The following is a 142,150-nucleotide window of genomic DNA, read 5'->3' as shown; positions in this document are numbered from 1 at the left end:
TGCATGAGACAACGTACGAAAGACACGCCACAACACTCACAGTTTAATGCCCGACACAGCGCGTACCAAATGCACGCCAAAATACCATTTAAAACTAATGCATATTCACTATGTAAAGGAAAAATCTATTACAGAAGTAGTAAATGGAAATGGTACTTTTCTAATGAAGCTATAATAAAGGGCTTGAGAACGTCGCTATACCAGAACCAGACAACCGTCCTGTGCTGGTTATGAACTCAAACATTACTCGCAGCCAATCAGCGTCTGATTCGTTTTTTCCTCATAATAAAGAAAATACTTTACTAGAACTTAATATTTACAGTGTCCAGTAGATATGATTGACAACAACAACAACAAATAAATCGTGATTATGACATGGGGTGATTCACCACTGGAGAGCAGTACACTACCCCATTACACGCGAAACATTAGATGTGAGGTATCAGAATGAAGTTAAAGTTATGTGCAAGTACAACAATTGAGCTCTCCTCCACTGGCTGCGCTGCACTACGCCACAAAAAGGAAGATGAAGAAAAAACACACACATGAAAGAAGCATCAATGGTCATTGAGATACAGAGTATGACTCTACAGCGTCTGGAGCAAACCGGTAGACAAGAGGAAGTCCAAGAACATCAGAAGACATCGACGGTGTTGCACATGGCTCTGATATGGGCCAAGAATTGCAGCCAGATTGAACGACTGTCGGCTAGCAGTACTCAACTGAGCACAGGGTTGTTGCCTCTCCGTTTCGTATAGAGCTCACATTCTCTTAGGACGTGCTCAATGTTCGCTACGACGCCACATTTGAAGCATAGGCTGCTGTCACAGTATCCGACCCGGTACTTGAATTGGGGAGTGAAGGCTACATTGAGACGAAGCCTGTGCAGGAGGGACGTAAAATATAGCGTGGTAAATGGTCTTGAACTGAGAAAGACAAAGTCAGATCCACCGAATACACGAGAGACCTGTACAGTGATGTCCCGGCTCCACTGCTGACGAGCTAGGGGCTGGATGAGCTCAATCAGAAGTGATCTCCTGTCTCCTCTTGACAACACTATTGGTACAACCGTCCGAGACTGTTGGGCAGCAGTTGCCGCTCTGTCGGCCTCTTCGTTTCCGGATATGCTTGAGCAGTTCGTGATAGCGGCGATTTTTACGAAATGAGCACACGTTTCTCGCAATAGTCTTTCTCACACAAGTGCGCGCACAAAAAAACAAAAAAAGAAAAAAGAAGCTTACATTCTTGTCGGATGTGCAGCAATTGAAAAATATAAAATCCTTAAGCTTGCTAAGTTCTTCCAACAAACTTTGGGGATCCAACAGGGAAACGGCCCACGGAGATTCCCTTTTATATTCCCTTATAGACTACTGTAAACGTATTTTTATTCGCGATGTATTAATTTTCGCGAATCGCATCTGGGAAGTTATTCGCGAATATTGGATTTCTTTCGCGGGATAAACCGTCAAGCTGCGTTCGCGAGTACAATTTTTCGCGATTTTTTAGCGGTCGCGAAATTCGCGAAAATTAATACATCGCGAATAAAAATGCGTTTACAGTATATGGTTGCACGATACTCTTCACCTCGTCCGCAAGATCATCATTTGTGGAGCCTTCTGCATCTCGCCAGTCCAAATCCTTTACGTCTAAAGTCATGAGACGATGTCTAAAATGATGTACTCGCCGCTTTCACAGACAATGTGCGTGTGCCTCACGTGTTGAGCTTCCTTTTAGGTGACACATCTCGTGAGCAATAGAGTTTTATCATTTCGCAGTCTTTGACTTTCGACTTCGATCAATTTCAAACGAGATATGATTATGAACGACTTTCCCCATGGCAACCACCCCCAAAGCCTGACTTTAGTTTAATAATGATGTATAGTGAACGTGATATTTTGAATGACAGTAGTTTCCAGCGGGAGCACAAGAGCCCTTAAAGACACTTAATTTTCCCCCAGAAGTTGATTGAAAGGCCGACATCCCTCACGCAACGGTTACTGAAGAAGTTATGAGATCACGCCTTTAGCGCAAATACTTATTGGGTAACCTTAGCCGTCAATTATATTCTCCGGAACCAAATCACAATCTTTTCAGATTTATCCCGGCTACTTACAGCCTCTACATCAGCATATAATGAGACTAGAAAGCTGGCATACATAGTTGCATGGTACGGAGCAATTACTTTCTCAGAAAAAACAAAAGAGAGCAATCTTGTAGGATGCAAGCGAGCTGGTGACAATCTGGAGATGACATTCCTTGTGGTTGAGGGAAGACAATGACGAACAGGAAGCAACGGAACAAGTTATCCTGTTGCTCCTTGAAACACGGCCGCGAGGACGCCAGCAACTTGGTGACAGGGTACAAGTTGCTTATGCGCCGTCTAAGATAGCCTGAACACAATAGAAAAACGCCTCGACTCGAAGAGCCTTTTTGATCTTTCGTGTCGTGTTGTTTTTCTGTTGTGCCCATAGCTCAGGCTTCCACCACCTTGCCTGCCTATGTGCTATCCTATCCTGGACACGCCGTCTTCCGCGAGCGACACGTGTGCAGTGTGCGGAGATTTGCGGTTCAAGAACCCTTAGGTGGGCAAAATTAATCCACATATACCGACCACTGTGGTCATATAGTTGCCTCGCGACATAAAACAATAAAGCGACGAATAATTATTGTCATTATTTGCGCAGATACAATGTAACGTCTAACATTCGTGGCCTCGCAGGAAGTCGGATGGCGGTCTCATCATGGGCGTTCCCAGGATCTTTTCCAAGAGGAGGAAAAGTGCTTCCAGGAGGGGGGGGGGGGGACAAGCGCGCAACCCCCCCCCCTCCCTACGTTGCGGACTGTGCGGGTGTTTAGAGGTTCCTATTATGACATCTAAGAATAATCATGACGACCTATGACTAAAGAGCGCACTTTTCACAAGCGACCTTGGAGCTCGGGGGGGGGTGCACGCCCCCCCCCCCTTGCCCTCCTCTTGGTACGCCCATGGGTCTCATACAACTGGATCTAACAACAGCAACAACTTTGTTTAAATGATCGTGAATGGGTATATATACATGTACATGGGTAGTAAGCATATACATTGATGACAGGCCAATACCAGTTTGACTGACTACATGCACAGTCTCTGTTCGAAATATCGGCGGCTTCTGTCCTGAGGCAACTCCCTTCCTACATCTCTACCGGTTCGCTGGATTTCTACCCATCTACATGCACTGATGTATGGCATCGTAATTGTTGCGGCGAAACACCTCATCCCATGCATCATCGTTCGTGTAGTTGTTGTTGTTGACAAGTAGAAACTTGTCAAATCGACTGGAATTGTAATGCAATATACCTCCCAATTATTATTGTAATGCAGCATAAAATGATTTCTGTCCTCGTTTAATATGCGGGAATGTTTCAGAAAAAAATGTCGAAAGACGTCTGCGAAGCTTTTCTTTTTCTTAGAATTCCTCGTTCCCAAGAAACCTCTGAATTTCATCGTTACTCCCTGTGTATGTGTTGTCCTACGGCAGTGCATTATGTGCAAATCATAAATGAGCAGATCATTCTGTTTTTCGAGGAGGTTATGTGCCGATATCGTAACCCAAGCAGTTTTGAATATCACACGAATCACAATGCTCGCTCGTACAGTGCTGGACAAAGGTGTACAGAACACGCCGGGACGCATTCCTTCTACAGAGTGACACGCTAGCAGCGAATGGGACTGTACGGCCTAGGTAACCCAGTTACCTGTTTGTAAGTCTGTACGGTACCATTCGCTGCTAGCGTGTCACTCTGTAGAAGGAATGCGTCCCGGCGTGTTCCGTACACTATTGTCCAGCACTGTACATCGTGTCCCAACTATCAAAGGTCCATGATAAGATAACGACTACGCAGATAGTACCACATCCTTTATCGATATTAGTGAGTTTTAGTAATCGTACGCAAAGGCGACAGCGTACGATATACTGAACTCACTACGCTTTGTGCACCTCACCTCACCTCATCACCTCATCATGAGGACACATCTCATCCTGCCCCATTGTGCCTTGGGGTAGTGTAGTGGGCCGCACCTTACGTGGCGAGTTTTCCCATCCATTATCATTAATTTATTTGTTGTTGCTGGTTGTGCACGAGCGCGTTAAAACGCTGTGGTTGGTACAATTCGTTACTATCGATAACATTGCAGATACATCTGTCAGTGACACAATAACATATTTGAATGACGTAGTTAGTTGGTTTTCCCTAAGCTTTCCTCGGAAACTGTAAAGGGAAATGTCGGTACAGTTCCCAGTGAAGACGGCCCATGCAGGACACAAGATCCTCCGAATTATGTGCCGCCACACCGACAGGCAGATCGCTGGGTAATAACACCCCACCAACAAACCAACGATTTGCAAGCAGTGACTCAATCAGCTTCAGAGCTCCTCTTATCATGTCTTACAATATGTGTGGAACTACATACCGCTGAGAACTTGGCAACTTTGTAGCAGTAGTAATGTCTGGTGGTAATGATTGAGACTACCAAAAGCTATTGCTTGTCAACTAACTGGTCCTTGGCACTAGAGCCCTGCGCGGATGAGGTTTTTGGCATCCGCATCCGACCCGCATCCGCGCACACGTTATCCGCATCCGATCCGCTGAGCAAAACGCACCATCCGCATCCGATCCGCAAAAATCCGCACGTTTCGAAAGACGCGTAAAGACCGCCGGAAGCATGTTGGTATAATTTCGGATGCCTCCATGCTGTCACGGAAGGACTCAGTCATGACGACAAGCAAAGGTAAACCTTTCAACAAACGCGATATGGAGAGACTTCTGGAACGCGTGGAACGCTACCTCGTCGGCGCTCGCGCGGTTCGAGACGCCTGAATGCCACCTCTCCCGTCTTGGCGCCGTGCATGGTCAAAGGTGAACCAGAGCATGCGCTCGCTGTCGGCTGTCGGCGCGCAATGCAAATAAATTGCGGGTGGAAAAATGACAGCACGCGGTATATCCGCATCCGATCCGCATCCGACCTCGAGCCATCCGCATCCGATCCGCACACCGCAGAAAGTGCTAAATTTTCAACCGAATCCGCAAATATATTGCGGATATCCGCTTCCATCCGCGGATGGCGCAGGGCTCTACTTGGCACCATTGCATCGCCATTGCCGTATCTTGTCGTATCAACGACAATAGGGAGTTCTAGTATATCGTGCGCTAGTACCTCTGCGTACGTTATACTAAAACTCACTATAACGAGGAGAAGAACATGTGGGCCACAAACAAGACAGCATCCGGGATGTATACATATATTTATCTCTCGCAGCGGAAGGAATGCAGGATCCGTGCAGCTTCATTTGTACTGTGGGTCATGCAAATATAAATGGCATGCGACCCTACTTGCATGCCGTCAACGCTTCGGATGTCAGGTCACCGCAGAGAAGCGTCGGCGCTGGCAAGGGACGTCTCCCCGTCTTGAGGCTTCGGTTCATTTGTAAGTCAGTTTCTCTACTTCGTATAAAAGAGTTCAACCCCCCACCGTAAAATGGCTGTTTCAGCAACGCAAGGCTTGTATTGCTTATATTGTCCTCTGTCTAGATATGTGCAGAAAGTAGTGTACGCGAGCTAAGCGCTTCACTGTAGTTAGTCGTGCTTTGTACCTTTCGTTTCTCTGCTACTTGTTGACGTACTCGTACGTGACAGACACCACGGTGGCGGGTTCGAACCTCACCGATGACATCAGCAACTTGGTGGCGTGGTACAAACAACGTTAGCCTATACTGGGACATGATCACAATGAAACACAGAAGGAAGGACAATTAAGAGTCGCGACGCTCAGTTACGTATTCCGATTAAAGCGCCATCCTCCTCGGATTTTTAAAAATTCCGTGTTGGCTTCGAGAATCAACTGTGGCTACGAGCGGTATACAGGCGTGGACAGATGGAGAGAGGGGGGGGGGTTAATATGCGTCGTGGGACGACTTCAGTAGGAACTGTGCCAACATCCGTCTGGAAAGTCTGCAGGACCAAAGGAAAGCCTCGGACAGCACAGCCGGTAGTATAGGAACCCACCACCTCCCAGTTTACAGCGCGATCTTGAACTACTACCAACGTGCAAACGCTTTTATGTAGTAGGTCATGCCATGCACTATGCCGCTGGTGCCCGCCTTGAATGTGTTCGTCTGTGACACTCTGAGTGTGAATGGGAAATATGCGAACAACAACAACAACAAATAAATCATGACTATGGCCTGGGGTGATTCACCGGAAATATGCGAGAAAGTGGATGAATGCGTGTATTTTTGTATCTCAGCGAAGCTTGGTGTGTTTACGAGAGGAGGTTGCTAGGCACTGTGTAAAGGCAAGGCTTATAAAGCTTGTGCAACACGTAGTTGACTTCCCGCAATGGGCACTCTCTACATGGCACAAAATGGTGGGGATGTCGTCGGATGCGGCTAAGTGTAAAATGTAATTATGTGTAATTGTAATAAAATCGCGGTCTCTGGCACAAGTTTTTAGGACCTCATTTCTAGCGATAACAAGCAGTGAAGCCTCGTTAACGAAGTCAACGGGACCGGAAGAAAAAAGATATAAACGGAAGTCCCACAAAAACAGTGACAGTGAGGCCTCGGAAGCGTGCGGGATCGTTAACAAAATCATTCAAGGAAGTAGCCAAAATTTGTTTTACACATTGGTAGCCTTTTCATAAAGGCGCGAAGAGAGAGAGAGAGAGACAGTAGACGTTCCGTCGGTCCACCTTTCGCTGTAAACGATTATGTCGGCTGGCAGTACCATTCGAATAATTCATTCGAAACGCATGTTTTCGGCAGGGATTCCGTAAAACTTCGAATAAAGCGGTTGCTTTATAACGAAAAATTGAAAATTGAAAAGTGCCAGTAGTTGAATGAGCCAGTCAGCGGCGGGAGTCGAACCACGCACCTTTGTTGTGTTCGTCTGTTGCGTGTTTCAGCCTCATAACTGTTACTTCCCACCACGTTATAACGAAGGTTCACTATATGTGAATTTTTATATGCGCAATAGAAAAAGTGTGATGACGACGGTCTTGCCGCCCAGCGGTAGCCCGCAGGCGGATTCCGCACATGTGTACCGCATGTGGGTAGCGTCGACTGCTTGTGCTGTCGCAAAGCGTACCGGCCGACTTCAAGTTCGTGTTCTGCGCTACAGGCAGCAGTAACGAATTGCACATGTGTGGTGCACACAACGTTTGAAACGACATTGCGGGAAGTCGTGGGACGTCTATACTAATTGCCTATAGGTGAAGGAAGGTACGGAATAACCGTTGGGCCTAAAGTCACTGGAACTAACCGTACTGAGAGTACCGCAATCGTTTTCCCTGTCCCGCCGCGCCTGTGGACTAAGTATGGCGGCCGGAGCATGGGTTTGCGTCCGGCGATGGCACGTGTGCACGTAAGCTTTCCGTGTTCCAGGGAGTCTAATCAGAGAACGTAGATTATCTGGATCTTGGAAAACAATCGCCGGGCGCACTCAAGCAAACTCATGCTGCGGTCGCCATACTTGGTCCAAGGACGCGGCAACAAAGAGGAAACGATACATACATTTTTGGGCCATGTTTGCAGCGTCAGTGTGTGGCACGTCAGTGAACGAAGTTCGGCAAAGCTTTTGCCTGGGAGCTTTCAGACCTCTAGTAACGCATGTGTAGGCCTAGCATATATCTCACCGAAAATGAGGGTATAGATTCGACGCCCCATGATGATGCATCTTCTTCAACTGCCGTTCCCTAATGGTACACGTTGCTTAGACACGCCATCCTCGGCGAGTGACGTGACATGTCACATGATGTGTTCGGCGCATTTTAAGAACCTCAGGTGAGCAAAAGTAATCCATGAACCGACCAACGTGGTGTTGCTCATGACCATATAGTGTCTTACAACGTAAAGCAAATGATTATCATTACGTTTACCAGCTCCTTCATGTTTCATGTTTAGAGGGCTCGTTCGAAGTGAGTCGATCTTGAGAACTCCGAAGCAAAACCTTGACCCGAACAGCCGCATGCACTTATCAATTACGTCCTAACCAGCGAGAGTCTATGGAGTTTATCAAATGAGAACGAAGCTTTCAATACTTCCCCAGTCTTGGCCTGCTTTTATCGCAAATGGATTTAAGGAGAACAAGTGACTCAGTTGTCTTTAGGAACATCATGGGATGACTTGCTCTGTCGCCGCTTTCGAAAGGTCCTCGGGCTTTGGAGTTCAGACGAGCGTGTAGTTATCTTGTAAGTGACAGTCGTCCTTCTTTCTGTGTGAAATATAGCCTGTTGTAAAGCTTAGAAGTAATTTAATTGTTCTTGTAAGTGTTTCCTGTACGTTGACATACCACAGAGTCTTATTCTTGTAATTTTTTACCGTTTCAGTATTTGGTTTGTATATTCTCTTCTAGTGCCTATATCGTAGAAAATCCTGGTTCTCCTGGTTCTCGTATTCTTGTAAGGTGAGAACATTTTCTTCGCTCTATTTGATCACCTTTTATTTAGTTTTAAACCGGAATGTATTCTCACAAAAGCGTGAACTCGAATTTGTTCTGGGGTCGCGTAGCCTTCCCTCTCCCTCTTACCTCACATACTTACCCTGGCGTCTTACTTAGAAAAACTTTCATGTACCGCGCTGAGCTTGACCAAGGCCCTCATGGTTCTCGAGGCAAATGGCTGTGGAGTCTAGAGCTATGGACGGGCTTCCTTTTTCTTTTCTTCCGAATATTCGCAAGTTTATTCTTATGTAAACTTTTCATATGTAGTATACTATACGCTAATAGCGCGCACAGCCTGGTACCACAAAGTACAGCCACAACAAGCACGAGCTGCTGCAGTTACCTAGTGTGTCTGACGTGCTCTTGAAGGAGCACACTTGAAAGCGATGAGGCACCACGACCATAATTGCGAGCAAGCCCAGTGTCAGTGCGGGACAGTGCGGTGCATACGTTCAATGTTGACGTAATAACATGTGTATCATGTATAGTGACGGGCAGACGGTATACAGTAATTGCACAACGATGACAAAGCGAAACGAGGCGTTAGACACCTAACACGATTTTTCTTCCCTAATACTTCTGCCCTGACCTATGCCATAGAAGAAGGGACAAAAACATGAAGAAAGTACAAAAAACTGCAAATGCACGGCAAGCCATCACAGAAACATCACTAGTGACAAGTGAGACAGTTCGGTTTCAATACAAGTGAGAAGAGAGTGCAAGCAGTCACATTCGACAGCTTGACAAGATAACAGATTCCAATCTGCATTAACAGTGGGGAGAAAAAGAATTATTCAAATAATTAGTGCGATAGTAGTACTGTTAATTAATTAACTGCGAGTGCTTGTTACGTGCACATCCCCGTTGGAACATGCTATAAGGCAGTGGTTCCCAAACTGTGGGTCGCGACCCCCAGAGGGGCTGCGACACGTGCCGAGGAGGGTCGTGAAGCGACCCACAAATTTAAAAAAAAAAAAATGTCAGGCCGTGCCCGCTATTCTGCGTTACCAGGAAGCCCCTGGCAGCAGACACGGAGCTAGGTTTCTCTTAAATGCTCTTGCAAGTGGGGTACGCGACTCTTTCGATGCGTCACACAGCCTCGCTTTCACGCCTGCACGATGGCCAAAATATATGTCGCGAGGTCCACTCACTCCCACTAAAGGCCGCAGCGTCTGCGTCTATCGCGGCATCGCGACATACACGGACGTCCCGCCTTCACGGTGCTCCGCGCAGTGGCGTCTTCTCGAACTAGAGCGGACGCCAAACACGTAAGAAAACCGTTTGGCGTGCGTTGTCGGTGAGCGAAGCATGCAGTAGCTAGCAGATCACGGCGCCGTATTTGCTCAGGATTGGGCGTTCGTTCGTGGTTGTCGTTTCAGAGTTTTGCGTGCATCCAGCTGTTTAATAATGGAACGATTTCTGACCGCTGTCAAATGAAACTCATCTTTGGAGTCAGAAAGCACAAGCGCAGTGTCAGGGACAGCGCTCCTGCCGTTGTGCAAGGGCGCGTTAAGTAGCGGCTCCAAAGTGCCGGGAGCGGGCTCCGTTTTACTAATATTTGTTATATATATATATAACTGTTTGTTGAATATTTGTTAAAAACAAAACGTATGGCTCTTCTTTGAACTTATTGTATTAGATGAATCTTTCTGAATCACAGTATCAGGGAACCAGACTATGGAACCATAATCCAGCATAGAGCGTACGAGGGATTTGTAAACAACTAGCTCGATGTAATAGCGGCTGTCATCCAATTTGGATGGTATTTTTGTCGCATACCTATAGTTCTTATTATAGTCTTAATAAGTGCCAAAATATGTTGTACATGTTCTGTAAACAGCAAAGTCTTGATCGCTTTTGTGCACACTTTCGTAGAAATGTTAACCGCCCTTTAAAGGGGCACTCAAATTAAAAAAACTGCCCCTCGCAGAATGAAAGATGCCGTTACCTTGGCACTGACACAAGGGGAACGAGATTCATCCGTCGCGTCGTTCGTAATTTATGCGCGAACGATAAACCGTTAGTTTATGCCATCCCTCTTCTCCCCTTCTTGGTAAACCAGACAACGCGGAGCGGCGTATCCCACTGGTCACCCTCAAACGGTTTGCCCAATCATCGCTAGAGATCGTTTGAGGTGACCAATGGGACGCCGCTCCATATTGTCACGCTTCTTCAGAAGGAGAGATGAAGGAAGGTTCAAAGCCCGTTTTTGTTTGTGCATAAATCACGACAGACGTAAAGGATGAATCCCGTTCCCTTTCATTTGGTGTTAAGGTAACAGTATCTTTCATCGTGCGAGAAGCATTTGGTGTCCGTTCAACGGTTGCCGTCCTGTTGCCTTCGTAGCAAGGACCGCTGACTCGATATGAAAAACAAGCGCAATAAGAATATTACGTTCACGCTTTTCAGGTAGGGCCATGTGGGAACGACACAGATTTGTCGACGTAACAGCAGTGTTTCTGTGTTGCATTCTACTCAACCCCCTTTTGTCCAGTAAGTGGAAAACTTTATTTCTTGTAGCTTACAGACAACGCCACCTATATAGATACACGATACCCGCTTAAATTGTACTACATCTGCGGGAAGTCTGGCCAGTATCAAATGGATGATGATGTTGATGATTGTTGTTTTAATGGCGCACACGGGGATAAAGTCGGAGTGTCGTCTGCCTCAGCAAATCACCGAAGACGATTTCAAACATAAGCTTTCTATGGCTGCCCATGCGGCTCGCCTCCATAGCTATACGGCCGCTGAAAGCACGATCGTTATTGGTTACGTTATCGTTAAGACTATAAGCGATCAGGCTCTGTTTATCTAGGTGATGTTGTTGCAACCTTCCCAATGCCAACGTCACAACGTCGTGTCAATTGCCTTGCAGATGCGTTAATGCACGTTTGCTATTACGCGGGTCCGCAGCCAGAACTGAAAATAGACGACCTGGAACCCGACCTGTGCACACACATCATCTTAGGCTTTGGCAGGGTCAAGAATGATGTCTTAGATTTAGAAGCTCTCGGTGGCCTGGAAGCCGTTAGAGACTTTGCGCGGCTTCGAGATCGAAACCAAGGAGTTCGGCTCATGCTGTCCGTGGGTGGAGACTCGGGTTTTAGGCGAATGGTGACAACACCGTCTTCTATTGCGAGGTAAGAGGACATTATGTTGGCTTGTGAAAGAAGAAACAGAGAAAAGTTCTTCGATCAAAAATGGTTCGCTAATCGACCTCTACCCGAGAAACGTCATCATGACGTTGGTAGACAGACTGAAACCGAAACAAATCGGAAGGGGAAAGCTGGGTTCTACGAATGAACACTTGTTCGCTGTCTCTTATTAAAAGAAAAGTAGGACCGAAGGTCGCGTCCCTTTCAGAGACCATCGTAATCCCCTCAAAACCGTGGCTTTCGGGCACCACCTTGTTCGCCCCTATAGCTTCGAGCGTAGTTCAACTCTACCAAATTGGTGGCGCTGTCGAACACTATGACGTCATTTGTTTACAAACAGGGAGATGTCTATTTTGTCGCGAGTAGGAAGAGGGGTCTGTAGGAGGCGTCGCTGGGTTAACAGCGAACACTGGTTGATCACCGATGCCCCGATGGGAGGGCCGATCAGGTGACTCTGACACTAGCCCGACGTTGCCGGAGCATTAGCAGACGAACTTTCAGTGACCACTGACCAATAAGAGCTCACGGACCACGGCTGCTCCTCACGCTGGCCCGATAGGTCTGGCGAATGGCTGCTTCCTCCGTGCGCTTTTGTAAATGTGGTTGCGCAGCTCAGTACAGTGCACAGAGAAAATATTGTGCATGTGGCTCCTGATAGACTATTTGGTTTGACTGATTTGATTCCCTTGGGTAAAAGAACGTTGCTTTATAAGGCAGAAACGTCTGGCCATCAGGACGACTGACTTTACTTGAATGATGATGGTTGGGGCGATGACACAGCCCAATCGTCGTCATTCACGGAGGATGTGTTTCTTATCCAGATTTGATCTCATGATAGATTCGCGAAATCCGTCGTGACGACAGTGCGGTCCTTAGACATGGATGGCATAGACCTGGACTGGGAGTTCCCTGGTTATGCACAGTCGAGGAAGCTGACTCTTTTGCTCACGGTATGGGACGCATTTTCAGTTTATTCAGAACGCTGGGTGTGTAGTTTACGGTAACTGGGGTGGGGCTCTTGTACTTCCATTCGTCTCCTATCTCCAATATTTCAGAGCTTGAATGCAGCATTCAAAAACGAATCTCTAGAAACTGGACGGGATAAGCTGATATTATCGGTGGCCGTTCCAGCTCCAGTGACGTTGATAGCGGGCATTTATGACGTCGTCTCCATGGCAGAGTACGTACAAAACAGTGTATAGAATATATACCTGCTTTTATTGACATTGATTTCATTAGAATGGTACTTATATTGTTGTGAAATGCGATTGCAAAAGATTCTTTCGAATTGAACCCTGGGAAAAGGTACCAAGATCGGGGTATGGGGTTTCTGTTGCACAGCTTGGGACAAAAATTTACGGAACACGGCATTGGCGTATTTCTTCATCGTAGTGGCCCCCTGCTAGCTATCAGGAAAAGGTCGAATAAGAAACAGGTACCTGGCTATTCTATCTATCTCAGTACGTGTGTCCGCTCCTGCTTGCGTCTAGGGGTGTCGCTCTAATGGGAATGCGGCACCCCGGTGTTCCGTAAACTTTTGTTCCAAGCTGTACAACTCAAGAATAAAGTTTCATTTAAGTCATTTCCCTGAAAATTGTTCCGGTGTGGATATGGCTTTGAGACCACAAAATAATTATAAGAAATATAAGTAATTCTGCGCGCGATGCACGAACTACCATTCGGCAAATTTAACGGAACGAAAGCTAGCACTTCAGCTTACAGCTTTGTACATCTACGGAACAGTAACTAATTTTGACCCCAAATAACGACAGAGTATTGAGTTTCCGTCAGTGATTGGCCATTTGTGACGCTCTGTTCGAGTCTTCGCGTAAAACAACCGGTTTCCTGTAGCACATGATGCAGGCTTCTCCTCATAACATCGAGAATTTAGGAGAAGCCTAACGTTCCACGAAATTCCCCTCCTCGCAGGCACGCAGACTTTGTGAACCTGATGACCTACGACATGAACTTGTACAAATGGTACACTCCGTACACGGGCCACAATAGTCCCCTGTTCGGCAGACAATCTGATGCCCACTATTTCAAAACCTTAAATATGGTATGTATTCCATTCCTCCCGCGCCTTGCTTGACAATTTTTATTTTAAAAACTTAATGAAAATAAATAAATAAATATTGAACAATCCAGTTCATGGAGCAGTTTTAAACGATAATAAATAGGCAAAGAAATACCTAATATTGTCAATGCGAATACTTTGACTGCGTGTATTGGACACGATTATTTGTTTTTATCTACCTGAGAATAGTGTGTTTTGGAAAAAGGGGTGCCCAATTGCTTTGGCACCCGCAATGGAGTTGGGGAACCTCCTTATTTGTTGGGGACTCCTTATTTGTTTGGTGTCTTCAGATTCCGAAGCAGGGCATTCCATCCGTTTTGACACGTTAGTGTAGTCCGCACACGAAAGTATCTGTCCTGAGGTGCACAACACAGTTATACAGGCTGCTTTTTTTATGCGTTACATATTTTTTGTAAGCGTTGATATCACGACCTACGTTCATATTTTTCCTTCTTTTCTGCTATCTATCTATCTATCTATCTATCTATCTATCTATCTATCTATCTATCTATCTATCTATCTATCTATCTATCTATCTATCTACCTATCTACCTATCTATCTATCTATCTATCTATCTGTTTATCTGTCTGTCTGTCTGTCTGTCTGCTGCTGCTTTTGCAGTTGGGTTGTACTGTCAGGCGGACATCCTCTCTAGGAGAGTATGTAACTACTAATGGCTAATTACCTAAAAAATCATTCATTAAGGCTTTCGGGCAAAAGTGAGATATCACAATGGGACACAGTCCTCGTTGAAAGTATAGTTCTATAAAAAAATCCGGAAATGATTACGGGCGTTAAAATATCCGCCGTGAAATATTTCTTCGCAAATGAGCCGAAACCAAAACCGCGCGCCTCAGGAGCGCGCATGACCCTCGCCGTCGTAGGCTTATCATGGCCGCAAAGCGGTAGATCTGCTACAATCATCTCCATCGCTCCAAAGAACGTTGCCCTCTCACGTGGAATAAGCGCAAAAAAAGAAAAAGAGAGAGAGAAAGAGAGGAAAGAAAAAATTGACCAGTTCCCGTTGCCTAGTGGTTACGATTACGGCAACCCACACCGAGCCTCGTAGGTGACCGGGGTTCGGATCCGCGCGCCTGCTGTGCTGTCTGGGTGTTTTCCTCAGACGCTTTAAGGCAAATGTCGGCATAGTTTCCTGCGAAGTCGGCTCAGGGCGCATGCCCCCCCGCCCCGCAACAGTCGTGACGTTGCCCGCCTAAGCATGGCCGACTACAGCAGTTCCATCATCACCACCCCCGTACAGCAAAATTCGACGATCGATATTTCAACGCACGTGCTGGCTTCATAGAAATGCTTTCAACGAGTATCGTCTCTCAGTCTGCTATCCCACTTTTGCACGAAATCCCCTAATTAAAAAGTTAGTTAATGAATTTTAGATAATTTGTCATACAGTAGTTACATACTCTCTTCGAGGGAATGTCCGCCTGGCCGTATAACCCGCCTGTAAAGATCTCGTCTCTTTTAAATAAAATCAGTAAAGAATAAAACTAAACGACATGTATACCTCTCGGATACCTCTCATTGTATTTGTTATCATATCATCATTATTATTACAATCACGTGCAAGGAGCAGCGCGAGCCTGTCCATAAATTTTCCGTTTTTGGTAGCGGCGCGTCGTAATCAAGACTATGTAGTAATCTCCCCAGAAATCGATCTTTGGGGTCAGGGGCGGTATATGTTTATGGGTGTACGTATATTCGTAGCCGAGCTGTGTTGGGCCATCTCAGAAATTTCAGAATGGGGGTTTAGGGGTATCCCTGTCGAGACAAATGTGATGGTAAAACTCGCGGGAGATATTTGATTGGCACGCGCCCTAAAGTCCCTCGCCCTCCCCTCCCCCCATTGGAACGGGTGACATTGACGTCACCCCATGACGACATGCGGAGCGCTAATCAGGTGGCTCGTGTTGTGAAGCCAACGGACACGGCCGAGGCGCCGCGCCATGTCCGTAGCAGACGAATAATTTTCAGTGACCAATGAGAACTCACTTGACGTCACGGCAGCCTGATCGGACCGCGCCTCCAATGTTTCGCCGGTTCGCGCAATTCCGAACTTTCAGGGCGCTTTATGTACATTAATATGCGCAGTGATAAAAACTCTGTTTAGCTAAACTACGTACAATGGCTTTCTATGATAGACTACTTGACATATAAACAACAACAAATATAATGATGATGATGAATCCTAAATATCATTCTCAAGAGGAGAACATGAATCCAGTCTCGCATTGGCATATGTCCGCGCTAACTTCTCTTTATACCCACCATTCCGCAGAAATTTGCAGCAGAATATTGGACGTCAGCAGGAATGCCAAAGTCCAAGCTGATGGTGGGGATTCCGACATACGGACTCATCTGGAAGCTGAGTAACCCCAATCAGACCAACGTAGGAGCATTTTCTACAGGAAGAGGGGAGCATGGTGGCGGTTACATCACATACGAGCAGGTACGGCTTCCGTACCATACCACCATACCACCTTGCCCTTGTGTAACTATGCGTATATCTCATCACAGATGTGTATGTTCCTCGACGACGGAGCACAACGTGTTTTCGACGACGAGAGTAAAGTACCGTACGCGTTCAAGAACTACACGTGGATCAGCTACGATGACGAAGAAAGTGTGGCTTTGAAGGCAAGTTGCGATCTTGTTAGCAGTCCGGCCCGTTTATAGCGATTTTCGTTATAACCTCGGTATTCTTAGCTTGTAACATCTCCACTACTATGGAAGGACAACGGAAGCAAAATTTGCCAATTGCAACAAAATGTCCCAACAAGGTGTAAACTTTAGGTAGAATTATGGTGCCACCAGTATTTTGTGAGTACGACGTACGGGTGGGCATATTTTTGACGATTACGAGCCCGCTGGGCCGCCCGCCTGACACGATCGCCCACGGAGCGTGCCCGCTGTCGCGTGACATCAGATGTTCCTCGAGCTTAGCCATGGGCGGCTGCCAGGTGAAAGGGGGTAAACACGGCGAATACCGAACAACGCCTCAAAATGTTCGATTCGGAGATCTCGTGCAAGTCTGAAGACGACATCTTATCTCCGATGAGAGATGTGTTCATACCCATTTTCCTCTTCTTTTTTTATCCGCAGTGGGAATCAGACATACGGCGAAACGTCAAATGAGGGTGAAGATTTGTGCCTTCCGTTTCCGTGAAAATACAGAAGGGACCGCGCTCCTTCTTTGAGCCGGATGTACTTCGTTGACAAGGCAAGGCTAATGAGCACCTCCGGATTTGTTTTGAAGCATTCGTCAACAAAATGTGCCGCAGACTACTTGCCTGCTTCACTTGTCTCCAAGTAGGCGTAGACGGTTTTGCGGCGAGAATAAGTTTCCCGTCTTCCGGAAACAATTTAAATATGACACGTAGCACACCTGTCACTGTAAGTCATTGAAAACGACAGACATCTGCGGGATTTTAACTTCGCATCACTCGATTACCAGTCGAGCGCCAATGACCCATTCCACCACGCGGAAACAATGACAGACTAGTGCAGTGGTTTATCCAGAATCCCAAGCACGCAGGGGTGTTGGAGAAAATGGGGGGGGGGATCATTATTATAGTTACGTCATTACAGCATTACCGACATGAAGCTGAAATGGCAAGGGCACCCTCTGTAGGGGGTACACAGGTGAAAATGTTATAGGGATGTCACTGAACACTTCGGGGTGTTAGGGGGGTGTAGGGGGTCTGGATAAATCACTGAGAGCGTGTTGGTTGTGAAACATATTGTGGCCAAATGCAAGGTGAGACAGCGAACAATGTGAGGTCACCTTCCTTCGGAAGGATTTGCGAACCAGCCTTGGTAAAGTTGTCTTTGTCATAAACGTCAGTTGATGTTTGACGCTGTGCCCGTGCCGTCCGTCCATGTGTCGTTCGTCCAAGAAACAGATTCTACCCTCGCGTTGCCGAAAGGAAGTCGGCAACACGCTGCAGCGCAGTCAGGAAACACTTCACTAGCATGTACAATTTCGTATCGCGAAAATCAAGCTCCGATCGCAGAACAACCGCGAAACTGCGCGAAACGAACGTCACGAACCCAAACAGGGTGAACAAATACGCGTCACTTCCGTAGTCTGCTATGGCGGCGCAGCGACGCTCACCAAGGGCTCAGAGCGCTCCGCGGCCGAATTTTATGTCGCGATTATGGCGGCATTTGAACGAATATACGTAAATCTCAGTCGAGTTCCACATTTTTTTGGTACACACCGCAATATGAGGTAAACAGCTTTGCAGCTTATTTTCGCTCCCGTCGTCCTAACGAATCATGTGGTCTTTGTCTTCCCTGTTCAGGCGGACTGGATAGCCTCAAATGACTTCGGTGGCATCATGACCTTCAGTTTGAACGCAGATGACTGGCGAGGAGTTTGCGGCAGCGGCGCTTTCCCACTCCATCGGACTATCTTGAAGAGGACACAATCTGCTGAAGTCAGTCGCCGGAAGTCAGTCTGCCGTTCAATGGCAGGGGCTTCTCTGAATGCTGTAAGACACTGGACCAAAAGACATACATAATATAAGCTGTGTATGGGGGGAGACAAGGCTCTTCCACTTGTATGATGCGCAGTATTGACCTGCATGAAAGAAAGCAATGACCAGTCCCAGTCTTTTATGCAAGTTTCTGAAGACGATGCCCCGAAGAGCGTGACATTCCACACAAAATGGACAGCAGAGGAGCCTTGCAGACAGCGCATTGTAACTCCGCTGCGTTATCTACTGCAAATGGTACACACGGGCAGCGATTACTAAAGGAAAGAAATGTTCGCTGCAAGAAAACCTCCTGCATGATACTTTTCAAAAGGCACATTTGTCTAAGACCTGCAATTTCATTTTTGTCTGGATGGAGTCATTTTAACATTCCAAACACACTACAAAAATAGTCGACTGGACAGAATCTACCAAAGTAACTGTTGTACTGTATTCACTGATCTCAATGCCACTGTCCAGCAAACCATAGAAATCGTAAGATTTTCGTAAGATAGAAATCGTAAGATTTCTATGCTGCAGTCAGCTTAGACAGGTTATCTTGAAGCGATTTACTTTTGTTTATCAAGAACACATTTTTCATATTTAAAGACAGACCAATAAAAGCTTAGCAGTGTGAGCAACAGTGTCAGCAATCCTTTGAGAGACAGCATGCAATAATCTGTGGCCTGAGCAACAAGAATGATCGCCAAGCAATGCCACAGTGGTCCATTCGATTAATTTTGCAAACCTTGTAGTCCTTCAACGTGCTGTCAAATCTGAGGATACTGTACTCTGCACGTAACACCCATCACAAAGGACGACTTGTCTAAGCAACTTTTACAGTGCCAAGTCACTCCTGTCCTCGGCTGGGATTTGGACCCACACTGGGGTAAAAAATCATTTGCAGGACAGCATGCACCTGTACCGGTTTCAAAATTCAAGTAGCAGTCCTTTGTCAAAGAACCCCATACAACAGCAGACCACAGTTGAGAGCAAGAAGAAAATCTCTGAAATCTCACAGTAAATTTTCCACAAGCTTATTTCCCTTTTCAAAAATCTCCACACATTTACGATTAACAGACACCAGCTTTGAAGCAGCATTATTTATTTTATCACCATGTACCTTCTGTCAAGTTCAATCTGAGTGACGCATCACCAAGAATACTGTATAACAAAGTCTTTGACAATCCTATAGACTTTGCAATGTCTCGCACTGGCGTTGTGGGGCACTGTTCCAGGGCATCGATCACCATTCGAATCCTGCGTATGTCCTTGTAGCCGGCAAACACCCTGTACAGGTCATTCTGGCTCAGCCGACGGTATGCTTGGACTAGTTGAAACCGATTCCGGGGTGAAAATCTCCATCCTGAAATATGACGCAGTAATCAGCAGGGGTAACAATTTTACGCTCTCGTAGTGCAGACATGAGATTCAACCAGAAGTGCTGCACAATTCATATAAAACTCATACAAAAAGCACTACTCATATCTAGCTGACTAGGACAAGCTGAACACAGAAACTTTATGCACTGTTACAGAAACACGTGGAATATTCAAGTCTCTAGTCGTACTGGGAAATTGGCAGTGATCTTCAAGAAATGACATCCACCTCTTTGTTCTTTCACAGGAATGTAGCGATAATCCTGAAACAAACAAAAAGATGTCATGACACTTGCCCCCATGGTTTTCCATGGTTTCCCATGGGGTTGTGACACTTTGTCCCAAGATATGACGGACAAATGTGAAAGACAACACGCTATGACACCTCGTGCAGGCGAATGGGTAAAGTTTGGAAAAACTGAGACAAAATGTCTACCCACTCACAAGGCAGCAACATGGGGGTGTCAAAGACCTGGCATCAAACTCCGCGCGAGTCCACGAAGAAATCGTGTGTCACACCTTGAGCTGTTACTCTATGGCCAACAGGGTCAGGAAGTAACTTTGGAGCCGCACAGACAGCTGACCTACTTGCACAACATATTATTTGCATCTATGCCGACCTATGTTCCAAGTCTTACATCCGATGGGGTAATACTCTTAAAAAAATTGTCACTGCGAATACAGAAACTCATCCAGCTCTGCCACTGCAGGCATCCCCCCCACTAGTGGAACAGCAGTTGAGACATGCTCACTAAACACATGGGCATGGAAAAATACTTTGGGAGGGGATCTATGGGAACTTTACATGGAGGAAGCTTTCACCAATGCTTCCTTTCCCAAATGCACAAGTTTGCTGAAGAATGCTGAAGTACCAAAACTTCCAGGCTATGTCACTGGCCATAGCTATCACCCCTTTGACTTCTCAGCTTGACATGTATGCCTGTTCAAGGGTTTCTGACTTGCTGAGTATGGCATGTAGAAAAAGAGTTCCTCAATAAGTGATGAATGTAATGAAATGCATATGTCAAAGTGTCACAACCCCTTTAAGCTAGACATAAATTTACATACCTCCACCATTAGCCACAACTATCCACTACTCGAGTCTCTTCCTCCTAATAGTGCAAATAAGGTATAAGTGACAGGTACAGACAAGAATTAAGAACAGCCACCACACACACTCAGTACATTTAATGGTCAACAATGCAAAATTCTGTGTTCTAACCATAACTCATCACATGAAGGCAAATAATCTGAATGCACCACGTCACTAACGCATACTGATATTTCCTAGGGTAACCAGAAAAGAAGAAAAAAAAACACCACATGCAATTTAGGCCACCCCTTGCTGGACAGTAATCGGTATATATTAGATTTCAACAACATGGTTCTGGGTTGGATTGTTAAGTTTATCCCAGTAATGAAAAACAGCAACGTGGCACCTATTTGTGATCTCTATGAGACAGCACAGGCCTGATGCAAACTTACACACGTTTGCTGTATCAGAATTACGTGCATTCCACGTGCCATTGGATATATGCACTCCTGTGGATTCCGTCAACTGGATTCCTCAAAACGTCAGGCATCTGTGCAGAAATATAGAACATATCGGCAAACTCAAAAGCATCAACAATCTTTCTTGTTCACTACAAATCGTCAGAATTCAAATTTTCTGTCGATTTATTTTTGTTTTTCAGAACGAAATCTTCGGGTCAGAACATCGTAATTCAGTTCATAGACCTGGCAGTAATGCAGGTAACACTATAAAAAAGTGAAAAGATAGGGAATTTGGTAATGCACTGGCAAGCCGGTATATACTTGGATGAGGTCGTGCATGCATATTGCATCATGTATTTGAGCCTCGTCCTGTGAATTTCTTTGTGCATCCTCTCATTCCCTCAAGCTCAAGGTATGATACCGTCGTCTAATATTGCACCCTGATTGGGCCTATATACTGACTCCCCGTTTACCCAATATGGGACCATGTGTGTGAGGCCAATATTGACATGCCTGGGCAATAATGGGCCTACACTGGGGCTCGGAATAAACGTAAAGAGGTGCAGATATACCTCTGGCAGAGTTGGTCAAAATGAGGGCAGAGGAGCGAAGTGTTCAGTTGTTTCATCCGGCCACAATGGAAGGCAAACAGGGGACAAAAGGCGCCCGGCTCAAAGTAGAAATTTAACGATAGCGCCAGGCATCCAGCTCACGTCAACCAGACTTCAGTCTGCCCGGAGCTGCAAAGGTTAGGGTTCCACGAAAAAGTAAGATGTTCTTAGGGGGGGTCGTGGAAGGGCAGCTCGAGACAGGCTCGCGAGAAGTCTATACCTGGCAACAGAAGTATGCGAAACAGCCCATCTTGCTTCTCACGTAGTTGGCATAGCCTTCTCCTCCTCGCGGAGCCCTGCATCCCACGTGACGTCTCCGCTATACTAACACAGTACGCTATTCCTCGAGGAGATCCGTACCGGTGATACACTAGCGTTGCGCATGCACCAAGAGACCAATGCCGTAGTGGGTTCCGTATCGGTACCATGGTTTGTGGGGCCCCGCAAGAGGATGAAGCGGAAGACTAAGCAAGCTAGTGGCTGTGGGCTATGCGCCACAACAGCGTCATCCATTTAAAGCAGAAGTTGGCAGTGCAGACCACAGTATAGCAGCTTTATGTTGCACAGGGTGATTGCGAGTAACCCTTTCGTGGATGCAACGAAATGGATTGCAATAACAGAACTCCTCAGTAGTGTAACATTGAAAGGCTTCAGGGATCACGGTTTGGGATTTGCCATGCGAGTGCGCTACGATGTGAATTGACCTAGGCACTCTAAATTAACCGTAGTCTCCTTCCATAGTAAACTAAAACGTCAACAGCGTCGGTCTCGTGTATAGTTTCCAATTGTCGTATCATGCACAGTACCGGGAAGTTGCAAATGGCTTACTGAAACTCGCTAACGACAACTTCGGTTTTGTTTTACCCGTATGAGACACTCAGTGGCAGCACGACCGTGCTAGCACCACGTATACAGAATCTACCCAGTCCAATCCAGTTACTGTAACAGTAAGCTGTTGTTCATTTATAACGGGCTCGTACGAGGCACTCAAAGGGTATTTAATGCGAGTTATGGGAGCCCCAGACAGAAGAGTAACTGGGTGGAGTCCTAGCACTGTACTAAATGCCTGTAAGAGTAGCTCATTACTGAAAGGGTACTCTCTTGACCAGGGCCAGCAAGAGAATTACGGGCACAGGGATTATTCCGGACGAGTCCTGCCCCGGCTCCCCTCCTCACATCTCCTGGTGCTAGCAACCATCGGGCCCCTGGGCTCTATCCCCGGCTGCCCCTGCCCCCCTCTTGATCATGACAGGCCACAAGTTCTACATGACCCCAGCATTAATATTCATACTTTTAAGCCCAACACAGCAGTACGTCGCGTATCCACTAAACCAGTGATGGGCGGTACTTGAGTACTCTGTACTTAAGGAGTACTTTAATCCTGCCAAATACTTTGTACTTTACTTGAAGTACATTTTGCTGTACTTTCGAACTTCAAGTATCCTTCTGTGAGCACTCCTAGCTCACTACACGACAGTTGCACCACATCCAGCAGCCAGCCAGCGCAGTGTTCATTGTGGTGCTCACATCCCTGCACAATCTTGTCGGAGCTGATCACTTGGCACGTCTCGGCATGCTTTTCCATGTTGTTTGCTCATGCATGTAGTGTCTCTGTGCATTTGAACTTATTCATGTGCATATTAGGCTCCGTAGGCTAAACGGCGTGGCATGAAAACAGCATGTTGTATTTGACGGTACTTGAGTACTTCAGCTACATTTGTCACTAGTTTATCATCTACTTAAAGCATTTAGTACCAGCATAACTTCTTACTGTATTTGAAGTACACATTCTTGCAGGTACTTAATACTTCCTGGTACTTTGCCCATCACTGCAGTAAACCTGACGCGTTCATCTACGAAAAATGACTCTGGTACCCGGGATATCTACCGTCCTGACAGAAGAGAAACGAAGCAAGGAATATCCGGCACGTCCGCACATTTAAAGCTGGACCCTCGTTCCAAAGAGGCCCACCAGGGGTGCCCCTACACTCCATCTAAGGAGAAGTACATTGGGCAGTGCATTGAGGGCCATTGGTGTATTTATTATACGGTCATTTGAAACTCTCACTGGGATCTTGCAATCTTTGGGACTGCATTTATACAGCTCTCCTACTGTTTCTCTTTCTAGTCATGTATTCTGGAGTAGCCTGTCCAGACAAGGGGGCCCAGATGTCCCGACTCCCTCTCACAATTTGTCATAAATAGAGTTTCAATTGACCTTGGTAGTGCAGCAGCACGCAGTCCAAAGCAGGACCAATTACTCATTTAAATCGGGACAAAAAAAGAAAAGATCAGAGACTAAAATTAGAATGAGTGCAATCACAGAACCCCTCTCATGGAAGACGACCCTGGAATCAAAGCGCTTGCACAGCATGCACCTGTACTGCTTTAGAAGTGCAAGTAGCAGTCCTCTGACAAAGAACCCCATACAACAGCAGACCACTGTTCAGAGCAAGATCTTTGAAACCTTAGTGAATTTCTCACAAGCTTATTTTCCTTTTCAAACATACCCACACAGTTACAGTTAACAAACACCACCTTTGAAGTCACTTTTCATTTTGTCACCATGTACCTTCTGTCAAGTTCAGTCTCAGAGATGCATCACCAAGAATACTGTATAACAAAGTCTTTGACAATCCTATAGACTTTGCAATGTCTCGCACTGGCGTTGTGGGGCACTGTTCCAGGGCATCGATCACCATTTGAATCCTGCGTATGTCCTTGTAGCCGGCAAAAACCCTGTACAGGTCATTCTGGCTCAGCCGACGGAATGCTTGGATTAGTTGAAACCGATTCCTGCGCGAAAACCTCCCGGCACATCCTGAAATATGACAGCAATTAGCAGGGGTAGCAATTTTACGCTCATGTAACGCAGAGATGAAATTCGACCAGAAGCGCAGCACAATTCATATAAAACTCTTACAAAAAGCACTAATCATAACTAGCTGACTAGGACAAGCTGAACATGGAACCTTTATGCACTGTTACAGAAAACAACGTGGAATATCCAAGTTTGTAGTCGTACTGGGAAATCGGCAGTGATCTTCGAGAAATGACAGCCTTTTCTTTGTTCTTTCACAGGAATGCAGCGATACTCCTGAAAAAAAAAAAAAAAAACGAAAAGGAGTCATGACATTTTCCCACGGTTTTCCACGGGGTTGTGACACTTTGTTCAAAAGCATGCTGGACAAATGTGAAAGAACACGTTATGCGACAAAACGTCTGCCCACTCACAAGGCAGCAACACGAACTCTGCGTGGGTCCACGAAGAAACTGGGCACCGCACCTTGAGCTGTTACACACCTGAGGTCGCCCTATGGCCAACAGGGGTCAGGGAGAAACTGTGGAGCCACACAGACAGCTGACCTACTTGCACGACATATTTGCATCTATGACTACCTGTATTCCAAGTCTTACAGCAGAGGGGGTAATACTGTTAAACAGTCTCACACTCTCACTGCAAATACAGAAACTCATCCAACACTAACCAGGGAAGGGTAACGGTAATGGTAACGGAAACAGAAACTGTATATTACAGAAATTGGAGATGTAGCGATAACGGAAACGCAAACCACTGTCCTCCATTACCGGAAACAGAAACAAAAATTATCACCGGTATTGAATTCACGTAATGGCTATTACTGTTGTGCGATGACATTTCAGTGACTTTTCATTTCATTTTTGTATTTTAATGACTCCATTCGCTGTAATATTCTAAATACTACACGAGAGCATGGAAACAAAGTGCAGTATTGGATATCGAGGGTGCATCACTTGCTTGTCTACTCGTAACATTACCTACCTACACAATATCGAGACATGAGACTTACACAACATAGACTCCATGCACTCTACTCCACCATAGCACGAGGATTACAGCATATGATTTATATTTTTTTTTACTTTCTTCATTTCACCGTGGCTATGGCAGTATTGTGTACTACTGAGAGCGTCCGCCTATGAATGCCACATTGGATGAAGGTTACGGCAATCTTGGGTTGCTGGATTCAGAGTGACTGAAGACATGTTCCTACACTTCTTTAAAAATCTTGCTAGCTGTGCGCATCCCAACGACGTAAAATTACTCGTGTAGTGTATACGAGTGACACTGAAGCAACACTTGGGCAAAACAGGGTGCTGACAGAGCCGAACAGGCTGTCCTCCTGCAGCTCTGTAACAGCTGTTCCATTACCGGAAACAGTAACGGAAACGAAATTAAAAGCTGGTATCAGGAACAGATAACGGAAACAAAAATATAGCAGTAATGAAAATGGAAACGGTAACGAAAATAAGTCAGTTATCCTTCCCTGACTCTAACACCACCACCACCACCAGTGAAACACACTCACAAAAACACATGGGCATGAAAAAATACTTTGGGATGGGTTCTATGGGAACATTATGTGGAGCAGGATTTCACCCATTTTCGCTTTCCCAAATGCACCATTTTTTTTTCTTTTAAGTGTGGAGGGGACTGAAGTACCCAAAACCCCCCTGGCCGTAGCTCTCGCCCCATTGACTTTGACTTGCTGAGTATCGCATGTAGAAAAAACAATTTAAAAATCCTCAGTAAGTAATTAATGTAATGAGCTACATATGTCAGAGTGTCACAACCCCATTAAGCTAGACGTAAATTTACATACCTCCACCATTAGCCGCAACTATCCACTACTCGAGTCTCTTCATCCTAATAGTGCAAATAAGGTATAAGTGACAGGTACAGACAAGAATTAAGAACAGCCACCACACACACTCAGTACATTTAATGCTCAACAATGCAAAATTCTGTGTTCTAACCATAACTCATCACATGAAGGCAAATAATTTGAAATGGACAGAAGTCTGAACACACCACATCACTGCAACACATTCTGGACCTTCCTTGGGTAACCTGAAAAAATACCACATGTAATTCAGGCCACCCCTAAGCGTGCCGAGCTGTGCTATGGTCAGTAATCAGCATATCAGTTCAACAACATGGTTCTGGGTTGGATTGTTACGTTCATCCCAGTATTGAAAAACAGCAACGTGACACCTATTTGTGATCTCCATGAGACAGCACAGGCCTGATGCAAACTTACACACGCTTTTGCTGCCTCAGAATTTCGTGCATCCCACATGTCATTGGAGATATGCACTCCTGCGGGTTCAGTCATCTGGCCTCGAAACGTCAGGCATCTGTGCAGAAATACAGAATATATCAGCAAACTCAAAAACGTCAATGACGACTTTTTTTTTCTCACTACGAATAGTCAGAATTTAAATTTGTCAGCAACAGTTTCAGTGTTGGATCTGAGTCATCACAAAGGCGAAAAGTAAAATAATGTGTTGCCGAACTAACACGAGATAATCGCTCAACCGTTATCCGGAAGACTGCACGTGGGACCATCTTCGTTGGTAGCAGTTCTTGCGAAGCCATGCACCTGGGCAAGAGAAAGAACACATTGCTGCGGATTCTAACACACCGTACACGCCTTGCCAGGCAGAACGCTACTCAGAATTATAATGTTGTCAACAGCAAGTTCAGTGTTGGATCTAATTCATCACAGCTATGGAGCAAAATTACCACGCTTTGTAAATGGCGGTCATTAAATATTGTTCACCCGAGTTCGAAACGGTACCGGTGAGTAGTTACCCACGGTTTTTTAAGCTAACATACCAGATCTCACGAGCAAACAATGCTGACCGTAATACATAAAATATTGCTGTACATATACGCTGCTACGTAATAAATAACCCTTCTGATGAAAGACGTATGTGACTGTAGAGCGAATTGCAAAGATTCTGAAGGATTATGCGTACCTGATATAGTGTATAATCTATAATCTACCAGCATTGGTCAACGGCCGCAAGATTGGCAAGATCGCTGCAGTTGAGACTGCAACGAGTAACCAAAATCACTGAAGGTAGGCTGGGGGCGCCACAAGACTGTTGCAAATATAAAATGCATGCGTGTCACTATTTCTTATTTCTGTCAGCGGAAATGCGAATTACAATATGGCATCAACGCTCCTGCACAGAGCCAAAAACTGAGAGACAGCAGGGAGTCAGAAAAATTTATTTTCCTGTTTTAGAGCACATGTAGGTTATTGACCCACAACAACACAACAACGGCAGAAGGGCAAGGGCACTGGCGGCCATAGCTGGGCGTCCTCACTCATGAGGACCCTCATGAAGACGCCTCACCCTCACCTCACGACGATGAGGTGAGGGTGAGTGAGGCCAGACCACGCTGAATGTTCCTCACGAGGAGAGTCGTGAGGCATTGCCCTCATGAGGCCCACCGTGAGGGCCCTCATGACTCATGAGGCCAGTCGTCGTGAGGCCATCAATACGTGAGGGTACAACGTATTCCGTGAGGAACCTCACGGATGAGGCTTTGAGGCCTCTCATGAGGAACCTCACGGATGAGGCCGTGAGGCCTTTCGTGAGGGACCTCACGAATGAGGCCATGAGGCCTTTCGTGAGGGGCCTCACGGATGAGGTGATGGGTTCGGTCTCCTCTTTGCAGATGCTAAACACTAACGTTAAACCTCACTGTGACAGTAACAACTGCTACCAAATTTATCCAAGCACAGCGCGAAACCCTATAAACAGTTTAATGCCGCGCAGTATCATTAGTACCAACTACCGACACAGTAGTTCAACGCCGACGTGTCATGTGAACATGACGGAAAGTTCTTTTGAGGCTCATGTGCCTCCTAGTGACTTGAAGACACGTTAGGCCATGAGGGTATTCACGAGGCGAGAGCTCGTGAGGATGAGGGGTCGTGAGGCCATGAGGGTCCTCATGAGAAGAAGGTACGTGAGGCCATGAGGGCCCTCATGAGATGAGGGCACGTGAGGATGAGGACTCGTGAGGCCATGTGGGTCATCATTAGGCGAAAGTACGTGAGGCGCCGTGAGGACATGAGGGCCCTCATGAGGTGAGGACACGTGAGGATGAGGACCCTCATGAGGTGATGAAGGCATGTGAGGATGAGGATGGTGAGGCCTCTCGGGATCCCGATGCCCTGAGGTGAGGTTTGTGAGGGCAAAATTTAAAATGGAATGTGAGGGTGAGGGCGACTGAGGTTTAGTTACTGGTGAGGAAACTTTGGTGAGGGTGAGTGAGGCCAATAAAGTCTGTGCTTCGTGAGGTGAGGATGAGTGAGGCCGCGGGAAAATGCCCACCTATGCGGCGGGAGCTGGTTTTTCACACGAAGACGTCATATGCGCGCGTAATGACACCTTTACCATTGCCTGCTCTATGCCCAAACCTTGGATGCCATGCATTTCTGTATGCTTTCTTACTGGCTGCAAAAAATAGCACCAACAGGTTGTTTGGGTGTTTTCGCTGGGTTTTCCTTATAGACGCTTTACGTCAAATGTCGGCAGAGTTCCCTGTGAAGTCGGCCCATGACGCACGATCTGCGATAGTCGTGACGTTACACGCCTGAGTGTGGCAGACTTACAGCAAGCAGTCCCAGCACCAGCACCTAGCTATTTCTACAGTCCTACCGCCACTATTCTGTAGGTACATGAAACTCGAACAGTAAATCAATTTATTGGTCCGTTCTTCTACAAAGTGTCAACAGTGGCATGTCCTCATTCAGTATGAATGTATAAAGTATAAGGCATCCATATAGGAACATTGGCATCGGTACTGATAACACCCACCCAAAGATATACCAAAAGGTACATAAATTGTATGCATATACCTACTGCCCATACTTAAGTATACATGAGCATACAAATGAACCTTCTCTTTGAAAGTAAAAAGAATATCTCAATTCCATTTACGTGTCACTACCATTACTCCGAAAGTCAAAGGACACAAAACCTGCCTTACTCATCTGGGAACAAAACCTCATCGAGAACAAAGTCATGGTCATGAGTTGGAATATTTGGATACAACTGTTCCTTGAAACTGAGGCCAACCATGTAAGGTCTGCCATGTGAGCTGTTTGCACATTGCTCGAGATACATGTCGTAATACCCTTTTCCATGCCCCAAACGAACTCCCCTCTTTGTGAAGGCCACACCAGGCACAATAATCAAGTCCAGACCACCTGTAAAAGTTTGGAGAGTTACTCCCAAGTTTTGAATTGCAATTTTAGCTGTGCATGACTATTATTTATTTTTTGCATAAACATACCACTTGCAAGTGCCTCGTCTCTGTGCTCCGCCATGCTGAGCTGTTTTATTCCCCATTTGGTCACGGGCAGCGAATGGTATTCAGCCAGTGAAGCCAGCTTCACCATATCCATGTGGCGAGAGTTTTCACTTGGAGAGAGTTGGTTAAAAATATGTGTTTTGACGACATGTGCAACACATGCAAGCACAATTTCAGGGTCTTCAACAAACGATATTTCTTCAGTGGCACAGTTCACTCACTTATGCCTGGGAATAAAGCACTCCTTTCCATCGTTGAGCGCCTGTTCGATGATGGGCTCTGTGTTCACCTCTAAATCAGTGCTGACATATACCGAAATCCTCGCGCTTGTCCGATATAGCTTGCCGCGTAGAAGCTGAAACAACACAGAAGAGACTTTCTAGAACACAATCGGCATTATCGTGTACATATACGAAACGTAAAGTCACATTTTTGTTCAAATATAGCATCAGTACACACAGCGTAAGCTTGCAGAGCTTGAAGGTCGAGAGCTGTAAACAACTGTTACCTTCGTGCAAACATGTTTCGATTGTAGAGCTTTTTCCTCTTGCGTTAACTGCTGTAACTTTTTCCTAACTTCGCTTCTCAAGGCACTCTTTGCTGCTGTTACAGCCGTTGCTAAAGCCGCCGACATTTCTAAAAGTATAAGCCCACTTAACTATCGATGGTGCAAACCATACGCCTCGAAAATGACCTTATCTGTGGTGCTCATGCTGCGGCAAAAAAGGCGTCATGGTTACTTGGCAACGCCCATTGTGATTAGCAGCGAATGCTGTATTGCCAGTTTCCGCCGTACGAAACAATATTGTGAGCATTCTGCATGTACTCTTCTGTCAAAATACTGGCTGTACATAAAATAAAATATAATTGTGGTGGTTAAAAATACTCTTTTTCAACTTTTAATAAACTCGTTTTAACCTTTATCTCACATAGATATGTACGATGCGATGACAGCGTTGAGGCTGTGGGCCACTGTGGGCTGTGATCGTCGCTCGCTATCCTGCGATATTGTTTGGTTGCCTTGGCTGTTGATGCCCGTCGTGTGGTTGCGTTTTGGGTGACCAACGCTCGCTTTTCTGAGTATAATTTAACTGAGCGCTTTTTAAGACAGGTTGGTGTGAATCTCGAGTGAGCTGTTTACCCTTTTGGCAACATCTAGAATTGCAAGCCGCGTTTCTCTGTCGCAAAGCGTTCGTTACTGCAGCAAGAATGGCTGTTGTTTGTCAGTCGCGTTTTGCTGTTCTGAAAGTTGAGGGTGAAGAGCCCGAAGAACAGCAGAAGCAAGTCAAAACTTCCAAACCAGCAGCCAAAGCTACTGTTAAAGGTGCAGAGAGTAAAGCAAAACCCAAGAAGAAGAAAAGGCCTACTGATAAAGACGCCGCTGTAAGAATGTTTACGATCTTCACACCTCGCTCCAAAGAAACCTGAGCTATTTTAATGGTTTGATTCTCTCTTGCAGATCCGTTTTGCCTCCCTGTCGTAGTCTTTCCATGTCACGCAGCTTTTTACCCTCTAAAACTTAACCGAGCACGTCACGGGTGATCTTTCCGTGATAAGTTTTTCGGTGCAGCTCGCATGGTTTGAACAGGCACTATCGTCACAATTTTCACAGTTTGAATTTGAAATCTATCCGATTTCAATATTTTAGCAGCCCAGCATAGTTTCGTTTTGCTCCCCCCCCCCCAAAAAAAAAAGAAAAAAAATATATATATGAAACCGTGCTGTGTTGACAACAATAGAATGATGCTATCACACAAGTGGTAATATGTGATTACTCATGAATGCTACTTCATGTAGCAACAGTCCTCAGGTGATGCTGCACACAGCTGACTGAGGCCGAATAAGGCAGAAAACAGCTGTCCAGTGCTTGTATGGCGACAGGAGTTTTAAACTCGTACATTATATGCAGCCAACGAGTTTTGGCTTCTTCTTGTATTTTCTTTTTCTTGCTTATGTACAGGGTGTGTGCTGCAAAACGTGACCCACATTTTTACATGTAACTCGTCGTCTACTTACCCGAGGGACTTCCGGTAGCGTACGATGGCGTATTTATGCGTGCGAAAGCTACAAAAATATCCTGGAAGCCGTACTCGGCATAAAAAAATAAACAGAGCGCGAAAACATGGGCTTCCATGCATTAGAATAGGGCGGTCATCACAGTGCATGGTAGTGCATTTCGGTTTCAGGAGAGTTATGTGCAGGCACCGCTAGGGGTACTGCTGATGAGCATCCATGTGGGACATCGTTTCGATTTATGCACCGATAGCTCCCCTAGCGGTGCTTGAACACAACTCTCCAACGTCCACCATGTTGCCCTATTCTGATGAACAGTTTTGCCGACGTTTTCGTTGCTCTGTATTCATTTTTTAAGCTGAGTATGGCTTCCACAATTTTTCTGCAGATTTCGCACGCATAAATGCGCCATCGTGCGCCACTGGAAGTTCGTTAGTTAGATAGACAACAAGCTATGTGCCTAAATGCGGGTCATGTTTTTCTACACACACCCTGTACTTGTATCTAAATGTATAACAGTTTTTCAAGGGAACCATTTTATTGTTTTGGGCTACCCACTTTGCTCGGAACAATGGTTCTGCGTTTTTTCGGGTTAGACCAGATTTTTCTGATATCATCACCCCAAACAACCCCATTTTGACTGGAAATTCCTGAGGTTCTCAAACTTCGGGCGCCGTGGAACAGGTCCGGGAGAAGACCTGCGCGTCCTCGACCTTTCATAATCCTGCAGTGCCGATCCTTAAGGCAAGGTTTTATGGAGCTGGGACATGGGTTGGGGTTTTCCTGGTCATTCAGCGTCCCAGTTCAAGTGCATCTTGTCTGCTGACTAATGCGAGAGCCATAGCGGGACACGGAAAACAATAACATGTAGATAGATACACAGCATCTGAGCTTTTGTACACTGGTGAAGTTTGCGTGTTGTAACCACAGAATAATGATGATTCTGGTTTCACAACTGATTATCACAATGGTGGCTTGAGTCAGGCGACTTGGGTTTTACGTGAAGATCCCCGATGACTAGGGTTCCCGGTTTTCGGTGATTATAATTTTTGCGACCTTCCGAAACACGGCAAAAGTGAACGCAACACCAAATAACAGTAATGCAAGATTGAATTGGCTTGTAACATCACGAGATAACAATATAACTTCTCGATATCGCCTATCTTCACCCTACCTCGTAATACCTCGGAAGTTATAATCGCTGGAAACCCTAACAATGACATATGAAATGGGGAAGGAAAAACTCCTGGTTTCCCCATGAATTATATGAAAATATCGCCTGATTTTCATCATCCGAATTGCAAAAATCATAAAACCTGAAAACAGATCTCTATTCATACTGTTCCATCGATATTTATGCCCAATAAAATTTACCATTTTGCAGGAGAGTATCCCTTATCACATCCTTTGTGTTCCATATGTTTAAAGCTTGGAGCGATACAATTACACCAGTGTGGGTTAATTTTTGCCAAAAAATTTAGTTGTGTAGCAGTTAAGAGAGAAATTTTTGTTCAACTAGGTGAAGCCGAAGCCAAAAGCTGAAGTTCCTAGCGAAGGATCAGAAAACTGGGAGTCTTGGAAGAAAAGGGATGATCAGGTTGGTGTCATGATGCTGAAATTGCTTTGTACATAGCATAAAATCTTGGGCTTGATCCGGTTTTGTCTTTCGATTTTCAGTTTGTCACTTACACTTATGAACAGGACCTTCAGGAAGCACTACGACTCAGTCGTTTGGAATATGAAGAGAACGGACAAGTAAGCGATACTTGATGCAACTCTGTGTCGGTTTAATTATTGTCACGAAACATACCATTTTGCTGTTATGAAAGCCCTTGGTCATTCCACATCAGCATATCCTGTTGAGTTTCTTTACAGTATTTTATTTTTGCTAAAAACATTTTGGGCACGAGTCAATGAGAAGCTCGCTGTACTTGGAAGTCACCACAATACATTTAGGGTCGATTCGCACGATGCAACTTCAGTTGAGCGCAACCAGGTTGCACCGTGTGAACGGAGAAGCTATGGTTGCGCAACTCAAGTTGCAGGAGTTGCACAGTCGATCACTGCACGAGCGATTTCTCCCGCAACTCTAGGTGCAACCTGTCAGTAACATAGGTGCTCCTTCAAAGCGCGTCCAATCAGAACGACTGGCTGCCATGCGCCATTTCCATGACGAAACTTCCATGTGTCAGTTGTTGCAGCGGCAATGCACGGGACGATGAAATTGTGACTGATCAGTGGAAATTATGGAAGTCACAACGGCTGGAAGTTGCAGTGCGATTGGACGAAAAGGGCGACAATGATGTTTCTTCGTGCCATCTGGCGAGCTCGGTGACCACTACGACATTCCGAGTTGCTTACTGTGCAAAAGGGACCTATTTGGTGCAACTTCGGTTGCGCGCAACTGTTGCCGGAACTGAGTTACAGCAAGAAGTTCTAACATGTGGATCAACCCTTATCGAAGTCTGTCTCCTAGACGTCCCTTTGCGAAGTGCATGTGTCTCTTGTAGATTTTAGAGGTTCTACCTTTGAAAGTATGAAAGTGTGTGCAGAAAGGTAACTTTGCAAAAGCATAAGTTGCTAATACCTCTGTCACACTGGCATTCCAATGATAATTGAACATCTTGAACACCATCAATATGCCGCCGTTGCCACACGACCCGATACGATGCTCCTTGAGAGGCCGATGCGTTACGTGGTGGATGACGTTACATGCTTCCGATTGTTCGTCTTCATGAGTTTTAGTAGACGAAGGGCATCTACAGTGACAGAAAATGAAATGCAAAAGATAATTTTGGGAAAGAAGTGGGTCTGGCATTGTCCTCATAGTCTAGTGTGTCCCACAAACTCAAGGAAATGTTACCTTTTTCTACAGTACACCAGCTCACTTGCACCGTTCTAATTTGTTCACGATTTTGGGATTTTAATAGTGTTTAAATTGCTCATTATGTGTAAGTACTAATCTAATGGACATCTTTGTATGACCATGCGTGGTGCAGAGAGTACAAAAGTAAAATTGCAAATGCCGTCACATCTAATGGCGAATTCGGGTGGTCATTTCGGAGCAACGTTTTTCGCCAGATCTCGAGCAGTCATGTTCGCTTGGTCAAAGTGAAGCAAATCCCGCATGTTCGCGTGGCGCTTTCCGAGCGCTCGGAATTTGCTAGCTAGCACCTTTTTTGCCCGGCCTCAAAACGATCGAGCAGCAGATTGCTCAACTGTATCCGGTGTCGTCACATCCGCACTGCAACGGTGGCGAGTGCCCTCATTGGCCCGCATGTTGAAATCACGTGGTTTAGCAGACGACAGAACTCGAAGACTTGCGACCGCAACGCCCCTAGCGTGATCCAAGTACATAAAACCGCTAGATTCCTAGCAATCATGTTCGGGTGGCAACGGTCACGTGATCCAGCTTGGTCGCCGACCTAGCAATTTCCGAGCGCTCGGCCGTTTTGCTACGAAATGACCACCTGAATTCGCTATAATAACCACGATAACTGTTGTCCTGAAGTTTCATGACTTTTCATTAAATTTGTTGCAGTTTTCTTTGCGCTTTTGTTCAGCACTTAGCTGGGTCATCCCAGGCCAAATCACCCAAAGGTCGTGCTTGACCCCCCCTCAGTTTTGCTTCCAAAAATTATCATGGACTCTTTATTGCAAATAAAGATATTTTCCCGAGTTTTACTGGACAATGTTGAACCGTTGTCGATTTAGGCGGGCTCAAAGTTTGTCAGAATCGCGAAAACCATGCTACGAAAAAAGTTACCTACTGAGCAGGGTTTTGAGTCTAGGTGGACTTTAGTGACATAGAATGAAAGAGCGTGGCCCTAACATTCTGCCAATATCAAGTTCTTCCCTCGTGTTTCATTTTCGGCCAGCGAAACAGGGCTGTTTTTTGGCGCTATTTCTTACAACTGTCGCCTTGCTAAGGGCACTTTTCGCACAAGCTGGAAGAGACAAATAAAGTCAGCGTGTTCTGTACCTTCCATACTTCAAAATCACATGTTTTGAAGGCCGACCACACAATACTTTTTGTCCCATTTAATCCCAAATGCCATACTTTTGGTAAAGTTGGCCGTTTTCAACGCCATTTTTGAAAATGAAGCGGTCGGCGGAACAATCCAAATAGATGGAGATGACAGATCAATATCTATACTAAAACATATAAAAAAAATTGAGAAGCTACTTTTTGATAAGGGCGAGAAAATATTGTTTATGTCCCACATGGTTACGCGAGGGCCACACGAGATGGCTCCCTGTGAGGCGCGCGAAGAGATCGCGTCCCTAGGTTTCACAGGCCGCGTCCTGCGGCGGGATATGAGCATGTCCTCTTTTTTTGCCAGCCCTTTTGTTAATAAACTCTGTAGTTTTTATTGTTATCAGTGCATTGGTAAGTATTGTTAGTAGATGTTTCTCATAGTCTTTCATTCGCGGCGTTTTAAAGTGGTAGTCATGAAAAACGACAGTGATGCTTTCACACTCACAAGGAACATTATGAGCAAACCATACTATCCCTTCAAATGCACGTTTCTTATGATTAATAGCAACGCAGATCACGTTGTGAGCGGATGGCTTTTGCTGCATTGTAGTGTCCAAAAACGCGCTCGTACATCCACGTAACCTTTAACACATGAGCTTGAAATCGACGTAGGAGAGCTCATCCGCGGCTCAGCTGATTAGTTTATGATTGTCTTTCTCACATGTGATGCATGCCGGGTAACCAAAAAGGTTGTTATTGCTCCAAGTTTCTTGCTGAAGTCGTTGTGTTGAACAATGGCCAAAGTACGAACGTTAGCAAATGCGTGTGTGCAAAATGAAGGACTGCGGTATGAAAGTGCGTGGCACGCACGGAAACTCCAGTCGGAGCAGCGTTCAAGACCTGTCTTTTCGCAGTACAGAGGAAATTGTAGTAGCCACTTCTAATGAGATACCCTACCAATGGTCGCCTTTGCTTTTTAACGTTGGAAAAGAAAATATGAAAGAATAATGAAACCGTTGTGTATTCATTTATGTGGGTATCTTTTTGCTCTTACTTCAAACTGTTACAATCGCGTTACAATTACTTACAGTTACTGTTACAATTACTGTTAAAATATGTAGACTGTCTGAATTGCAAATAAACTGTTTTTATCATTCCAGCCTGCTTGGGTGATCATCAGCAGCCAGCTGTTCAGTGTGGATAGATTAGCAAGCACCACATGAACGTCTCGGGATAGTACGCGGTAGTAGCTTAGATGTGACTTAGCTGAATATAATGTCTGTTCTGGTCCTCCATAACGGATAGGAAAATTTCACCACACGGAAAAACGTTATCCGAACCAAGCCTCGCGACCCACCCATGCGCCGTTCAGTGTAACTATGTGTAGAGCGGATGGAATATAAAAATTATTTTCTCGCCCTTAGCAAAAAGTACCTTCTCAATTTTTTTATATGCTTTAGTATAGATATTGATCTGTCATCTCCATCTATTTGGATTGTTCTCGGCTGACCGCTTCATGTTCAAAAATGGCGTTGAAAACGACCGACTTTACCAAAAGTACGGCATTAGGGATTAAATGGGGCAAAAAGTATTGTGTGGTCGGCCTTCAAAACATGTGATTTTGAAGTATGGAAGGTACAGATCACGCTGAATTTATTTGTCCCTTCCAGCTTGTGTGAAAAGTGCCCTTAGCAAGGAGCAAAGTTGTAAGAAATAGCGCCAAAAAGCAGCCCTGTTTTGCTGGCCGAAAATGAAACACGAGGGAAGAACTTGATATTGGCAGAATGGTAGGGCCACGCTATTTCATTCTATGTCACTAAAGTCCACATAGACTCAAAACCCTGCTCAGTAGGTAACTTTTTTCGTAGCATGGTTTTCGCGATTCTGACGAACTTTGAGCCCGCCTAAATCGACAACGGATCAACATTGTGAATGGCTGCAGCCTGGAGCTCACAAGCATTTAAGCGTTGCGCCGAAAAGTCTAGAAACAGCACGTGCGTTTGCCAGAGAGCAGGCGATGTGTCTAGAAGCTTCTTGCCTCTTCTTCAGCACGCGCCGGGATGAGATGTACCGTTTCGTGCCTGCCCTGGTTGTTTCTCGAAGATGATTCGTGGCAATATTGTCATATCCAAAGGATGTTAAAGGGACTGTCGCATCCGTCCCGGTCGATTCCAAAACTGTAATGCTATTTGACTCCTCATTCATCACAGACAATGACACCGAAAATCTGATGAGAAAAATTTGAGTAGTTTTTGTGAATGTAATGCATGGCAAGAGCAGACGACGGATATTGACAGTATCCCGGAATTCTCTCTCTGGAAATCGGAGCAAACGTCACTCGAACAAAGCTAATCAGGGAGTGTGCTTTGGTGCAGACCAGTCCAATCGGGGAGTAGGTCAAGGGCATTTGGCGACTGACAGGTGGGTGGGACGGCATCTGCAGGTCGCGGAGAGTCTGATTGGCTCGTGGGATGCCACTTCTTGGTTAGCGTCAGACGTGTTCGTACAGCCAGGAGCGTAACACTGTGCAAGACATGCTCCTACTCACACTGGTATGGGAAGGTCAGCATATTTACCGAGGTCTTTTCACTTGGTACGTTGCGGCACAAACGAAGCAGACGAGCTTGGAGACAGTCACCTGTGCTGCGCTCCCATTCGTGTGCCTGGCTTGCGTCATCGTGATGTTACTATCACTGGGGCTGCCTTAGCTGCAGAGCCAGTGCGAATCTTTAAAATTCGTTTGTTCAGTGTGTAAATTGTTTTCATAAAAAAAAGTTGGCCAAGTAGACTGTGAAGTGGTACCGAAGATTACCGTATTGGTCTCACACACACGTTTCTGGATGCGACGGTAACTTTGAGTGTCATGTGCTGAGGTGTCAGTGCACAGTAAGAGACTCTCAGGATTAACCCATGGACCGACTGCCAGAGTGTTGCCCAGATCTAGGCCTCCACGTATTACACCAGTCCTGACACCTTCACCCATTTGGGGCTTGTGCCGAGCTTATGGCAATGGCACTTGTGACATGGCCCAGAATGATGGTGATGTTGTTGTATGGCGCAAAGTATAGAATGTTGTAAAATGTCGAAGGGTAATAAAATAGCGGTTTACAGCACGCATTTTGAAGAATCCAATTGTAGCAATAACTTGAATATGTGTGAGTTTCCATATGCACACTAATAGGAAAAGTGTGATGGCGACGGTTAGCATCGGCTGCTCGTGCAGAACATACTGGCCGATGGCTAGCACGGATATTACTTCATGTTTGTATTCTATATCGAAGCTCAGTAGATATGCATTTACCTGAAGACACAGCGGTACAAGTGGTTCGCACAACACTTGAAATAGCATTGAGGGGCAGCTTTAGCATGCAGCTGCCAAAGTTGAGGGAGCTACATTATAAATGTTCCTTGAAGTGGATTGCGGTCTGCTTAAGACTTCTTTGTATCATGTAGACAGCACAAATGTAGCAGGTAAGTGAACTAAGTTTGGCGCAGCTTTTCCTTGGGGGCTTTCAGGCGCGCTGTAATACACGGAGGCCTAGCTCAGGGTTGTGATCATAGTTGTTCCCACGAGTTATCAGCTACAGGCATTGTTCCAATAACCCAACTTTTGTTCAAGCAGTTATACACACCACAGCAAAAGGATGCACCTCCAGTGAAACTGGTTGCTGGGGCGAGCTCAGAGAGTAAGCCAAAAAAGAAGAAAAAGAACAAGGAAAAGAAGACTGCAACCATGACATTGGAAGAGTTCAACCACCGTGATGATGCTGGCACAGAAGAAACTACAGACGTCACCGAGGAAGGTACCCATGCTTTATGAAGTTTCTGGCGTGTGCAAATCACAATTGGAACAGTCGCTAACGTAGCAATTGGCCAATAGATGCCGAAGTTCCTGTCACAAGGAGCATGCAGGAGACAAGAAAAGTTCCCGTGGAGAGGGAGGACTTCTTTGATCGAGTACTCAAAGATGCCGAAAGTATTATAATGAAAGAGCAGAAAGCTGATGAACAGAGAAAGAAACAGGTATGTAGGGAAAAAGAACAAGGCGTTAACCCTTGGATGTATTGTCACGTTCTGCATTGCCAGTTTAACATATCGTGTCTTTTTCAGCCACCCTCAGTGCAGTGTGGAGCTGCTTTCAGTTGTCCCGTTTATGCAGTTAAAATAGCTTTAGTGATTGCCACACAATTTTCTCGTAAGGTACAGTAGTATTGGGTGCCCTGTTGTCCAAGTTATTGCAAAGGCAATGTTGAAGGTAAAATCACCTTCCCAACTATACGTTTCAAGTTGCCATGTAACGCACGTCACCAAAACGCCACCACATTACTCTGAGCAATAGGGACGAGTATTGCCCCTGGCGATGAAGCTCCCCACTCATCATCATTCAAATGAAGTTATTGTCACTAAACCAGATATCTGGGCAGTGGCCTGGAACTTGGAAAGGAGCTCTGAAAAGAGTTGTGGTTTATGATGGACTAATGCATGTGCAGTTCACATCAGACAATGTAGCTCATGCAGTTGGAGAGGGAGTTACAGTGAGCCAGCAAGTTTGGTTTCCTGTTATGCTACCAAGCTTTGGCAGTTGAAAACGCACCAGCAGTGAATTTGAATCCACTCTTCATTTTGCCCAGTCAGACAGGTTACCTTTTTATTAACACATCAAGCCAAGCTGAGAAGCAAATGGTTTCCTTTCACCCTCAACACATTATCTAGGAGTACTACAGTGTTTCCAGTCATACTCATATTTAAGGCCCCTGTTTTTTTGTGAAATATCGTGGAATCTAGAATTCATTACAGAATCCTTCATCTACGATGAAAGATGGAAGTCACTGGAAAGGTTAGCCAGCTGTAGTACTCAAACCCACATCTTCTGGATTACCGGTAATCCAAAAGATGTGGGTTCGAGTACTACAGCTGGCTAACCTTTCCAGTGACTTCCATCTTTCATCGTTAATTTCTTAGGCATCTTGAGGATTTGTATGTATTTGCCCTTTCTATATGTTCCAGCCTCAGAACATCAATTCCCATCATTGCTATCAAATCCTTCATTTGGCACGGAATCCCTTATTTCTAGGTGTGTGCGGATATTCAAGTTTTTTAATCAAATATCACTCACTCAAAGTATTTCATTCAAGAATTGGATACCCAATATTCGGATTTCCGAATATCTGACTATTCGCAGAATATGAACGACACCTCCCGAAAGTGGGCTTCACCTGACGCTTCCCTGCATGAGGTGAAGCTTGCGTTACAAAATTGCCCATGTTGCAGGACCAACACAGACAGATTGTAGTCTAACTTAAGATAACGTTAGCCCAAGTTTATTGTGCATACTCTGCCTGTGGACGGGCCGGCATCCCTCCCGTGTGCAGTTTAGCGGTGGCAGTGGGGGATTTTGATTTGATGTTTGGGAGTTTGGCTAGACCCCCAGAAACAAAAAAGGGTGTCCTAAAGATGTAACTTCCACAGTGCATGTAATGTAAGCTCCTTCCTATAAAGCTCCCGTAAACTCTGTAGATGCCGAAAGATTTTTCAGCAGGTATAAAATGATTGCGGGCAAAAAAATGACAGACTGCATTCTTTGTTGGAGGAGAACGCAAGATATCGTGTATGTAATGCTGAGCCACAACAGTGCTTCGAATCTGTAATTTTATAAAATATTTTTTTGTTCCCACATTATCCAAGAAAATAGAGTGTTTCCCCCTTTCAAGTAGCCGTTGACTGCTTGCTGTGGAAAATCGAGGAAATTTACAAGTAGGTGCCGGAGAATTTTGAATTTGCCACAGCAGAAAACCAGGGGCCTTACTCATATTCACGCAGTCAAATACTCTGGTGGCAGATGGCATAATTTTCAAGTAATACCAGACGCCAACCGGTTTTACGGACTTCTAGGAGCCACAGGATCAGTCTAAATTTTTAGCCTGTGACAAACATCCACTTTGTTTCCTTAGTCCAAAGTCCTTATTCAGCACACTCAAAGTGGCTTGAGAAAACTGTCTATGCATGCCTGCTTCACGAACATGGGACATGTATCACAGCAAGTTCCTGCCAGTGTAGCGCTCTCACCGTACACATTCACTAGTGTGTTGACAGCTGCAGCGTTCACAGCGGTTGATGGCAGGGCATCAACATCGTCGTTCTTGTCATCATTGCTCAAGCTTTGTGCTGGCAAACAGTTGATGAGCAATTTCATCATCAGTTATCTATAAACTAAGCAAGCTTAGGGCAAAATGCTTATGAAAAGCTGAGCTCTTCCCAAATATGTATTGGAAGTGGAAATACATTGGTTCTGTAAAGCATTTCATGAAGCTGCTAGTTTTGTCAGAGAAATAGGAAAGTCTGTATTTTTGGAGTCTGAAATATCGGTCGGCGACTAGTAGAAGCGAATGCCTGGAATCATAGAGGGACGAACAATGCTATGTGCGCCGACATGCAAGGGCTCCTCGTGCTTGCATGCCTGTTCTGCATGTTTCACAAGTCTGTCTAAGCTGTTCAACTGCAATAGGTCTCGTGGTTTGAGACAAGGCTAGAGAATTGCATCGTCTATTGTTAAGATCTGTTTGACCTTTTGTAAGCCTGATGGGACACTTTATTGTCAGAGCCTAGAGGTTTCATGGTTAAACGCAATAAAACCTGTTTTTATTTTACCCATCATTTTACACCATCGTCACTTAGAGTAAAACCCCCAAAAAAAAACTTGCGAAAGTGCGAGCTCATTCACCAATACTGGAGACATGACCAATTACGCATTCAGTACATCCACTTGGCACCTCGCATTCATCAGAAATGTGAGAAGCATTTTCCATAATTTATTTATTTTTCACCCAAAAATCAATTTTTGCCCCCCAATTTTCAAAAAACATGAAACCTGAAAATTAATGGATGTATTTATTGTACAAACGATTTTATCATGGGCAAGTCTGTTGCAAGGGAGATTGACTGCACCTTGATACTTAAGAAATTTTCGGGCCGCACTAGGAATACTATATACCACATTGTGTTTTCCTTTCGACAGCCCTTTTGCCTCGAACAAGTGCGACAGATCCAGTATCAAGAAGAACTAGAAAAAAAAGATTTAGAAATTGCACGGCTCAGTTCGGAAGTTGAGCGGCTCACGGTACGGTTGAAAATGCTGTAACACCCTGTCGTGTATCATGTTCTCATAACCTTTCCGATTCCAGAAGGAACTCAAAGTTGTGAAGGTCCGAAACAAGCAGCTGTGTGTCATCTTGGGCCACGGTGAAAGTGCGTACAACGTTCAGAGTATCAAAACGGTCTTTGTAAAAGAAATATTTCGTGTGACTTTTGTTATGTAAAATTGCAGTGAAAGACAAGGCAGAGATCCTCAAGAACTACGAGGAGTTGTCTCAAGTGAAAGACGAACTCACCCAAGAGGTACATACATTTCTCGCTCGTGCGGCGTTCAGTATTTAACATTTAGCCATGGTATTCCTTCTAGGTTATGGAGTTGCATGCTGCCTTAGAGCAAGAACGTTCCAAGGTACATTCCTTACAAACGGAGCTCAAGAAGGTAGACTTTTTTACTGTTCACATACCTCTTAGTTTTAGAGATAAACAAGAAATGGGAAGCATGTAGTAGCGACATCAGTGTGGCTACGTCACATCCTCTGAGCACTTTTATTGGCTGCCGAGAATCGTTTGCTGCAGCTCGGAAGCAAGCTGAGCAGTCGACTACTTTGTGTCAAACGTGGTACATGGGGGCGCAAAATACAACTGCAAAAAAATAAAATATAAAGAAGGTGTGCGCCTCACTATTAGGCGGATGAGATGACATCACAAAGTGGCAGCCAAGGGCAGGAGCTTCTCGGTCACTCGAGATTGAAAGCTCTCTCGTGCACCATGATTGCACCTCTTGCAGGCCTTGTACCCTGAATTTAGAAATTCCCTCGCTTTATGAACACTTGCCTTTCCTCATTCTAAACCACGATTTATGAATCCCTCGACTTTTACGGGGACCTTAACCCACTAGTAAATCGAGAGTTGACTGTAACCCTGATTTCTACTGTACTCCTGACACATTCCTTTTCAAGTGTTTCAATGCTCCTTTAAAGGGACTGTCGCATCTGTCCTCGTTTATCACTGACAATAGCACCAAAAATGTGAGGCGAATTAGTGGAGTTGTTTCTGTGCAATTTGATGTAGCGCGTGAGAAGAGCAGACGACGGATGTTGAGAGTACTCCGGAATTCCCTCTCCGTGAACGTCACTTGGACATGGCCAATCAGGGAGCGGCAGAGAGACCTTGACTGCCTTGGCGTCCAACCGCTGGGCGGGTGATGGTGCCTCCAGGTCGCGTAGAGGTCAGAGATGGGCTCGTGGAATGCTGTTTTTGGTTAGCATCCTATGTGTTTGTACAACAAGGAGCGTAACACCATGTTCCACAGAACGTGGTCACGTCAGCACTCACACTGGTAAGCGAGAGTCTGCGCATTTACCGAGGTCTTTTCACTTAGTATATACATAGGGCCTGACTTTTTCGGGTTTTATTTTTGGCTAAATTCGGGGGGTAAATATCGGACGATATTTTTCATTGGAAAATTCGGGTGTATTCGGGTTAAATCCCGTTACGGCATATTCTGTCGTCAGGAATTCGGGTGTATTCGGGTGATTTTTTATTGTTTAATAAAAATTTGTCTTAATGTGGAACTAATGTTTAGCAATGTTATCAAACTTTATTTTAATGCACGCTTATGAGTGTGCCACGCGACCCGGATGTTTTCGGGTAGATTCGGGTTAAACCGGAATTTTACAGATTTCGTTCGGGGGGTAAATATCGGGCGGATACGGGTTTAACCCTAAAAAGTCAGGCCCTATATATACTGCGGTGCGAACGTGAAGCATGTGACCTCAGAGACAATCACATGCGCCATGCTCCCATTTGTGTGCCGGGCTTACGTCATTCTGGCTTAGCTGCAGAGGGAATGCGAATCTTTCGAAAGTCGTTTATTTAATAAGTAAGCTGTTTTCAGAAGAGAAACTTGGCCAAGTAGACTGTGAAAGCATACCGAACATTACCGTATCAGTCTCATACACATCTTTCCGGATGCGACAGTCCCATTAAGGTACCGTTTCTGGTAGGCAAGAAAGTTGGTTTCCATTGCTCTGCTTATACATCTCCATGGTACAGGCCGAATGTGGTTTGGTAAACACAGTTGCATCGTACATGCTAATGTTTACAGCTCTTAATTTCTGTTTCAAATATACGAAGATTCACATTAGGTGTCTTCATCACTGTGGAAAACAATGTTGGTAATTCATCTTTTTCAGTTTTCCTGCCGTTCTGGTCTGATACAGGAAACTTGATATTTTCCACTTGTATATTACAGCCAGGAAAAAAAGAAAATCGGTGATGGTGGCCACCTCGTATTTGCAGAGCGACTTCGGCTAGTCTTCCAAGAAGCCTGGTGGCGGTATCGAACTGGACAGGTTCCAGAGGCTTTTTTCCTTTTGTACATAGCAAGGATGGGATAAAAATACATTTCCCTGCACTCAGTATGCTTGATTATTGGATGGCTCATATAAATATCACAGATACAATATGAAATGGTACAAATAACTTAATACAGAAACCACATACAGGAGCTATAGACATTTCACTTCTACATTTTCTAAAACAACGGAGAGCTGACTGTCGAGGGTGCCGTCGTCATCATTAGAAATGACAGTGTCCCACTCCTGAACATCATCCAAGCCACATTCTGTTTCTTTATCATCAATTCCTAAAAAAACGGAAACAGGGTTTAAGAGCGTGACGCAAAGAATTTGCAACACATAGTGTTTCTGAAATATTCCCTTTGCACCCACCGGGTGTAAATATCCAGCCCCTTTTGGCCCTGACTTCATCCAGCGCCTTTACTCTAATTGTCCGAGTTGCACTGGGGTAGTTCTGCTTGAAGTATTGCAAGTCTGTTGTACGTCGTGCATCACTGATGATCCATACGGGACGCTCAAAGGCTGAGCTCTGTTCTATGGCAAGTTTGCAGAAATATCCGGGATCCCTTTGACGTCTTTCTTCTCCCCAAGCAACCATAGCAGCTCGGAAGTTCTCCTTGTAAGCTGAAGCATCTAAAAGCCGCTCAAATTCGAGGTCATGTTCCTGAAAGGAATATTATTTTTGTATGCATTAAACTTTGTGTTGACTGACAATTAAAATGAGTGGATCATCTGTCTATGTAAACTGTGTCTGACCTTTGCATAAGCTGCTTTGAGTGGAGCTGATAACCGGATAACAGCACATGTGTCAATGCCGATTCTGAGAAAACGAAAGGATGTGGCTTATATCATGTTATATTTTATCTGGATATTTACAGATGAATGATCATCAGAACATCAATTCCCATCAAGAATATTTACCGTTTTCTCAAAATTTCAGTGATGTAGTCTTTCCCTGATTTTCGTTTCCCGCTGAGAACAAGAACCACTTGTGGATTTAGCATAACTAGGACAAAAATGACAAGTGTTCATGCATGAGAGGCATTGCAAAGTAATCAAACTAATCAAATAGCAGAAGACTTTCACAGGAAGGGTGCCATCTGGCTGTGGGAAGGCTAACTACAATGATTTGTCCAAAATATCGTACTGTGCGATGAACTGTCGTTTTGTGAACGAAATACTATTCACTGAAAGGGCAAGACAGCACGGATACGAACCGTGGTATGTACCATGTACCGAGTTGTACCACATTGCATAATGTCGATTGCTGCACAGTTGTGCTTAGGTGGCAGCACCGGTCATTTCGTTGTCATTTTTTGGGGGGTTGCTTTGTCGGTTTATCAGTTCCAAGCACGTAGTGGTTTTTATCACACAAGCCATTAGTATCAAAGTAACCATTCCTTTGCGTATTAGGAGGACTTCTGTAAGTTCCAGGAAATCAACAGGGTCGTCGCTGAATACATATGAGCCTTTCTGAAAACAACTTGAACACCGAGGAAGTCAAGCATGATCTCGGTATAAGTCATCGACAGCTCGAAGATAAAACATCGAGAAAGGTCTTCAGTAGACGGAGGTATCAAGGCAATCATACAGTGTGCCCAGATGGCTACGAAGCGTCAAGAGCGGCCTTTGAAAAGGAAGCAGTATGCAGGTTCTACCTTCACAGCGGGGCCTGTAGGTACGGCAGCGGGTGCCGTTATTCACATGCCACAACGAATGCTGAAGCTTCCTACGTAGACCCCAAAGAATCAGAAACACGAAAGCAAAGAGTCTTACCTGATCCGAAACATAAATCGGAGATATGTCAGTTTTTCGCCAGGTTTGGACACTGTCGGTATGGTCGGTCGTGTCGGTATATTCACAGTTACAGGAAAGCTGAACTCCCTGCGAAAACTAGGGTGAAAGATGCACGAAATTTGTGCGTTTCTCAAGAGGCTCCGGAGTGTAGTGATCCTAGGGACCAAACAAATGATACCTCAGAGGGCAAAACTAAGGCAATGGGGAATGCGAAGCCTGATGCTGATGCAACGCCCACAGGAGCACCGTTACCAAAAATCTCAGCAGAAGAAAGTCTGGAAGCTTTAAGGTAAACACCGCGCTTTGATTGCGTTGCTTTTGAAGTGCTAGATGTGACCTCCGTAGCTGTTTTTCCTTGTGTTCCTTCGCTACGAGGAAGTAGTGAAATGGTCATTTCCTTGTTCTTTTCATTTCAGGGACAGGGAGATACAGCAGTTTGTTAAGCGCTACAGAAACTGCAAAAACGTTGAGAGCAACGATGGAAGGCAAAGATACAATTTTATCTTTCGCCCCACAGATCCTGACTGGGTGTGTAGCTCATTGGTGTCGTTCCAGTGAACCAAATTCAAAACCAGTTCATATCTGGTGGTGGAACACAACCACGAACACGGATGAAGGAGAGATATGCAACAGCCTGCTAGGCAGTTATTTTTTGCTGAGTCAGAACCTACCTGAACCTCATTGCTCAACACAATGTACGACTGAATTCGAATTGAAAACAGAACACTAAGTTACCAATTTAGAAGCAATTGGAAGACTGTGACGTTAGGGACGAAAGGATTAAGACATGTTCACCACAACTTTTCAGGAATAAGAGTTATTTTTCAGGGAGGGCTAATCTAGAGCTGCTACACTATGGACTTTGTTGCTTATACCCGTATTGCATTGTTCGTGAAACATGACAGGCAGAGTAAAGATACCTTGTTGTAGGGAACCAGACTTTCAAACAAACCACATAGCACAGAACATCAGAGAAATGTCAAATGTTTGTAGAATTTGTGGTATTTGGACTTCAAACAAATGTTGTGTACTACTATCTGGTTCAGAGCTGAAGAAGAGGCAGTTTCATAGATGCAGCCTGATCAAAAAGAAAAGAAAGAAATGATTGAAAGAAAGATGATGGATACAATCCCTGCTCTTTCTTGGAATGATTGAGCAAATTTCAGGGGAGGGGGGGGTTTAGATCACTTTCATAAAAATGCTACTTTGTGTTAACCACATATTTTATTCTTTTGCATATTCCAGAGGTTTGACATCAGAGAGCTCACTCTTAGCGTGACATTTCCAAGCAGCTATCCAAAAGATGTAAGATACTTACAATGAGATAAACATTTTGAAAAACCATCTTGAACACAAAGAACAACTGTCCTAACACACAGTTGAATTTTCTAGTATTTCACTTTGAACGTTTACGACGATGAAGCTGTCTTGCCATCTCTGCTCGTCAGGTGAGACATTCTCGTCTTTTGCTTGCGGTTTATTTTAGACCTTTCTGCTATACCGTATTACAGGGATTTGAACAAAGCAATTGCCAAGTGGCTACAGGACAAACACGTTGCAAATCGGGAAGCAAACCCAAACCAGCTAGTGATGCGACCCTTTTTACGTTGGCTCGATCGGAGCCTCGAGGACCTGTTTATCGAAAGCCTCAGAAAGGTAAGATACGTATAGTATTTTGCAACTTTTTTATTGCCACAGAAGGAACAATGAAGACAAGATTATTTATCTATGAGTGTCTCCGTTTGTCTTTATTCAGGTCAAAAGGATTCAGCTTGCTGAAGAAGCAGGAATCCAGTTTGTGCCACACGAACACCTCTCATCGAATAATCAAGCCCCACCAAGTTCAGCCGTACCAGAGATCTCGCCAAACGAAGACGATACTGCACAGGATCTCGGAAATGAAAATCGCCATGCCATTGATAGTGCCAGCCATGATTCGGTAGAAGGTAAACCAGATTATCGGCAAAGTACCTCTCTTGAAGCCCAGAGTGCCGATGCAGCAAACGGTATGTCTACAAAAGACAAACACGAATCAACAGAAATAGGAGAAGTAGATAGCTCAGTTAAGGACAAGAATGATCCGAAAAATTCTCAACAGAGTTGCAGCAGCAAAGAAGACTCAGAATGTGTCAACAGTATACTGCCAAGCATAGCCACAGAAAGTAAGAACCAAAGTAGCGCAGTCGGAAAGATCGCCCAAGAGAAGCAAGTCGAGAAGATCGCCAAGTCTCCTGCAGCAAATGGCACGTCCCAAGCTATTGTAACAAACCCAAAGCGAGGAACGGAGATCAAGCTCCGCAGGCTCGAGATGGGAGAGAATGTTGGGACATTGGAATGTCAACAGATATCAATACGTATCCAGTGCACGCGCTGTAAATACGGTACGGAAGTCACAACGCCAGCGCGACGTCGCAACGTCGTCACTTGCGGGAGGTGCAACAAAAATGTCAGTGCGGTGTTCCGGTCAAACATGATGCACCAGTTTAACTCTGTGATTGGATATATGGACCTGACGGACTGCTCTGTCTTGGACCTGGTGCTTCCACAGTGTGTGTTTGAGGCTGCGTGTCTCGGATGTGACAAGGAAATGAAAATTGATGTAAGTTGGCAGATTCGCAGGAAATTGTCAACGACTGACTAAAATTGTGCTCTCTTTTTGCGCAGGGTATTCATATCGCGCAGCAAAAAGTAACGTGGTGTCAATCGTGCAACAGCAAACTGACGTTGCTTTTGGAATCTGTGAAGTTCCAGAATCTACTGCCTGCCAAATCTACAGGTACTGGCATCTATCCTAAAATGACGAAGGAGGAATTTTGCCCGAGGCGATGCCCAAAAGTAAAAAAATATGTGAAACAAAAGCTGTATTACCAAGAAGTAGGTTGTTGGCTATCTGGATTCAGGGCCTCTGGGCACAGCTTCTGCGCTTTTCAGCTAAAGCATCGCTTCATGTTCTCTTTGTTAGCACTTTTTGACATTCTTTAATTGAATTGTTGTACAGATGCAAATGGCACATTCATAATCAAGGCACCGAAGGCAGCCAAGAAGGTCAAAGACCCAGCAATACAGGAAGGCAGACCATTACCCGACGATGGCACCTGCAAGCACTACAAAAAAAGCTATCGCTGGCTGAGGTGATGACTTCTTCCAGATATGTGCTCTTTTGCAGCCTGTTTCTTATGTGATCCAATTGCCAATGAAATCATGTGCCTCTTTCTGAACAGGTTTCCGTGCTGCGGCAAAGCGTACCCCTGTGATGTGTGTCACGAAGAACACGAAGGTGATCATGAAATGAAATATGCGACGAGAATGATCTGCGGGCATTGTGCCAAAGAACAGGTGAGACCCTGTTGCGTGACTTGCGTGCATACTACAATATGCAATTGTGTGTGACATCTGGTCAGAATTGATTAGTAGGAAAAGCATCTTTCAAGCAGCATAATGATAATAATAATAATAATAATAATTTTAGTTTTGATGAGGTGCCCATGAACAACCCGAGGGTCAAATAATGATAAACAAGTAGATGCTGGATGAACAGCACAGTTGATGATTTTCGTCTGACTTCACTGAAGTTAAGATTTTCACTCAACATGGATGCTGGCAGAGAAAGACTTGCTCATTGGGAATGTCAAATTTCTTGGGATTAGTATCTGTTGCACAGTTTGGCAAATTCACTCGTGATGGCCATCATTCACCATCCAATCATGGAGAATGATATGATGTTGAGTGATGGGCCGCGATGTGATGCTGAAGTTGAAGCTAAATGTTGAGGCTAAATGATGGGTTTTGAATTTGAAGTCTATGTTGATGTGTTGTGATTAGGGTTACCTCCTTTTGTCATGAAAAATATCAGATGAGACCAAAAGGGAGAGAAGGAGAAGAGGACTGTGCGAAGAAAATTGAGAGAGAGAGAGAGATAGTAGAATAGGAGAGGGTGAAAGAAGCATGTCAAGAGAGAGAGTGCTCATCCAGCAGTGTCTACAAAAATATACTCTTCATTGTTTGGACTGTTAATGTAATAATGTACGTAGAAGAAGAAGACCTGGAACAAGGGAAAGCACCACCACAAATCACTTATTTTTAAGACCATATTTTGCATACCTCGGCGGGGAAAGCCATCTGTGGCAAGATATGTACTGGCAAAAAATGCCTTTCAACCAGCAGACAGCATTAACAACAAATTGTGCCTATAAAATACTAGCGGAGTGCCAACCCGTGTTCTGATGTAGACACCGAATGATGAGTGACGATGCTGATGGGTATGTATGTTGATGTGATATGGTGGACCCTGAATTAGTGATGGAAAACTATCTATAGTACTATCAATAGTCTGCTATCGGAAACCTATCGAGGAGCAGATACAAATAGAAAAAGGAAATGCCTCACTCCTACAAGGTTTACAATACAACTCGGAGCAACTTTCCCTCCGACACTGACCTTTAGCTTCTCATGCCGCTCCAACCAACCTCGAGGTCATATGATACTCTCTGCACTAGATTGACTGGCATAGCAGTCTCATGAGAGTGTATGATTTTATTATGCGCATCTTCCTTCACTGCTTGCAGTGAAACCAATCCTACATTACATCTAAACGGAAAGAACTTATGTCGCACGTGATTCTGTTTCCGTTGTCACTGTGCCAGTGTGAAAATGAAGACAGGAATAAAAGTGAGAACCAAATCTAACTATCGAGAGTAAAGAAAAACAAAGGAACAGTACACTATCGATAGAGCCTGAAGTTTTAGGGTTTAAACCGATTCTTCCCAGAATTTGCACCCCGAATTGAAGGTTGCCTCTTTATGGTAAAATCCCGATTTTTAGCGGGCAAATTGCCCTCACTGAGACGTCTGTAGGAAGGCACAATAACTTTGTTTGGCAGCAAATTCAGTTACATCACCATTTGTACCGAACCAGTTCCAGTTAGTTTAAGTAACTGAGCCCGATTAGTCACAGAACTTAGCGTACTGGATGTTTTTCGACCCGAATTTGCGCGAATTTAGAGCACACGTTTATTTACCCGATTTTTACTCCCAAAATTTTGAAAAAAATATTTCCCGAAAACTTCACGCTCTGACTATCAATAGTCAATTCATCTATAGTTTTGCATCACTAGTGTGAATACGGCTCACCATGATGAAAAGTGTTCACCTATAACGCTGTTTCAAAACACTTGTGCATTTACACTCACATATACTTGAAACAAACCTTTTCCCTGCTGATGCCCCTTTGCATTGTGCAGCCATTTTCGACAGACAAGCCATGTATCGGCTGCAGTGGTTACATGACAAAAAAGGTGACTGCGCACTGGGAAGGCGGAAGAGGATGCAGAGACAGGATCAAGATGAGCCGGTAAGAATTGATGCGTTCAGTCTGTCATAAACGATTGAACTTATCTGGAAAGTTTACCCTCGATATTTTTCTTCCAGGGATGACAACAAAAAGTACAGCGGAGTGGGCAAAACAATCTCAAAGAAAGCTCAAGCCACAAAACCAACAGGGAAAAAGTGATCGATACACAGGACATCTTCCTGCGATCATGTTTTTATACTCTGTTGCATAATTTTAAATATCTATTGTCATATTTGTATTAAAAATGGCAGCCCACAACATATTGCAGTTTTTGATAGATGAGTAAGCTGTCTTTGGATATGAAATGCAGTAGAACCCTCCCATGAAGTGGAAAAGGAACTCAAAAGCCCAGTTGGGCCAACATTTCCATATTTTTCTTTTTTACCAATCAACCAAAAAAAGAACTCTAGGGTGAATGTACCCTAATGGAGGGCTGGAACTGGAGACACGGAAGAACAAAAGAAATTTTATCTCTCAGAGAAAATTTCTTTTGTTCACGATGAAAGATGAAAGTCACTGAAAAGGTTAGCCAGCTGTAGGAGTTGAACCCACATCTTCTGGATTGTCGGTCCAGGGCTCTACCAATTGAGCTAAGCTAACACACCTCTGTGACTTCCACGGTGTGTCTTTTGTTCTTCTGTGTCTCCTTGTCAAGCCCTCAGTAAGCACCAGCTCGTCTGCACTCTTTCGCTTCTGTCATGCTCTATAGGATTGAGTGGAAGGTCAGGGAGTTTGTGTAGTGGAGTTGTAGGTAACATATCCCTCGAATACGGGAACAGACAAGCAAGACACATCTCAAATGAGATATTTTTGTCTGGTATATTTCTTTTATATGATTTTTTGTAAGGGGGATGGTCATATGGACCATCAGAGATGGACAGTACTACTACTTCTCCCAATGTCTTTCTCTATCCTCCTCCCCCACACCCCCTCCCTTTTCCAAAGAACTGAAACTAGCCGCCTGATCAGAGCAGGCTGACCTCACTTCTCTTCCCTTGTACGTCCCCCCCCAGTACTACTTTTTTTATAGTTGAGCTACAACTACTAACTACCTCTTGCGATTGTAGTTTAACTACTAGTGCAACTACATCGTAGCACCAATAGTTAAAACCACTGTGTAACTACTCTGACATAGTTTCACTACATTTTAAACTACCTTGGCGTTTTGTGCACATCGTTATACAGGGTGTCCAGCGGTGCACCGACGATTTAAACAGGAGGATGCACTATATGTGAACTACTGGATAGTATTCAGAGCCCTGAATTTTAGTCGCTCGTTTTCTTTCTTCTCTCGTTTAATTTCGCAGGCATTTTTATTACCTCGTATGATTACGTTGCAGAGAGAGAACGCATTATGAGAACGTGTCGTGTCGTCCCTCCTCTGTCCCTGTCTGGGGTTCTGTTTTTTCACAATGTACCAGCTGACCTGCCCCCTTGCCCTTTTGCCATTACGTTGCAAGCTTTTTTTATTGACCCGAGATGTACATTAGAAATTTGTAAAGCGTGCCACGAAGCAGCAATCGCAACACATTCCAGCGACATGTGGCTGATGCAGACCTTTCCTCCAGTTACAAAAGAAAGTGTACATGCTGTGAATGCGCACCACTGAAGCACTCTCACACAACGCTCACGCACATAGCAACTGAAATTTGCGTTACCAGGGGTAATGCTGTTTTTCTTTTTTATTATTATATACCGGCATGTGACACACAAAGCAGAAAATTTTACTTTAACTGCAGCAAAATGGAGTTCAACTACTAGTTATAATCACATTCCCGGAGATTTTTAACCACTAATCAGTAGTTTAACTGCATGTAGTTATATTATACTTCCCATCACTGTGGACCATGATCTGCTGGATCTGGTTATGTAAATGTGAAAATTTTGTTTCCACAAGTCCATGGCTATTGAGGGAATTAAATGAATTGTCTAGAGATGATGGCCTTCGAAACATATAGGAAGCAGTGTTTCCTAATCATTTCAGCATATTCATTTCAAAGGCAAAGGGGAGGAATTACTGGACCTAAACGAAGGCTACTGTTGCGTAGAACCAGAGTCAAAATTTGAAAGGGGGGGGGGGGGCGGGGGTGATGCAGGGAGACTGCAGGGTCAGCCTGCTCTGAAGTGGCGGCTCGGTGCACCCCTACAGGGGAGGAAGGGAGGGAAGAGATGGTGGTGGCACTGGCGAGGGAGGAGTGTGCTAACCCTCTTGCTCTGGGATTTGACCACAGAAAACAAGCGAGCATCCCTCAGTAGTCTGCATTGGGCTCACTAAAGCACTAAGTTTTGTGCGTCATGGTCAGGGTGGTGTGCGCGCCGCCCTGGCTGCAAACGACTTCAATTTAGAAGTCAACACGCTCAACATTCTACGGCTGCTGCTGTGTAAATCTGCAAATTTTTCGAAAACTACGACTTGTTCTTGCGATGCTATCACTAGTGCGTATCAACAGACAGTACTCGTGAACAAAACTTGGGCGGAGTTTCGGAATCGACAAGCCTGCGGGAGACCGAAACCGAAAGGAACTAGCGGTGACGTCACTTTCTCTCGCCCGCTCTCGCCATGTGTTTTTACCCTTTCCTAGTCAGCATGATGGCTGACGCGGACGTAAACAACGTGGAAGATGAGAGTAGCGAGACAGAAAATAATATTTTATACGAGCTTCTCACATATGCTGAATGGCAACAGGAACCAGAGATACTGGTGAGCTAACAGATGTGAACATCCTTCATCGCCGGGAGGGTGACACACTGTGTAACACTTTGACACTTCGCGCACACGTATCGCTTCGGTGTTCGAACAGGGGCCAAGCTTTGATGTGTGTTTTGTGAGCGCTGGGTCTTTTGCCCTTTTGATAAAAATGCTGCAATGTGTGTTTCACAAGTCAGGGAACTTCCTCACCCCTGTCAAAATACCTCGAGGTCTGAAGTATGTTACACAAATGCCTAATTCTCCTACGGTTACAGACTAAGCCAACGCCAGAGAAATTCGACGATGGAAGAACAACGGGTAATACATTTCGAGGCGTTCTCGGGGCCAAGCCGTGCCCCTTGTATTTCATGCACTAATTATTACTTTTGTATACAATATATAGCCGGACTCTGGAGCTGGCTGGGTTCGTTGGCAGCATCTACCTCTAGTGTATCAACGACCCTGCAGAAACTTCGACTTCACAACATGGAGTGGCACATTGCTGTTGGCAGGTAAGGTAACTTATAACCAAAACTGCGAGCCACCTGGTACATTCCTTGCATGACAAAGTCACACCACGTTTAATGTTTTTTGCAGCGAAGGAAGAGTTGTTGCCATCCTACAGGACCAAATTGTTGAAATTCGGTGCGCACTTTTGTAGTTTACTACGTTGTTCAAGCTCAGTGAAAGAAGTATTGCGACTTCTGTTTCTTTTTTCTAGATCTTCTAAAGACGAGTATGCGAGTGTAATCGGCCGTGGCTCAGGTTGGTGCGGGATCTGTTGGTACCCATTTCTTGGTGAGGGGTGTCGGAAGTGCCTTGCACAGGGGGGATTGTTAAAGTTCAAAGAATTTGTACATCAAGTACATTCCGTATACTGAAAAACCAGCCAACCAAACGTAGTAAAGTGACACGTTCTATACCACACAATGCAGAAGTACTTGAAATATGCTGCTATGAAAAACAGCTTCGTCTGTTACTTCGGCAATGTCCTGTCGTTCTCCATATATCATTCACATGGTGTAACTGAGATATAGCCATATTTAGGTTTGGAATGTGTTTTATGTCAGGGGTAGTGGGTAAATATATTTGGGACAAGTAACAAATTATTCACAATTAAAAAACATTGTGGGGAGTGATCAAAATTAATGCTGATGAACATGCAAATCCTCCAAAAATATGCCTCATCACAGCATATCAGGCACCCTGTCTGATCTCTGTACATAAACGGGGGCGAGGTCCCCAAAACATGAGCTGGAGTGGGGTGGTCCCGCCCCCCTGCCCCCATCTTCCAATGGCCCTCCCTGGTTGGTACCTGTTGAACTAGAGGCTACACTGTTGTAACTTTGATGCAACCTAATTAGCTCCTCTTTTCTTGCAGTATCGCGAGACCCTTTCCCGCAGTGGAGAAAAGTGGCATGGTCTCCTGACTGCAGTTTCCTTGCTGTCACATCTAGCAATGGGCGCATAGAGTTTTTTGACACGGTTGGAAGTTCTCTTTTCGTCATACCAGAGGTACAAGTTGGGTTGTGTAGGTAACTCCATGTGGAGTTTGTGTGTAACAACAGCCATCCTTTCTCCTTTTGGATCCCAGAAAGCCCTAAGTTTGGACGCACTTATACCAGAATTTGGCTATGCCATTGCTGGGATGATCTTCACGGAAGCCAGGGTGCACAAGACACAATGGTACTATGATCATGCTTTATGTTGTTTTTGTTTAATTTTGTTCCCATAGCAGTATGTTATGGGTGCCTATGCTAACTGTGAACAGAATTTCATAAAATAAGGAAGTGCCTGTTGTTCTTTATTGTTTTTTTTTTCCTTGTGTACAATAAATGTGATATATTCTGGGTCAGGTGGGACACCTTATAGCCATGCTAGTAACCTTCAGGAGCATTGACCTGATTAATTTTGACCAATGCATTTTTTGAATTATGAAAGATAGAAGTTTGGCAGAGTGACAACGTCTGTTCTTTTTGGTGCACTGATGCTGCTGCAGTTTTTACAAATAGATTATATAGTGCCCTCTCCCAAGGCATGGCAGGCTAGGTGGCCATTCTTGTACCTATGCTAGAAGAGCACTTTGTACCCTGCTGGTGTATGCAATGGAGAACAAGAGCTGCTGCTTTTTCTTATGCTGAACTTCTGTGTAGCATAATAGAGTCCATTGATCAAAATGAATGGAAGACAATGCTCTAGGAGGTTGCTAGTGTGAATATAATGTGGCCCACTTCATGTGGAATATGTTTCAATTTATTATACATGAAAGAAGAAGACATTTCCTTGTTTTATAAAATCTTGTCTATAGTTAGTGCAGGCACACTGTACATGTATAACCAGGAAAAGCTGTGTCATTCAATTTGACTAACTTTGCAGGTCGTACGAGTTCATTGTCGTTAACTACAGAGGAAAACTTTCAAGTTATTTATTGAGGTTAGTTTTCTTACGTTACAATTTGACTTCAAAAACGAGTACTAGTCTAAGCTCCATCCTTCTTCGTTGTTGAAACCAGACTTGTACACGTTACCGAAAAAAAAAGGAACTACAGTTGAACCTCTATATAACGAATTTGTAAATGCTGACTCTTTGTTTCGTTAAATCGAGATATTCGTTAAATGGAACACGCCAAGTTAAACAAAGATGGCCGCCGCACTACCAGCGCCGCGCGTTCCGCAAAACGTCATTTGTCATGAAACAGGTACTAAGGTAAGAAGGGCACAAAATATCGAGCTTTATTCATTACATAATGCTAGGTAACGCGTAATTTGTGCACAATGTCGCTCTGAGAGTTCATAACCTTCGTAACTCCGGATGAACCTCGACTGCTTTATCCTACGCGCTCGCGTATCGAAGTTTCTTGGTTGGTTCACTTGCACTCATGACGTCCGGAAAGAACAACAGTACACCGCCGAAAAGAACGAGAAATGGGTACATGTCACGTAGATGTCTGCGCCGGTTGAACCTTGAACGGCAGCGGCATCATGCCCATTTTACCACTGTCAGCATTAGCGGTGCGAACAAAAACAAGTTATGAAAAGGCACAAAACCGCAACATACTGTTGTCGTCGTCAACACAAGCAGATTAGACTTCGCGAGATGTCAGCAAAAAATGTCAGCAATGCGTGTTTTCTTGTCCGAAAACTGGTGCGAACAGACTCTCGCGCCGGTTTTGAAACAGCGTCGGCGCACCGATTACCGGCAGAGGCGACGTACATGTCGGCACGTTCGTGCCTCCAGCATGTGACGACCGAAGTAACCAACGAAAACTCGTGTAAGGACAATGGAGAGGGAAAGTTTCTCCTCCTTTTCTTCGTGGTGAAGGGGAAAGACACGCGCAGAAGAGCCCAGGGACTTCGTTAAATAGAGGTGACCAAACGAACGTATTTCGTTAAATCGAGCTCAAAAATACATTGGTGTCTACGAGGACGCGCTCGTGCAATGGAAATTTTTCGTTAAACAGAGGATTTCGTTAAATCGACGTTCGTTATTGAGAGGTTCAACTGTAGATACTGTTACTCGTTATCACGAAAAAAAGGAACCAAATACATTACCCGTTACCAAAGCAGCAACAGGAACGCGTTCCTATTAGTCGACAGTAACGAGTTACCCTTACGTCACCATGCTGTTACAGAGCCAGAACCATGTCAAAATCAAAATTGACACGTGCTTTATTTGGTCCGACAATTTACGTGGAATTCACTTCGAAGAATACTTGGTACTCGAAATTGTCATCGGCTTTTTTTGGTGCGTTTCCTCGAGAGAGCCTCTATGGCAAGACTGAAAAATTGCTGTGGAAAGGCATGGCTGCATCAGATACAGCCACCTTTGTTTGATGCATGTATTGGAAATAGGATGCGCTTGATTAGTAACGAGGCTGATTTTCCTCTTTTTTTCCTGTAAATTCAAGGTCAACAGCCGCTTTTATGCCCCTACTTTTGCACCACTGTTAGAGGTTACACAACATCAGCATGATTGTGCATTTATGTGAACTGATAAACGCTATACACCAACGTCTATAAGCTCTTGTAGCTGGCTCTTTGCATGGCTAACCTTTCCTTTCTCTTTTGTAATAATCATATCCTCCCATTGTAAACCATCAAAGTAAAGCTGTCCACATCAAGTATACACAAAATCACTCGAATACTATCTAGGTTCCTGTGCTCCACAACGCTGTGAATGCTCATGTTGTTTTCAAACATTCAAAATTTCACTCTATGTGTAAAATGTTCTTTAGAATAACTCTCTACTCTGTTTTCTCTGTAGCCCCTCAGACGGATTCCGCGAGAACCATACCTTCAGTCTGAGTAATGTCTACCCAAGAGGTGTGGCTTGCATAGAGTATCACCCAGCTCATCAGATTCTTTACGTGGGCAGCTGCCCACTTGTGCCAACTGTTGGGGAGGACATGGAAGATTTCCGCACATCAACGGAAGTAGGGGTCACCGCCTGGCGATTTTTATCTGACTATCCACACTACAAGCTCGTCACCACGCTTGCTGAAGATGTGCAGGTACTAACAATGTTAGTGACAAATGGGGCACATTTTGGTCGTTTCCTGTGGTTCAATCACAATTTGCTTCACCAAAATGTTAATGTGATTAGATTTTACTGGCAAACTTTTTTACCATATTGCTTTCTGGGGTTTGCCTGACGTGACTGCAGGGTGAAATTTGTGTGCTATAAAACCCTTTAACGTTGCAACTGCAATTTTTTACGAATCAGATGGAGGGCACGTATTCGCAGTCACTAAATTTTAAGAAATCTGGATGCTAATATTTGTGACTCGATTGGCCCTTGCGCCCCTACCTTGCTTAGAGCGGAGTGTTTTCAGGTTTTACGTTTTTTTTTTTAATCGGGAGGGAGGGGTAAAAATCTGGTTTTATTTCAGGAGCCGTAAAGCAGGGTGAAATTGGGTGTTATTGGGTGGAAAAGTATAATTTCATCTTGAAAAAAAAGGAAAGAAAAAGAACGCTTCTCCCCTTTTAGATTGAGATAAGATTCCGAACAGTTGTGCTGAATGTCCAGTGCCTTGTGTTCTCCACTGTCCGTATTGGGGGCTGAATTGCCACTTTGCAAAGTTTGTTTTCAGGTTTTTCCAGGTTTACCCCTAAGTGATGATTATGCAAATTGGGGTAAAAACGGGTTTTGCCTGGTTTAATCCTAAAACGCATGGCCTATGATATACCTGAGATTGCCCTTGCAGTATTTAATAAAACGAACACTAAACATGCTTCTTCTCCAAAGCAGTTCAGATGCTTTCTACTAACCTGCACAACAAAAAGCAAGAAAATTATTTACGATTGACAGAATGGCGTAAATGCAGGCTAGCTGGTGGATAAATTCCATGATAGGCAAGCCTGAGCGATGGGCAAGACACGTAGACAAATACAAACATGAAGGCTCAAAGAGGCTGCTAATGTGAGCCTTCGTGTTTGTGTTTGTTTACGTGTCTTGCCCATCTCTCAGGCTTGCCTATCATGGAATTTATTTATGATTGTAGTATTGCTTTAAAAATGTCAATTCTTGTGCATTCCAAATTTTTGGGTGCCCTTACTTCAACTTTTCAAGCTTTTTTTCAACTTTCACGTACCCTTTTTTCAACTTTTCAAAAATTAGGGTCTTACAAGCATTAAGTGTTTTACAGTGCTCACTGAGCACTTTCCAATTACCTGCGATGCGAATGCATCATCATGGTTATATGTCCGGAGTTGGACGAAAAGTTATTTTCTGTCAATGAATCGTGCGCATCAGTAAATCTTTTTCTTGTGTCCTGCTCAGGGTCCCAGAAGATTCTGGCAGCGTATGAACCTGTACTACAAGAATGCCCATGTAAGTCTGTCTTTTTTGTTTCTACACTATATAGAATAACCACTCTTCAACATTCAGCTCTGGGTTACTCGACTTAATGTTCATAAATATTGTACTTCCCCCATAAGGACATGGCCTGCAAGTTAAGTGCATCTCCCTCAGGACGTACCTTGGCTGTGGCCCACCTTTCCGGTGCCTTGTCCTTCTGGAGCTTACCAGCACTAAAGCACATTCACACCTGGCAGCTGGAAGATCTGGTGTGTTCCTATAGTTTCTCTTTCAGGTATATGGAGTGTCTCAACTCTCATGCACCAAGATTTTAAAGAAGGCTAAATGCTCAATGCGAATGAAACCAATTGAACAGTGCACCACTACAAAACTTTGGACCTCAGGATGAAAAAGACGCACAAGGGCTCAGAGTTATTTTTTTTTTGTGTGTGTGTCCTTTTCGTCCTCAAGATTCTGTTGTGATGTGTCCTCTTGCCACCTTTGCCACCTTTTTCTGTTTATATTCCTTTATTCTGCCTTTATTCATTGTGCAAATTTTTGCTGTTTTATCAACTGGACAGTCCTGTACTGTAATCACAAGTATATCTTTCAGTGGGTCTAATTACCGTATTTATCCGCATATTTTGCGCCATTGCTTAATTTGCACACCCCTAGTTTGGCACGACAAAATGTCAAGAAAATTAAAATTGTGTGATCCCCAACTCTTTTGGGAGAAAAATGGCACAAATTATGCGAGTAAATGCGGTAGTTAACGAAATAAGTATAATTAGCTAAATTTGAAAATAATGGCTTAAGGACTAAGGTGTTGATTCAAAAGTTGTAGAGTACATTGAGGACTACTGGATCAAGGTGTTCCCAGCAAGGTACACATTGTGCGGATTTTAAATTTTCTTGTTTTGCCTACAGAAGAAAGCCCACGACATAATCATCACAAGAAATACTATGTGACAACATGCCTATACACTTGACATGATGGTCACATAGTATTTTTTTTATTGTGTGATTATTCTTTTGCATAAAAAAAATGAAAAAAATGAAGGCAGACAAAAGCGTTAGAAGCTTGTTGGAAACATCTCTGCTGGTTATTTCTCAAGCCATTCTTCTGCTTTTGAATTGTCGCCTTAGCCCTTACACCAATACTATGTTAAAAGTTGGCTTGTTAAGCTTATCTAATTAATTACTTAGGCACAATGAAATGAGTACTGGCGACCAAGAATACACGATCGCTACCAACATACAGCTGGCTTCATTCGCTCAGCGTGCTCAGCCTTTTTTTTATTTTTTTTATTTTGGTTCATGTTTGTTGGGGCACCCTGTATAACATGTGCAGTGCGTGTGAATCCTAATCCTTTCGCAGCCCAAGTACGACCAACTCAATCCAAATGTACACGAGCCAACAAAACGTAAATGTTTGGCCCTACGTCCCGAGGGTACAAATTTTACAATCTGCGACATGAACTGGTGGTCAGATAAGGTTAGTTCTGGCTATGTGGATCATGAACAAATGATCACGCAGGTATTTTTTATTTCGGGCTAGGCATTGATTATCGGTCGCTACTCCGGAGCGGTGCTAGTGGTGTCACTACAGACAAAGAGGAACCTTCTGGGAGAAAGCCCCGAGTGGTTTGAATTCTCACCAGAGGTGTCTGGCGTGTTCGATCGCGGATTTTTAACCTTGGAGGTATGTTCTATGCTTTGTCTGCCTGTCTCTTACTCACTCAGTTTTGAAACACGTGGGAATGTTCCGTGTGACACAAGTAATGCTGGTGTCGTTTGTTTTGTTCTAGTGTGAATGGCAGTTAGGTAGCTCAAAGGCTGTAGAGGCTGGAATGCAAGATGATGGGGAGAGTAGTGATGATGACACGCTGTCAGTTGGACGTCGTACGTCGCAAATGGTCAGAAGAGCCCTGTATTACGTGACAGACAGCGAACGTTTCATGCCACCACGCAGAATGCCAAAGTATGTGTCTCGTACTTTGTAACCATGCTTCTGTTTGCTTCCAGTTATACGTATTCAGGTGATGCCTCACAATTAGAACCTGAAGTTTTGGAAAATATTTTTTTCTAAATTCGGAGGGTAAAAATCAGGTAAATAAACATGTGCTTTAAATTCATGCAAATTCGGGTGGAAAAACTTCCAGTATGCTAAATTCGGGAAGAAATCGGGCTCAGTTACTCAAACTAACTCTACTGGTTTGGTACAAACGGTGATGTAACTGCATTTGCTGCCAAACAAGCTAAGTGTGCATTCCTACGGATTTCTCAGTGAGGGCAATTTGCCGGGTAAAAGACAGGTTTCACCCTAAAGAGGCAGCCTTCAATTCGGGGTGCAAATTCGGGGAAGAATCGAGTTAAACCCTCAAACTTCAGGCTCTACTCACAATGCGATCAGATTGCTTGTTCTGATTAGCCATGCCATGAGATGTGGAAAACATCTTCAGTAATCAGTGAGAATGTGTAGATGCTTTATTGTAATGCCAGTCCGGTGATACTGTAGAGGAGGTGGTGGTCCCCTACATGAGTCCCGACCGGCGATGATGGTATGCCACGGAGAGGCGATGACGGTGGCCTATATCCATGGCCGCGCCGGTGGAACTGAGGCCGGTGCTCCAGGCACATGGCCATCTTCGTCGTTGTCCACAGCCCGCTACAATACAAAATATACGCTAGACGTGTTTGTGTAAAACAATCAGCACAAAACGTCCTTTTCCTTCTTCGAATGCGCAGCTGATGCACACCACTTTGGGAAGGCTATATAGCAAGCTTTTGTCCACGAGCCATAATTAGTGCCATTCCTAATAGCAGAAAAATGGGACAAGATCCTTGTCACAAAAGTTGATTGCTCGTTGCTTAAAGTAACACAAGAAAGCACTTCAGTCACAATCATATTTACAAACCAAGCTGTTAACCTGACTGCTAAAACACACCATGCATAGTGATTCACTCGACAGATACATACATATCGCGAAATTCGATTTCGAAAATCGCGACCGCGTGCAACGGTGGCAGTGCCCGCAACTTGCCGCCAGAGTCGTTTTGACGTCATCGCGGTGCAACCCGCTACCTGGTTTGCTTGTTTGGAGAAGCGTCGTCTGCTACACAGAGAGAGAACTGGGAGTAGAAATGAAAAAGAAAAAAAAAGTGCGAAGAGGGAATGATGAAAGATGAAAGTCACTGAAAAGGTTAGCCAGCTGTAGGATTCGAACCCACATCTTCTGGATTGCCGGTCCAGGGCTTTCATGTTCTTTCATGCGAAGAGTGCCGGCCCTGATTGGAGCGCGGTCCCTCTTGTAACCACTATCCTCCTCCTCCTCCTCGTTTCGGCCTGCAGAGTGAGTCGAGCGGGAACGCGCGCGTCGATGTTTGGGGGCGTTTTATTCCACGAAAAATACTGCATATAGAGAATTTTTTTTGTGTTAGTTGTCACGTCAGGTTACATCCTTTCGTAATTCCCCAGAAACAGAAAATCTTTCGGGTGGCTTTCTGGGCTCCTTTAATAAAACTAAGAACCCAGTACGGTCTCATTAGTCTGGCAAATGGACATGTCCATGGAGTGTGACCGCTTATACTTAGGTGATGCTTCAATATTCAACCAATTTTACACTTTTACACATATTTTAACTTATGTAGAGGTTGAAGAGGAAGTGAACAGGGGAAGGAAAAGAGGAGGTTGAAATAGACACTTTTGGGGAACGTTCTCTAGAAGAACAGTAGCGGATTTCCGCTGCTCCTTTACCGTACCTGTTGTACATTATAACTTACCGTATTTATTTTGTAGGATCCTTACTAAGCTCTATCGCCTTCTATGCTTGAAGTCCACCACACCAGAAGAGCTCTTCATTACAAAGGTGTGACATCTTCTCTTTTCCTTCAGGAACCAAAAATATAGCATTCTTTACTTCCCATTTTGATCTTTAGATAGACAACGAAGAGTATGGTGAGGCTTTGGCTCTGGCTCGTACGTACAGCCTAGACAGTGACTTGGTCTATCAACGCCAGTGGCGAAAATCGTCAGCCTCCGTTGCATCTATCCATGACTACCTGGTGAGTGAAAAAAAATATGAGCTGGAGGACATGTTAGGTGCATCAGTTTTGTTGCCGTGACACGAAAACGAAAAAATTTGCCATAATTACACGTGCCTTCTAAACGTTTCTGTTTCCTAGGGCAAAATAACAAAATGCACGTGGGTTCTTCACGAATGTCTGGAACGTGTCCCTCCAACCTTCGATGCCGCTCGTGACCTGCTCGAGTTTGGATTGCGTGGGACCGATGTCGAAGCCCTGGTGGCCATGGGAGAAGGAACGTACGATGGAAAGTGAGTGCAGTATTTCAGCAAAGTAAGGGCAGGGTGTCTACCAACCTGGAAAACTGGGAATATTCAGGGAATTTTGAAGTGACTGGATAGGTCAGGTGACTGTCAGAAAACTTGCAAAAAGCAGCTGAAGTCAGGGAAAATCACAGACAAGTGCCGTGACAATGCATAGCAAATTGCATGTACAGGTTGGCCGGCTACGTTGCACCAATGTTGCAGCAAGTAGTAGTTCATCAATACGATAAGCTCAGAGGCAGAAAAGTAGGGCAGCCTCACTAATACTCAATAAATAGAGCCTGAAGCTTTAGGGTTCTAGCCGATTTTTCCCCGAATTTGCACCCCAAATTGAAGGTTTACTCTTTAGGATGGAGCCCGATTTTTTACCCGGAAAATTGCCCTCACTGGGACGTCTGTAGAAATGCTCTAACTTACTTGTTTGGCAGCAAATGCAATTACATCACCGTTTGTACCGAACCAGTTCAGTTAGTTTGAGTAACTGAGCCCGATTTATCCTCGAATTTAGTGTACTATAAGTTTTTCCACCTGAATTCGCATGAATTTAGAGCACATGTTTATTTACTCGATTTTTACCCCCTGAATTTAGAAAAAAATATTTCCCGAAAAATTCAGGCTCTATCAATAAATGATCTGTTTTATGAGGAATCTGTATCAAAACATAGCAGCAGGCACCAAGATTCCTTTTGTTTTGGTAATGGAATTTGCTTGAAATAGTCAGTGAAATCCTGGAAAAGTCAGGGAATTTGAAGGTTGCAACTTGGTAGACACCCTGAAGGGGTACTTGCAGCGTGGAGATGTGGCTTTTGGAACTAAACACTTTGCTTTTGTAGATACCTTAACGAAATTTTGCAGGCATGCATATCCTATTTTGACATGCTGGTCTCGTGTCACACATCAGATTTTATATAGTACTTTCATTCGTGAAAAAGTTATGGATTTTTGAAATTTGAGAAATCAGATCACACTGCCGCACAGTTTTGAAGGTTAATGTAATCATCAGAACACTGTGGATTTTCATGTTGCAAAACAGTTACTGTAGTGGGTGAAGCAATGTTCTTTTTGAAGCTTTTTCGTTAGTGGTAGATGCGCAGAACTTGGAAAGTTCAAAATTGGTGACCTAGCTATGTCGTTCTTCTGAGGGAACAAATCCAAGCGTCAATTCTGAACAATAAAGAAAAAGTTATCTCCCCTGGAGAATTTGTTTACAAACATAATGTTCAGAATTACCCGAGGAAAGGTTGAGAGAGAATGGTAGTAGTGGGAGTGATCTGATCAAAAACACAAACTGAGAAGTCAGCACTCAGTTAGGGAAAGTCTAGGGCTCTGTACAGTCAACCAGATGCAGATATGTTGGTTTTATTAATACTTTGGATGAAATTTGTTCAGATAAAATTTAGGTATCCAGGTAACTCAGGAAAAAAGTGGTGCCGCCAGGACTTGAACCTAGACCCTCCTGATTTCTGGTGAAGGATGCTACCATTACACTTGTTTGACACCGTTTGGGTTGTCACTGTCTGTAGCCTGCCCCGGCTAATTCTTGTTGTCTACATTTGTTCAGATAACAAACTTTTGAAAAATGAAGTTTGTTTACAGTATTGAAAAATAAAGTTTTTGCAGTTTTTTTAATCTTTTTATGTGCCACACTCCATGTGTGATGTTGGTGCCTTTAGTTCTTAATGGCTTCCAGGTTTATCTGTCATCCTCCACCCATCTTCGAAAACTTGTATGGCAACGAGCATCTCTCAGAGTTTGAAATTGCCGAGAAGCAGCATGCGGCCGAAAAGAAGTGGAGGCTAGAACAGTTGAACACTGTGGACTTTTCAAAGTAGGTGTTTTTGTGTTGTGATCGCAGTTAATGTGCATCCTTGTTCTCATCTTCAAAATGTTTTTGCACAGCCTTACCTTGGACCAGCGCTGGTTGTGCGAATGCAGGTTGAAGCTGCTGATCTATTTAGACAGGTTATCGATATATCAGGTAAGAATCAGGCCAGAGCATCACTTAGAAATGGAAATTTCATCAGCGTTTCATCTTTGTAGATTGGCCCAAACCGATTCCATAAATTGTCCAAATAGAGGTCAGGGTGATGTTTTGAAATGAGACATCTTGCATTAAATATCAGTAGCGTAGCCAGAAAAATATTTCGGGAGGGCTTCAATGGGAACTTTACATGGGAGAGGAGGATTTCACCATCGTTTCCCTCTCCCGAATGCACTATCAAAGGTATGATTTTGGGGAGGTTGAACCCTCCCCCAAACCCCACTTCAGGCTACACCACAGATAAATATGTATACCTGCTCATTTTCCCTCGTGTGCAAAGTGAGTGTGTCATTTTGGTAGTCCACATGATGTTGGTCCCTTTTCTGTTGAACTTGAAATGTTTTCTATGCATCGGGAATTTTTATGTTTATGTTACGCTATGCCGTTGATAGTCCTTGTGAACCATATTCACACTGTTGGGCTTGTGGTTTGTATGACTGCTCCCTCTATATAATCCCAGCTTTTAAATCTCATTAAAAAAATAATAATGGATACAAAATGGCTCTGACAGATAGCGCTCCATTTCTACTGAAAGTAGGCCTGAGAAGAACTCAGAACTTTCTCAGTAAGCCTTGTACCTACGACTCGTTTGTGTATTTCAAACTCTATGCAGAAAAATTTGGGAGCTTCCCTGGAGCACTACGACCCAGCATTCTTCGAGCGTTTCCGTTCTCAGCCCCCCCTGGAGGCAGCCTTGATGTTTGCTCATGAAGGGAATGTGCCTGCTGTTTCTGCCCTTCTGACCTATGCTGGTGACCTGACTTTGCCACACTGGTTGACCATCTTGAGCAATTTCCCGGAGACACTTTCACCCCACAACTACGCTGACCTCTTGCCTGAGGCTGGGTATATCGCAAATATGTCACTCGTTACTTCACTGCCTTTTCACCAGTCAATGTACAGTGAAGCCCCACTAATTCAAAAGTTTGCTACTGTTAATTCAATGGGTCCTTGTTGATATGATTCCAGTAAATTCAAAGTTGTCACGCTCAGAATTCAACTTTGAGTAAGCAAGGTTTAACGCTAAACCATAGTCAAATCCAGCCTTTGAATGCTCTGCCCTAACAGTTCTACTACCCTCTCTGGACAATATATGACCTTGGCCCACATTTACCAAATTTTTTACCACATTTGCCATTTTTACCAAATTACCACAAGCAGTGGGGGGAGAGAGTATTGCCTGCAGCAATGAAACACACCAACCATCATCATCAAAATAAAGTTGCTGTCGTTGTTCATGCTAAATTAGTTTCCTTTACTGCATGACACAGGTGGGACAAGAAGGACCCAAATGTGTTCCCTTGGTTCCAGAGGGAGCTTCGTGGAAAAGACTGGTGCGAAGAGAAGTGTGAACAGTATGTTTGATTATGTGCTTACATTTTGGTTGGGTTGATTGTTGTGTATCTCATAATATGTAATGTATTTTAGAGTCCCAATGATGGCAGTGTGGGAGTCATATAACCAAGAGTTCTATGAGACAAATCCGTCCTTTAAAAAGTGGTGGTGAGAACATCTCGTTAGCCCTAGGAATGGGTCACACAGGTCAAATCACACTTTTCTTGTTTTTTAGGACAAAGTCCCTGACTACAGACCTTCTGGCAGAATGGTACACTGAGCGTACACATGAAATTGAAGAATTTAGCTGGCTGGTTGAAAATGCACTCGAGCTCACCAAGCTAGGTTGCATGAAGCATGTTAGGGTAGGTTTTATTACAGAAAGCAAAAATATTAACTACTGATGTCGGGCTTCTTCATTTTACATATGCTATGAGGATATATGTGCATTTTTGCAGGGATTGGAAAGCCTACATGACGACTTGCTAACATTGGAGACATTGGTGTATGAGTGTCGTCTTCCGAAACCCATCGCTTTGAGAAAACTCGAAAAACTATCTGAAAGTGAAAAGATGCAGCTTTTGATGAGCATGGTGAGTCTCACAAAATGTGAAGTCTAAACAAACAAACAAACAAGTTAAACAAACATGTTTAAGTGATGCCTTTAAGTGATATGAAGCGATTGTGATTATTAGGGTCCGGGAGTTCATGCAAAGTGCATTTGTTTTTAATGCATTGCAATGGATATCCCTACATCTCTCCACACATTACCAATCACAACGACACAAATTGTCAATGGTTTGTGTGTCATATAATTGCATATTTTGTCATATTTAATCTGGGTCATCATTTTATACGACGGTTGCATTTTATGTCATATTTGGTTGCATATTGTGTCATATTTTGGCACCATTTGAACAATTTTTAACATTTCCCATTCCTTTTGTTTTACCACTGCTCATGTTAATTCAAAAGGGAGGTCATCAGCCCAAAACCCCTGTTCCAGCTACATATCTGAGCTACCCAGTTGCTTCGCGGCGCTAACACGGAATAAAAAAAAGAAAAGAAAAGAAAGACAAAACATCTGAGCTATTACACTGCCTTTAGTCTGCCTTGTGCTATGCAGTCAGTGAATTCGACTAGCACCACTGGCACCAACGACGGCTACAACACACGACAAGTACTCAGCGAGTTCAAGTAGTGCTTGATAAAAATAAGTGAATCAAAGTATTGCAGTCTGCAAGTGCCATTCTCAAAGGCAAGGAAGAGCCGTCTGCAGATGGTGTAGATGAGCTAGGCAGCTAGCTAACTCGCCGGATAACATTCAGCGACACAGTGCACATTTTCACATACATGGCTTTCTTAGCTGGCAAACCAGGAAGTTTTTATTCATCCCATGTAAAAATGGCATATGTAAAGTCACCGACCGCTTATTCGGACTTGAAGAAGCCACAAAATCAGCCCGAATCATTGAGCAGTTCGAACTTTTAGACAAAGGCTTAAATCTGCAATGTTTAAAGAGAACCGAATTTTCGCTCACGGTGGCTCGAAATAACTGCCAACACGAGTTCACTTTGCTGCGCGGACACAGGATAGCGTTATCGCGGCAAATTTTTACTGGGGTAGCCTCGTTGTGGTACACTTCCATGAGCATAGTAACGGCCGTGAGGATCGCCGTGGTTGACAGGGGCACAACAACAACCGCTTCGTCGATGCTCCTGTCGTCGGAACCCTCCGGCGGCAGATCGAGAACCTGTCCGACAATGTCGGCATCAGTCAGTTCTGGGCAGAATTGGGCATTGTTGTCCATATCTGATCATCATTGTTTGAAGACATTATGTCAGCTACACTGAAGTTTTGGAACGCGTCTGAAAGGGAGACAGCAGACACCGCAGAGGCAATGAACGCGCTACCAAACTCCGCCTTTGTGCACACCTGCGCTGCGCTTCTACGCATATGCCAAGTCGGCGTTGTTCTCTTCGTAACGCGATCCGAAATATCGAGTCCCAAAATGTACTGTAATGCATCTATTTTGGCTCTTGGAAGACAAAAAGTTCTAAAAAATAGATATGCTCGGGGCAAAATGAGTATGACAAACCGGACAGTCCGTCCGAAACAAGGTCCAAAATCTGGAAGCAGAAATACGTTGGCTCTATAGTGCATTTGACGGTGCCAAGAGTTTTATCTGAAAAATTGGAAAGTCCGAAATATCCGAGAGGTCCGAAATATCAGTCGGCGACTGTATGTGTGTGTGTGCATATGTGTGTGAGTATGAATATGATGACTCACACTGTGTGAGTATGAGTATGATGGCATGCTGCAATGACCAACGAGGAATACCTGAGTGTGCATACGTGAATGTACTTTCCAACTTCCAATAAGGAATGTGCTTTTTCATTTGTAGGATGTTTATTTATTTATTTATTATTCAAAATCCCAAGACCACGAAGGTCATTACATGGGTTAAAAGTGGAGCAAATCAACACAATGTTTATCAAAGGACAACACAATAGTAACAATACAAGGAAGAGAATGCTGAACAATGTCAATCTACAAAACTGTGTCAATCAACATAAGTGTTAAAAACAAACACTGGGGTTATTTATTGAGAAAACATATGAGAGAATAATTGCCCACGGAACGTCAATTGATCTCTGATGTTGATGAGGGTCTGAGAGAGGGAGTTCCACTCGACCTCGGCTTGAGGGAGAAATGATAATCTAAATGGTTCCGAGTGACAAACATTGCATGTTACCTTTAAGCTATGATCAGTACGTTGGGAAATGGAACAGGTCTTAAATATGTATGTTTGCTGTAAGGAGGCAGTGTGATAAAACTTCTGGAACAAGCAGATGCAGAAGAATTTTCTTCTAAATTTTAGATATGCTAGGCCTAGGTTTTGTTTCATTATAGTTACGCTAGATAAGATAGAGTTGTCCGATAGGATAAAATGAGCACACCTGTTCTGGACTGATTCAATGAGAGATGCCAAGTATGACCGATAAGGGTCCCATACTGCTGCAGCGTATTCCAACTTCGACCTAATTAGAGTGGTATAAGCGAGGAGTTTCACAGACGGTGGTGCTGGATGCACGCTACCCCAAAGAAATGCAAGTGACCTGTTGGCTTTCTTGCATACAGCTGTGACGTGGTCTTTCCATGATAGACTAGATGTGAAGTGAAGCCCGAGGTACTTGCAGGATTGTGATGGGGTGGGGATATGACCCGAGATGGAGTATGTGGCTCTGGCAGGGCACAAAGAACGCCTAAAGCGGACATACTGTATAAGTGGTTAAATTCGCGGGCTCAATAATTCGTGAATTTGTGAGGAGCCAGGATCAGGCAGTTATTCGCGTAACCTTGAATTCACGGTACTACGGTGCATTGACCCTGCACCACGTGTCTTTGGGGCCCTCCACCTTGACAATCCAGGAAGAAGTTACTAAAAGGTATCATAAATGGTTGCATTGCCTGCCGTTGCATTTGTCTTCCGTTTGAGCCCTTCTGACTGAGAGGGCTGCGATTAGGGGTCCTTACTCGGCTGGTATCTGGGCCATTGCCAATGTCTCCCGCCATTCCTCTCACCGCATCGAGCATGTACAATTGGCACTCGATAGTGATGCGGAAACTTTTACAAAGGCCGATCCGTGTGACAGCGTGCTGAAAGCCATTCATGCTTGCTGGAACTGGAATCACGGGATGCTGACATCCATGCGGGATTCGTAAACCGCGTACATAAGTTGCCTCAGCGTCCCGGGTAAAATTTTTTACATATTTCGTTCGTGTATTTTCCTGTCATTGGTTTGAATATTTCGCGGAACTTCAAATTCGCGAAGAAAAGAGCGCTCGCGAATTTCACGTAAATTAGTTCCTCGCAGAAATGACTACTTATACAGTATACACGTTTGCTAACGTTAAGCTCCATGAATCAGGTGTTGCACCAGGCATCAACCACATCAAGCTCGCGTTGTAGCAATGATTGGCTTAAGGGAGATTCAATTGAGCGATAGACGACACAATCATCCGCAAAAAAGGCGGGTTTTAGAGCTAATGTTATTTGGGGGGGGGGGTCATTGATATAAATTAGGAGAGCAGCGGACCGATAACCGAACCTTGAGGGACTCCAGAGGTAACAGGACGAAAAGAGGACAGGGTGCTATTGATAACAGTGGTCTATTTCCGATACGATAAGAAATACTCTATCCAGGTGAACAGCGCTATGTGTGTGTGTGTGTGTGTGTGTGGGGGGGGGGGTTCAGGAGCGATAACTTTAGAAGAAGGCAGGCATGGGGTACTTTATCAAATGCATTTTTGAAGTCAAGAACGACAGCGTCCGCTTCGTAGCCTTTATCTAAATTAACCTGCAAGTCATGGACAAAACTTGCCAGCTGTGTTTCGCACGAGAAGCCTTTACGAAAACCATGTTGGTGATGATTGAAGAAGGAGTAATGTTCCAGGAAAGCACATACGTTAGAATAGATGATGTGCTCCAGTATTTTGCATGGAATGCTGATTAACAAAATAGGCCGGTAGTTGAGTGGCTGGTATATAGACAGTTTGGGTATTTATACAGTTCCAAGGTACACAAAAATATCAGGAGCAACATTCCCGGCATCATAATACTTCTGCATATTTTGTGCATATTTAGATGCTTCGTGCCACATATTTGCATGCATATTTTGGATGATTTTTGCGCATGAAGTCCTGGGCCCTCGTGATTATCATGCATGTTACACACATTGGATTACCCCACCTTGACCGTTAATCACATATGTGCAAAGTTCATTTTTAGTTAGAGAGACCGCATTACGGGTTTAGTTGCTTCGCGGCGCTAACCCAGAATCAAAAACAAAACATTACGGGTTTAACCACACAGTCCCAAATGAAACGTGTATTATGTATTGCAGTATGTATTTGCTAAATAAAATATTTCGAATTTTGTATTTTGTAATCTAGTGTCTCTCTTCCTTTTTACAGTGCACAGAAGCGAAGTACGTCCTGTGCGTCCGCGATTGGCTTCTTCCATTTGTTGATCGATGCGAACACGCTTGTCCCGGGAGTCGAAGGCGGCTGCTCATCGAGTATTTCACAGGAGTTGCCAGGGAGGATCTCTGGCCCTGTGTGCAAGTCTTTGAGAATTCAGATATTGAGGTGGGAAGTGATTTAATTTTTGAACGACACAGTTTGCACTTAGAATGGTAATGGTAATGATGAAGGGTAGGTAACATGCTGACCGTGTGGTTGATTCCTTTAAGGACCCCAATCGCATACTGGATGGCATTGCAGAAGTTGCAGAACTGGCTTTGGAATGCATCTATACTTGTGAAAGGTTTGTCTTCCACACCTCAGTCTGCAATACTCCATATACAGACTCTTCAGCGTGCTCTTCGGGGGACAAGGTTTTTGTCTGCATTTTCAGGAGTGCGACTTACCAGTAATTGAACCCGGGGACGCAATAAGGGGATAAGTTGCGAAATCCCAAACCAAGAAAACTTCAAATGAATATTTGGTAAAGTAATTGCAGCTGGGTTTCCTCAAATACCGCAAATGCAAAATGCGTGACATATATGCATGTGTCTACTCTACGTGCATGTCCTGTTAGCATCGTTTTGGGGGGGGGTTAGCAGAAACTGAACAAAATCCAGGAACATAACTTATCCCCTTTTCCAATATAACACTGCATGCACAGGGTTTGGGTGCAGAAAAAAACAATTATCACGAGTCAAACCTTGGTGACTGAACAATGGTGATGCCAGGTAGGATGAAGTGACCCGTGTGTAGTGGAGCAGCCATGATCAGGCTGATTGTGGTGCTAAACGAGCACAGTCTTGAAATTTATGTCGTAAGATGCCCAGCACAATACGACGTACTAGCATATTGCATGCGTTTTTCCGATTACAATGCTCGTAGCACCGCTGACACGGTCACATGAGGTAGGAAGATTGTGTTTTGTGAGTGGAAGCCAAAATTAATTTCCGCATCGTAGCGAAATTTAAGCTACACCGTTTGTATGCGTGTGTAGAACAGGGGCCTGATCTGACTGTCCATCCCATTGATACAGATGCAGTTCTCCTTTCTTGCCGTACTGTAGCAGGTCAATAAATAGCAATACTGTCCAAAATTTTCTTTAGCAGGTACATATTGGTACACAGATGTCATAGCAACAAAAATACTAAAACGAGGATACGTTGACTTATCCCCTTATTGCATCCATGGGTTCAGTTCATCTAAATATACAGTAAAACCTAGTTAATTTGAAGTCACATGGATGGCAAAAGCAATTTTGAATTAAGTGAGTTGCCAAATTAAGCAAACTCAGACAAGTTGACTAGAATCTATCTTTATTGAGCATGTACGAGGGGGGACCCAAAAGAAATGGGATTTTTGTTGTAAAAAGTCATTTATTAAAAAAAATTACAATGGAAATTTAGACACCTTTAAAGTACTCTCCCTTAGAAGCTATGCATTTGTCCAATCATATTTTCCATTGCTGGAAGCACTTCTGGAACTCCTCAACTTGGATGCTGTCTAAGGTGCTGGTCGATGCTGATGTAATGGCCTCCACATCATCAAATTGATGTCCTTTCAACTCTCTTTTCATGCGGGATCAGAAAAAAGTCACAAGGAGCCAGATCTGGGGAGTAAGGGTGGTTGGGAATTAGTCATGCCGTAAGACGTAAAAAATTGGCGAATTCGTAACATCATGTGCGCAGAGATGTTGTCATGGTGAAGGAATCAATCACCAGAACGCCACAGTTCCCCGTATGCCCATCTCACCCTCTCTCGCAAACGTCATAAAACATCGATGTCAAAATCTTGATTGACTGTTTGGTTTTTGGGGAATGAATTCCTTGTCAACAATTCCGCAAATGTAAAAAACAAACAAATCACCATCGCCTTGACATTCGATATCACTTGCGGTGAATGAGGGGTCGTCCGCTGGCTGGATGCCTGCTTTGTTTCGGGGTCATAACAGTAACACCAACTCTCGTCTCCTGTTACGATCTTCAAAAACAAGTTTGGGTCACTTTCCAGTCGCATTCTCAAATCCTGATACGCGGAGAGTCGAGGGTTTCGTTGGTCCTCTATGAGCAGACAAGTGACAAATTTTGCTGAAAGTCGTCCCATTCCCAAATCTTCACTCAGAACGAGCTGAACTGAGCTCCCAACTCACTCCAGTAGCTTCCACTATCTCGCCAAGAGTGTAATGACGAGCTTCTGTGATTTTTTCATGGATCATCATGATGTTTTTGTCATTCCGACTGGTTGAAGGTCGCCCAGAACGGGGTTGCTCTTCAATGCTCAAGTCCCTATATTTAAAGTGCAAAAACCACTCAAAAACTCGTGTTCTACTCAGTGCTTCTTCCTTAAGCGCTTGTTGAAGCAATTCATCAGCCTCTGTTGGTTTTTTTCACGAGCAAGGAACAAAACTTCAAGCACATTCTCTGTTCCTTGTAATCTGTCGTAACAATTTTGATGAGGCAGTTGAAACAACCTTGACAAGATCTGGTACAGCAAGGAATGCGCGCTCACAAGGATGTCCATTGGGCGTCTGATAGACAAGGGTGCGGGTAAGGCAAACCCGAAATGGGGACTTCCCACTCCTCCTCGATCGATCGAGTGCATAGACAGGAGTCCCCTTTTTTTCTTCTTTGTTTCCCCCCTCTTAGAAGGATGCAAGAGTGCAGAAAATCACTGATCTGATCTGCTGCACACAGTAACGTTGTCAAAGGTAACCGTTCGTTCAAGGCAGCATAGGTCAGGAGTCATATGGGTCATATGGGTCACAGTGCGTACTGTTCACTTCCACAAAGTTGTGCACAACAACTAATTGAAACCCGAGGTGTTATAACATTGAAATTTTCGAATACGAATCGAATACGAATATATGCAGAATTGCCCTTCGAATATTGAATCCAATTAATATCATGTCATAGGATGAAGGCTTCTAAGGGTAGCAATTAAACCCGGTAAACTAACATTGTCACATTTGTGTGTTGCTGATCCGTAGAAAAATGCCCCAGGACACGCACTTGAAAACGGCTAATAAGGAATATGTATTGGTGTAACGCAAGACATGCATACTTGTCTGCACATGTACAGCCAAATTATTTTTACAATGAAACAATGTGTTGTTCTCATGAAGTAAACTGAAAACCATAAAAACAGCTCACACTTCGAAAATTCTTCATGGACACTGAAAACGTGCGTTGGCATTGTAAGTGCTGGTGAAACAGACAGACAGAATGGAAGTAAAGTGTAGTGGAAGTAATGAAGTGTTTAGAATGTGGGATGGTTTACTGATGAGCACATCTCAGCTCACAGGTTATCAGAAGGTAAACGAATGTAGCAAGTGCTCTTTTCTTGCACTCGCTACACCTTCCGCATTTGTCGTTTTGGCGGGAAACTTGGTTTCACTGTGCTTTCGTGTATGACGTCACCATTCCCAACAATAATGCATGGTTTGAAACAGCGTCATTCATTAGCGCTGTGAAACCGCGATCCTCGGCAGTGCCATATGGCTGTGCTTATCACGAGCGATCATTTCTGCAACGCTTGTGTTCAGCACTGCTTACATCTCCTCGATTATCACTGTCATTGTACACGTCCATCATTATATATCGCTGATGACTGATTCAAGCCTCGAAGTATAGCCTCGAAGCCTCGAAGTATAGCAATGCAAAAGGTCGCTACCACAAATTAAAACTGAAAAACGCGTTCGAGATGCGAGTTTTGGCTGTGCACGGTGAGCGGCTGTGTTCAGCTCAACACCAATAAAATTTCGAAATTGAACCAGAATTTAACCGAACTGTAGACCTCACACAAATGTTCATAGTTTGTTGGCAATCCACTGAAGCCACGACTGTGCTGACGATGCATAAAACGTACCGCAGTTTCGCTTGGGGGGACTTTAATGCATCCTGCACAGAACTGTGTACTAGTTTCGGTTTTGATTAGTAAACTTGTAGCAATGCATTTGCAAATGAGCACAACAACATTGAAAGTTTTGCGCATTGCTCTGCAGCTATTCTACTATTCATGATCGTCGCTGTTGCAGCAATGTACAAATTCTAGCATGCAACCCGGAAAAGCTTGGTAGTAAGCTGCTATGGTATTCGAAAAAATTCAAATATTCCAGCACTTCAAATATGAAATTTCCGAATACAAATACGAATCGAATATCACAAATATTTGATTTGTATTCAAAATTTCGAATATTTGCACACCTCTAATCGAAACTAACACTTCCTCATCAGTTCATTGCAGTTCATCATCACCATCCTCGGTATGGTCAGCTGTACTACAGTTTTTGCTAAGTACGTCCTACGTAACAGTTGTACCACAGGTTTGCTCACTGCCTTTTAATCTACTATGCTCTTCAAAGGACATGAAGCATTTTTCACAGTTATCAGCGCTAGTGGGGACCTGTACGTACTGCAGCTTGTTGCCACAACTTCTGGCGAGATGTAGGACACCAGATTGATACGCCGTGCACATTTTTTGTAACATTGCATCATTTGCAGCGTCGATGATGGCTACCTTTTCTGTTATTGTGAAAGTATTGCACTTCAGCATCGGGTCATAACGTACTATCAGAGCCATAGTCTCAGCATTATTTTACGATTAAGTAATTCGATTAAGTGATAGTTGTGCACCATGCCTCCACACCTTACAGCAGGAAACAAGCTAAGGCGAGAAGGGTATGCTAGGTGATTGGCTGTTGTCGTTGAGAGTGTGAGTGCGTGCCTCCCAGGCTCTCAGGCGGTTCCGCTGAAAACCTTATGAATTAAGCGGGTTGTAAGAGATGCAGGTGCTTCAAGTTATGGGCGCACAGGACAGTGTGCAAACACGGGACCACATAAAACATTCAAATTAACCGGGATTTCGAATTAAGCGAATACAAATTAGTGAGGTTCTACTGTATGTTGCAACACAAAGTTGTGGTTTGTTATGTCGGTACATACAAAGCACATTTTTTCAACTTTTCCTTTACACAAGCCTGATTATGAGTGGGACACCCATGCAACATTGGTTAAAGGCCTGTTACCAACTTTATTAACTCAGCAGTCTACAAATGGAGGGGTATTTGAAAAAAACTTACCTCTGGTTGGGTTCTGAGTCAATGCACGAGGCTTCGAAACAAATTGAATGATGAGTGCAGGTGACCTACAGAGCGCACATGCGAGAGGCCTCTGTTCCGCACACCTTCGAAAAATCCTCCCCTCGTGAATAGAGCACATCGCAGAATGAGAGGACATCGTGGAGTAACGTGACCCAGGCATGTGACTCGTGACATATACCGGCACAGCTTAAAGGGACCATAAAATAATTTCGTGAATTCCGAGTACTCTGCCAGAAACTGTTCTCACGATCCCCCACTATCATAAACACAGACTTTTACCCGTATTCAGTGCACCGGGGGCGCAGTCACCACACAAAAATAGCTGGGTGTGACCGCCAGATACATCCCTTCGAAGCGGGATTACATCATCAACATCCAGTCCTCTCAGCTAGTTGTGGACCTCCGGGAGCACACACCCCACGAGACCACGTGGGTGCATGGTTTCGGTTTGGACAATAAACAATGCTGTCGTATAGTATCTGGCATCGAAAGTAGAAATATGGCAAAATGCAAATTGTCAGCGATGGAGGAAGAGATTATATGACACCCACAGCGTCTAGCAATTGTCCCCTTATGCAGCAGCTCCCAAAAGGCCACCAACAAAGACATTTTCTGAAGCAAGAAGGAGCTCAGAGAGGAAAAAGTGTTCCGATAACCATGCTGACAATCAACGGCTACATTACACTTCCCGTAGGCTTCTGTGTTGACGATTAGATACAATCTTAGCTTCTGGTCAAATTAAAACATATACTTCATGACAAAGTTTGCAATTTGCTCGCAAAAGGCTGCTTTCTCCGACTGTTTTTGGAAATTTGATTGCGCAACTATGATACTCTGCAGAGCGGAAATATTTTGCATTTTGGCACCTGGTGGACAGCTTGACAGATGAGGCATGGTTATGCAGGCAGGGTTATACAGGCAGAGTCATGTTAAATGTCACCTCATTGCTCCTTTAAGAGACCCTTCTCTAGCAGACGGCTACTACATCCAGAGGTGAGCAACGTGTTTAAATGTGGGTGCCTCACGAAATGGTGTCACCAATGCACAGAAGCTGTTTTCTACTATCAGGAGCGTTTTACGAGGGAACGAAAAATATGAATTAGATGAAAGTGCTGTTTGAATTAAGGGGCTTTTCAATACACCTAAAACGTAGTGGGTTAAACAAAAATTTGAAACCTGTCTTAAGTAACTGAAAGTGTGAATTGTCGGAGTTTGAATCAATGAGGTTCCACTGTAATTCCTCTATTTAAGGTTCACACTCGCTGTTACTTGCTCGACAAATATCTGTTCCATATTTATTGTTGTAATGCTCACATTTGCAATATTTGCAGAGAAGATCAACTCGATTATGTGCTGAGAATAATCAAGTGTGTTCCTCAGAGAGGTGCTGGGTAAGTATGTATTCTGAAGTACACTGATGCGGGCAAGTTGGTTGGGCTCTACAAAATTCGTGGTGCAGGAGAAACATCAGGCGAGCATGTCATCTGTTGTCTCTTCTGCACCATGAATTTTATAGAAGCATGTGTTCATCGTGCTACCTTTAAAAAAAACTTACTGAGAAATTTAATTTTCTTTCTAGTGGCAGCAGTAGTAAAGAGTTGCAGCTGCTCCATGATAGGCTTGATGTCCTGGAACAGTACGTTGAGTATGTATATGCTGTCTTTGTCTTTTTATTCTGTCTGCTGTGCTGTGCTACTTACTGTTAGGGCTTTAGAAACTAAGAGGGCATACAGCTGATGTTAAATAACTTCTGGGTACCAAGATAATGTTACTAGAGATGTATTAATAAGGAGTCTTAGTTGATTGTAAGAGCCCTCCGAATCTGACTCTCTGTCGCTGTCAGCCAATCAGAGCGCAGCCCACTGATACGTTTTACAGGCTAACGACACCCTGAGCACAAAAGGGAACCGCTTTCTCGTGAAATCAATATGGTGACCTGGCGAGGCTTGACCTGTTTGGGGAACCTCACTAATTGCATGCAAGCGCTGAGCTGTGGACAATGATTTATTCCTCACTTGTGAAGTACTTGATAGATGAAAGAAAGCGATAAAGAGGTGACACAGCAGCTAAACAAAGCAGCTATGAGGATAGAATGTTACAGTGACCTGCTCATAGGTGCTGCCACGTCGATGTAGTCTGAATTGTACCATCTATGGCGAGACACAAATTCCACTAAAACTCTTCGAACGCTCCGTATCCCATACGCAAGACATATAAGAATTTGGAGCCTGGGCGCGATTACGGTTCTCTAACTGCTCTAACATTGACATGGAAAGGTGTCCTTGACACAGGGACGGACTGGGACAAAAACAAAATCTACGACTAGCCCACGGGGGTGCGACCCACGACTAGCCCACGGGGGTGCGACCCACGACTTCTTTTGGGTTAAGCCTGATTCCTCCAGATTATTGCCCCCTAAATCAATTTAGGACCAATTCATGATTCTTTCCCGAATTCCAATAAAATATTATGTTATATCTTGAGCTGGGCGAATAGCAAAATTTCCATTGCAAATATTTTACAAATATTTCACTTACACTGCAAATCGAATCTGAGTCATTTCTTCCGATGGCAAATTGAATTTGAATAATCAGAAAAGGCCAAATTCGAATAATTTTGAATACCTCATGGTGAAATATTTTGTGGTGTTGTGCTCATTAAATGATGTTCTGCCCCAAACATGTGAGCCTTTTCACCCAACATAATATATCGTGAGAGAAGGGTCCCTCTATGTTATGTATGGTAGACTGCATTAGTGGGATGAACTGCATTGAGAGTTAGTCAACATGTTCCATGCAGCCTGCTTTTTGTGTATGTCCTCATTTCTGTGTTTACATTGTTAATTTCCTGTACTTTTTTTTAGAAACTGCTCATATTTCCATCTGTTACTGAACATAACTCTGGAAGTTGGGGGTACATTTACTGGGATCTGCAATATGCAGAGTACACAGTACAGTGTTGACCATAAGCTCACAAATTTGTAGACTTTAGTGACAGAAAATTGTGAACAGTGTAAAGCAGGGTTCACCAAACGCTCGAGTGTAATGACGTCGAGCCGAGTTGCAGGATGGAGTTGCACACCAAAAGAACAATAAGGGGGGGGGGTAACGTGAAGTGGGCTTCACCTAACTCTTGGATGTAATGGGGCGAAGCCAACTTGCAGAATGGCGATAGCGCTACCTTGATTCAGAACTATTTGAAAAATATTCGAAAATTTCGAATACAGAAAATAGGTTGCCAATAGCATTCGAATAGCATCAGATATTCGTTTCATATTCAAATTTTCAAATATTCGCACAGCTCTAGTTATGTCATGGACCGCATACTGGTTAGCAGGAATCTGTACAAATGTCAGATGTTAACAGAATCATTTGAGAGCAACTGGTGCTCATGACTGTAATTCGCGAGGAATGCATGTTTAACCAGTAGGTGCACCTTTAACTGTTGTCCACTTGCTGGGCAAAGTAAAAAAAGAAAAGAACAGATAACGGTAACATCTGAATGCATCAAGAGCACCCGATTTCACACTGAATTTCAGATTTGAGAAAAGCACTGATATTTCCCCCCGAATCCCAGAAAGGCACTTAACCCGAAAAGGTTAGACCGTAAATATGGAGTAGAAAAGCCCACACCACACATCGCATCGCAGCAGTTAATAACCAAAAAATGGTGTGCGTATTCATAAAAAATAGGAAAAAGGAGCAAGTATTAAGAAAAGAGAAAGGCAAGATGGGTTTTGCTTACAGCACAGGGCTAGCTCTTAGCTTGGCGTATGGTATTAAAGGAGGGTGGATTCAGTTCAGATTCCTTCCCTAACCCCTAACTCTGTTGGGGAACATTGAACAGACTTTTGTGGGTTAATGGGATGTCTTATATGGATTTGTATTAGTTTTTGAGCACATCTAAATCTCAACACTTCAATGTTGCTGCCCTATCTTGCAGGGTCGCCGAATGTGTTAAACGTTACGGTGCTCATGTAACTGTGAAAGCCCTCAACGAATGTGAAGGCAGCAGAACGGCAGTCGAAGCATTGTTGAAGAGAATTGCAGCATGTGCCATCAAGAGGTTAGTTATATGTGGACTAAACCAGTCATAAACTACCTGAACAGATATATTACTTCATAAAAGTAAAAGCAGGGAGAAGTGAAGAATACACCCAGCATCCAGAACAGTAATGATATGCACGAAATCCAACAGTGAAGCGTTTTTTAATATACACAAGCTTTCATGTAGTAGACTGCATTTCTTCAGACGCCAAAGATTTGTACAAGTTCCTCAGAAGAGGTCATGCAAGAGCAAGAGCTAACAGAGCAATTTATTAACAAGAGCAGTATTGTAACAGTAGAAATTTTTGCACGGACTTAATTTTCGTGAGTTTTTTGATCAAACTGTTTCAGTAAAATTAAAGTTTCACGAAATATAGTAAGTGGCGGGGATGAATAAGTATGGGCACTGAAATTCGCAACAATATGAGCTCCACAAAGACAGATCGACTTACTTTATGACCTTTATTCTCACAAATTCGTTCTCATAGAACATTTCTGTAATTCAAACACCACTTTAACGTCAGTAGTTTATTCGCATACTCTATCACTTGGGATTGCAGATACTTGCTTTTACAAAGCCAGCACGTAAGTCATTGTCACGTGATTGGAGTTCACGGTAAGCCTCTATTAGCCAGCCAGCATGTAGAGGCTCCATGACACTTCCGTGGAGGTCGGCTTTTTATGATTTTCACCACTCTTCTGGCTCATTGATACATGTGCTTGCTCGGCATACCACTGTAAGAATAGGTTCCTCGTTGCTGCCTTAACAGCTGATTAACGACGAGATCATTTGGCTGAAGCTCAGCAGTGCAGCTGACCGGTACAAACACATACTTGATGTTGTTGTCCGTTAGCTTCTGAAGAAAGCTCTTGGTCCTGTGCACCGCGAAGACATAGAATATTCCACACGAATTTGCAAAATTAAGGTCCCGCAAAATATTCCTAAAAAGTGCTTCCACACAAATTCGTCAATTATTAAGACCACGAAATTAACCACTTCTACAGGAAGCAAAATCTTATACAAGAAAGGACCCACGTGGACAGTAAAAAGCTGTTTGATTTCACTGTTGGGTTTCCTGCATATCATTTGAGAAAAGTAACTATGTTACAGTTACAGCTAGGTTGTCAAAACGTTAAGAGTTGCAGCTGCAGCTACACTTTCGAAAACGAAATAGCTGTAAATGCAACTTTCAAAAATGTTTAAACTGCAATTGCGTTCTAAAGAAGTACGTTTGGAAGCTCATGTAGAAAAATATGACCGTATCTGAGGGTAACCTAATTATAGATTTTACAGTTACTTCTACAAAAAGTGGTGGCCAGTTACAGTTATAAGTTACTTCCCCCCCAAAAGAGTTATACGTTACTTGTAACTTAGTTACTACCAGAGACAGGGCTAAAAATCTGTCTGTACTGATAAAATACTGTGAGCTTATAGCATGTTGCAGTCACTTGTTTCTGTCCTACTCGGGGTACCAAACAAAATAAAACAATTCATCAAGTATAAGAAATGTTTTAAGGCATTTAAGGCATTTTTTTAGGGCTTATGGATGCAAACTTTTGCAGGTCTCCCCCAATGAGTGAATCTGATTGGCATCAGTTCCTTCAGGACTTGTTGCATTTCCAACTGAGTGTGTTTAAATGCATTACTGCCATGGATTGCATTCAGGTGAGGGAAAGGCCAAGTTTTCACACTGGTGCAGGGACGTGTTAGCCTTACAAAATGCTAATGTATCACAATTTTGTAGATTGTGGCACATACATTGCTTAGATCCGGAAGCCACGCCTACATCAAATCAGCCGCAGAGCTGATGACATGCACAGAAGAAGCAGATCAAGAGTCACCCGATGCAGGAAGTGAAAGCTCAAAGTTGCCACACGAGATTTCGTTGAAGTTGGCGCTTGGAGCTGCCTGCGAATATGTAGATTCAGCTGCATCCCACACAGATCCATGCTTAGCTTTTGCAAAGTATGTCTTGCAGTATATGTTTTGCAAAGTATGCAGTGGTGGTCTAACTGGATACACGCTGTTCTTACTATACTCCGTTATTTCAGAACCTGCCTATTAATTATGGAAGGCAACAATGCTGAGATTCGTAGAGAACTGGACTTCATTGAAGCACTTCCACTGCTGCATCAGTTTAAAATCACTACATTACCCGTTCAAGGTTTGTAACAGAGCTATGGTCCCTCCTTCACACACAACACTGTTCTTGCTTATCTAAATTAAACTATCTTCCTCCAAGTACGGCACCAGGACAAGCTAGACCTTATACGAGAAGCCTTACAACTGACACCCCAATCGTACAGGCAGCAGCTTAAAGTGTGTACCTTTAATATACCTACATGTGAGGTGTACCTATATTATGTCTCTCTTATCTTAGTTCTTGAAGTTGGCGGCATTATTGCATCTTCATGGTGATGATAAGAAAAAATGCAGAGGAACGGTTCTGTCCTTGCTCGCGGATGCTGCTGTTGTGGTAAGCCCTGTGCCTTAACTTACTTTCCAATACAGTAGAATCTCGATGATACGAATCTCACGGGGTCGCGGGAAAAATTCGTATCAAACGAATTAAACCAAAATAAAAATTGAGGCAAGAACATAGACAGTGACTGTTCATTTTCCGTTACTGTCAATGAAAGAGGTCGGTTGTAATGCTTTTGTTTCTTCGTTTTTGGCCAATGCTGCCGAAATACGCGAGATAATTCAAAAGACCCAGCACGTGCTTTTCACCCGCGAGTCGCGCGACAGTGGTATAAAGCGAGCTTCTCCTAAATCAAGCAGGCGTTAGGTGAAGCCGACTTGCGGAATGATGACGTGTAATGTTGCCACAAGTTGTCCTGATATGTTCCCTCTACGTGTTCTGGTCGCTGTTTTCCGCCAGAGCGATGTCGCACAGGGTCAAAAAGGTCAAAACAGAGATAAGGTGATAAGGTTCCGGGCCGTTCAATCCCTTTGATCCTATCTCCACCACCACCACCAAAAAGAAAGTCATTGCTTGCATTGCGCTACATGATGTAAGGAGTTTGTGGTGAGGTTCGCCCTCCCTTTTTGAAAGACGCGGCAGCATGGCTCTCGCGCTCTCGCGTCACGGGGAAACGACCTCTGTTGCATCCTCGGCTCATTCGTATCATTCGTATCATCCGTAAAGGTAAGATAACGCGTTCGTATCATCCGAACTCTAATACATGGGAAGAATAGGCATTCCGGCCGGGACTGGAAAGGAATTCGTATCATCCGTGATCGTATCATCGAGATTCTACTGTATATACTTATCATCCTGCATGAGTCTTGTGTTACAGACTGCACCATTAACCCTATGCTCCCTTTTATTACAAGGACTGTGACTACAAGCTTGGCTACGAGATCTGCTGCAAAATTGTGAACGAGGGCCATTCGGAAGGATGGAAAATTTGCCGCATGCTTGGCTCCTGTGTGGAATTTGAAAATCTAGAAGGCAGGTCAGTTCCTCGCCTCCTGTCTGGCTTTATCATTGTTGCAAGCTGTTATTGAGAGTCATGTTCTTCTGGTGTAATTGAGCAATTGTCTCACGTTCTAATTTGGGGTGCAAACCTTGACGAAAGCAAGCTCTCTCTGAAATGACTGTGCCATATATTGCTGTAATTTACAGTGTCTATCTTGATGTGTTATTTCAAAAATGCCTAAACTGTTCCAGGCACAAACTGCTCTCATTTGCTCTTTGTCATTGTCCGGACATAGCAATGGAGTCACTGTTATCAGCAGTACAAATGACGGAGGTCCGACAAGCCTATCAGTGTCTCGACCTACCTGCTGAAGACTGGTTTAACAGCTTTGACGCTCCCAAAGAGGTCTGCAGAAAACTCCTGAGGAGTGAGCTTGAGAACTTTATTTTTGTGTTTTTGTGTTCTTTTCCAAGAAGGTGAGCCATAGTGGCAGAAAGGGGACACCAAATCAATTTGGAGATTCTCCTGCTGCAATCCAAGATGACAAAGAGGGCACTTGGAAACTGCTGGGTGGAACAAAAACAAAAGCCGTTTTATCATCTCTTAGCAGCACAAATTTCTGGAAAGGCACATTGAAGTGAGTTTGTCATTATGCTGCGTATCATTATAAGTTAAGAATTGTTATTACTAGAGCTGGTGCCAAATTTGGAAAATGGAACGAATATCTGATGCTATTCGAATGCTATTTGCAACCTGTTTTCAGTATTCGAAATTTTTTCGAGTAGCACTGAAGCAAGGTATCATTCGCTACAGCCATTCTGCAAGTGAGCTTCTCCTCATTACATCCAAGAGTTAGGTGCAGGTTACCACCACTGTTCTTTCAGTGTGCGGCTCCATTCTGCAAGTTGGCTTTAACGCATTACACTCGAGCGTTAGGTGAAGCCCGCTTTACACTGTTTATACTATTCTGTCACTAAAGTTTACAAATTTTGAGAGCTCATGGTCAACACTGTACTCTGGGCATTGCAGGTTCCAGTAAATGTACTCCCAAGTTCCAGAGTTATGCTCAGTATGGAAATATGTGCAGTTCCTAAAAAAAAGTACAGGAGATTCACAATGTAAGCATAGAAATTAGGATATGCACACAAAGCAGGCTGTATGCAACGTGTTGACTAACTCTCAGTGCAGTTCATCCCACTAATGCAGTCTACCATACACAACACAAAGGGACCCTTCTCTCACGATATGTAATGCTGGATGATGAGGCTCACACGTTTGGAGCAGAACATCATCTCATGAACACACCACCACAAAATATTTCACCATGAGGTATTCAAAATTATTCAAATTGGGCCTTTCTAATTATTCAAATTTGATTTGCTACTTGAGCAAATTGCTAAAGACGCCAGCAACTTGGTGACAGGGTACAAGTTGCTTAGACACGCCGTGTGATGAGCTTTCATTGCATGCTAAAGAACCCTCAGGTGGGCTAAAGTAATCCACAGACCGACTGCTGTGGCGTCGCTCATGATCTCAGTTGTCTCGCGACGTAAACCCCCTATTATTATTATTATTATTTGAGCAAATTATTCAGATTCAATTCGCAGTGTAAGTGAAATATTCGTAAACTATTCGCATAGCTCTAGTTATTACTTATTAGTGACACAGTGAATATTTCTAACAAGGTGAGAATAGCTTTGCATAGCATAGGCAAATCTGATGGAGCTTGGTGTGATAGCACATGCCTTTGGCTCTATCCCTTGGGACAAGTTGAGTCCTACAGGTCAGCTCTACCCACAAATCTGACGATGTCTGTGATTAACTCAGGAGGGTGCTTGGTGCCTCCGAGTCACAGTGTAGTGCACCCACTTGCTTCAAACCATAAATTGTGCATTAGTCATGCTGTGGAAGCACTCGTCAAAGACAACGTAGTTAGAGCGCATTTCTGTGTTTTTGAAGCAAACAAGTAAACTATTTGTGTTAATGAAACAAGAGTTGCCTTCTCTGTCTGCCTTCGTCCACCATCTTCTCGTGTTCTCCACTCTCAACGTGCGGACTACATTAACCACTGGCGGCGACATACCTCTGTAGCTCTTATGTAGTCTTGGAGTATGGAAACTGTGTTTTGGCTGTGTCCATGATGCATGAACACTTTTGACACAGATAGTCAAAACTACACCCATGAGACCATGAAATGATTTTCGCAAATTCCGAATACCCTGCCGGAAACAGTGCTCATGATCCCTCACTATCATTGAGGCCCTTCGTTTTCTGCGATTCCGCGATTCTGCAAAAAATCGTGGAATTGTGGGTCCGCCGCGGAATATGAGGTTTTGTGCAGAATTTTACGAAAACCGTGTGCTTAACTCAGTTTATGCGCGAGATGAACGGACTTTGCTTGCACCGGGTCGGCTTGCGTTACACCGTAGATGTGCCAACCGGATAAGGCCACCAGGCCGTGATATGGCCCCATCTGTCTGCTGGAACAACCCTCTAACATATTAGGATTCTGGAGTGGAATGCAAATGCTGACCCCTGCTTTGGTGTCCATAGCTGTCAAGTACCTCTGTGTGACAGTAAACTCTGTACATGCAGAGAGGTCACTTAGCAAGTACAATCTGATAGTCAGTGACAAACGTCATTCCCTCTAAAAAAAATATACAATGTACCTTGTTATGCTAAGTCACAAAAGTTTTTGGAGCTGTAACTGTGTTCCACCACACTAAGAGCTAACAGAGTATTTTCTGTCTGAACTGGGGAAATTTGCCTTTTACCGCGGAAAAATGCAGAATTCATAGTTCCCTGCTGCGGAATTCAGGATTTGCCGCAGCAGAAAAAGAAGGGCCTTGACTATCATACACTCATCGACATTTAACCGTATTCAGTGCACAGGGGTGCAGTTACCACACAAAAAGAGCGGGCATGACCGCTGGATACATCCCTTCGAAACGGGCTTACGTCATCAACGTCCAGTCCTCTCAGCCAATTGTGCACGACCGGGAGCGTATATCTGCCATCAAAATCAGTAGAAATATGGCAAAACACAAAGGAAGAAGATTTGCTCACAAAAAACCATACGCGAGTTGACAACATCCCCTGCTTATGGTGTCACGTCCAGTTCGTCTCGCAGGTGGTTTGTAGCAGCCGCCATTCACGGCTGTGGTAAATATAGAATATTTTCAGAATATAATATAGAAATATATAGAAGTACAAAGAAATAATATAGAAATTGTTAATGTAGGATATATTATAAAATCGTTTGAACGATTTTCAACTTCATATTTCACAGGGTGAATGCTTTAGTACAGCGGAACAGATTCAAAATGATTGTCAAATATCTTTTCATGGTCCCTTTAATGTTCTTCAACGTTTGTATGCAGGAACCTTACCACCATTGGCCAGCGGAGGGAGCACAAAGAAGAAAAAACTAAGACTTCAAACAGCAACCTTAAAAGGCTAGGGTTGCCTTTCCTCTACTCCTCGCTCCATGATGATGTTCACGTTGGAAAGGTGAAGACCTTAAGTTTGAAGTTCTCTTTTTATGAATTAATGTTTGGTGGGTTCTCATTTCTTCCTGTATTGCAGTACGATTCCTCTTATGAGGGCTATCATCTCCCGGAGCGTACAGTGGTACTTGATGACCTTTTCAACGTTCTCAGGGCATCATTGCTGTGTGAATCACTCAAGAGCCTACATCACACTAATAAAGATGTTCAGGGTTTGTTCCAGAACACTCTTTGAATATTTGCACGTACTATAGAGATCTCTGGTGTGCACAGCTTCTGCATTTGGGAACTATAGCTGGTCGGCGCTTGCTGAGTCTACCTTTATGTAGGCACCAGAAAATAAGATAAAATTGAATCGAATTTATCAGTATTTGATATAGTTTTCTTTTATTACTACTCATCTGATGTATTTCTTCCTTTTCTTTTGTTGTTGCAGATGTATGCCAATCTCTGCTGCCTAGCTTAGCAAAAGCCTTTATTTCTGAAGATGTGCTAATGTGCTTTGGTAGTCTTTTTGCAGTTAATGAGGTAAGTTAAATAAGTACATGTCAGTGACTTACGACACTTTTCAAAGTTGTCAATGCGATGACTTCTTGCTATACATGTTGCAGTCATTATTTTGACAGTGTGAAAACAGTTCCGATACGTATAATTTTACAATACCCCACAAACATCCATAAGCAGCATATTGGCATCTTTGTTCTTACATTCGTCACGTTCTTACATTCGTCACATTCTTCCATTTGTTGTTCAGTGCTTGATAAGTGGCCGACCGATTTTTCGGACCCCGATTTTTCGGGCCTGCTCAATTATTCGGACTCGTTCCCCCGACGGCCGCGGGTCCCATAGAGTGACATATAAGAACGTCCACAATTTCGGACTCCTTGCAGCCGCGTCGCTCGATATTTCAGACTGTTTGTCCAACCAGCGAATTTCTCGCTTGGGGTGACGGAAAATATTAGTAGTATCCGAAATTCGTATCAAAAGAAATCAAACAACTAAAATATTGAGGCAAAAAAATAGGCAATGATTGTTCATTTTCCATTCCTCTGAGTAGAGGAGGTCTGTCGTAACGCTTTTGCGCCTTCGTTTTTGGCCAGCGGCTTGATTCAAAAGCCCAGCACGTGCTGACCGCCCGCGAGTGGCGCGACAGCGCTGTAAAGCGAGCTTCACCTAAAGCACAGATGCGTTAGGTGAAGCCGACTTGCGGACTTGATGACGGCGGTGTCTCTGTCAGTGTACAGTGACGAAATGTCGCTTCGGAAAATAGAAGCTGATGTTATCAGGCAGAGCTAGAAGAGCGTTAGGAAAGCATCGACAAATTTTTCCAGCCTACTTGTGCTTAGCAAAGTTTATTTTGAAGCGAAATTCGTTTTTTCAGGCTGCTCGATTGTTCGGACTTTTGCGCGATCCCCGCCGAGTCCTAAAAATCGGACGGCGACTGTATTTGAAGGCAGTTACTTGACCATTCATATTTCACTGGGTTTAGAATTTTCTTGGTTTTTGTAGCTCTAGAACAAGCTAGCGTTCTTCATTTCTGACAAGTGAATACCGCTTATTACTCGTTTCAGGTTGAACAAATCGAAGACTTTTTCCTGAGTCTTCCAAATACTCCTGTCGTTCTTCAGCTTGCATCCTACTTCTTTGCACTTTGTGCGCTGATATCGCTGCAGCCCAAACAAGCAGATACAATCTTACACAAGGAGCCTGCGGACATCCATTCTGAGGTGCACTACCTTGTAAGCGTGGTCACATATTGTACTGAAAGCACCATTCTACGCAGGTCGAAGACCAAGCTTTCAAAGTACCAGAGGACAAAGCTTACACTCGCCACTGCATTGACTTGGCCGCGAAATTCCACAAAATGCAAGTTGACTTGATTCAAGCGAAGTTACTCCGCGAGAGAGGTGGTAGTGTCGATGTGTCGAGGTTTGCAGAGGATGACCGTTACAAGAATGAGACTATATTAGGGATGGCATTGTAAGTTTTGTTTTGTTTACATGTGTCTTTGATGACTTCATGAGCTTCGTACTGTTTCGTAGAACAACGGATGAGGAGTCACTCCAGGTGGCTGTTTCCCTGGCGAGACGTTACAACATGCCTCTATGGGATGTTTATGCTTGCCATTTGGAATTCTTATTTTCCGAAGGCTGGTAAGATTTTGCCTACTTATTTTTCCGTATAATTTGCATCTTTGTGACCTAGCTAACACTAAAGAAATTTCACGTAATTATGGTTTGGTGTCAGGTGAAAACAATGAAAGAAGTTCGACTATTTTTAATAATTAAATTTACTTTATTATTAATTAATTTAATGTGATTATTGAGCTGCATATTATTTAACAAACTTAATAAAATAAAGGAAATGTAAGAGCGTGCGAATATTCGAGTTCTTGAATTCGAATTGAGTGCACGAAACGCTCGAACTATTCGATTCGCAAATCGAATATCCAATATCCCAGAATATGAACGACACGACCCCAAAAGTGGGCTTCACCTGATGCTTCTATGCATGACGTGAAGCCTGCTTTACAAAGTTGCCAGTCCTGCGGGACCAACACACAGGCGGGACAGTGTTTAGTTTAAGATAGCGTATTCATAGTTAATTGTGTATACATCGTCTGAGGAAGGGACGGCGTTCCTCCCACGCACTTTAGCGGTGCCGACGGGGGAATTTGATTTGATATCTGTGAGTTTGCCTTTAAAAAGTTAGGACTCTCAAATAAAGATTGCAGCACATGAACAAAAATCGTGGCAAACGCAAAACCAAACTACGGCATGCCATATTGTCATTATCTGTGTTGACGTTACCGAATGTTGGGGTTCAGCTGCATCTGTTAATAGCACAAGGCACAGAAGAGCATTTCATGCCGTCAACGTGCACAGTGTCCAGCTGCAAGTCAGGGGGGTAAAAGGGATTTTCTGTTTCCCGTCGGAAAAACGTGAAACACAGAGGAGGCAAGCCTGCGACACGCTGGCCTGGCAGAATCCAATCGGGCTGTAAATTATCGGTAGTTTTATGTGACAAAGTTACGATAATATCAAGCCCAAACTGCATCTAGTGACCACAGATCGGTACTTGTGACTCTCACGGATGAACGTGAGCCGCTCATGCTCAGCTCACAGTGTGTGAATGTCACTCATGTTCACTCATGCTTGGCTCACCTAGCTTGAGCATTGTTTCTTCACACACGTTCTCAGCTGACCATAATGAGCATACGAGTGAGTTTTGCCAAGGTATGCTAGCGACTAAATGGCACATTTGTTTATGTTAACTTCGCAATGTCTTAAGCAGGTCACAGTTTCATAAATGCTTGTGCACTTACTTGGTTGGGCAATAGGAGCGTGCTTCTTCTATGTTGTCATTGTTCTACCTTAGGAAGGCGTGGTTGACATAGAAATCAGTCCGCATGGAGGGCAGGCAAACATACTTTAATAAGGTTATATTCTAAGTGAACACACCGGGTGAACGTAAACTAGCCTTATGTATCCCTCGTCTATGAAGCTGTGGCCCCTTTCGAATTTGTTGCGCGGATGGAGCACTTGATGCTGCCATTTACGGCAGGATTTGATCATGGTTCGACAAACTGTTCCCATGTTGTTGCACCATCTATTGATTAAGGACACGAAGGCTTCGAGGATGAAAACATCACCTAGGATTGTCATTGTGAATGAGTCCACGTGTTGACAGAAATTGCTTTGTAGAAAACTGACAAAATGCTGTATGGATGACTGTAGATACCAGCTACGCGAGACGCACAAGCCGTCTGTGCTGCAGTCCGCCCTCCAGATTGTTTCCGTCACTTGCCACATGCCGGCAGCACTTTTTTTAAGAAGGTGCACTATCACAAAAAAGTGACAAGGTATGTCCAGTTGAAAATACTTTTCTTTTCAGTGGCGTGAGCTACATTGAAGGTCGACTCCAGTCTACGGGGATGCTGAAAGAACTGATGAGGGACCCAGAAAAGCTTCGACAGTGCCTGACCTTCCGAGTGTACCAGTCATTAGATGGCTGTGAGCACTCGCTCATGAGCTTCTACTATGCCTTGCTAGACAAATGTGGCAGTAATGTCACAGACATGCACGGTCTCAAGCCTAGAGATCATTTACAGCTTCTAGGAAAATTGAAGACTTTGTGTTCAGGTTTGTTGGTTATACATTTTATATTTGCTTGTTTTACGAGAACTTGTTTCAGCGCACTGTTCCGGCTCAGAAACGTCACCCTGTCATATTTCTGTCCAATAGGAGGACCCATAGAATCAGTGTCAGTCCCTGCTAAATTCAGCCCATGTATTAGGTGCTCTTAGTGTAGCACACCTTTTGGTAACCTCTGTACTTTTAACATTACTGGTTCTTCATCACTTGTGAAGCCAGCAGTTTTAGCTGTTTTGTGCATTTGTCCAAATTTTTAGTTGTGCATCAAGTTGCAGTAGCATCCTCTTTACTTCTGTCGTGCATGCCCGCCTAGTACTGTTTATTCTTGCAATCACCAAGCAGCGACCAGTAACTGATGGCCATGCCTTTGCCAGCCTGGATAGTTATGTTCAAGCACTTTAAGGCAGACTACGTAGTGCTCAAAAAACAAGGACAAACAAACACACATGGGTAGCGCATGTTTGTTTTCGTTTTTTTGAGTGCTACATAGTCTGCAGTATGTACCAACAGGCCCAGTCAGATGTTTTAAGCAAGCACCTTAAACTTGAAAGTAACCTCAGGCAGCTATGCCTACTTATTCCTGGATATCCCAAAGTCCCAAAACTATTCCTGACTAAATGCATACGGTTCTGTGGTGTGTGCACGAAACGCAGTTGTATTTTTGTTTTTGCAGAAATAGACTACAAGGCTCTTATTTCACCTGATGGATCTCCACTCGATATACTAGATCCATTTATCACAGCCGAGAATGTTGACAGTCTTGCTGGAATTGCACCCAACATTCCAAGCTCGGTAACTATGATGAACTAGCACCATGTAGAATGTGAAGCCTCTCCTACTCTAGCTTTGGCATAACCAGAGGCTGAGAGAAGGTTTTCAGTGACTTGCCTCTTACAGTGATATTACCTGAATTCTGAATACAGTAGAGCCTGTTTATTAAGGTCTACGATATAACGATAACTCTGATATTACAATCAAATTGCTGGTTCCCATCAGCTCACCCATTTAAATATGTACGTACATGTAAACAAGACTTCGATATAACGATCTTTGTGAAAGTGTTTGCTCACGTATAGCAGTCAGAATCCTCCCAGCGACTGAAAAAATGCATGAAAATCGACAAGCAAGATTCCATGTTTTCATTGAGTGCTTTATGTAGGTGCCCCTCTACAGCGAGCGCTACACTGCTCGCTTGCTCAAGCCACTTTCTGTTGTCTGCTCATGCAGTGCACAGATGGAGGACACGTTGGCTTAGTTTGAACCTATAGCAACATTGGAAAAGGCGATGGTGGTTGTGAAGACTTTTCCTTGTAACAGCGAATGAATTGGAAAAGATGGGAATTTGTAACAGACACCGTAGGCAGGCTGTTTCCTGTGAAGATCACTGTATGTATGAAGATGTCTGCGTTAAAGCACTGCACTTCCCACGGATAACTGCCGTTATCTATGTGGAAGTTGTCCATTAATAGAAAAGCATGATAACAGTTATATTAATATTACAAGTTCCCGAAATTGGAGCATTGGCAGCATAGGAAGTCCGTATTTTGCTTCCGAGCCCACACTTAGAAGGTCGTCCTGCTGACGCTCAACACGAAGTACGTCACGGAAAATATCAAGCACCCAAGCGCTTGTCGTCAGCTTCCATGCACCCATTTGAGATAGGAGTGTGAAAAGTGGCACGGACTTTCACACTCTCAGGTGTGTGTGTGGCGTTTGTGTCACGTTAACTGAGTGGAGTCTCAAACACTTGCGCTCCGGGGCGCCTACTTAATGCCTCAAAAGAAATAAAGAGCCTTAGCCTCCATAAGTATTATAGTGAAATCGTGGCATGTTTATCCACCCATGACTGATGGAGATGCGCGCTTTGCAAAGCACGCAACTTCGAAGGGGCTTGCGAGACGCAGAGGAGGATGCTCCCTCTCCACATCATTTTCTCACCCTCAGTTTTCTTCACGGGCGCAGTGCTGGCATCGCCTGAAGATCGCAGCATTGTAACGCCGCTCATTGCACGAGCACGGGCAGCATTACGATACTGCAAACTTCAGGTGGTGCCAGCTATGCACCCCTGGTTTGCTTGGTGGCCATGATGCCGTGTGTGGCATCTGCGGTTCCCGGTCATGCTTCGATAAAGAAAGGCACACGGCTTGAAGTGGCACATACTCAATGGATTTTCTACCGGCACAAACTCTCGTTGCGAAGTACCATGCCTTCCAAAATGTGAGATGGCAGACAGTTGCATGTTGCCACCCAAAAATGCATAGATCAATTACTATTAGACGAGGCACATTCAAATGGGCAAAGCAGTTCCGATAGTGAGAAAGATGATGACAGTAACACTGGCTGATGAGCAACGGACGAAGTGATCTATATCCAAAGGTGCGGAGCCTCACGTGGCATTGTCGGTTATGTTGTCCTTCGAAAAGCTTTTGACACAAAGCTATGTCAACTTATAGCTAGATAAAATGATTTGGTGCTCAGTGCCAGCAATTTTGCTAAAGCTCGTATATAACGATAACTGTGATATAACAATCGGATTTTACGTCCCTCTGAATATCGTTATAAATGGGCTCTACTGTACTTACTAGTCATATGCAGCATTTGATACCAAGATACTGTATTTGGAATCTCTTCAGTATACTGTTTGATTAGTTTGATTTGCTTTCATACAAGGAGCCATTTCATAAGTCTTTTATTTGTATAAGTATCGTAAGTGTATAAGTCTTGTCTTGTAAAGTACAAGTCATCGGGCAAGACTTGATAGCATTGAATGTGAAGTGATGTGTGAGGGTCTCCCAGCAGGGTAATTCCATTTTAAATCAACCAAGGTCCGCCGATGACATTTTTTGATTTCAGTGAAAAAAAATATATGTTTGAAACGATCTTGAGTGAAGACGAAAGCAGGTTCTCGGAGCCTCCTACGATCATCCTGGTCACAGATGTAGGTGGGTAAGGCGGCGGCGTCCTCGTGACGTGATTTTTTTCTCGCGACTTTTCAGCTTTGTGCAATATTGACAAAACTGTTGCAAAAGTTGTTGTTATACGCAGCTACGTATCGCGAGTCAGTATTCCACTCTCAGTCGCTAAGGCAATAATAGACAGACGCCATCTGTTGATCTCGCAATGGCATATAAAAGGGTTGCACGTAAATAAGAATGCCGATGTGGACATGTCCACAAATGAGTGCCAAAGGCGGGAATCAGTGCTACATCAGGGAGACCGAAGGTCCTGTGAAATGAGAAACGAGCGACGGCGTGCCACTCGAAAGTGGAGTCGGAGTGAAAGGCTGCAACAACTAGACCTGGGCACAGAGAAAAATTCGCTGCGTTTACCCTACTAAAATAGTGCAACATGTTTTTGCAGCTGCATTTAGGAGATACGTTGGCCTTTCAGTAACCGCAAACATTTTGGAATAAGTATCGCAGCGGCTGGGGTATGCCATACCAAACATCGGCAATTTTCTGCTCCCTTCTAACTTTACTGACGTACCTTTTGGCAATGAAACGGGATAGATAGAATGTTGTTCTATATATTGAACGATAGAGGAAAGATTGCGCATTAAAAATATATTTCATTTACGGCTATACGACCTGCCATCGAAGAGCTATGAGCACTAAAAAAATGTGCATTTTTTGCCATATCTGCTGATTTCTGCATTTTTTTTCTTCAGCGTCCCTTTAAAGTGTGACCATTTGAACTCCGTACAGGTGTACCAGGGTACCCATACTTTACGTGTGCCAGCTATGAGGGTTGTGACGCAAATAAAATGGCATCAGTAGGGCTGCAAAGTCGCGACAAAAAATCATGTCGCGAAGACTGCACCACCTTGCCCCCTCTCCATCTGGTTGATCGTAGGAAGCTCCGGGCACCTGCTTTCGTCTTCACCCAAGGTCGTTTTCAGCATATATTTTTTTCACTGAAATCAGAAAATGTCATCAGTGGACCTTGGTCGATTTAAAATGGAATTACCCAGCAATGTTTTGGATGTGGAGCATTGTAGCTGTTTTCTTGTTCTTATTTCTCATCTGTTCCTTCATCTTTCTAATTTGCTTTTCAGGAAGAAGGCCACTTAAGTGCATCTGCAATTTATTGCCTTTGGGTCTCAAAACAGTTTTTAGAGAAGGCAAAACAGCATGTTATGACTGCTGTGAGTACCTCTTGTGCAGCTGCTTTGAATGATGAGTCTAATGATCAGAATGCCGTCATATGCAGCTTCAACATGTATTGCCTGTAATGAATGCTGTATGTTCAACATGTACACAGGCAGGATGGTCAAAACATTTTGAAGAATGCAGGACGTACCTCAGTCGTCTGTCTCCTATGCACATGGTGACGTTTGTTGAGTCAACTGCATTGTCAAGAACTGCATTAGATTGCGTACGTTTTTGTCATTTACACATGGCATTTACACTTGCATTTTAATTGTCTTTCTCATTTTGAATCCACCTTGTTAGAGTTAAGGAGATTACACTTTACGCTGTGTCATTTTCTACTTCAGCTGAACAGAAGAATTCGAAAGGACGTGGTGAAGCAGTGCCTCAACATGGTGAAAGAGAAGGAAACAAAACAGCAAGAACACAGGTTGAATCTTTTTCCTGCGGGATCTGGGTTTTCTAAACTGGAACTGTACTCATTTTGCATGTTGTGCAAATAGTTTGATACGTAAATATGTTCAGTATGAACAGCCCTAGAACAGTTGTAATTTTATACACGATGTCGCAACTAATATGCACCAGTATATATACTATTAAAAAAAATTCTGACAGAATGGAACCTGCTAAACAGTGTTAGCATTCCTGTATCGTACTTGTCAGTACACGTATTTTACAGCGGTAGCTGTTAACGGGAAGGTCTTGGGGGGGGGGGGGGGGGGGAATCGTTGTGGCTGTACCACAAAACCCTCGGTTTCAGTTTGGGGTTCGGTTTCAATGACGCAAAACAAGTTAAAATAATCTAAAGCTAATAAAAGAGGTTTTGACAAACTCAAAGATGGGTATGTGGTCCAGGAAAGTGTCCAGATTTTTCAGCATTTCCTGTCCCGCTTTTGTCCCGATTTTAGTTATACTTTTGTCCCGCTAATCCCCTCTCTACACATCACCACTCACTTTACAGTTCACAAGGCACAACTCGTCACTCTCAAGTACTTGTGCATATATGTATCAGCAATAAAAGAGTCAACATCCATATGCAACAGCTACAGCTGAAATTCGTGTTACACAATTGTAACTGTCCTATAATTTTTTCACCATGCCCAAATTAACAAATAAATTAATCGAGCAATTAATTGATTGGCAATTCATGTCAATTAATTAATTGCATCATGAGTCAATAATTAATCACAAATAATTAATTATCTGCATATGTTTTTGCTTATGATGCATATCATGATCCCAGCTGCAGACAGCTGCTTCATCCTAAATGAGGCAATTAGCAATGATAAGAATGCACTGGAGAATCCCTTTGAACTTTGGTTTGAATTTGTTTCACATGGAGTGCTTGTTGGTACAATCATTAGGGTGATACTTTGGCAGGGAACAGTGGAAAGAGGCTTCAAATACCCTGCAGAAGTACCTGGCTCACCTTCAGAAAATTGAGGACGGCATCCTCGACAATGTTATGGATACCACAAATCCCTCAATACAGCCATATGCCGCTGAGTTTGAGCTTACAAGGGGCATCACCGAAAAGGTTGGCTAAACATGAGTTGTTTATACCTTTTCCGCAATGTATTTTTTGGAGTTGTACGAACTTACTCTCCTGTGCTATTACAGCTTGAGGAAATGCTACTGCATTGTGCTATGTCGGACGCATCATCTGAGCTTCTCCCCTCTCTGCTGTCGTGTTGCCCTCCCAATACAGTGGACAAGGAAGCAGTGGATGTGTACTTGGATGCGGTACTCTTGATTGCAAAACAGCTGAGGTGGGGCATTCATTACAATTTTTGGTATAACTAGACTCCATTACTTTTAGGGGTGTGCGAATCCAAATATTTTAAGTCGAATCGAATATCGAATCAAATGGGGGAAAAAATTTCAAATACCGAATCAAATATCGAATATTCCTGCAAAATTTACAAAATGTGACTTTCGCACTAAAAGTTTTCATTTTGTAGCCCATGGCTTTAGTGTAATTTTTCTGGCATTAACTGTCACAAGAGAGACATGCAATTCTTCTGTTTAAAGCCCCTACACTTCAAATTTACATGAGAGTGTTCCCAGCTTTCCAGGTCAGCCTACACTTACTGGATTGCTGGAGTGGTTGCCGTCATTTCAAAATTTTATGTCAGGCAGTAGCATGTTACACGGACGAGGCTGTATTTGCTTCAGACAACCACAGGCCATTTGTGAAACAAACAAATTGGCATCCTGCCTCAGCTTTGCCATGAACACCCTTTAGTTTCTTTGCACTCCCCCTGGGAAGCTGCACTACTGAAATCTTAGACGTAAAGGGCATTTTTAAGACACCCTCCATGTTCGTGGGCTGTAGTCATTATTCAAGAGTATTAACTTTTTAAAGGCAACCTCACAGACATCAAATCAAAGTCCCTCGTCAGCACCACTAAACCGCATGGGGGGACACACCTTCCACAGACGATGTCTACAAAACTAACTTTGGATAACTTTATCTTAAACTAAACACCGTCCCACCTGTGTTGGTCGTGCAGCAAGGGCAATTTCATAAAGCAGGCTTCGCCTCGTGCACGGAAGCATCAGATGAAGCCCACTTTCGGGTTGTGTCGTTCATATTCGTGGAATAGTCGAATATTCGTGAAATCGAATATTGGATATTCGATTCGCGAATCGAATAGTTCGAGCGTTTGATATTCAATTCAAATTCGAGAACTCGAATATTCGCACACACCTACTTTTCAGTTCTGTTCTTCCAGTATTGTTATATGATGACTCGGTATTATCTTAAAAGTTGAAAGCAGTATAAAACAAACAATAATGGTCACTAAAGCTGGCGTTTGGGCGCTGCTATTTTTGAAAGACAAAATTTTAACAACTATAGTATTCTTCATTGAAGTGGAAATTATGTTCAAAGCCAGCAAAATATGAATATCAGCAAGTATACTGCATATATATGTACAATCACATATTTATTCCTCAGAAACGTTTAGGTACCACAATTGCATAGAAAATAGTAAACCTCTGTGTCATGTTGGGGGCAACACTGGACAAAGAAGCAGGCACTGCAGCAGTACTGACTTGCCACTAGAATGACTTTATTTTCATGAGAAACAAAATTGTTTAATACTTTCAAGCACTGACACCCAGGGATCAGAACTGTTATTTCTTTCGGTTCGGTTCGGGATCAGGTTCAGGCATATTGGTTCGGTTCGAGTTCAGCTCCGCAACGTCAGCAGCAAAGTGAATTTTAAGCAATTGCCATGGGTTTAGAAGCAAGCACATCCTTACGAGTCTCAAACACAAATGTACTTTTGTTGTTATTGTTGCAGACACAGCAGTGGTTCACAGCAACACTGCGTCTTACAGATCTGCATTTCAGGCGTAACGTTACGGTAGCATACTGTACTCTCTATGTTGCTGAGAAGCTTATTTAGTGACTCTAATCCTGCTCAGGGACTGGCCGTTACTTTCACAGCCCGAAATGAAAACTTGGGGTTGCTGAACGACAAAAATCGTGTACTAGGAAGCCTACAACTGCCAAAAGGATGCCCTCAAAACTAGCACAACTGAATGAAAGCAATAGTAATGAGGAGGAAATACCTTGTGCACTTGGGTTGCACTTTTGTTATGTTCAGTTTCGGTTTAGAATTTGCTTGGCAATGTGGCTCAATCCGCTTTGTGAGTCGTAGTTCCGATCTCTCACAATACACTTTACGTCTGAACCGGTTCGTGAACCGGTAACCTCCTAAATTTATTTCGGTTCAGTTCCGGTTTGGTTCAACACGATAAAAAAATATTTTGGTTTGGTTCAGTTCCGGTTCAGCGAAAAATACGGGTTCTTAACAGTTTTCGGTTCGGGTTCAGTTCCGGCTCCTATTCCTGCTTACATGGCGATGGGCACACCATGGGCACCCATCACACACATTTTATCAGGGCACTTGGTTGATCACTGCAATTTGTACGTGACCCTCTTGTTTGCCATGGAAATCGTCAACACACTCGAGGTCACATTGCAGCAGGTAGCCTCCAGGCAGAAGGACTCTTTACTGTTAAGTAGAGGTGTGCGCATATTGAAATTTTTGAATACGAATACATCTGCAAAATTTCCCTTCGAATATCGATCGTATTTCGAATATCAGGTCATGGGATAAAGACTTCAAAGGCCTGGTTTCACCAACACCAATTAATATTTGCACGGAGATCAATGGTCCCTCCAGTTGAATTTTATGCTGAACTCTGCTTCACTATAGGGAGTTATTGTCACTGGAACATTCATCACATCACAACTAACGTTCAAAGTTAACCTGCGTTGGTGGAACCGGGCCCAAGAGTGACAGTTAAGCCCCGGTAAACTAACGTTGTCACAGTTATGCGCTGCTGGTCCTTAGAAAGATACCCCAGGACACGTACTTGAAAAGGACTAATAAGGAATAGATATTAGTGTATTGATTTAACACAAGGCATACACGCTTGTCTGCACATATACAGTCAAATTATTTTTACAATGAAACAATGTGTTGTTATCATGAGGCAAACTGAAAACTGTAAGAACAACTTGCACTTTCGAAAATCCTTCATGGGCATTGAAAACCTGCATTGTAAGTACTGGTGAAACAGACAGACAGAATGGAGTAATGACATTTTTGGAATGTGGGATGGTTTACTGATGAGCACATCTCAGTTCACAGGTTATCAGGAAGGAGAACGAATGTAGCAAGTGCTCTCGTCTTGCACTGGCAATGCCATCCGCATTTGTCTTTTTTGTGGGAAACTATACCGTTTCACTGTTCTCTCACACGTGAGACCATCATTCCTAACAGTAATGCATAGTTCGTTACAGCGTCATTCATTAGCGCTGTAATACTGCAATCTTCGGCGATGCTGTATAGCTCTGCCACGATTTTTTTCTGCTACGTTCGTTTCAGCACTGCTTTCATTTCATGTACAGCCATATATGTCTTGCTATCACCTGTAACAACAGTGAGTGCAGTTTCAAATGAGTCTGCAGCATTATTGCCATCCTAGTTGGAATTTTTAACAAAGCGGTCACACAACGCCAGGGTTGCAGAGACCGTGTCGAAGTATCGTCACATATTCCACTCCTCGATTATCGCTATGCACGCGCCCATGATTGATTATTGTTCGCTGATGACTGATACAAACCTTGAATATATAGCAACGCAAAGTCACTATGTACTACAAACTGAAACTGAAAACATGCGTTCGAGATGCGGGTTCTGGCTACGCACTCAGTGGCATGGTAAACAGCGGTGTTCACTGAACACCTACAAAATTTCGATATATAACCAGACTCTAACTGAACTGTATGCCTCACACGAATGTTCAGAGTTTGTTGGCAATCCACTAAAGTCGTGGTTGTGCTGACGATGCATGACGCGTAGCGCGGTTTCATGCTTCGCTGGGGAGGACTTTAATGGCGGCTGCACACAACTGCGTACTAGTTTTGGTTTCAGTTAATGAAAGCGTAGTGACGCATTCGCAGATGAACGTAACAACCCCGAAAGCTCCACGTGTCGCTTTGCAACTGTTCTACAATTCAAGTATGTCGCTGTCACCGCAAATTCAAGCACACAACCTACAACAGCAGCTTGGTAGTAAGCTACTATGTTATTTGAAAGTATAATCGAATACTCAAACTTTGTCGAATATTCGAAAACTTTGAATATCAAATTCAAATATTTACACACATCTACTTTTAAGATTTTACATAAGGTAAGGGTGGTACATGGCATTATCATGCTAATGATTATTGATTGCAAGATGCAGCTTTTATAAATTTGAATAATTTTTGTAACAAAAGCAAGGGATTAAGCTGGTACATTGGAATTACCGCTCAGAATTTCCTGAGTTTTATTTTCATTATGCCAGACAGACTGCTGAAAATACATTGCTTTTTCTCCAGAAGAATCAATACAAGTATGACCAAACCTGAAACTGTGATTGTAACAATTGTCGTGGCTTCTCTGTAGAGACCCATCACCAAAGCTTCATAAGATGTTTGGGCAAAATGAGCCTGAGGATGTACTAGAGCACGTTCTCCAAAAGGCGTCTTCAGCTTGGTGAGTCAAAAATTCAGTAGCACAATGTGTTGCAGTGGTTTGTGAATTTATCTCAGTAATCATGGAACGGTCTATTGCATCTTCAGTGAGGACTCTCTTTTTTCCGACCTTGCTCTGGATGTGCTCCGTCCTTTTTGCCTTGATGCAACCATCAGCATCAAGATTAGACTGAATATTTTAGAAATACTCGAAAGGGTAAGTTACTTCGATTGTGCATTTCCATACCACAGAGCAGATGCTAATTGTGGATTTACTTTTACAGACTGTCGACCTCTCTGGGGACGACGCAAATCTTTTGTTGCTACTTCGTCTGCAAGCACTCATACTCACAGAATGGCCGGACTTTGATGTATGTAGTCACTGGAGTGAACCATTGCTGTTGCATTCATTTGCAATATCACGGAGTGCAATGCAAATTACCAGGGCTATTTCAGATAGGAACAAAAAGTCCTTGTTAACGTTACAGATCCAGAAACAGCTTTCGAAACTAATCAACAAACCAATACAAAAGCGACAAAAAGTAGGGTGGAAGTGTGTAATGCAGCCTACAGCTGCCTCTCTCAGACGGCATGTCATCCCATAGCTGTCACAAGACGTGCTTCCACCTGGGGCAGACTTGCGCTACGTGCCCCCCCAATTAGACGCTCTGGAAACAAGAATGAGAAAAAAATTCATTTCCGAGCTCAAAATTCTCTTGATTCTCGTTTTATTGTCCAGCCTAGCTCTCGGAACCTGCCACCGGTGTCCCCTCTGGCATACTGTGCACATTTTCTAGCATAGTAACAGATGGTATCCAACAGTTTGATTGTACTGTTTGACTGTTGTAACAGATATGGCACCAAGTAAAACTGCCTGTGAATCATTGTATTTTTGTTTTTCTCCTTGTTCGTTTTGGGCTAACTTTTGTGTAATTTATGCATTGTTATGAGTCGATGAATCGAATCTATTTTTTATAGGGGTGTGCGAATATTCAAATTCTCGAATTCCAATCGAATATCAACCTATTAGATTCACGAATTGAATACTTTGAGTGATTGATATTCAATTTTGTTCCTATTTAGTTCAATGTTCCTATTGTTCCCTGTTGGTGCTAACAGCCTTGGATGTTTCCCTTTTCTCTGTCTTTCTCTAGCTTGACAACAGGGACGTTCTTGACAGTACGTCACGGCAGAGGATGTTCGAGCAGCTGCTAAGTCAGTGCCACAGCGTGACACAATGCACAATCCTTGGGAGAGTTCTTACGTGTGGTTCACCTCTACCATCTTTCGATTTAGAGTAAGGAATGGAACATATTTCTTTGAAAAAATGTGTTGTAAGGTGATGAGATGGAAGATATTTTTATTTTTCAGTGAGCCAGAAGAAAACCCTTGGTCACAGCTAATTGCTAAGGTTCTTGGCTTTGGCAACGAGCCAAGTACCCTGACCGCTGCTTATGACCTATTTACATTGGCTGTCCAGAATTGCCGTCTCAACCTCAGGGTATGTTTCTCTCTCGAGATGCAGGTATAATGAGATTGAGAAGTTGAACGAGCAGTGAAACAATATCTAGGATTCCTCGGAAACTGTGCTTAATTCATCAAGCAGTGTGTCAGGAGAAAAATATTTTTGCTGAATGTAATGCTGTCACTGCACAATTCAATTACAAAAATGCCCCAACAGAAGAGGTGCAGCCGGATCTGGTGCCCTTGCGTCGTGGAGTAATATCAATGTCACTCATTCTTTCATAAGTAGGATGAGTGTGGGTATGAAAATTCGTACCCGCACCCGCACCGCACCCGCACCGCACCCGCGGGCGAACGACCGGCATCCGCAGCAATGTCAGTGGCTCAACCCGCATCCGCACCCGCACATCCCGACACGCATCTACATACCCGCCGATATACCCGCAGCCGAATTCGCACGCATGTTTCAGTTATGGCACATGATCGTCACAGCACGAAATGATTTATTTATGCGGGTGACAATGTCCGTTAGCGAGCCACTTATCCAAAGCGTACGCTGTGATGACTGCTGACATGGTTGCCAGCTTACTGATGCGGAGAGTACCAGTCATGGTGTCGAAAGCTAGCCAAAGTTAACCATATGTGGCAAACAACAACTTTATTTTGATATGATGAATTGGATATGAACGTCTTGGAAAGTATTTTGGGTCGAATGTTCGCAATGAATCGGGTCATACACCAAAATCCGACGGGTTGGTTTTGCACCAGCAGGTGTTACGGGTATACCCACGTAATCCATGGAGGCAACCCGCGATGACACGGAAATGTGTACCCGCAAAGAACAAACTGGCATGGGTATCCGCGTGTATACCCGCAATGCGCTCATCTTTATTCATAAGCACTGTGAAGGAACTAAAAAGTTTCTAAACCACGTTTCAGATCCGAAACCTTTGTCATGTAACACGTGTCGTCTCTTGTCCAACCCACTGCATACGGAAACAACACATTTATGAAGACTGTCTTTCACTGCTCCTTAAATAGAAGTGTGTGCAGTCTAGTATTTCATGCAAATGGTCACATATCATTTTTGCAGTGTTGTCAGACTGTGTTCTGCAGCATCAAAGACACTGGCAGTGTGCTTCATGCACTCAAAATAGCGTTCTACTCCGATCACCGTGAAATTCACGAAAAAGCAGTTGAGCTTCTGAACTCTCTGGATGACGTAAGTCGAAGTGGTTTGTTGTTATCATACAGGGTGACATAATCATAACATTCAGCAGTAGCATTAACATTCAGACGGTAGCATGCTGAAATCAGGAGAATTCTATGTACCACACACATTTTTGAACATGGTCAACAAGAGCAATAGGAAAGGTACTACGAGAGTAAGAACACTGTTTACTGAAACTGTGGTGCTGCTGCACAATGTTTTTCATCATTTAATGTAAATGTATTACCATGGTTCTACATGTGCAGCACATGCAGTTAATTTATTTGCTTGTGTGTGGAATGTAACAATGAGATGAATAATGTAAATTTTCACACGGATACAACATGTGCAGGCAGTTCCAATTGCTTCAAATGGTACATGTACCACTAAGCTTTTGCATAAAAAATCAAATGCAACTGTGATAAATGTGATGTAGGCAGGCCTTGTGTCTTTGCTGTCACTGCCATATAGGAAATGTGTCAGGGCTAGCTTAGAAACACTTTAATGCACAGATTTGATGGCAGTGAAAATTACTTTTAGAGTCGAAGCGAGTGCAGTTATTGTGCTGGCATAATTAAGAACTTGTAGCTGTTACTACAGTTAATCTATGTCTAAGGCCCCTGGTTTTCTGCTGCGGCAAGTTCAAAATTCTGTGGCACCGACTTGTAAATTCTACAATTTTCCGCGGCAAGCAGTCAACGGCTGCTTGAAATGGGAAACACTTTATTTTCTTTGATAATGCGGGGACAAAAATATTTTATAAAATTACAGATTGTGTTGCTCAGCAATACATGACATCTTGATTTCTCCTCTGACGAAGACAAAGGTCTGTCACCTGCAACCATTTTATACCTGCTGAAAGATGTTTCAGCATCTACGGAGTTTATAGAAACTTTATAGGAAGGAGCTTACAATACATGCCCTGAGGAAGTTACAGGACACCCTTTTGTTTCTGGGCTGTAGGCATTGGTTAAGAATCTTGAAAGGCGAACTCCCAGACATCAAATCAAAATCCCCCACTGCCACCGCTAAACTGCACACGGGAGGGACGACACTCCTTCTTCAGGCGAAGTATACACAATAAACACACAATATACACAATAAACTTATGCTAACATTATCTTAGGCTAAACTACAATCTGTCTGTGCTGGTCCTGCAGCATGTGTAGTTTCGTAAAACAGGCTTCACCTCATGCAGGGGAGCTTCAGGTGAAGCCCACTTTCGGGAGGTGTCGTTTGTATTCGGCGAACAGTCGGATATTCGGAAATCCGAATGTTGGGTATTCGATTCGCGAATGAGATACTTCGTGTGACTGATATTTGATTAGAATTCAACAACTAGAGTATCCGCACACCCTTAAAAATAAGGGATTCCGTTAAATTCCGCGTCGAACGAAGGATTCCACAAGATTTTGCGGAATTACGGAAAACCCGGGGCCTTATCGATGTCATTTAGATATTAGATACTATGACCCTGTTACACATACCATATCAGGGCTATCGTAAATGCAGCATCTCCTTGAGTAATATGACACACGGGGGGAAGGAGGAATACAGGAGCAATAAATTTGAGACTACAAGAGAGTAAGGGAGTACAAACGGACGTAAACATCAACAGACTGCGTGGATTTTAAATCAAATTTGAAAACAAAATTAGATGTCTCACGGATCCGTGGGCATAACCGCACCAGCGCACACCTCTAGGAATGGAATGCGTGGGCAGTGCATCCACCAAAGGAAGGCTCGAATTCACATACAGTAGAATCTCGATGATACGAACCTCACGGGGTCGCGGGAAAAATTCGTATCATCTGAAATTTGTATCAAACGAATTAAACTAGAATAAAAATTGAGGCAAGAAAATAGACAGTGACTGTTCATTTTCCGTTACTGTCAATGAAAGAGGTCGGTTGTAACGCTTTTGTGTCTCCGTTTTTGGCCAATGCTGCCCAAATACGCGAGATGATTCAAAGGACGTAGCACGTGCCTTTCACCCGCGAGTCGCGCGACAGTGGTCTAAAGCGAGCTTCTCCTAAAGCAAGCAGGCGTTAGGTGAAGCCGACTTGCGGAATGGTGACGCGTAATGTTGCCACAAGTTGTCCTGATATGTTCCCTCCACGTGTTCTGGGGTTCTGGTCGCTGTTTTCCGCCAGAGCGATGTCACGCCGCTTCGCGGTTTATTGTTGCGAGGGGGGTAAAAAGGTCGAAACAGAGATAAGGTGATAAGGTTCCGGGCCGTTCTATCCCATTGGTCTTATCTCCACCACCACCACCAAAAGGAAAGTCATTGCTTGCATTGCGCTACATGATGTAAGGGAGTTCGTGGTGAGAATCGCCCTCCCTTTTTGAAAGACACAACAGCATGACTCGCGCGCTCGCGCGTCACGGGGGAACGACCTCTGTCGCATCCTCGGCTCATTCGTATCATCCGTAAAGGCAAGATAACGCGTTCGTATCATCCGAACTCTAATACATGGGAAGAATAGGCATTCCGGCCGAGACCGGAAAAGAGAGTTTTAGTGTATCGTACGCTATCGCCTTTGCGTACGTAGGGGATAGCGTAGTGGTTCTGCGCAGTGCGCGAAGCTCTCTTTATGTTTTGCGCGTGCGCATAACCATCAACGCTATTCCTTACGTACGCAAAGGCGATAGCGTACGATCCACTAAAACTCACTAAGAATTCGTATCATCCGTGATCGTATCATCGAGATTCTACTGTATTACAATGAAGTCTTATTCCCAGGAGTCCTTTTCGGGTACTGTTCTTTGTTATTATTTGGGACAGTTCCACATGTTCTTCATAGCTTTTCTTTTGTGTGTGTGTGTGTGTGTGTGGTCACTTACTTACTGCCCCTAGAAATTTTGGACATGTTTACATACAGCAATGGTAGATGGGTTGTCGTGAAACGGAGTGACAGAGTGAGTACTTAACCCCCTTGAGCAGAAACAGCCAGGCAGTATGAAGAACACCATCAACCAACAGCGAGCACTCACATTGTTTATGTACAACCTTGTAGGTGTCTGAAGGCAGCTATGATGCAGAGGTCCTGGAACGAATCTTAAAGCTTGGATTGCTCCCAAAGATTGCACCATCGTTGCTGTATCAGCCAACGACGGAGTACTTGATAGAGCATCAAGATCCTACTAAAGAGCACTTGAATGTCGATACTATAGTGAAGCAACTCATTGACGCTAAAATGGACCCTGAGGCGGGCACACTTCTTCTTCAAGTGCGTCGCACGCACCCGTCTCTAATGACTTTCTCAGCAGCACTCAGTACGGTGGGACGTTGGTTAAAACTCCAACCGCCATTATAGAATTTGTAATTCAATAGGTACACTTATGAACAGAGGCATTCCTATAAAAATAGGCGATCATGAAATTATGAGTATTTATTTCAAGTGGATATTGTCCTCCAATATTTGTCTCAAAGAGAGATTTTTATTAAAACAAAATAAGAACTATAAGAACTTTGTGTGTCATGTGTCCTGCTGATTCTATCGTGTGTCATGATACAGCATTAGCCTGTTTCATCAGTTTGGTAGTCAAAAATGCCAGTAATGCACCAGTAATTAGTGAATTAATTAGTATCTAGTGAATTGTCGTCGAATGAGCCTGGGGACACTGAGCTACTCCAGCTACCATTACTTACCATAGTACCATATAAACTTTTCACTTTTTGGACACATTTTGGTTGAAACCAGGCCACAGGGTAACTATGACTACATACTGTGAAATTACTCATTCTACTGAAATTGTTGAAGCTTAACAGCCAAAGGGTTCCGGAACGTATCTTTTGCCTTTTGGTTGAGATGCGACGTCGTCATCCTCGTCATGCTGCAGATAGAAGTTAGTTAAGAAGTAGTTGTGAAAAGTGGAATTATGTCTCTTTCTTGAACGGGTTGTCACGCAAGCAGTGGCGTCACTAGGGGGATTCACAATCTGCACCGGGTGACGCGCCGCACCTGTACCTCTCTTTCACTGCGGCGACATGAGGAGCCCTCTGCGAGCACATTATTTTTTTGTACCTGTGGTATGATATTGTTATTTATCGTGTACCGTTTAGTATGGAAAGGGATCCATTATAGAGGGGGCAGGGCCGGCGAGATGGGGCAGCCGGGGCTGGTGCCCAGGGGTCCATCCATGCCTCTTCAGGGACTCGCAGGACCCGAGACCCGTCGTAATCATATTGTAGAACTTGAAATACTTTCACTGTACTTTAACTATGTTATCGAGATGTGAGGAGAGGGCCTGGACATTGCCCCTCCCCAAGGCCCGAAATTTCTCTTGCCGGTCCTTGGAAGGGGGGTGACGCAAAGAGCTCCCGCACCGAGTGATGCGTACCCTAGACACCACTGCACAGAAGCACCGCCGAAACTAAGCTCACGGAACAGTTGTCAAGCCGATGCTTACCCACCACATTGAGCAGTAGCCTCTTGGTCTTCAAGCGTTAGTTGTTATTTACCTGCACTATTGGAGTATTTTAGTTGTGTGGAATGTACGTGTATAGACTCTTCTGGAGTTGTTGAACTACTGGACAGTCCCATACGCAGGTTTTGTGATGACCGATTGTTTATAACGATATACCACAACGGACGGTGGCGCAAACGGCCCTTAGTCTTTCGCGATTCGCTCTTCCTGTGACGTCACGGGAACTCGCGCGATCGATTGCTGTACGCTCCCGCGCGTTTACTATACACGAATTTCCGCACACGCCCTTTGTACTGTATACGTTAGTGTACCGAGATTTCAATGGGCAGTTCGCTCTCCAAGCATTTCGCCGAGTTTTGATTGCAGGGGTAAATCTCTAATTCACCGAAATCATTGTTTACTTTTCGCTGAGTTGAGTGTTATAATTTGTTATCGTCATTATAAATCAATATGGAATCCACACGGTTTGAAATTTCCGCGCAGGGAGATGTGTGCGCAACGTCCGTGTGACGACCCGAGGGCGCTCCCTTGGCGGCTCACATCCTGGCGAAACGTCACGGAAACGTCACGGGAGCTACTGGTTAATAGATTCTCGCGTACTCGCTCCTCCCCGAGGGTGCGGGCTCGCTGTCGGCTCTCACGACAAGATAACTCTAACTCTGGAAATACTATGCGTCGGTTTCGAGCGAGAGGGCTCCAGTCCTTGAAGTCAAACGCGTGCGAAATTTCACGTTGAACGTATCCTCGCGGTATGAAAGATCTCTTTACTTTCACACCAACAACAGCAACAAAAGAAAGGGTCCTTCCAAAGAAGCACTGTAACGCGAAGCAGCCTCCGATTGGTTTCCTCAAACGATTTGCCCAATCACGGAATATCGTATGAGGAGACCAGTCGGAGGCCGCGGTGTCGCACTTGTTGAAAAAGAGGGAAGGTGCAAGCAGCGGTTTCGTTCGTGCATATAGATCACGGACGACGCAACGGATAAATCTCGTTCCTTTTGTATTGCTGTCAGTGTAACGGCATCTTTCATTCCTCAAGGTGAAATTCTTGCACTTTATTGCCCGCTTAACCCGCAGGCCAACCGCTGTCTAATGGGCATGCTGATCGCGCAAAAAACGAAGGAACATTGGGAAGATGATCTACAAAGAATATCTCAGAGGCGTCTGAAGGCCATTGTTTCATTTTCTATGCATACGTTCGTAATATGACATCATAGTAATATACAACGTCACTTTTGCACTGTTTTGTTGTTGAGATACTTTAATGGTTTATCCAGAATCGTAAGCGCGGGGTGTCGGAAGTCTTTCGCGGCAGGGGCGGGTCGTAACCTTACCAACCCAACATAGACAAACCTTAAATGTGAAAGCTGCATAAACTGAAATATTTGGTGATAGCTTCAATAAGTGCAGTAAAATGTATTGAAGTAAGCGAGCTGTGGCGTGTCTCTCTATTTTTTTCTCCTCGATGGTTACGTCCGCAAAGGGTGTCATTCTTGCTGCAATAAAAGAGGCTCTCTCGAGTGTTTTTGCCATGGCTCAGGCAAAGACAGCAGCTATGCCAGCTTCCTTTTCTAGCCGCGGATGCTTCCCCTGCTTCCGTTGATCAAAAACAAGGCGTCGCCATCTGCTGGAGCGCAAGTCAGCGTTTTCTCTACCGCGTCTAAGCGCGGCTACTGAATGGCGTGTCGCTACTCTTCGCGCTATAGGTCCGCACATACAGTAGTACCTATATTCGGGTGAATTTTGTCTTCTACTTAAACTGGTGTTCGTTTTCATTCTGCGGTAACAGAGCTGAAAGCGAATCTGTCTCTGACGACACTTGCGGCTGAAAGATGGGTTGGCGGGACACCCAGAGCAAAACTTTAGGGTTGGGGGGGGGGGGGGGCGAGCTAAAACTTGGGACAGGGCGACTTCCCCAGCTTCCGACGCCCCTGGGGTGTGTTGCAAAAAAATGGTGGGGGAGGGGGTAAGCTGCAACAGCTTTATTGTATCACAGCCGACACGTGTCCATATAGCTGAAATACCAAAGGCCCCCCTGTAGGGGAAATACCACAGGAAAGAAAAAGAAGAGGGTGGAGGGGAGTCTGGATAAATTACTAATGCATCGAAATACGGTTCGCTGATATTGGCGCGATTTGCCTCTGTGAATTTGTTGGAGCTGTATCCATCACGCGAACTTGTCGTTTTGACCGAAGCAGCAGGCGCCTTGGAATACAAGAATTTTCGTTGTGCCTCTTCGTAGCGATCCGTCTGCAACTATCCCACGGGTGTAGCGCCGACATGAAGCCGAGTTCCTTTTTTAGTCAGACGGCACAAATGAAAGCCTGCACGCTATCTGTGTTTCGGGTTGTCGAAGGGAAGAAAATCTATTCCGATGTCCGTTTCTCATGACGAGAAGCGGCAGGGAGAGACGCGTCGGGCCGCACACACAGGGTCCCGACCCGTCTTGTTTCATACCGCATTCGCACATACATGGACGGCGACGTCTCCGCGACATGTCGCTCCGTACCGCTACGCTGCTCTGAACAACCAGAAGACTAGGATCATCACCCGTCAGTTTCGCGGTTGTCTGCTCTCAGTTTGTCGTTAACCTCTATAGCGTCAGCACAGTATGTCGTGGAACAGGTGGCAAGACCGAAGGAAAGAGCACGACCCACTCCAGTTCCCCGTCGGTCGTATTCATCGTCTCCTGAGCAAGGGCAACTACGCCGAGCGCGAGCAGGCGCCCTGGTTTACCTGGCAGCCGTGCTCGAGGTGGCGGGCAACGCCGCTCACAACAACCAGAAGACGAGTATCATCCCCCGTCAGTTTGGCGGTTGTCTGCTTGCAGTTTTTCGTTAACCTCTATAGCGTCAGCATAACCGGTCGTGGAAAAGGTGGCAAGGCTAAGGGAGAGAGCAAGTCCCATTCCACTACAACAGGACTGCAGTTCCCCGTTGGTCGTATTCATCGTCTCCTGAGGAAGGGAAACTACGTCGAGCGCGTAGGACCAGGCGCACTGGTTTACCTTGCAGCTGTGCTCGAGGTGGCGTGCAACGCCGCTCAGAACAACCAGAAGACGAGGATCATCCCCCGTCAGTTTGGCGGTTGTCTGCTTGCAGTTTTTCGTTAACCTCTATAGCGTCAGCATAACCGGTCGTGGAAAAGGTGGCAAGGCTAAGGGAGAGAGCAAGTCCCATTCCACTACAACAGGACTGCAGTTCCCCGTTGGTCGTATTCATCGTCTCCTGAGGAAGGGAAACTACGTCGAGCGCGTAGGACCAGGCGCACTGGTTTACCTTGCAGCTGTGCTCGAGGTGGCGTGCAACGCCGCTCAGAACAACCAGAAGACGAGGATCATCCCCCGTCAGTTTCGCGGTTGTCTGCTTGCCGTTTGTCGTTAACCTCTATAGCGTCAGCATAACAGGTCGTGGAAAAGGTGGCAAGACCGAAGGAAAGAGCACGACCCACTCCCGTTGCCCGTCGGTCGTATTCATCGTCTCCTGAGCAAGGGCAACTACGCCGAGCTAGCGTAGGAGCAGGCGCTCTGGTTTACCTGGCAGCCGTGCTCGAGGTGGCGGGCAACGCGCTCAGAACAACCAGAGGACGAGCATCATCCCCCGTCAGTTTCGCGGTTGTCTGCTTGCCGTTTGTCGTTAACCTCTATAACCTCTATAGCGTCAGCATAACGGGTCGTGGAAAAGGTGGCAAGACTAAGGGAAAGAGCAAGTCCCATTCCAGTACAACAGGGCTCCAGTTCTCCGTCGGTCGCATTCATCGTCTCCTGAGGAAGGGAAACTACGCCGAGCGCGTAGGAGCAGGCGCCCAGGTTTACCTTGCAGCTGTGCTCGAGGTGGCGGGCAACGCCGCTCAGAACAACCAGAAGACGAGGATCATCCCCCGTCAGTTTCGCGGTTGTCTGCTTGCAGTTTGTCGTTAACCTCTATAGCGTCAGCATAACAGGTCATGGAAAAGGTGGCAAGACCGAAGGAAAGAGCACGACCCACTCCAGTTCCCCGTCGGTCGTATTCATCGTCTCCTGAGCAATGGCAACTACGCCGAGCGCGTAGGAGCACGCGCCCTGGTTTACCTGGCAGCTGTGCTCGAGGTGGCGGGCAACGCCGCTCACAACAACCAGAGGACGAGGATCACCCCCTGTCAGTTTCGCGATTGTCTGCTTGCAGTTTGTCGTTAACCTCTCTATCGTCAACATGGCAGGTCGTGGAAAGGTGGCAAGGCCAAGGGAGAGAGCAAGTCCCATTCCAGTACAACAGGGCTGCAGTTCCCCGTTGGTCGTATTCATCGTCTCCTGAGGAAGGGCAACTGCGCCGAGCGCGTAGGAGCAGGCGCCCAGGTTTACATGGCAGCCGTGCTCGAGGTGGCGGGCAACGCCGCTCACAACAACCAGAAGACGAGTATCATCCCCCGTTAGTTTGGCGGTTGTCTGCTTGCAGTTTGTCGTTAACCTCTATAGCGTCAGCATAACGGGTCGTGGAAAAGGTGGCAAGACTAAGGGAAAGAGCAAGTCCCATTCCAGTACAATAGGGCTCCAGTTCTCCGTCGGTGGCATTCATCGTCTCCTGAGGAAGGGAAACGACGTCGAGCGCGTAGGACCAGGCGCCCTGGTTTACCTTGCAGCTGTGCTCGAAGTGACGGGCAACGCCGCTCAGAACAACCGGAAGACGAGGATCATCCCCCGTCAGTTTCGCGGTTGTGTGCTTGCAATTTGTCATTAATCTCTATAGCGTCAGCATAGCAGGTTGTGGATATGGTGGCAACACCAAGGGAAAGAGGAAAACCCACTCCTGTTCCCCGTCGGTCGTATTCATCGTCTCCTGAGGAAAGGAAACTACGCTGAGCGTGTAGGAGCAGGCGCCCTGGTTTACCATGCAGCTGTCCTCGAGATGACGGGCAACGCCGCTCACAACAACCAGAAGACGAGGATCATCCGCCGTCAGTTTGGCAGCTTACAGTTTGTCGTTAGCCTCTATAGCGTCAGCATAACAGGTCGTGGAAAAAGTGGCAAGGCTAAGGGAAAGAGCAAGTCTCATTCCAGTACAACAGGGCTGCAGTTCCCCGTTGGTCGTATTCATCGTCTCCTGAGGAAGGGCAACTACGCCGAGCGCGTAGCAGCAGGCACCCAGGTTTACCTGGCAGCTGTGCTCGAGGTGGCGGGCAACGCCGCTCAGAACAACCAGAAGACGAGTATCATCCCCCGTCAGTCTCGCGGTTGTCTGCTTGCAGTTTGTCGTTAACCTCTATAGCGTCAGCATAGCAGGTTGCGGAAATGGTGGCAACACCAAGGGAAAGAGGAAGACCCACTCCTGTTCCCCGTCGGTCGTATTCATCGTCTCCTGAGGAAGGCAAACTACGCCGAGCGCGTAGGAGCAGGCGCCCTGGTTTACCTGGCAGCCGTGCTCGAGGTGGCGGGCAACGCCGCTCAGAACAACCAGAAGACGAGGATCATCCCCCGTCAGTTTCGCGGTTGTCTGCTTGCAGTTTGTCGTTAACCTCTATAGCGTCAGCATAACAGGTCGTGGAAAAGGTGGCAAGACCGAAGGAAAGAGCACGACCCACTCCAGTTCCCCGTCGGTCGTATTCATCGTCTCCTGAGCAAGGGCAACTACGCCGAGCGCGTAGGAGCAGCGCCCCGGTTTACCTGGCAGCCGTGCTCGAGGTGGCGGGCAACGCCGCTCAGAACAACCAGAGGACGAGCATCATCCCCCGTCAGTTTCGCGGTTGTCTGCTTGCCGTTTGTCGTTAACCTCTATAGCGTCAGCATAACGGGTCGTGGAAAAGGTGGCAAGACTAAGGGAAAGAGCAAGTCCCATTCCAGTACAACAGGGCTCCAGTTCTCCATCGGTCGCATTCATCGTCTCCTGAAGAAGGGAAACTACGCCGAGCGCGTAGGAGCAGGCGCTCAGGTTTACCTGGCAGCTGTGCTCGAGGTGGCGGGCAACGCCGCTCGCAACAACAAGAAGACGAGGATCATCCCCCGTTAGTTTCGCGGTTCTCTGCTTGCAGTTTGTCGTTAACCTCTATAGCGTCAGCATAACAGGTCGTGGAAAATGTGGCAAGGCTAAGGGAAGGAGCAAGTCCCATTTCAGTACAACAGGGCTGCAGTTCCCCGTTGGTCGTGTTCATCGTCTCCTGAGGAAGGGCAACTACGCCGAGTGCGTAGGAGCAGGCGCCCAGGTTTACCTGGCAGCTGTGCTCGAGGTGGCGGGCAACGCCGCTCGCAACAACAAGAAGACGAGGATCATCTCCCGTCACCTAGAGTTGGCCGCTGTCTGCTTGCAGTTTGTCGTTAACCTCTCTATCGTCAACATCGAAGGTCGTGGAAAATATGGCAAAGCGAAGGGAGAGAGCAAGACCCACTCCAGCACAACAGGGCTGCAGTTCCCCGTTGGTCATATTCATCGTCTCCTGAGGAGGGGAAACTACGCCGAGCCCGTAGGAGCAGGCGCCCAGGTTTACCTGGCAGCTCTGCTCGAGGTGGCGGGCAACGTCGCTCAGAACAACCAGAAGACGAGGATCATCCCACGACAGTTTTTGCGGTTGTCTGCTTGCAGTTTGTCGTTAACCTCTAGAGCGTAACAGGTCGTGGAAAATGTGGCAACACCAAGGGAAAGAGCAAGTCCCGTTCCAGTACAACAGGGCTGCAGTTCCCTGTTGGTCGTATTCATCGTCTCCTGTGGAAGGGCAACTACGCCGGGCGCGTAGGAGCAGGCGCCCTGGTTTACCTGGCAGCCGTGCTCGAGGTGGCGGGCAACGCCGCTCACAACAACCAGAATCCGAGGATCATCCCCCGTCAGTTTCGCCGTTGTCTGCTTGCAGTTTGTTGTTAACATCTATAGCGTCAGCATAGCAGGTCGTGGAAAAGGTGGCAAGACCGAAGGAAAGAGAACGACCCACTCCAGTTCCCCATCGGTCGTATTCATCGTCTCCTGGGGAAGGGAAACTACGCTGAGTGCGTAGGAGCAGGCGCCCTAGTTTACCTTGCAGCTGTGCTCGAGATGGCGGGCAACGCCGCTCACAACAACCAGAAGACGAGGATCATCCCCCGTCAGTTTGGCGGTTGTCTGCTTGCAGTTTGTCGTTAACCTCTATAGCGTCAGTATAACAGGTCGTGGGAAATGTGGCAAGGCTAAGGGAAAGAGCAAGTCCCATTCCAGTACAACAGGGCTGCAGTTCCCCGTTGGTCGTATTCATCGTCTCCTCAGGAAGGGCAACTACGCCGAGCGCGTAGGAGCAGGCGCCCTGGTTTACCTGGCAGCCGTGCTCGAGGTGGCGGGCAACGCCGCTCACAACAACCAGAATCCGAGGATCATCCCCCGTCAGTTTCGCCGTTGTCTGCTTGCAGTTTGTTGTTAACATCTATAGCGTCAGCATAGCAGGTCGTGGAAAAGGTGGCAAGACCGAAGGAAAGAGAACGACCCACTCCAGTTCCCCATCGGTCGTATTCATCGTCTCCTGAGGAAGGGCAACTACGCCGAGCGCGTAGGAGCAGGCGCCCAGGTTTACCTGGCAGCTGTGCTCGAGGTGGCGGGCAACGCCGCTCATAACAACCAGAAGACGAGGATCATCCGCCGTCAGTTTGGCGGTTGTCTGCTTGCAGTTTGTCGTTAGCCTCTATACCGTCAGCATAACGGGTCGTGGAAAAGGTGGCAAGGCTAAGGGAGAGAGCAAGTCCCATTCCAGTACAACAGGGCTGCAGTTCCCCGTTGGTTGTATTCATCGTCTCCTGAGGAAGGGCACCTACGCCGTGCGCGTAGGAGCAGACGCCCAGGTTTACCTGGCAGCTGTGCTCGAGGTGGCGGGCAACGCTGCTCAGAACAACCAGAAGACGAGGATCATCCCCCGTCAGTTTGGCGGTTGTCTGCTTGCAGTTTGTCGTTAACCTGTATAGCGTCAGCATAACGGGTCGTGGAAAAGGTGGCAAGGCTAAGGGAAAGAGCAAGTCCCATTCCAGTACAACACGGCTGCAGTTCCCCGTCTTTCGTATTCATCGTCTCCTGAGGAAGGGAAACTACGCCGAGCGCGTAGGAGCAGGCGCCCAGGTTTACCTGGCAGCTGTGCTCGAGGTGGCGGGCAACGCCGCTCTGAACAACCAGAAGACGAAGATCATCCCCAGTCAGTTTGGCGGTTGTCTGCTTGCAGTTTGTCGTTTACCTCTGTAGCGTCAGCATAGCAGGTCGTGAAAATGGTGGCAAGACCAAGGGAAAGAGGAAGACCCACTCCTGTTCCCCGTCGGTCGTATTCATCGTCTCCTGAGGAAGGGAAACTACGCCGAGCGCGTAGGAGCAGGCGCCCTGGTTTACCTTGCAGCTGTGCTCGAGGCGACGGGCAACGCCGCTCACAACAACCAGAAGACGAGGATCATCCCCCGTTAGTTTCGCGGTTCTCTGCTTGCGGTTTGTCGTTAACCTCTATAGCGTCAGCATAACGGGTCATGGAAAATGTGGCAAGGCTAAGGTAAAGAGCAAGTCCCATTTCAGTACAACAGGGCTGCAGTTCCCCGTTGGTCGTGTTCATCGTCTCCTGAGGAAGGGCAACTGCGCCGAGTGCGTAGGAGCAGGCGCCCAGGTTTACCTGGCAGCTGTGCTCGAGGTGGCGAGCAACGCCGCTCAGAACAACCAGAAGACGAGGATCATCCCCCGTCAGTTTGGCGGTTGTCTGCTTGCAGTTTGTCGTTAACCTCTATAGCGTCAGCATAGCAGGTCGTGGAAAAGGTGGCAAGACCGAAGGAAAGAGCACGACCCACTCCAGTTCCCCATCGGTCGTATTCATCGTCTCCTGTGGAAGGGCAACTATGCCGAGCGCGTAGGAGCAGGTGCCCAGGTTTACCTGGCAGCTGTGCTCGAGGTGGCGGGCAACGCCGCTCAGAACAACCAGAAGACGAGTATCATCCCCCGTCAGTTTGGCGGTTGTCTGCTTGCAGTTTGTCGTTAACCTCTATAGCGTCAGCATAGCAGGTCGTGGAAATGGTGGCAAGACCGAAGGAAAGAGCACGACCCACTCCTGTTCCCCGTCGGTCGTATTCATCGTCTCCTGAGGAAGGGCAACTACGCCGAGCGCATAGGAGCAGGCGCCCAGGTTTACCTGGCAGCTGTGCTCGAGGTGGCGAGCAACGTCGCTCAGAACAACCAGAAGACAAGTATCATCCCCCCTCAGTTTGGCGGTTGTCTGCTTGCAGTTTGTCGTTTACCTCTATAGCGTCAGCATAGCAGGTCGTGGAAATGGTGGCAAGACCAAGGGAAAGAGGAAGACCCACTCCTGTTCCCCGTCGGTCGTATTCATCGTCTCCTGAGGAAGGGCAACTACGCCGAACGCGTAGGAGCAGGCGCCCAGGTTTACCTGGCAGCTGTGCTCGAGGTGGCGGGCAACGGCGCTCAAAATACCCAGAAGACGAGGATCATCCCCCGTTAGTTTGGCGGTTGTCTGCTTACAGTTTGTCGTTAACCTCTATAGCGTCAGCATAGCAGGTTGTGGAAAAGGTGGCAAGACCGAAGGAAAGAGGAGACCCATCCTGTTCCCCGTCTGTCGTATTCATCGTCTCCTGAAGAAGGGAAACTACGCCGAGCGAGTAGGAGCAGGCGCCCTGGTTTACCTGGCAGCCGTGCTCGAGGTGGCGGGCAATGCCGCTCAGAACAACCAGAAGACGAGTATCATCCCCCGTCAGTTTGGCGGTTGTCTGCTTGCAGTTTGTCGTTAACCTCTATAGCGTCAGCATAGCAGGTCGTGGAAATGGTGGCAAGACCGAAGGAAAGAGCACGACCCACTCCTGTTCCCCGTCGGTCGTATTCATCGTCTCCTGAGGAAGGGCAACTACGCCGAGCGCATAGGAGCAGGCGCCCAGGTTTACCTGGCAGCTGTGCTCGAGGTGGCGAGCAACGTCGCTCAGAACAACCAGAAGACAAGTATCATCCCCCCTCAGTTTGGCGGTTGTCTGCTTGCAGTTTGTCGTTTACCTCTATAGCGTCAGCATAGCAGGTCGTGGAAATGGTGGCAAGACCAAGGGAAAGAGGAAGACCCACTCCTGTTCCCCGTCGGTCGTATTCATCGTCTCCTGAGGAAGGGCAACTACGCCGAACGCGTAGGAGCAGGCGCCCAGGTTTACCTGGCAGCTGTGCTCGAGGTGGCGGGCAACGGCGCTCAAAATACCCAGAAGACGAGGATCATCCCCCGTTAGTTTGGCGGTTGCCTGCTTACAGTTTGTCGTTAACCTCTATAGCGTCAGCATAGCAGGTTGTGGAAAAGGTGGCAAGACCGAAGGAAAGAGGAGACCCATCCTGTTCCCCGTCTGTCGTATTCATCGTCTCCTGAAGAAGGGAAACTACGCCGAGCGAGTAGGAGCAGGCGCCCTGGTTTACCTGGCAGCCGTGCTCGAGGTGGCGGGCAATGCCGCTCAGACCAACCAGAAGACGAGTATCATCCCCCGTCAGTTTGGCGGTTGTCTGCTTGCAGTTTGTCGTTAACCTCTATAGCGTCAGCATAGCAGGTTGTGGAAAAGGTGGCAAGACCGAAGGAAAGAGGAGACCCATCCTGTTCCCCGTCTGTCGTATTCATCGTCTCCTGAAGAAGGGAAACTACGCCGAGCGAGTAGGAGCAGGCGCCCTGGTTTACCTGGCAGCCGTGCTCGAGGTTTCGGGCAATGCCGCTCAGAACAACCAGAAGACGAGTATCATCCCCCGTCAGTTTGGCGGTTGTCTGCTTGCAGTTTGTCGTTAACCTCTATAGCGTCAGCATAGCAGGTAGTGGAAAAGGTGGCAAGACCGAAGGGACGAGCACGACCGACTCCAGTTCTCCGTCGGTCGTATTCATCGTCTCCGGAGGAAGGGCAACTACGCCGAGCGCGTAGGAGCAGGCGCCCTGGTTTACCTGGCAGCCGTGCTCGAGGTGGCGAGCAACGCCGCTCAGAACAACCAGAAGACGAGGATCATCCCCCGTCAGTTTGGCGGTTGTCTGCTTGCAGTTTGTCGTTAGCCTCTATAGCGTCAGCCTAACGGGTCGTGGAAAAGGTGGCAAGGTTAAGGGAGAGAGCAAGTCCCATTCCAGTAAAACAGGGCTGCAGTTCCCCGTTGGTCGTATTCATCGTCTCCTAAGGAAGGGCTCAAAGGAAGGCTCAAAGGAAGGGCTCAAAACAACCGGAAGACGAGGACCATCCCCCGTCAGTTTCGCGGTTGTTTGCTTGCAGTTTATCGTTAACCTCTATAGCGTCAGCATAGCAGGTCGTGGAAAAGGTGGCAAGACCGAAGGAAAGAGCACGACCCACTCCAGTTCCCCATCGGTCGTGTTCATCGTCTCCTGAGGACGGGCAACTACGCCGAGCGCATAGGAGCAGGCGCCCAGGTTTACCTGGCAGCTGTGCTCAAGGTGGCGAGGAACGCCGCTCAGAACAACCAGAAGACGAGGATCATCCCCCGTCAGTTTGGCGGTTGTCTGCTTGCAGTTTGGCGTTAACCTCTATAGCGTCAGCATAGCAGGTCGTGGAAATGGTGGCAAGACCAAGGGAAACAGGAAGACCCACCCCTGTTCCCTGTCGGTCGTATTCGTCTTCTCCTGAGGAAGGACAACTACGCCGAGTGCGTAGGAGCAGGCGCCCAGGTTTACCTGGCAGCTGTGCTCGAGGTGGCGGGCAACGCCGCTCACAACAACCAGAAGACGAGGATCATCCCCCGTCAGTTTGGCGGTTGTCTGCTTGCAGTTTGGCGTTAACCTCTATAGCGTCAGCATAGCAGGTCGTGGAAATGGTGGCAAGACCAAGGGAAAGAGGAAAACCCACTCCTGTTCCCCGTCGGTCGTATTCTTCGTCTCCTGAGGAAAGGAATCTACGCTGAGCGCGTAGGAGCAGGCGCCCTGGTTTACCTGGCAGCCGTGCTCGAGGTGGCGGGCAACGCCGCTAACAACAACCAGAAGACGAGGATCATCTCCCGTCTCCTAGAGTTGGCCGCTGTCTGCTTGCAGTTTGTCGTTAACCTCTCTATCGTCAACATGGCAGGTCGTGAAAAAGGTGGCAAGGCCAAGGGAGAGAGCAAGACCCACTGCAGCACAACAGGGCTGCAGTTCCCCGCTGGTCGTATTCATCGTCTCCTGTGGAAGGGCAACTACGCCGAGCGCGTAGGAGCAGGCGCCCAGGTTTACCTGGCAGCTGTGCTCGAGGTGGCGGGCAACGCCGCTCAGAACAACCAGAAGACGACTATCATCCCCCGTCAGTTTGGCGGCCGAGCGCGTAGGAGCAGTCGCCCAGGTTTACCTGGCAGCTGTGCTCGAGGTGGCGAGCAACGCCGCTCAAAATATCCAGAATACGAGGACCATCCCCCGTCAGTTTCGCGGTTGTCTGCTTGCAGTTTGTCGTTAACCTCTATAGCGTCAGCATAACAGGTCGTGGAAAATGTGGCAAGGCCAAGGGAAAGAGCAAGTCCCATTCCAGTACAACACGGCTGCAGTTCTCTGTTGGTCGTATTCATCGTCTCCTGAGGAAGGGAAACTACGCCGAGCGCTTAGGAGTAGGCGCCCTGGTTTACCTTGCACACTCTAAGAAAAAAAGGAGTAAAATGGAGAGTAATTACAGCTTCTACTCCCCTAGTCTGCAATTACTCCCCATTTTACTCCCCTAACCCAACATTTAGTCCCGACATTTACTCCCCAGGACTGCAACTTGTCACTAAACTTTGCGAATGGTCTCCTGAATGCAACAGTCTACGTAAATATGTCTCCTTGGTCAATTTGAACGACATAAGGCTGTATAACTCAGAAAACGTAGAAATTTTGCAGCCACACAGAGTAAGAAACAGTTAGCGCATCTTTCTTCGCAAATTGTGCCCTAATATGGCGCAAGATTTTATATCACTCGATATATCACCGTTGACGGTTTGCTTCAAAGTATTTCCATGCATGCGCACCAATTATGTACCTGGGACTCTTACAACAGCGCGTGAAATGCGGTCTTCACTCTGTGACGTGCATTTACTCCCGAAAGGGACTATTTTTTGTGGCAATGCAATTACTCCCTAAAGGAGTAAAAGTACTCCTTTTTTTCTTAGAGTGCAGCTGTGCTCGAGGTGGCGGGCAACGCCGCTCACAACAACCAGAAGACGAGGATCATCCCCCGTCAGTTTGGCGGTAGTCTGCTTGCAGCTTGTCGTTAACCTCTATAGCGTCAGCATAACAGGTCGTGGAAAATGTGGCAAGGCTAAGGAAAAGAGCAAGTCCCATTCCAGTACAACAGGGCTGCAGTTCCCCGTTGGTCGTATTCATCGTCTCCTGAGGAAGGGCAACTGCGCCGAGCGCGTAGGAGCAGGCGCCCAGGTTTACCTGGCAGCTGTGCTCGAGGTGGCGGGCAACGCCGCTCAGAATACCCACAAGACGAGGATCATCCCCCGTCAGTTTGGCGGTTGTCTGCTTGCAGTTTGTCGTTAACCTCTATAGCGTCAGCATAACAGGTCGTGGAAAATGTGGCAAGGCTAAGGGAAAGAGCACGTCCCATTCCAGTACAACAGGGCTGCAGTTCCCCGTTGGTCGTATTCGTCATCTCCTGAGCAAGAGCAACTACGCCGAGCGCGTAGGAGCAGGCGGCCTGGTTTACCTGGCAGCTGTGCTCGAGGTGGCGAGGAACGCCGCTCAGAACAACCAGAAGACGAGGATCATCCCCCGTCAGTTTGGCGGTTGTCTGCTTGCAGTTTGGCGTTAACCTGTATAGCGTCAGCATAGCAGGTCGTGGAAATGGCGGCAAGACCAAGGGAAAGAGGAAAACCCACTCCTGTTCCCCGTCGGTCGTATTATTCGTCTCCTGGGGAAAGGAATCTACGCTGAGCGCGTAGGAGCAGGCGCCGTGGTTTACCTGGCAGCCGTGCTCGAGGTGGCGGGCAACGCCGCTAACAACAACCAGAAGACGAGGATCATCCCCCGTCTCCTAGAGTTGGCCGCTGTCTGCTTGCAGTTTGTCGTTAACCTCTCTATCGTCAACATGGCAGGTCGTGAAAAAGGTGGCAAGGCCAAGGGAGAGAGCAAGACCCACTGCAGCACAACAGGGCTGCAGTTCCCCGTTGGTCGTATTCATGGTCTCCTGTGGAAGGGCAACTACGCCGAGCGCGTAGGAGCAGGCGCCCTGGTTTACCTGGCAGCCGTGGTCGAGGTTGCGGGCAACGCCGCTCAGAACAACCAGAAGACGAGTATCATCCCCCGTCAGTTTGGCGGCCGAGCGCGTAGGAGCAGGCGCCCAGGTTTACCTGGCAGCTGTGCTCGAGGTGGTGGGCAACGGCGCTCAAAATAACCAGAATACGAGGACCATCCCCCGTCAGTTTCGCGGTTGTCTGCTTGCAGTTTGTCGTTAACCTCTATAGCGTCAGCATAACAGGTCTTGGAAAATGTGGCAAGGCTAAGGGAAAGAGCATGTCCCATTCCAGTACAACACGGCTGCAGTTCCCCGTTGGTCGTATTCATCGTCTCCTGAGGAATGGCAACTACGCCGAGCGCGTAGGAGCGGGCGCCCTGGTTTACCTGGCAGCCGTGCTCGAGGAGGCGGGCAACGCCGCTCAAAACAACCGGAAGACGAGGACCATCCCCCGTCAGTTTCGCGGTTGTTTGCTTGCAGTTTGTCGTTAGCCTCTATAGCGTCAGCCTAACGGGTCGTGGAAAAGGTGGCAAGGTTAAGGGAGAGAGCAAGTCCCATTCCAGTACAACAGGGCTGCAGTTCCCCGTTGGTCGTATTCATCGTCTCCTGAGGAAGGGCAACTGCGCCGAGCGCGTAGGAGCAGGCGCCCAGGTTTACCTGGCAGCTGTGCTCGAGGTGGCGGGCAACGCCGCTCAGAATACCCACAAGACGAGGATCATCCCCCGTCAGTTTGGCGGTTGTCTGCTTGCAGTTTGTCGTTAACCTCTATAGCGTCAGCATAACAGGTCGTGGAAAATGTGGCAAGGCTAAGGGAAAGAGCACGTCCCATTCTAGTACAACAGGGCTGCAGTTCCCCGTTGGTCGTATTCGTCATCTCCTGAGCAAGAGCAACTACGCCGAGCGCGTAGGAGCAGGCGGCCTGGTTTACCTGGCAGCTGTGCTCGAGGTGGCGAGGAACGCCGCTCAGAACAACCAGAAGACGAGGATCATCCCCCGTCAGTTTGGCGGTTGTCTGCTTGCAGTTTGGCGTTAACCTGTATAGCGTCAGCATAGCAGGTCGTGGAAATGGCGGCAAGACCAAGGGAAAGAGGAAAACCCACTCCTGTTCCCCGTCGGTCGTATTATTCGTCTCCTGGGGAAAGGAATCTACGCTGAGCGCGTAGGAGCAGGCGCCGTGGTTTACCTGGCAGCCGTGCTCGAGGTGGCGGGCAACGCCGCTAACAACAACCAGAAGACGAGGATCATCCCCCGTCTCCTAGAGTTGGCCGCTGTCTGCTTGCAGTTTGTCGTTAACCTCTCTATCGTCAACATGGCAGGTCGTGAAAAAGGTGGCAAGGCCAAGGGAGAGAGCAAGACCCACTGCAGCACAACAGGGCTGCAGTTCCCCGTTGGTCGTATTCATGGTCTCCTGTGGAAGGGCAACTACGCCGAGCGCGTAGGAGCAGGCGCCCTGGTTTACCTGGCAGCCGTGGTCGAGGTTGCGGACAACGCCGCTCAGAACAACCAGAAGACGAGTATCATCCCCCGTCAGTTTGGCGGCCGAGCGCGTAGGAGCAGGCGCCCAGGTTTACCTGGCAGCTGTGCTCGAGGTGGTGGGCAACGGCGCTCAAAATAACCAGAATACGAGGACCATCCCCCGTCAGTTTCGCGGTTGTCTGCTTGCAGTTTGTCGTTAACCTCTATAGCGTCAGCATAACAGGTCTTGGAAAATGTGGCAAGGCTAAAGGAAAGAGCATGTCCCATTCCAGTACAACACGGCTGCAGTTCCCTGTTGGTCGTATTCATCGTCTCCTGAGGAATGGCAACTACGCCGAGCGCGTAGGAGCGGGCGCCCTGGTTTACCTGGCAGCCGTGCTCGAGGAGGCGGGCAACGCCGCTCAAAACAACCGGAAGACGAGGACCATCCCCCGTCAGTTTCGCGGTTGTTTGCTTGCAGTTTGTCGTTGACCTCTATAGCGTCAGCATAGCAGGTCGTGGAAAAGGTGGCAAGACCGAAGGAAAGAGCACGACCCACTCCAGTTCCCCATCGGTCGTATTCATCGTCTCCCGAGGAAGGGAAACTACGCCGAGCGCTTAGGAGTAGGCGCCCTGGTTTACCTTGCACACTCTAAGAAAAAAAGGAGTAAAATGGAGAGTAATTACAGCTTCTACTCCCCTAGTCTCCAATTACTCCCCATTTTACTCCCCTAACCCAACATTTAGTCCCGACATTTACTCCCCAGGACTGCAAATTGTCACTAAACTTTGCGAATGGTCTCCTGAATGCAACAGTCTACGTAAATATGTGCCCTTGGTCAATTTGAACGACATAAGGCTGTATAACTCAGAAAACGTAGAAATTTTGCAGCCACACAGAGTAAGAAACAGTTAGCGCATCTTTCTTCGCAAATTGTGCCCTAATATGGCGCAAGATTTTATATCACTCGATATATCACCGTTGACGGTTTGCTTCAAAGTATTTCCATGCATGCGCACCAATTATGTACCTGGGACTCTTACAACAGCGCGTGAAATGTGGTCTTCACTCTGTGACATTCATTTACTCCCGTGCATTTACTCCCGAAAGGGACTATTTTTTGTGGCAATGCAATTACTCCCTAAAGGAGTAAAAGTACTCCTTTTTTTCTTAGAGTGCAGCTGTGCTCGAGGTGGCGGGCAACGCCGCTCACAACAACCAGAAGACGAGGATCATCCCCCGTCAGTTTGGCGGTTGTCCGCTTGGAGCTTGTCGTTAACCTCTATAGCGTCAGCATAACAGGTCGTGGAAAATGTGGCAAGGCTAAGGAAAAGAGCAAGTCCCATTCCAGTACAACAGGGCTGCAGTTCCCCGTTGGTCGTATTCATCGTCTCCTGAGGAAGGGCAACTGCGCCGAGCGCGTAGGAGCAGGCGCCCAGGTTTACCTGGCAGCTGTGCTCGAGGTGGCGGGCAACGCCGCTCAGAATACCCACAAGAGGAGGATCATCCCCCGTCAGTTTGGCGGTTGTCTGCTTGCAGTTTGTCGTTAACCTCTATAGCGTCAGCATAACAGGTCGTGGAAAATGTGGCAAGGCTAAGGGAAAGAGCAAGTCCCATTCCAGTACAACAGGGCTGCAGTTCCCCGTTGGTCGTATTCATCGTCTCCTGAGCAAGAGCAACTACGCCGAGCGCGTAGGAGCAGGCGGCCTGGTTTACCTGGCAGCTGTGCTCGAGGTGGCGAGGAACGCCGCTCAGAACAACCAGAAGACGAGGATCATCCCCCGTCAGTTTGGCGGTTGTCTGCTTGCAGTTTGGCGTTAACCTGTATAGCGTCAGCATAGCAGGTCGTGGAAATGGCGGCAAGACCAAGGGAAAGAGGAAAACCCACTCCTGTTCCCCGTCGGTCGTATTCTTCGTCTCCTGGGGAAAGGAATCTACGCTGAGCGCGTAGGAGCAGGCGCCCTGGTTTACCTGGCAGCCGTGCTCGAGGTGGCGGGCAACGCCGCTAACAACAACCAGAAGACGAGGATCATCCCCCGTCTCCTAGAGTTGGCCGCTGTCTGCTTGCAGTTTGGCGTTAACCTGTATAGCGTCAGCATAGCAGGTCGTGGAAATGGCGGCAAGACCAAGGGAAAGAGGAAAACCCACTCCTGTTCCCCGTCGGTCGTATTCTTCGTCTCCTGGGGAAAGGAATCTACGCTGAGCGCGTAGGAGCAGGCGCCCTGGTTTACCTGGCAGCCGTGCTCGAGGTGGCGGGCAACGCCGCTAACAACAACCAGAAGACGAGGATCATCCCCCGTCTCCTAGAGTTGGCCGCTGTCTGCTTGCAGTTTGTCGTTAACCTCTCTATCGTCAACATGGCAGGTCGTGAAAAAGGTGGCAAGGCCAAGGGAGAGAGCAAGACCCACTGCAGCACAACAGGGCTGCAGTTCCCCGTTGGTCGTATTCATCGTCTCCTGTGGAAGGGCAACTACGCCGAGCGCGTAGGAGCAGGCGCCCTGGTTTACCTGGCAGCCGTGGTCGAGGTGGCGGGCAACGCCGCTCAGAACAACCAGAAGACGAGTATCATCCCCCGTCAGTTTGGCGGCCGAGCGCGTAGGAGCAGGCGCCCAGGTTTACCTGGCAGCTGTGCTCGAGGTGGCGGGCAACGGCGCTCAAAATAACCAGAATACGAGGACCATCCCCCGTCAGTTTCGCGGTTGTCTGCTTGCAGTTTGTCGCTAACCTCTATAGCGTCAGCATAACAGGTCGTGGAAAATGTGGCAAGGCTAAGGGAAAGAGCATGTCCCATTCCAGTACAACACGGCTGCAGTTCCCTGTTGGTCGTATTCATCGTCTCCTGAGGAATGGCAACTACGCCGAGCGCGTAGGAGCGGGCGCCCTGGTTTACCTGGCAGCCGTGCTCGAGGAGGCGGGCAACGCCGCTCAAAACAACCGGAAGACGAGGACCATCCCCCGTCAGTTTCGCGGTTGTTTGCTTGCAGTTTGTCGTTGACCTCTATAGCGTCAGCATAGCAGGTCGTGGAAAAGGTGGCAAGACCGAAGGAAAGAGCACGACCCACTCCAGTTCCCCATCGGTCGTGTTCATCGTCTCCTGAGGACGGGCAACTACGCCGAGCGCGTAGGAGCACGCGCCCAGGTTTACCTGGCAGCTGTGCTCGTGGTGGCGGGCAACGCCGCTCAGAATACCCAGAAGACGAGGATCATCCCCCGTCAGTTTCGCGGTTGTCTGCTTGCAGTTTGTCGTTAACCTCTATAGCGTCAGCTTAACAGGTCGTGGAAAATGTGGCAAGGCTAAGGGAAAGAGCAAGTCCCATTCCAGTACAACAGGGCTGCAGTTCCCCGTTGGTCGTATTCATCGTCTCCTGAGGAAGGGAAACTACGCCGAGCGCGTAGGAGTAGGCGCCCTGGTTTACCTTGCAGCTGTGCTCGAGGTGGCGGGCAACGCCGCTCACAACAACCAGAAGACGAGGATCATCCCCCGTCAGTTTGGCGGTTGTCTGCTTACAGTTTGTCGTTAGCCTCTATAGCGTCAGCATAACAGGTCGTGGAAAAGGTGGCAAGGCTAAGGGAAAGAGCAAGTCCCATTCCAGTACAACAGGGCTGCAGTTCTCCGTTGGTCGTATTCATCGTCTCCTGAGGAAGGGCAACTACGCCGAGCGCGTAGGAGCAGGCGCCCAGGTTTACCTGGCAGCTGTGCTCGTGGTGGCGGGCAACGCCGCTCAGAACAACCAGAACACGAGAATCATCTCCCGTCAGTCTCGCGGTTGTCTGCTTGCAGTTTCTCGTTAACCTCTATAGCGTCAGCATAGTAGGTCGTGGAAAAGGTGGCAAGATAGAAATATTTGCAACGTCAACATCGAAAGGGCCACTGGGATTGACGGTGGAGTTTTTGAGGTTTGCTAACGAAGAATTGAAATACACTAGACCAGATGCAATTGTAATCATCGCAATTGGCATTGCATTAATCAAGAAAGCAATTAGATCAAATTATCATTTACAAGCAGTCTATATCACACGATTCATTACGGATTTGTTGAAATTACACCTTAGAATTGAACTGGAAAGTACATAAAAAATATTACGTGATATGTTCCACTACAGCGTCTACGCAATTATTTTCTTCTACCAGTTCTTGCAATGATGTTGAATGAGCAGAAGATCAGTATCGTCGTACAAAGTCTGATGTATCATCACTTATTGAAACCCAACGAACACATGAATTGCGGTGGCCCCCGGGACGATTTTCCTCTAGTACTCTCTTGTACGCCGTTCAAGAATCTTCATACAAAGAAAGGAAACATCAATAAGAGATTGTGCAAGTTCGTCGCAACAAAGTGCAAGTTGCTGAAGCAATACAAATTTTGCGACAACGTATCGCCTGCATTAATCAACGCTGGACTCAAGCGACCAATAATAAGACTAAACTATATAATGAATTCTCATTTCATCAATCAAGAGAACAACCAAAAACTTCAGAGTTTGGAATAGGACAACTGTAATTTATCGAAATAAACAGGCGTATAACTGAAATAATAGATGTAACCCTTGTCATCAATGTAATGAATTCTGCGCATCGCAACGAAAACAGCTTATATTTAGTATGGCTAGACTGAACACAATGATTGCTAAGGAAATGAATATTCCACACCACGTACAAGGATCCTCACATGGAATCAGCGCTGACAATCAGAGTGGTTTTACACGACTACACTCTGTATACAACATCAACATCCGAAGGATAGAATTGTAGGAGAAGAATTGCTAATTGAAATTTAGGGGCATGTTACATCAATCTTTTTTTAGAAAAGGGGACAAGTAATCTTCTACGAAAGCTTATCATATTTTATGAATTAAATTGCATAGTGTTTATATTTCTCAAACAGTTGGACGGCTGACAATATACAGGGTGTCCCAGAAAACGTGTCATTGAATTATAATAAAAAAACTACGCCACCTAGAATCATGCGGTCAACGGCATTTGTTCTTATTAGGTTTTTGCCACCTTGTAAAGTTAATGTCATGTACCCCAAGTTTAATTATGTAAATATTTGCGAACTGAACTCAGAAATTTGCCAAGGGAATGTCACTTTTTTACCCCACCAATATGAAGAGCGTGCCGAATTCACTCAAATTCATAATAATTGACAGTGATATTCACGAGCTATCCCATCGGAAAAAATAGCCGAATATCATGCTTTTCGGAGCACCGGACCATAACGCGCGATGTCTTTCTGAGCGCAATCGCTCGCAGTCCGACGAAAGGAGGTTCCGAAGCCAGCCCACAGAGTGATAGTAGAAAATGTAACAGTTCCTAAAATTGGGAGAGGGAAAGCATTATCCCAGCGAAAGTCGGACGTGATAAGCCATGCCTGCGTTAGCTCTTTCTGCGATGCCGGGGTGGGCTGGGTTTCCAACCTCCTTTCGTCGAACTGACATAGATTGCGCTGAAAAATTCATCGTGCGCTATTCTGTGCGACCTCCGCAGAGCATGATGTTCGGCTATTTTTTCCGATGGGATAGCTCCTGAATATCCCTGTCAATTGTCATTAATTTGAGTAAATTAGACACGCTCTTCACATTGGTGGGGTAAAAAAGTGACCTTCACTAGGCAAATTTCCGACTTAAGCTCTCAAAAATTTACATAATTAAACTTACGTTACACGACATTCACATGAGGAGGTGGCAAAAACCCAGTAAGAACAAATACCGTTGACCGCATGACTCTAGATGGTGTAGTTTTTTTATTATAATTCAATGACATGTTTTCTGGGACACCCTGTATGTTGAAAGGAATCTATCATCAAATGACGCGGTGCAAATGAAGGATTCCGCAAGCATGACGCGCAGGCGGAGTCTACAATTCTAATCATCGTAACACGCGGCACACAAACGCAATCAGGTTTTGGTAGAATCCAATCACACATCTGTCATCAGAAATGTTTTACCAATATATAATGAGCACTATGCATAAACACAATGGGGGACCTTTCTGCTGGGGACGTTTTCTCTGGAGACCTTTATTCCGGGGACCTTTTCTCCGGTTCCCGATGAAATGAGAATTCATTATATAGTTTAGTCTTATTATTGGCCGCTTGAATCCAGCATGGATTAATGCAGGCGATACATTGTCGCCGTATTTGTATTGCTTCAGCAACTTGCACTTTGTTGCGACGAAGTTGCACAATCTCTTATTGATGTTTCCTTTCTTTGTATGAAGAGTCTTGAACGGCGTACAAGAGAGTATGCCTCAATATATATTGTATACCTCAAATATTGTAGACCTCAAAAACTCCACCATCAGTCCCTGTAGCCCTTCCGATGTTGACGTGCAAATATTTTCATAACTATTGTAGATTCGGCATACAAGTTCTTGCACCTTCAATTCCGTAATTTGTACCATATCTCCGAATACGACCATGTCTAGGACGTATTCAAATGCTATGGTAATAGGATCGTTCGGCAGCTCTTCTTTTTCGAAGCAGCTTTTTATCACGTCCTCCCATGACCTATGGTAACGAGTTCAAAATTCGTCCATCTCTTCGCTGAAACCTCCTTGTTTGTTCTGTTTTCTAGTAAGCTTCTACACTTAATTAAATCGTATCTGTGCTTATTTCATTGATTAAAAATGTATTATGTTATCTGGTTTAGAACGTATTTAATATCCCGCTGTGAGAATTATGGAAAATGATTTACAAAAAGATGCAATGTGTAAGGAAAAACGTGTGCTTCCATTGTCTCTGCAGTGTACGAAGGCCACGTAGAGTCCGTCCCTCCCTATCTTGACTTGTATGTGTGTGGGGGCGAGTTTATGGCCTTCAACTACATTGTGTACCAAACCACGGGAGAATTCCCATACTCCTTGCGGGCGTGACCTTGACGAAAGTGTAGTGGAACTTTGTGGTTAGCGGCTTCCCTCTCGCACTTTATTGTTCCAATGCACTAGTGGGTCCTGAATGAAAAACACGGGTTTCTGTGATGTATTCGCGCTGCTTGTGGCTGGCTGATTTTTTGGCACAGAACATTCTCTGTTCGCACGCAAGAAGGAGTCACGTCGAAAGCTGTCTTGGCTCAGGGTGTACCACAAGGCAGCGTTTAAAGTCCTATCCTTTTTAACCTTGTAATGGCAGGCCTAAAGTCCTGTATCGCCCCTAAAGTCAATATATCTATCTATGCTGATGACGTCTGCATTTGGTCTGTTGGAAAATCGAGGCCAGCAATCCTACGTCGTCTTCAGCATTCCCTGGATAACATCTTGCGGTACCTAACAGAGGCAGGCATGTATATATCAACTGAGAAAACAACAGTCATGGCTTTTACTCGGATGCATATGCAGCTCTTCCTTGGCGATACGCCTCTTAGGCAGGTAGCACACCATAGATTCCTGGGTGTCATCCTAGACTCCAACTTGTCCTGGAAGAAATATATCGATCACCTGGACACAAAGGCACACCGGTGGATTTCCGTCATTCGCCATTTTGCTGGGCCGAAGTGGGGAATGAATGAGGAGTCTCTTCTGGCCATCCACAAAGCCCTAGTGCGAGGGACTCTGCTATATAGCCTACCAGTCTTGCACCGAATTTCACAGATGCAAGAACAACGACTGCGGTGTATTCTAGCACGGAGCTTAAGGATATGTCTTGGCGTCCCGAGAGCTGCGGAAACGCGAATGGTGATAGCAGAAGCCCGCGAAATACCCATTGAAGCACGGCAGAGGGAGACCATTCGCCAGTACTTGCGCCTCAGAGCTCACCATAGCCGCCATCCACTAGTAGCAAAAGTTTGTCGCCGGAAGCAAAGTAACACATACAACTGTTTCATGTAAGTGAAACCTAAGGTTCCCCCGTTTTGTGCAAGATCAGTGTTTTCCACGACGCCTCCGTGGTCGCTTCCAGTACCATCGATCGCATTGTCAATTCCTGGTCTTAACGTCAAACGATACCAAGTGCCTACATCAGTTCTGAAACAGCTTGCAGCGGATATGATGCACAGTCGATATTCTGACCACACTGCAGTTTTCACTGACGGATCCACCAGTCATGAATGTTCATCGTCTGCATTTGTTATTCCAACTGACGGTGTATCACATGGATACCGTCTCTCACACCGCACATCATCAACGTCGGCTGAGCTATATGCTATCCTGTTGTATCTACGTAAGACGTCCTGTGACGTTCCGCGGGCTTGGGTCATCTACTCATATTCAAAGGTTGCTCTTCAATGTATAGCCAACATGGGGATTCGTGGACCGCTCGCCCCAGTTGTCACAGATATACTCCATCAAATTCAGCGTCTAAGCGATCACGATCATCATATATCCCTGCAGTGGGTCCCGGGTCACTGCGGTTTGAGCGGAAACGAAGAGGCCGACAGAGCGGCAACGGATGCCCAGCAGTCACGGACTGTTGTACCAACGGTGTTATCAAGAGGAGACGGGAGATCACTTCTGAATGAGCTCATTCAGCGACTAGCTCGCCAGCGGTGGAGTCGGGACATCACTGACAGGTATTTCATGTATTCGGTGGATCCAACTATGTCCTTCTCAGTTCCTGACCGTTTACCACGCTATTTTACGTCCCTCCTGCACAGGCTTCGTCTCAATATAGCCTTCACTCCCCAATTCAAGTACCGAATCGGATAATGTGACAGCAGCCTATGCTCCAAATGTGGCGTCGTAGCGAACATTGAGCACGTCCTAATAGAATGTAAGCTCTACGAAACGGAGAGGCGACAACTCTCTGCTCAGCTGAGTGGTGCTAGCCGACAGACGTTCAACCTGGCTGCAATTCTTGGCCCATGTCAGAGCCATGTGCAATACCGTCGAGGTCTTCTGATGTTCTTGGAGTTCCTCATGGCTACCGATTTGCTCCAGACGCTGTAGGGTCCTCCCCTGCACCTCAAGGGCCATTGGCGCTTCTTTCATGCGTTTCTTTCTTCCTCTTGTGTGACGTAGCACTGTAGCCAGTGGAGGGGAGTTCAAGAGTTGTACTTGCACATAACTTCATTTTCATAATTCACATCTCATGTTTCGCGTGTAATGGGGTAGTGTACTGTTCTCAAGCGGTGAAGCACCCCAGGTCATAGTCATGCTTTATTTGTTGTTGTTGTTTAAAAAATGTTTGTCTGAATTAATTACTGCTTTGACTTTGTTTCAGATGATCACTCGATTGATATTAATAAAAATATTCTGTGAATTGGGAAGGTATTTCTGAGCTGTGTCTGTTGATTTCCTCTGTAGAAAACTTCTACATTAATTTGCATTTCAGATGTGTTGTTTGTTTATGGCTTCTGCGTGGTGAAATTATTGTTGCAAAGTTATCATCAAAAATGATGTAATTAAATTTGTTTCTCGTTTTTGAATGGGTAGTGTTTCTATCATTGAATAAAGTTGACTTTCTCTCTTTGCTTCAGATGTTCACTCGATTAACAATAATCTGAAATATGTTAAATTTGCAACGTTTCTCATTTTGATTGAGTATTGTTTCCGCTGATGCTAGCATAATATTTCTCGCTTTTTTAGATAATGTTTGTCTAAAACCAGTTTGCATTGATATTGATGTCTATTCTTATATTTTTTGCTTGCTTGCTACTGTTTGTTTTGATAGAATACTTATTGTGCTCTTGAGAATCGAATAATGCTAACGGGTCCGGCACATGTAGGAAAGCGCTATACTTAGGCATACATATACCGTACATGTTTGTATTCCAATATATGTTGTATATGTATCCAATTACGGTTGTTAAACGAGTCGCTTAATTTATTCGTATTCAATTACATTTTAAAATGACTCACACATAGCATTTCTTTGCCTAGGGAGTCGCTGTGGGTCAGTTTTGGTGAATTTACTTCGTTGTGTCTTGCAACAAAGCGGCCTGTACAGTCGTGGGGCTCCCGAGATGTGACACCGCTAGACATATTGAAATACATTTTTGCCTGTCAATTTTGTTGCTTTTCCCCACGCATTTTATTTTCCTTTTTACACATCACCCTGCACGTCGATCTGCGCACTTCTAAAACAGAACTTGACATGCTCCTGACCATTCCGAATGACATGCATCTTCTCTCCTGATTTGTTGAAACTGGACGGCGTACTACTTTGTGTGACACTTCACATTTGTGCTAATTAGCAGAGAAAATGTTTTTCCGTGTTAGCGCCGCGAAGCAACTGTTGCCGTACGCGGTGTACAGGCGTGGACAGAGGACAGCATGAGGGAGGGTGACAGGGGGTTAGTATGCGTCCTGGGCCGACTTTAGGGATAAGTGTGCCGATATTCGTCAGGAAAGTCCGACGGAAAACCCAGGGAAAACCTCAGAGAGCACACCTGGTGACAGGATTCGAATCCGTGTCACCTCCCAGTCTCGACGTGAAAGGCGATCATCCAAACCGCTACTCCACGCGAGCTGGTACAGAAAAAAGTACGTCCCGCTTATATGTTGATGTTGATGTTGAAGAAGAAAAATACTAGGGAGACGTTAATTCCCTCAAACCTGAAAGGATAGCTGTGTCATCAGGCCTAAAATCTAGTCTCAAAATCCCGGCGTTCTGATTGCACATCAGTCAGTACGACGTCAAGCAGGATATACGTCTTAGTATAAGAAGAAAGAAACAAAATAAGAATATCCCAGCCAAGTGTGCACGTTGTATCAACGAACGTGACAGTTGATTGTAGCGTATTCGCTACGAGAAATCGTAAGTGAAAGTCGGTAGAGCTTTCCAAGTAAAAACACTTAGTAAGTGGTTAGGAATTTTAGCATTTATTTTTAGCCCGAGGACTTCAAGACTTGCAATATCGCAACCGGGGATTTCGCAAAAATTCCACGCGTGCCAAAAGTGGATGTTTCTCGAGGGGACATTTTTTCCGAGGGACATTTTTTCCAGGGGACATTTCTTCCAGGAACATTTTTTCCGGGGACATTTCTTCCGGGGACATTTTTTCCGGGAACATTTTTTCCGGTTCCCCATTAATATAGTCGGAAGTGTCCATTACCACAATTCCCCCTCCTTTATCCGCAGGCCTGATCACTATGTCATCCCGTGTTTTAAGATTACGTAAAGCAATCCTCTCTATTTGCAATAGTTGATCAATAAAAAATTTTGCCTCTGTGCAAACCACGACCATCTGTATTATAGAGATGGTCGTTGTGCAAACTTGACCAGTCCTAAGGATATTCCTTTTTGGAGGAAAGAATGTGAAAGAGAGAGAGTCCCCTACCGCATAGATTACCAAAGGACTTGCGTTTTCTTCGCTTTGGGCTGCATAGAGAGAGAGAGAGAGAGTGTGTGTGTGTGTGTGTGTGTGTGCGTGCGTGCGTGTGTGTGTGTGTGAGAGAGAGAGAGGGAGAGAGAGAGAGAGAGAGACCCCCACCAGGCTCAAGTAGCAAAGATAGCTGACTTGGTTGTATTGTGCTTTCTGCGTGTTGGGTACCTCCGTCAAGGTAATATTTATAGTGCCTGAGTAGAATGAAAATTGTTTAGTCTTGGACTAGATTAGATCGCAAAGATGATTTTATGATAGTTCAAACGATATATTATTTCCATTTCAAGTTATTAAATTTGTAGTGTTTCTTGTTTTGATACATTGTTCCGCTATTATTTTCCTGCATGTATCTGTTGTTTACGCGTTAGCAGATGCGCCGTTTAGAGTGTTTCTCTGTTATTCAGCATTAAGTCCGTGCTAGTCACAGTATTGAATTTGCAAGTTTCTTGTTTTCATAGATTGTTTCGCTATTATTTTCCTGCACGTATCTGTTGCTTACGTGTTGGATGATGCGTGGGTTTGGCTCTCTATTAGTGCTAGCTGTTGATCGCGTTTCTCATCATTTCCTTGCATGTGTGCTATTTACTTCATAAGAAACTGATTAATTTAATTTGTGTCGTGCTGGAAAATTCAACTTAGCTTCCCTATTGAGCTTGAAATTACTTGCATGTAATACAACCTGTAATTAAAACTCCGCTATTGCTATCATGGTGCTCACTGTGAAAGTTTCTTCCTTCGTCTTCATCATCTTATATTTGTTTTTACTTCATCTGTGTGATATATTTTGTTTGAGGAATAGCAATCCGACCTTCGGTCAGGCTGACCTTTCCAAAATAAACGTATATCCCCCCCTTCTTCCTCACTTGTCTCTCTCTCAAAAATGTCTGACCATAGCGGTAAGTTTTTGCTTCGCAATGTAGTTCTTTTTCTCATGAATGTTGTCTTTTTCAGTATTTAGCTCAAGTCCCGTATTCTTTCTTGAAGATGGTAAGGAATTATAATGAATATTAAAAAGTGTGTAAATTTTATTTCTTGTTTCAGCTCAGGAGTCGCCTCCGCCAATATGTATTTATTATCGAAATTTGTTTAATTTGATGTTAATATACGAGTTCCATTTCAGACGACTTTGCGGGAACAAATGATTGGACATGTATAAGATTATGTTTAGTTATTATTAATTGTCGGTATCGTTCTCAGCTAATATATGCCGGTACCACCACCGACCCCGGAACGTGAGTAAAAGTTATAGAATCCGATATAGTTTACGATAATAAATGGGATTCTCTTTCAGATTATTGGGGTCCAGCGCCACCGCCGCCACCGTCGTGTATGTATTATTATTATAACGCGAGTACGGTTGTTGATATTGTGACTATCTTTTTCAGATTATCCAACGCTGGCTCCACACTGTATGTATTATTGAATGAGATTGTGGTTTCATATAATAATAATAATCCCTTTTTCAGGTCACTGCTGTGTCCAACGTGAGTTATCGAGTGGTAAGCAATGTGATGATGTTAATTTTATCTTTTCTTTCAGAGTCCGAGTTGAAAGAACTTATTAAAAATGTTATAATAAATACATTAAATGCACGTACCGCCCGCCGCACACAGGAAGAAATTCGCGAGTTGGCATTACAATTGGCAATATAATTGCTTTTAATAAACATATAATTGCCTTTAATAAATATATTGGATCTTGGAAAGTCGCAGCTTATGCAGATGACGTCACCCTTCTTCTGCGAGACCCGTCTTCGGTGTCTGAGGTGCGTCGCGTCTACGACATCTACGCTGCTTACTCAGGTGGAGCTCTAAACCTCCGGAAGACCCATCTGCTGCCGCTGGGTCACCGTATGTCCACCGTGTGTCTACCTTCTACCCTTCTCGTGCACTACTTCCTTAAAAAATTTTGGCGTCTTCTTTGACAGCACCGGGCCCACGCCTGCTAACTGGTCGAGCGCTTTGCAGGAACTTTGCGCGAACTGCGAGGCTGCCAGCGCATTCAACTCGACGTACCTCGAGCGCGCATATCTCGTGCGGAGCGTCTTCTGTGGACGCGTGTGGCATCTGAGTCATGTGCTGATCGCACCGCGCTCAGTTGTCTCGCGGATCCACACTACCATCTTAGCCTTCATTTGGCAGAAGAGGCGAAACAGGCCTGTGGCCCGCATTTTCCTTAGTCTTCCAGTGTTTCGAGGGGGCCTAGCCCTTCCGGACGTGGGCCTCATGAATCGTGGAATCACACTCAAGACCGTTCTGCGAATCATCTGTGGAGAGCCATCGCCCACGCAGGTACTTCTAATGTACTGGATGGGGCCTCTGGTGCGCACTCTTTCACCGGAGTCGTTTGCACCGTCACGCCCGGCAGCGCGATCACCACGGCGGTTCCATGCTGTCATTCACGCTTACCATCGCATGCTAGCTCGGATCACTCCCCCTGTGAACCCGAACTCCACCAGCCCCGCTCATATGTCGCAGGCAGTTTTGTGGGACGAGGCGTGCAGCAGCACAATCTGGGCCCACCGTCGTCGGCAAGTGGACACCATCGCGTGGAGCAGGGCTGTGTGCTCGTGGCTCCCTCCTTCCTTGTTCGACACACTGTGGAGTTTTGCGTGGAGCATACAGCCGACGCGTGATCGCCTCCACGTGTGGAACATTACTCCGACGAATATCTGCCCATACTGCGCCAGTGTAGAGACCAACTGTCATGTGTTCTTCGAATGCCGCATAGCCCGCATATTCTGGCAGCTAGTCAGGCGGCATACAAACATTATGTGCCCAATACCCCTTGACCGGAGATGTGCTAGCCAGCGGTACAGTGTGCTTGTGACGGCTTGTGGGGCCCAGGTCTTGTGGGGTGCCAGATGTAAGGCTGTGGCGCAGCGTAGGCGCGACGTCCCGATCTTCCTGCTTGTGAGATCTTTGCGGGTTCGCGTCATCAGCGTCCTCCAGAGGGAACTGTTTGCGCTAGGGGAGGATGGTTTTGTGCGCTGTTGGGGCCATCACCCTTCTGTTCGCGCTGTCGGCGGTCTCGTCACCATCGCCGGCGTCCCGTCATAAGCGAATTCATATTTTGTACATATTTTTTCCCATCCATGATCATTTATCATTCATTGCCTCTCATTTGTTAATATCCGCAATTTGCATCGCCCTGTAACGTTGAACTTGTGTTGTGTATGTTATGTGTGGGTTGTGCTTGTTGTATAGTACCATGTGAAATCCGTCTGCGTGGACGCCACCTCCTGTTTATTAAACGTATATATACCCCCCCCCCCCCCCGTCTAGTAAATCTCTCCCACACAAATAAATATATTTCAACTTGTGCAGTCGACCCGCGTTTATCCGGACTTCATTTATCCGGATCCTGCGCTATCCGGATAAAAAAGCATGGGGAGGGATTTCTCCCCATGTATTTCGCCCTCGTTTATCCGGACTTCAGCTTCCGGACTCGGACAAGAATTCCAGGGAACAGAAGTGACTAACACCCAACGATCGGCTTCAGTTATCCGGTCATTGTCCAGGAAGGACACTTGGCCCACACCTAGTTAAGCGAGGTCGAGAACCTTGGTTGTGGCCTCCTTTTTACTGACACAAAAAGGGTGTTGCTAGAAGGAATTTTCTCCCTTCCCGACTTTGCACGTTACATAAAAGTAATCCACTGAGCAGTCTGGTCATTTCAGACTGAGAAGGTCCACAACGAGGACCCCTGCGCTGCAATCACAGATGACGACATCGTCAGTGTCGTTGCTTCCGATAGTGTTCAAGGAGAATCTGATGATGAAAGCGGGGATGGCACCAACTGTGACGGTAGAAAATGCGCGGGCAGCACTGAGAACAGCGCTAGTATTTTTCGCGCAACAGAACAATATTTCGCAAGTCAATGCCATTAGAAAAGGTTTGCAAGAACTGGATGCCTGTATTAGAATGAAACAGATGGATACACATGGATACATTTTTCCTATCCAACAGATGGATACATGGATACTTTTCTCTGTAATGGTCAATAAAGACGTCCTTTCAGGATCACTCTCGATTTTCATGTTTCACTTATCCTGTTCCCCCGCTATCCGGACATTTTCACAGGAAACGGAGCCGTCCGCATAAACGCGGGTCGACTACTTTTTGTGTATGGCTCCTCTTTGCATGCTATAAGCGCACG

The 142,150-nt window shown here is 45.4% G+C and overlaps 6 protein-coding genes and 1 long non-coding RNA gene across 15 annotated transcripts; 4 read left to right on the top strand and 3 right to left on the bottom strand.

Moving 5' to 3' along the window:
- The first annotated feature begins 10,891 nt into the window (after window positions 1-10,891).
- LOC135389689 (acidic mammalian chitinase-like) lies at window positions 10,892-16,861 on the top strand. The gene is made up of 8 exons (XM_064619723.1): window positions 10,892-10,968; window positions 11,354-11,618; window positions 12,472-12,583; window positions 12,689-12,813; window positions 13,563-13,692; window positions 16,005-16,175; window positions 16,244-16,363; window positions 16,829-16,861. The coding sequence occupies exons 1-8, from the start codon at window positions 10,893-10,895 to the stop codon at window positions 16,859-16,861; spliced, it is 1,032 nt and encodes a 343-aa protein (XP_064475793.1). The 5' UTR covers window position 10,892.
- A 2,434-nt stretch (window positions 16,862-19,295) lies between these two features.
- On the bottom strand, window positions 19,296-27,629 carry LOC135388652 (uncharacterized). Of its 7 annotated transcripts, XR_010421497.1 has the most exons (12): window positions 27,488-27,626; window positions 27,027-27,108; window positions 26,767-26,863; window positions 26,538-26,576; window positions 26,329-26,372; window positions 24,920-25,026; window positions 24,711-24,782; window positions 24,258-24,506; window positions 21,066-21,163; window positions 20,649-20,692; window positions 19,772-19,843; window positions 19,296-19,567 (listed from the first exon to the last, which is right to left on the bottom strand). It is a non-coding gene; the product is annotated as an uncharacterized LOC135388652 (long non-coding RNA). The 7 variants fall into 7 exon arrangements; XR_010421496.1 differs by lacking the exon at window positions 24,920-25,026 and having other exon boundaries at window positions 24,658-24,782; window positions 27,488-27,629; XR_010421491.1 differs by lacking the exon at window positions 24,920-25,026 and having other exon boundaries at window positions 27,488-27,605.
- A 1,583-nt stretch (window positions 27,630-29,212) lies between these two features.
- Window positions 29,213-30,574, bottom strand: LOC135388651 (5-formyltetrahydrofolate cyclo-ligase-like). The gene is made up of 4 exons (XM_064618334.1): window positions 30,349-30,574; window positions 30,062-30,195; window positions 29,823-29,950; window positions 29,213-29,736 (listed from the first exon to the last, which is right to left on the bottom strand). The coding sequence occupies exons 1-4, from the start codon at window positions 30,472-30,474 to the stop codon at window positions 29,513-29,515; spliced, it is 612 nt and encodes a 203-aa protein (XP_064474404.1). The 5' UTR covers window positions 30,475-30,574; the 3' UTR covers window positions 29,213-29,512.
- A 227-nt stretch (window positions 30,575-30,801) lies between these two features.
- On the top strand, window positions 30,802-45,340 carry LOC135388649 (G kinase-anchoring protein 1-like). Its single transcript, XM_064618330.1, has 10 exons — window positions 30,802-31,223; window positions 33,373-33,450; window positions 33,531-33,608; window positions 39,455-39,635; window positions 39,713-39,855; window positions 42,848-42,949; window positions 43,014-43,077; window positions 43,157-43,227; window positions 43,292-43,363; window positions 45,179-45,340. Exons 1-10 carry the CDS (start codon window positions 31,050-31,052, stop codon window positions 45,200-45,202), a joined length of 987 nt encoding a protein of 328 aa, XP_064474400.1. The 5' UTR covers window positions 30,802-31,049; the 3' UTR covers window positions 45,203-45,340.
- LOC135388650 (phosphomevalonate kinase-like) lies at window positions 44,781-46,559 on the bottom strand. 3 transcript variants are annotated; one of them, XM_064618331.1, is made up of 5 exons: window positions 46,502-46,559; window positions 46,206-46,290; window positions 46,041-46,104; window positions 45,657-45,948; window positions 44,781-45,571 (listed from the first exon to the last, which is right to left on the bottom strand). In XM_064618331.1, the coding sequence occupies exons 1-5, from the start codon at window positions 46,533-46,535 to the stop codon at window positions 45,435-45,437; spliced, it is 612 nt and encodes a 203-aa protein (XP_064474401.1). In that variant the 5' UTR covers window positions 46,536-46,559; the 3' UTR covers window positions 44,781-45,434. The 3 variants fall into 3 exon arrangements, with proteins under 3 accessions (XP_064474401.1, XP_064474402.1, XP_064474403.1); XM_064618332.1 differs by having other exon boundaries at window positions 46,514-46,541; XM_064618333.1 differs by having other exon boundaries at window positions 46,432-46,521.
- A 12-nt stretch (window positions 46,560-46,571) lies between these two features.
- LOC135388648 (uncharacterized) lies at window positions 46,572-52,688 on the top strand. Its single transcript, XM_064618329.1, has 11 exons — window positions 46,572-47,370; window positions 47,498-47,609; window positions 48,327-48,386; window positions 48,474-48,529; window positions 48,593-48,737; window positions 48,838-49,680; window positions 49,746-49,857; window positions 50,080-50,212; window positions 50,303-50,417; window positions 52,321-52,430; window positions 52,508-52,688. Exons 1-11 carry the CDS (start codon window positions 46,748-46,750, stop codon window positions 52,587-52,589), a joined length of 2,391 nt encoding a protein of 796 aa, XP_064474399.1. The 5' UTR covers window positions 46,572-46,747; the 3' UTR covers window positions 52,590-52,688.
- A 2,329-nt stretch (window positions 52,689-55,017) lies between these two features.
- LOC135389688 (NBAS subunit of NRZ tethering complex-like) lies at window positions 55,018-110,222 on the top strand. The gene is made up of 57 exons (XM_064619722.1): window positions 55,018-55,131; window positions 55,395-55,437; window positions 55,523-55,631; window positions 55,717-55,764; window positions 55,841-55,884; window positions 56,501-56,634; window positions 56,714-56,805; window positions 57,496-57,552; window positions 59,383-59,629; window positions 60,898-60,948; window positions 61,056-61,184; window positions 62,294-62,410; window positions 62,474-62,617; window positions 62,724-62,896; window positions 64,715-64,784; window positions 64,855-64,980; window positions 65,101-65,252; window positions 66,955-67,092; window positions 67,164-67,242; window positions 67,919-68,151; window positions 68,577-68,660; window positions 68,734-68,808; window positions 68,876-69,005; window positions 69,099-69,233; window positions 73,618-73,791; window positions 73,896-73,969; window positions 80,095-80,154; window positions 80,343-80,408; window positions 82,706-82,828; window positions 84,373-84,475; window positions 84,555-84,775; window positions 84,862-84,974; window positions 85,053-85,129; window positions 85,191-85,286; window positions 86,147-86,268; window positions 86,484-86,637; window positions 86,706-86,869; window positions 89,613-89,742; window positions 89,818-89,950; window positions 90,175-90,266; window positions 91,310-91,465; window positions 91,522-91,718; window positions 91,781-91,891; window positions 93,633-93,880; window positions 94,566-94,684; window positions 97,947-98,036; window positions 98,153-98,266; window positions 98,388-98,470; window positions 99,421-99,577; window positions 99,661-99,809; window positions 104,010-104,099; window positions 104,186-104,294; window positions 104,362-104,448; window positions 105,232-105,374; window positions 105,449-105,578; window positions 106,635-106,763; window positions 109,769-110,222. Exons 1-57 carry the CDS (start codon window positions 55,018-55,020, stop codon window positions 110,066-110,068), a joined length of 7,038 nt encoding a protein of 2,345 aa, XP_064475792.1. The 3' UTR covers window positions 110,069-110,222.
- Window positions 110,223-142,150: the final 31,928 nt, after the last annotated feature.

Source organism: Ornithodoros turicata, chromosome 3 (assembly GCF_037126465.1).
Source record: "Ornithodoros turicata isolate Travis chromosome 3, ASM3712646v1, whole genome shotgun sequence".
NCBI lineage: Eukaryota > Metazoa > Arthropoda > Arachnida > Ixodida > Argasidae > Ornithodoros > Ornithodoros turicata.
Note: the sequence above shows the minus strand (reverse complement) of the source record. Positions and strands in the feature narration are given on the sequence as shown.

Bases quoted from the DNA above. Each gene is read 5' to 3' on its own strand.
- LOC135389689 (XM_064619723.1), top strand. From the start codon at position 10,893: ATGTGGGAACGACACAGATTTGTCGACGTAACAGCAGTGTTTCTGTGT. The intron at 16,176-16,243 runs GTACGGCTTCCG...ATCTCATCACAG, and splicing joins GTTACATCACATACGAGCAG to ATGTGTATGTTCCTCGACGA. The intron at 16,364-16,828 runs GCAAGTTGCGAT...TTTTATCCGCAG, and splicing joins AAGAAAGTGTGGCTTTGAAG to TGGGAATCAGACATACGGCG.
- LOC135388651 (XM_064618334.1), bottom strand. From the start codon at position 30,474: ATGTCGGCGGCTTTAGCAACGGCTGTAACAGCAGCAAAGAGTGCCTTG. The intron at 30,196-30,348 runs GTAACAGTTGTT...GTGTTGTTTCAG, and splicing joins CGAAACATGTTTGCACGAAG to CTTCTACGCGGCAAGCTATA. The intron at 29,951-30,061 runs GTGAGTGAACTG...ACTCTCTCCAAG, and splicing joins TGCTTTATTCCCAGGCATAA to TGAAAACTCTCGCCACATGG.
- LOC135388649 (XM_064618330.1), top strand. From the start codon at position 31,050: ATGGCTGTTGTTTGTCAGTCGCGTTTTGCTGTTCTGAAAGTTGAGGGT. The intron at 31,224-33,372 runs GTAAGAATGTTT...TTGTTCAACTAG, and splicing joins CTACTGATAAAGACGCCGCT to GTGAAGCCGAAGCCAAAAGC. The intron at 43,364-45,178 runs GTAGACTTTTTT...TGTATATTACAG, and splicing joins TACAAACGGAGCTCAAGAAG to CCAGGAAAAAAAGAAAATCG.
- LOC135388650 (XM_064618331.1), bottom strand. From the start codon at position 46,535: ATGTGGTACAACTCGGTACATGGTACATACCACG. The intron at 46,291-46,501 runs GTTCGTATCCGT...TTTTTGTCCTAG, and splicing joins GGTACATGGTACATACCACG to TTATGCTAAATCCACAAGTG. The intron at 45,572-45,656 runs GTGGGTGCAAAG...CCGTTTTTTTAG, and splicing joins GGGCTGGATATTTACACCCG to GAATTGATGATAAAGAAACA.
- LOC135388648 (XM_064618329.1), top strand. From the start codon at position 46,748: ATGAGCCTTTCTGAAAACAACTTGAACACCGAGGAAGTCAAGCATGAT. The intron at 48,738-48,837 runs GTAAGATACGTA...GTCTTTATTCAG, and splicing joins TTATCGAAAGCCTCAGAAAG to GTCAAAAGGATTCAGCTTGC. The intron at 50,418-52,320 runs GTGAGACCCTGT...TGCATTGTGCAG, and splicing joins GGCATTGTGCCAAAGAACAG to CCATTTTCGACAGACAAGCC.
- LOC135389688 (XM_064619722.1), top strand. From the start codon at position 55,018: ATGATGGCTGACGCGGACGTAAACAACGTGGAAGATGAGAGTAGCGAG. The intron at 57,553-59,382 runs GTTAGTTTTCTT...TTTTCTCTGTAG, and splicing joins CTTTCAAGTTATTTATTGAG to CCCCTCAGACGGATTCCGCG. The intron at 93,881-94,565 runs GTTTGTTGGTTA...TTGTTTTTGCAG, and splicing joins ATTGAAGACTTTGTGTTCAG to AAATAGACTACAAGGCTCTT.